At 48.2% G+C, this 118,337-nt stretch overlaps 7 protein-coding genes, 1 long non-coding RNA gene and 2 pseudogenes across 15 annotated transcripts; 3 read left to right on the top strand and 7 right to left on the bottom strand.

Moving 5' to 3' along the window:
* Nucleotides 1-12,982: 12,982 nt before the first annotated feature.
* LOC131764209 (MHC class I polypeptide-related sequence A) lies at nt 12,983-29,943 on the top strand. The gene is given in 7 exon segments (XM_059077180.2): nt 12,983-13,258; nt 26,558-26,704; nt 26,706-26,749; nt 26,871-27,005; nt 27,275-27,278; nt 29,733-29,785; nt 29,788-29,943. Coding segments are annotated over 7 exon segments (510 nt in total). The 5' UTR covers nt 12,983-13,202; the 3' UTR covers nt 29,859-29,943.
* Nucleotides 17,658-17,928, top strand: LOC131763214 (bolA-like protein 2 pseudogene; annotated as a pseudogene).
* Nucleotides 21,973-24,298, bottom strand: LOC136792020 (uncharacterized). The gene is made up of 2 exons (XR_010835124.1): nt 23,180-24,298; nt 21,973-22,055 (listed from the first exon to the last, which is right to left on the bottom strand). It is a non-coding gene; the product is annotated as an uncharacterized lncRNA (long non-coding RNA).
* Nucleotides 29,944-43,127: 13,184 nt separating the features above from the next.
* Nucleotides 43,128-44,465, bottom strand: C10H6orf15 (chromosome 10 C6orf15 homolog). The gene is made up of 2 exons (XM_059075193.2): nt 44,387-44,465; nt 43,128-44,153 (listed from the first exon to the last, which is right to left on the bottom strand). Exons 1-2 carry the CDS (start codon nt 44,463-44,465, stop codon nt 43,354-43,356), a joined length of 879 nt encoding a protein of 292 aa, XP_058931176.1. The 3' UTR covers nt 43,128-43,353.
* A 4,030-nt stretch (nt 44,466-48,495) lies between these two features.
* CDSN (corneodesmosin) lies at nt 48,496-51,994 on the bottom strand. Its single transcript, XM_059075186.2, has 2 exons — nt 51,910-51,994; nt 48,496-49,904 (listed from the first exon to the last, which is right to left on the bottom strand). The coding sequence occupies exons 1-2, from the start codon at nt 51,992-51,994 to the stop codon at nt 48,496-48,498; spliced, it is 1,494 nt and encodes a 497-aa protein (XP_058931169.1).
* A 12,903-nt stretch (nt 51,995-64,897) lies between these two features.
* PSORS1C2 (psoriasis susceptibility 1 candidate 2) lies at nt 64,898-67,681 on the bottom strand. Its single transcript, XM_067006520.1, has 3 exons — nt 67,669-67,681; nt 65,893-66,009; nt 64,898-65,255 (listed from the first exon to the last, which is right to left on the bottom strand). The coding sequence occupies exons 2-3, from the start codon at nt 65,940-65,942 to the stop codon at nt 64,898-64,900; spliced, it is 408 nt and encodes a 135-aa protein (XP_066862621.1). The 5' UTR covers nt 65,943-66,009; nt 67,669-67,681.
* Nucleotides 67,682-68,023: 342 nt separating this feature from the next.
* Nucleotides 68,024-82,179, bottom strand: CCHCR1 (coiled-coil alpha-helical rod protein 1). 7 transcript variants are annotated; one of them, XM_067006514.1, is made up of 19 exons: nt 81,935-82,071; nt 81,425-81,579; nt 80,826-80,892; nt 80,534-80,747; nt 78,470-78,773; nt 75,822-75,985; nt 75,570-75,705; nt 75,262-75,372; nt 74,899-75,048; nt 74,338-74,448; nt 74,012-74,118; nt 71,247-71,359; nt 71,021-71,066; nt 70,725-70,861; nt 70,408-70,596; nt 70,208-70,309; nt 68,776-68,927; nt 68,507-68,678; nt 68,024-68,287 (listed from the first exon to the last, which is right to left on the bottom strand). In XM_067006514.1, the coding sequence occupies exons 3-19, from the start codon at nt 80,839-80,841 to the stop codon at nt 68,178-68,180; spliced, it is 2,334 nt and encodes a 777-aa protein (XP_066862615.1). In that variant the 5' UTR covers nt 80,842-80,892; nt 81,425-81,579; nt 81,935-82,071; the 3' UTR covers nt 68,024-68,177. The 7 variants fall into 7 exon arrangements, with proteins under 7 accessions (XP_066862615.1, XP_058931168.1, XP_058931167.1 ...); XM_059075185.2 differs by lacking the exon at nt 81,425-81,579 and having other exon boundaries at nt 81,935-82,179; XM_059075184.2 differs by lacking the exon at nt 81,425-81,579 and having other exon boundaries at nt 80,826-80,958; nt 81,935-82,092.
* A 163-nt stretch (nt 82,180-82,342) lies between these two features.
* Nucleotides 82,343-86,114, top strand: TCF19 (transcription factor 19). 2 transcript variants are annotated; one of them, XM_067043160.1, is made up of 5 exons: nt 82,343-82,484; nt 82,905-83,465; nt 84,513-85,068; nt 85,328-85,358; nt 85,679-86,114. In XM_067043160.1, the coding sequence occupies exons 2-5, from the start codon at nt 83,228-83,230 to the stop codon at nt 85,733-85,735; spliced, it is 882 nt and encodes a 293-aa protein (XP_066899261.1). In that variant the 5' UTR covers nt 82,343-82,484; nt 82,905-83,227; the 3' UTR covers nt 85,736-86,114. The 2 variants fall into 2 exon arrangements, with proteins under 2 accessions (XP_066899261.1, XP_058931172.1); XM_059075189.2 differs by lacking the exon at nt 85,679-86,114 and having other exon boundaries at nt 85,328-85,637.
* A 1,590-nt stretch (nt 86,115-87,704) lies between these two features.
* Nucleotides 87,705-92,401, bottom strand: POU5F1 (POU class 5 homeobox 1). The gene is made up of 5 exons (XM_059075188.2): nt 91,997-92,401; nt 88,975-89,095; nt 88,553-88,683; nt 88,074-88,232; nt 87,705-87,971 (listed from the first exon to the last, which is right to left on the bottom strand). Exons 1-5 carry the CDS (start codon nt 92,399-92,401, stop codon nt 87,705-87,707), a joined length of 1,083 nt encoding a protein of 360 aa, XP_058931171.1.
* A 12,393-nt stretch (nt 92,402-104,794) lies between these two features.
* On the bottom strand, nt 104,795-108,711 carry LOC131764208 (vacuolar ATPase assembly integral membrane protein VMA21-like; annotated as a pseudogene).
* Between the last annotated feature and the right edge of the window lie 9,626 nt (nt 108,712-118,337).

Genomic DNA, 118,337 nt, shown 5'->3' with positions numbered 1-118,337 from the left:
ATGATGTTAGCTGTGGGTTTGTCACATATAGCCTTTATTATGTTGAGATATATTCCCTCTATGCCCACTTTCTGAAAAGTTTTTTATCATAAATGGATGTTGAATTTTATCAAAAGCTTTTTCTGCATCTGTTGAGATAATCATATGGTTTTTATTCTTCAGTTTGTTAATGTGATGTACCACATTGATTGATTTGCTGATATTGAAAAATCTTTGCACACCTGGGATAAATCCCACTTGATCATGGTGTATGATCCTTTTAATATACTGTTGGAGTTAGTTTGCTAGTATTTTTTTGAGGATATTTGCATCTATGTTCATCAGTGACCCTGGCCTATAATTTTCTTTTTTGTGTGATATCTTTGTCTGGTTTTGGTATCAGGATGATGGTGGCCTCATAGAATGAGTTCAGAAGTGTTCTTTCCTCTGCAATTTTTTGGAAAAGTTTTAGAAGAATAGGTGTTAACTCTTCTCTAAATGTTTGGTAGAATTCACCTGTGAAGCAATCTGGTCCTGAACTTTTGCTTGTTGGGAATTTTTAAATTACTGATTTAATTTCAGTACCAGTAATTGGTCTGTTCATATTTTCTATATCTTCCTGGTTCAGTCCTGGGAGACTGTACCTTTCTAAGAATTTGTCCATTTCTTCTAGGTTGTCCATTTTATTGGCGTATAGTTGCTCTTAGTAGTCTCTTATGATCCTTCGTATTTCTATGGTGTCAGTTGTAACTTCTCCTGTTTCATTTCTGATTTTATTGATTTGGGCCATCTCCCTTTTTTTTCTTGATGAGTCTGGCTAAAGGTTTATCAGTTTTGTTTATGTTTTCAAAGAACCATCTTTTAGTTTCATTGATCTTTTCTATTTTTTTTAGTCTCTATTAAACTTAAAAGCTTTTGCACAGAAAAAGGAACCATAAACAAAACAAAAAGATAACCTACAGATTTGGAGAAAATATTTGCAAACAATACTACCAACAAGGGGTTAATGTCAAAAATATACAAACAGCTCATCCAACTTAATATCAAAAAACAAATAACCTAATCAAAAAATGGGCAGAAGACTTAAATGGATATTTCTCCAAAGAAGACATACAGATGGCCAATAGGTACATGAAAAGATGCTCACATTGCTAATTAGTAGAGAAAAGCAAATCAGAACTACAGTGAGGTGTCATCTCACACAGTCAGAATGGCCATCATTAAAAAGTCTATAAATAATAAATGCTGGAGAGGGTGTGGAGAAAACGGAACCCTCTTACACTGTTGGTGGGAATGTAATTGATACAGTCACTATGGAAAACAGTATGGAGGTTCCTTAAAAAACTAAAAAGGCAGGGCTTCCCTGGTGGCGCAGTGGTTGAGAGTCCGCCTGCCGATGCAGGGGACGCGGGTTCGTGCCCCGGTCCGGGAGGATCCCACATGCCGTGGAGCGGCTGGGCCCATGAGCCATGGCCGCTGAGCCTGCGCGTCCGGAGCCTGTGCTCCGCAACGGGAGAGGCCACAACAGTGAGGCCCGCATACCACAAAAAAATAAATAAATAAATAAAAAATAAAAAGGCAGTAACCATATGATCCTGCAATCCCACTCCTGGGCATGTATCTGGAGAAAACTCTGATTCGAGAAGATACATGCACCCTAATGTTCATAGCAGCACTATTTACAATAGCCAAGGCATGGAAGCAACCTAAATGTCTATCACAGATAAATGGAAAAAGAAGATGGTATATATATATATATATATATATATATATATATATATATATATATATATATATATATAAACACACACACACACACACACACACACACACACACACACACAGAGAGTGGACTATTACTCAGCCATAAAAAAGAATGAAATAATACCCTTTGTAGCAACATGGATGGACCTAGCAATTATCATATTAAGTGAAGTAAGTCAGACAAAGACAAATATCATATGTTATCACTTATATGTAGAGTCTAAAAAAATGACACAAATGAACTTATTTACAAAACAGAAATAGACTAACAGACTTATGGTTACCAAAGGGGATAGTCAGGGGGAGGGAGATAAATTAGAAGTTTGGATTAACATATACACACTACTATATATAAAACAAGTAAACAACAAGTACCTACTGTATAGCACAGGGAACTATATTCAATATCTTGTAATAACCTATAATGGAAAAGAATCTGATAAAGAATATATATAGTATATATTATATATATAGGTATAACTGAATCAATTTTCTGTACACTTGAAACGAACACAACATTGTAAATGAACTATACTTCAATTTTTAAAAATCCTCAAAGCAGGAACAATATGGAAAAGGATAAACCATTCATTTTTATACCTTGACCTTTTAATATATATCTTCTACAATATATTTGCTGTGCTTTGCTTTGTTTACTGTTATTAATTTTAATTTCAGTTTCAGTAAAATGAAGATAAATACCTGAAAAAAAGTGAAAGTCTGTGATTTTAGTTAACCAGGTGGATTGTGAAATGTGAGAGGAGTACTCTCTTAAAATATCCACATCTTTCTATTTTAGAGGGATATTCTTCTTCCCTAAGAAACATTGACACTTTTTACACCCATGACCTTGGCCTGGGTCCACTGTTCTGCAGCCTCGACAATAAACTGAGCCATGGAGGGGCCTGTGGCCTTGGCCATGAAGAAAGCTACAATGTGGGCCATGAATTGAGCCACAGTCATGAAGGTGATTGTGGAAATGAGTCATCAAGGTGTCTACTGTGGAAGCCATGATGGAAACCACAGGCCTGGGGCCATGAAAGAGACCATGGAAAAGGCCACACCAGTGACAACCACAGGGCAGACCTTAGAGGAGGTTATTGAAGAGGGCATGGCTATGGACACTGGATTATAGGAGACATTCTAAGGGAGGAAACCTTGGCGGAGGAAAGGGTCATGGAGGAGAATACAAAGAACAATGATGGGGGAGTGTGTCAAGATGGGAGACCAGAAAGTTCCCAGAGAATGGCCATAGGTTATGGCCTGGGTCAAGGACAGGACCAAGGAAAGCCTCTCCATGTCTGCCCAACAAGGTAACTCAGGCAGTGTATTGTTTTGGAAGAGACCCACAGCCTTATCAGGCTTAGAGTGATGTCAAGTAAATGTATTCCCTTGGCCCTCCCCATAACTCAGAATCCCAGGATCAAGGAGGTTGCTTGACAGGGCGTGGGGATGGGCACAGTGACTACTCTTATGGCAGCTTCTTCCTCATCTTCCCTCCACCCAGGTCACTTCAATGCCCTCCAGAGCTTGACTTTGTCCTTAAAAAGAGTCTTCCTCCCTTCTTGTGTCTCCTCCAGATGTTGTGTGATGAAGAAGAAAATTACTAGACAGTCTAAGAAATGAAGATACTCTAAAAAATAAAAGCTTATTAATGTATGTTGTATCCAGATGAAATGCTTATCTTTTAAACTTTGTTTTGCTATTGTTCTTTGCTTCTGAGTGACTTCTGTGAGTTTTTTAATATACCACCATTTAATCTTCACAACAACCCTATGAAGTTCAGATTATAATTCCCACTAAAAAGATGAGAAAACTGTTAATATATGAGTAAACCTGCACTGTAAAACAAGTCCTGTAACTCTAATTGGTTGTAGAGAAAACATCTTTCTACTTAGAAATGTTATTGGGATGTTTACCCTTAGAGCAGGGTGCTGAGATCCCAATAACGACTTGTTACTGACCACACTCCTCATCCATCCCCCACATGGGACTTCCTATCACAGACAGTGGACAGATCAACTACCAAGCCCTTTCCTAGGGCATCCTAGAATCTAGATTCCTGACCACTCCCCATCCAACACCACATTTTCTACCACATTCCATTCTCTTCCTGCTTTTAAAACTCAGCCATTCACAGTTCTCTCATATCTTAGATATAAGCTCCAAAATAACACAAATTTATTTGTTTTGTTTACTGGAGTACAATGTCTGGCACATAGTAGGAAATCACTAAATATTTGTGGGATGAATCTTCATCTCCTGCTTGTCAGCTCACTTCCATCAGGCCTCACACGGAGTGAACATTCTTTCACCCAAACATTTAAAGAATCTGAAATTCAGGGGAATTCCCTGGCGTCCAGTGGTTAGGACTACATGCTCTCATTGCCGAGGGCCTGAGTTTGATCCCTGGTCAGGGAACTAAAATCCCACAAGCAGCATGGCGCTCCAAAAAAAAAAAAAGAATCTGAAATGGTTCCTCTTCCAGGAAACTACCATGGCTGGAGGGGGTAGAGACAGCTTGTTTTGATTACACATAGTATCAAATTAGAACTCAAATTTTTAATGATGGCTGTGCTGCAGAAATCCTGAAATTTTAACAATTTGGGGTCCTTGCAAACAGGTATACACTGACACTGGTACACCACTGGTCCCATCTCCTCAACAGCCCAAGCCCCGCTCTCCCCACCCCCACCCCCCATGCCTCAGAGATCCCAGAGTCTATCTGTGAGTCTCTCTTCCCACTTCATTCAAGGTGTGTGCCTACCGCATGTTCACCAGCACCCAGAGGTCCGGGCCGCCGTCCCCATTCACAGTGAATCTCACTTTATGTGTCCTTCAAACTAAGGTCTGCTCATCAAGTCTACCTTCTCACACCCTGCCCCCACACAGTTACTCAGGACTTCTCTCCAGGAAACAAGGTCTTGAGCTAGAACAGGTTTTTAGCCCTATCCCTGCCTCAGAGGGTGGAGTCTGAGTCCCCTCCACTTTGACAACATGATCCCCTTGAACTGTACTACTTCCTGCTCCTCCCGAGGCCCTGCCTAATGCGACCATGTCACTCTCCATTCTCATGGATCTCCTGGCCTGTATAACTCTCCTCTCTGAGTTCAGGTATTCTGTTACCTGCCCACAGCTGGAAGAACAACAGGCCATATACCCAGCCCTGGCCCAATCCAGATGACGCTATAAAGACCTTCTTTGAAAGAGAAAGAAAGAGGTGACATTCTGTGGAGGGATCCTAAGGGACCAGTCATCCAGCATCCCCAGTCTGCAAACCCAGGTGCTGCCTACTGGTGTTTTTCTTCCCATTGTAGACCCATTCTTTGGAGATCGAAACCCCCAGAACTCCAGCCTCAGATCTCCAACTTGAGACTCTTCTTTCTCAAGACCCTCAGTTCTTTTTCTTTCCTTTCTAGGCCTAATCACATCTGGGACTCAGGAACGCTCTTTTCCAGGCTTGGAAGGCAGAGAATCTCAAGATGAAGAGAAAAACATATTCCCTTGAATGCTGGCTGTTGTTTCATCTTCTACTACTTTTAGGAAATAGTGAGTAATTTTGTTTAAAAGAAGATAATCTTGAAGTTTGAGTAGTGTTTGGGGGAAGTGTTGTCCAGTCCTGGGATGCACACTCTTCCTGTTAGCTCTCATCCTCATCAAACAAGTAAGGACCAATATTTTGCTCTATTCTCTTCAATCCAACCCAGCATTTGCTCTCTATTCTGTTCCCAGTAACAACTCTTCTGCCCAGAAGTCTGGACTATTTCTTCTGTAATCAACCAATCCCAAATACAGATGCACTGGAGTTGGAAGGGATCTTAAAGTTAATGCCTGATAACCCACAGTAGGCAGGAATCCATTTCCAACATCTCTGACAGCAGTCACCTTCCCTCTAATTAAACTTGTCAGGGGGCTGTTCCACACTTGCACAGATTGAATTTTTTCTAGAATTTGCCCCTCCTTGCCTTTGACCCATTTGTTTATGCCCCTGAACAAAACAAAACAAATCTATTGCCTGTCCATAGGCCAGCTTCCCATCTCAATTTCTCACTGTTTCTCTCTCTCTCTCTCTCTCTCTCTCTCTCTCTCTCTCTTTTTTTTTTGCTGCACCACACAGTTTGTAGGATCTTAGTTCCCAGACCACAGATTGAACCCATGTCCTTGGCAGTGAAAGCACGGAGTCCTAACCACTGAACTGCCAGGAAATTCCCCTAGTTTCTCTCTTGACTCTGTCTGACCATAACCCTAATCAGAGGCATTAACAAGAAGTTTTTGGTCTCTTCCCCTAAATCTAAATTTGTAATATATTTTTTTAACATCTTTACTGGAGTATAATTACTTTACAATGGTGTGTTAGTTTCTGCTGTATAACAAAGTGAATCAGATATACATATATCCCCATATCTCTTCCCTCTTGCGTCTCCATCCCTCCCACCCTCCCTATCCCACCCCTCTAGGTGATCACAAAGCACTGAGCTGATCTTCCTGTACCATGCGGCTGCTTCCCACTAGCTATCTATTTTACATTTGGTAGTATATATATGTCCATGCCGCTCTCTCACTTCATCACAGCTTACCCTTCCCCCTCCCCATGTCCTCAAGTCCATTCTCTAGTAGGTCTGCGTCTTTATTCCCATCCTGCCCCTAGGTTCTTCATGACCTTTTTTTAGATTCCATAAATATGTGTTAGCATACGGTATTTGGTTTTCTCTTTCTGACTTACTTCACTGTGTATGACAGACTCTAGGTCCATCCACCTCACTACAAATAACTCAATTTCGTTTCTTTTTATGGCTGACTAATATTCCATTGTATATATGTGCTACATCTTCTTTATCCTTTCATCTGTCGATGGACACTTAGGTTGCTTCCATTTCCTGGCTATTGTAAATAGTGCTACAATGAACTTTGGGGTGCATTTGTCTTTTTGAACTATGGTTTTCTCTGGGTACATGCCCAGTAGTGGGATTGCTGGGTTATATGGTAGTTCTACGTTCAATTTTTTAAGGAACCTCCATACTGTTCTCCATGGTGGCTGTATCAATTTACATTCCCACCAGCAGTGCAAGAGGGTTCCCTTTTCTCCACACCCTCTCCAGCATTTATTGTTTGTAGATTTTTTGATGATGGCCATTCTGACTGGTGTGAGGTGATATCTCATCGTAGTTTTGATTTGCATTTCTCTAATGATTAATGATGTTGGGCATTCTTTCATGTGTTTGTTTGCAATCTGTATATCTTCTTTGGAGAAATGTCTATTTAGGTCTTCTGACTAAATTTGCAATATTTATGTTAGTCCAGATAATACTAAGAAAGGAATAGGTAAGGGGAGGAAAACCTATATCCCAGCAGAAGAACAGAGCCACAGATGAGGTGAGAGTATTTAGGCATCTGGGAGGCCAAGAGCTTGGTTGTTATTGGGATGGAAAATCAGAACAGGTAGGAAAGATGCATGAGATAGAGGGAAAAAGCATGGGCCTCACCTTAACTCTGATTCACTAAGCAAGGAGGTTGGGTCCCTTCCTGGAATCCTGGGAGACGTTATCTCCTCCAGCTACCTGTGGCTAGTTCTCTGCCAGGCCAGGTGCCAAGGTCATGTGGGATCCTGTACCTGGTGGCTCCAAAATTTCTGTGTGCATAAGAATTACCTGATAGTGAAAATTCACATTATTTCCCCTCCCAAACTTCCCCTTGATTATTTCTCCTCTGGAGGAAGGGTACCATTCTGTTTGGAGGGTAGCTCAATATATACACAAGGGGCCTTCAACTATCTCTTTTATATTCTTTATCTGAAGAGTATCATGAATAGTTAGAGAAGGATTAATACCTGTGACCCTGGTCATGTGACTCCCCAGGTCACGTGACTTAGAATGTGGAATAGTATATAGGTTAAGGGTTGGCTCTCATGTCAGGCTGCCTTGGTTTAAATCCCTGTTACATGACCTGCTAGCTCTCTAACCTGGGACCAGACTTAACTTCTCTAAACCTCAATGTCCTATCTATAAAATGGTGTAGTAGCAGTTCCTACCTCATGGAGGTATTGTGAGTATTTGAAGTACTAATTCATATGTGGCACTTAGCACAACACCTGGAAACAAAATTTGCAGTGGAACTAATCAGCCATCCTTCCTTAATAAGCTGTAACTTCTAATGTTAACACTACAGCCACCTCCCTTGGATCAACCACACTGTCCAGTGGAACTGACACAACAGCTACTATCTCCAGTGTCACCAGCACAAGTACTGCTCCTCCAATGAAGGAGGAAAACCCTAGCGGACACCTGAGGCCGTGGGAAGTCGTCCTAGTTACTCTGGCCTTGGTTGCAGTGGCTGTGATTCTCCTCACGGGACTCCTCTTCCATTTCATGAGTGCCTGATGTATCGGAAACCCTTTTTCTGAGGGAAAGAGAGCAGGCAAGTGAGGAAGGAACTAAACTAGAGAGAGCAGAGTCACTGTGGGAGTAACAAAGATGAGAAAATCAGGAAAGACACAGAAACAGCAGGTTAGAGTCAGCAAGACAGAGAGTCAAAAAGCCAAGACATATTCAGAGGAAACTGAGAAGGGGAAGAAGGGGACCAGAAGAAGTAATGAGGAGGGAGAGAGCTGGCAGGAGGGGAGATGCTTGGGATCGGAGAGCACTGAAGAGGGGGGCAAGACTCTGAAACTATTCAGCCTCTTGTTTTTTAGAGAAACTCTCTGTGCCTAAGAAACCTCTTCAACGTAGATCTCTTACCACCCCATGGCCATGCACTCACAGCTGTTATGAACTTCCAGAAGGGTCAAGGGCCACTGTAACTGACTGCAGAGGAGAGCTGTCTCCTCCTGCAGCTATGGAGCTGACTGGGAGACACAAGTGGCCTGAGCGTCCCTGAAGGCAGAAGCATCACCGTCCTCGGGGACAGAGAGGGAGCTGACCTGGATTGGGATTCGGAGTGTCTGCCCCTCCTGCCCCCAGGGCTGCTCCTCCCAGCTCTCCCTCAGCCTCTGACAGTCCTGTGACTGAATTATTAAATAAATGCATCTAATATATGCGGAACCAGACTCTGTGGGTGTGTGTTTATATATCACTGTGAATGAAGGTTCCCTATATCCTAAAGACCCCTCTTCCCTGTGTTCTCCCAGCTCTCAAATCCCTAGAGTGAAAACCAGACTTTATATCTGTCCCATTTTCTTCCCCATTCTGTCCCCATTCCCTGGAGGCCTCCGGGCTGACGGAAGAATGGAATCAGGAAAGATGGGGGAAGGCAGATGCTGGACTTACAGGTTTGTGCTGCACAAGAAAACAGTCTGTGCAAGATTAGAGCACAAGGGGGCAGGGGAGTGATCACACCAGTTGTGAAGCAGAGAAGGTCTTGCTAATGGGGCTGTACCCAGGCGTGGCACATTCCCTGGTTCCCTGGCCACACAGGTCTGCTCTTCACTGGGAAGACAGGTGTAAGTCACCTCCTTTCTCTCCTGTGGGCTCGCAGCCCCAATGACAGTCCTGAGCAGGGAGAACGTGCTCCGAGTTTCTGCAAGGGCAGGCCCAGCCTGTGCTGCCAGGAACCAGGCTCTCAGCAGTCCCTGAAAAACCAGGCCTCAGAACAGGGACAAAAAGCCTGTGTGTCAGCACTGGGCTCTTGCTGAAAGTCAAGCCCTTTTCAAGGGTTCTGGTGCCACTTGCTCATCACACGCATTTGCTGATCCTTCCTTGGGCAAATGAATCACTCACCTTAGTTTCATCAGCTTGGCCCTTGCCACGGTTTTCATACTCTGGACCTTTGCCAGAGCCTTCTTACCAGGACCAAGGCCATTGATGTACATTTTGCAATACTATTAACAAAACAGCTTTAAACAGCTCTATAGAAGCCAAACACAAAGGGAACCTACTGTATGATTCCATTTGTCTGAAATTCTAGAATAGACAAAACTAATCAACAGTGACAGACAGCAGATCATTAATTTCCCATAGAGGTGAGAATTTTTAGGAAGGGGGAACATTCTGGATGATAGAAATGTCTTATATCTTGTTTGGGCTGCTAGTTACACAGGTAAATAGACATCTGTCAAACACACCTAACTGAATACTTAAGAGCTGTGCATTTCACTGTCTGTAAGCTTATTTAAGAAAAAAAATTTAATAGAAATGGTTGATTCCAGGGCCTGCGCAGAAAAAATCCAAAATGAGCATGGGGCATCTTGTGATGCCAAAGTGGAGAAAAGTACTTTGAAAAAAAGATGGGGAATATTAAAAAGTCACTGGAGCCAGCCTGAGAGAGCTCCCAATGGCCACAAAATTTGAGCAACAAAATAAATTGTGATAGTATTATATCAAAACTCACAGAACACAATAAATACCTAGGAGTCCACACTGATGTAAATAACCTAATAAATAAATTGGGGAGAAGGTACAACTTTCCTTACAGAAGAATTCCAATTAATAAATATAGAAGGAAGGAGGGACAAACCCACAATAATAATAGCTGCAGGCGAGATGCGCCAATAGTTGCCAAAATTAGCGCATGAAAGTTTAAGCAAAAATAGGATATTTGCATAGTCTCAATACCCCTCCCCAAATATTTAGTAATTACAAAGGACAAATAGTAACTTTACAGTGGAGAATTCTTTCAGACACCACCTTAACCGAGTGATCAAGGTTAGCATCACAGTGATAAGGCACGTTGATACCACGAGCTCCCTGATGTGGTGCACTAAGAAGGGAACGTCATCTCAGCAGTATCCTTCCCAATAATTCATGATCCTGATTTGACCACAAAAACAAATTAGTGGTAAGAAATAAAACAAACCAAAGTTTCAGGGGAATGTAAATTGGTACAGCCACTATGGAGAACAGTATGGAGGTTCCTTAAAAAACTAAAAATAGAATTACCATATGATCCAGCAATCCCACTCCTGGGCATATATCCAGAGAAATCCATAACTGGAAATAATACATGCACCCCAATGTTCATTGCAGCACTATTTACAATAGCCAGGACATGGAAGCAACCTAAATGTCCATTGACAGAAGAATGGATAAAGAAGATGTGGTACATATATACAGTGCAATATTACTCAGCCATAAAAGAAGAATGAAATAATGCCATTTGCAGCAACATGGATGGACCTAGAGATTGTCATATTGAGTGAAGTAAGTCAGACAGAGAAAGACAAATATCATATACCATTTACATGTGGAATCTAAAAAAATGGTACAAATGAACTTATTTACAAAACAGAAATAGAGTTACAAATGTAGCAAAGTCTCGGTGGGGGGGTGGAAATTGGGAGACTGGGATTGACATACACACTACTATATATAAAATAGATAACTAATAAGGACCTACTGTACAGCACAGAGAACTCTTCTCAATGCTCTGTAATGACCTATATGGGAAAAGAATCTAAAAAAGAGTGGATATATGTATATGTATAACTGATACACTTTGCTGTACAGCAGAAACTAATGCAACACTGTAAATCAACTATACTCTAATAAAAATTTTTTTAAAAAGAAACAAAGTTTCAGGACACTCTATAAAATATTGATACTCTTCAAAAGTGTCAACATCATGAAAGACAAAGACAGAGGAACTGTCACAGATTGGAGGAGACCGAGGAGACCTATAAATAAATGCCATGTGAAACCCTGGATTGGATCCTGGAACAGAAAAGGGACATCAATGGAAAAACATATGAAATCTGAATAAATTCTGTAATTTAGTGAATAGTATTATACCAAAGTTAATTTCTTAGTTTCTATAATTGTATAAATTTTATAATTTCTCTGTACTATCTTTGCAACTCTCCTATACGTCTAAAATTACCTCAAGGGCTTCCCTGGTGGCGCAGTGGTTGAGAGTCTGCCTGCCGAAGCAGGGGACACGGGTTCGTGCCCTGGTCTGGGAAGATCCCACATGCCGCGGAGTGGCTAGGCCCGTGAGCCATGGCCGCTGAGCATACGCGTCCGGAGCCTGTGCTCCGCAATGGGAGAGGCCACAACGGTGAGAGGCCCACGTACCGCAAAAAAAATAAATAAATAAATAAATAAATAAAATTACCTCAAAATAAAAAATTTTACAATAAAACAAAACAAAAAGCGTTATAGATCTATACGTGAAAAAAGGTGAATTTTATTATATGCAAATTGTACCTCTTGACTTAAAAAATAATATCTATTCCTTACGATAGTCCTTTAAAATATATTCATTAGTTATATTAAATATATACAAATACCTTCTTAATTCATCTAAATAATATTTAACCCACTCAAATAAAATTAGTAGTTGAAGTAATCAATTAAACTTGGTAAACCAGCCATTCACTAAATTGACTTTCAGGGAATCAGCTGCCATCTGAGAGGGGAACATAGTTCCAGCCGTCCTGTAATTCCCGAGTTCCTCTTCCACTTAAGAGGATACTAGGAAAGAGGGAGGCCCCACAAATGGCAGGAAACTTCCTGACTCTGTATGAAAACAAGCAGCTATAATTTTCTGGACAATATTGAACGATGCAGGGGTGGGAATCAGCAAAGGAAGGAATATGGGTATCCTCATTCCAAGCCCGATGGGACTCTTGGAGGTGAACTAATTTCATCTGGTCACTGAGGAAATCTTGGTGGGTTCAAGGCATTCAAGTAATAGCAGCAAGGAGATGAATCTGCAGGTAGGAGATGAGCCACTGAAAAGGACTTGAGTGGATGACTGAGAGAAGAAGGCAGTTCTAAGATAGAGATTGGGGGACTTTCCTGGTGGTCCAGTGGCTAAAGCTCCACGCTCCCAATGCAGGGGGCCGGGGTTCAATCCCTGGTCAGGGAACTAGATCCCGCATGCTGCAGCTAAAGTGTGGCGCAGACAAATTAATAAATAAACATTTTTTAAAAGATAGAGAGATTGGGTATTTCTTCCCCCTCATCAATGCTCCTCCTTTCGGTTAAGGACCAAGGTGCTCTGTGCTCTCTGACATCTAGCCCTCTTCTCAGCATGCACTATCCCCCAGGCAGGCCTGCCATAAACTCTCCTTGGTTGCCCCAACCTTACCACTCCCACCTGTGGAAAAGGAAGCCCAAGCCCCTCCCTGAGCACTGAGACATTGTGGGGGACAGCTTTCATCTAGGGCTCTGCATCAGAAGCGATGCCACCCACGCTGACAAGTTTGATCCCCTGTTATGCTCAACTCTGGACTCTGGGCAGAGCCAAGATCCTCTTCTTGCACTTATGACATCTCTCTTCTGCCCTGGCCCTCCTCTGCATCAAATTCTTCTTCCCTGATTGACAGCGAGTAAAGGAGCAGGCTGTTCCTCCCTGAAAGAAGGAAGGAAGACCCAGGCATCCTGGATTCCTTTGATAGCAACAGATATGAACCCCACAGCCACTCTGTGCTTAAGCAGAAGGGGAGATAGAAAAAGTAGAGAGAAGGAGGAAGGAAAAAGCATCCTGGGTTCCAGCCCATCTGTATTCTTTTGAGATGAAAAAAGAAAATGTGCTGCCTCATCGCTTCTCCTGCTGCTGCTTCTATTCCGGTGTTTGGAACTGGGTGAGTGAACTATTTTTGGAGAGAAGGGTGCAAAGGTTCTCCAGGGTCTGGAGAGGTAGGGGCCAGGATCCCTGAAGAAGGAAGCTCTTAGGACTCAGGCAGGGCCAGTCTTGAGTGAAGGTGTGGAATAGCTGAGAGAACCTTGGGGAGCTCCAGACCCTGGTACCTACCCTCAGTTCCCTGTCACAGGGGAGTAGGTTCCGATGGTTCTGTTCATTATCTTTCTCACATCCTCTTTTAAGGAAATGTTCTGCTTTTCATTATTTAGACCTTAACTTTCTGTATTTCATCTCTCCTTGGGAAATGAAATATTTGAGCCCTATTTGAGGAATCTGAGGAATTGGCAGCAGGTAGGGGGGAATTGTTTTGAGCAAAGGAGCCGAAAACTCCAAAACTTATGCCATGTGGGCTGCACTTATTCATAAGAATAAAAACTCCCAGTCCTGATGCCCTGCAGGTAGAGGTGGTGGGAGGTTGAAAGATGCCTCTCTTCCTTCTACTTATACCCAATTCAGTGTTTCTATCAACCCCAACCAGACCACATCCACAGCTCCTTGTGACTTCTCCTACCCTCAAACCACCTTGAATATTACCTGCCCTCAATCTTGCCACTTTGGCCCCAGATCTGACCCAGGAGCTGCCTCATTCTAAAACATATACCAAGCCACGACCTGAATTCAATCTCTAATAAGAATCATGGCTCCTGCCTCACTTGTTTACCAGAGACCCAGGCATACCTGGATGAGAGGTGACACAAAGAAACATGGAGTCTGAATACCCGGATTACTGAAATACCAACCCAGGGGGAAGGGAGGTTTAGAAAGAGTCGGGCTTACTTTTCCATGGAAAGAGACCAGAACCACAAAGGGCAGAATCAAAGGCTGGGTGAGAAGATCTTCTAAGGACATGACTTAGCTCTGGATACTCCATATTGTAGTGCATGTTGTAGAATGTTTTATCAGAATAAAATCTAAAATATCAAATGAGGGCTTCCCTGGTGGCACAGTGGTTGAGAGTCCGCCTGCCGATGCAGGGGACACGGGTTCGTGCCCCGGTCCGGGAAGATCCCACATGCTGTGGAGCGGCTGGGCCCGTGAGCCATGGCCGCTGAGCCTGAGCGTCTGGAGCCTGTGCTCCGCAACGGGAGAGGCCACAACAGTGAGAGGCCCGCGTACCGCCAAAAAAAAAAAAAAAAAACAGATGTAAAACTTTGGAAATTTTTATAAGATGAGAAATTGGTCGGGTAAGAGAAGAGGAGAAAATGGAAACATTTTTGGACATCCACTCATGTCAGAAATTGTTATTTTGTATTAACTACTACCCACTCTGGAATTCTGCAGAAGATTTTTTAAGCCAGGATTGGGTAGGTTTTTATGAGCAGGGCTACTCTGTCTTGGAGAGACAATGGGTGACAGCTCTCAAAGGGGAGCTCTAGGTGTTTTTCTGTTTCTGAGGTGCCTTGTTTCTAAAAAGGGAGATAAAAGGATTCCATGCCCACCCTGTGACTTCCTCTTGCTGACTTTCAGTCTAAAATCCAAGCCTTCAACTTCTGGCCTCTGCTGGACATGGAAGGGCCGGCCCTTTGGGGCCATCCTGACTGAAGGATGAAGTGCAAGTTGGAATCTCAGCAAGTGCGGCTTATATGATTAGCCAGCTCATGCAGGTCATTACAACCTCATTCATTCCTGTTGGTCACTGATGCCATTGTGCACTGACCTCTGCCCCAAGAGGCAAACCCACAGTGCAGGATCAGTTTGTAAGTGTGATTAAGCCAAAACTAATGCTTTATTCAGTTGAAGTGTTCAGTTTAATTCCACCAAAAGCACACTATGAAACTAGGGCACTCTGAAGGATGGCTAAGAAAAGGAGAAAGGGAATGAAAGCCTTCATAGGTACTTGACACACTGAATCACATTCAATATTCATCAGCAGAGGGAGGCCCTTCTTAACTTCACTGTAATCACAAACAAGTGGCTTTTTGATCATGTGGCTCGTGATGAAAAGTCAGATATTCTCACTCCAGGTTGGTGGAGCCTTTTCTCACTCCAAACCAGGACTCTAAGTCCTGGCAATGACACCTTCTTAACCTCTTACAGAGACTAAAAACAAGAGATGATTCGAAAGACTCAGTGTACAGAAAGTAAGAGGAAAGTTTGTATTACCAAACTTGCTAAATTTTTAACTTTTAAATTTTTGACCAAAAAAAGTTTTTTAAAAAGAATTATCTGTATTTCCATCCCTCCCCCAATTCCACTGATCAAAATAATTTTATTTTTCCTACATGACTTCAACATTTTTGGAAATTGTGTATCTTTAGTGGTATCAGGATCTGAAGAAAGTGGTAAATAGGAAGGAGCCATAGAGATGAGTTGAATAGATCTTTATAAATCACAAACCACCAGGATTAAGAGAGGAACCAAGTCTTAAAAACAAACCACTTTCCTTCTCCCTAGAAAAATTGTTTCCTGCATCCATTTAATCCATCCACCAGAGTTGTTTATCATCCCCATGCCATGGATTGGCATGCACCATAAAGAGGATCCCAGCAGTGGCTACAGGTGGTTCTAGAGCAAACCAGACTCCTCAGCCTCTAAAGGACCATGAAGTATGATGTGTGTTGTCCTCAGGCCTCCCCTCCCCTCCCCCAGTCTGGAGCCCTGGGATCACCAGATGAGGAAGGTGGCTGGCCCTGGGAATAAGCATGTTAGGGACACTCAGAAGAATGCCTGTCTTCTCTGAGTATCACCTAATTCTGGCCATGGTTATGCCCTCAGGAAATTTGCCTTTACTTATCTACCAGGTTTAGTCATAAAAACTATTTGGGAGAGATACGCACAATTCAAATATAATATCTCAAATATAAGAGATATTCATTAAGTATTATCAAAGAAATAAAGCAAATATTTGTTTCAGTCTAGGTCACATATCTAAATCCATTCATTTAACAAAAGTTATTAAGTGCCCAGCAGGGGTCAAACACTCCATGCCTTTCTGTCTGTTCATCTCAGTCTGTCTAGCTGAGGGATACAGGTTTCTGTTCTCTCAAAAGCACCACATCCAAGTCCTCCCAACACCCAGGCCAAAAGACAATGTCTACAGGAGGTAGCCCACTGGTCACTCATCAAGTATGAATTGAGTACCAGTTGGCCTTAGTTCTTTTTGCTGCTTCCACAGATCCCGGGGTTGTACATAGGATAGTAGCATAGGGTACATAGGATAAGGGAAACTGGCCCTTACTAATTACCCCCAAGACACCCATGTCCCTCTGGGTCAGCAGTTCTGCCAAAAGTGCAGGGACTTTGCTGAGTCCACCTCCCTCATCTTACCATGGAGCCTCCATCTCCAGAATGTGGCCACATCTGCAAGGTGTTGCTAGGAAAAGGGGCATGGTTCCTGCCTTTAAGGACCCACAGAGAGATGCATGGCCATATGGTCTCTGGACAGTACTGAAGGTAGAAAACGACAAGGTGAAGACGCTGCAGAAACATCCCGAAGGAAAAAAATGAAGTCTTAAAGAGTAAGGGAAATCCCGCCCTTAATCTTGGGACCCTGAACTACAAGATTTGGTAGCTGGTTTCCAAGTCACATTACTCATCATACTCATTGTGACACTTGTAGTTTGCTACATATATCTCTGTGTGTCATCTATTTAGTGACTGTATACAGCTCACTCCAGCATGTGAGTCCAGCCACACTCAGCTAATCCTCCTTTCTTCTTTATAAAGCCCAATGTTTAGAGAATGTCTTTCTTTTGGTATTGTTAAAGGGCAGTACAAAATCCAGGTGACCCCAACTGGCACATGCTGTTACTGTGCTGCCAAGATTGAGGAGACTGAGCAAGCACACCCCTTAAAGAATTGTTCCCGAACAGGATTTACGCCCATTTGTCACCTCTCACAAAAATGTCTGCGAATGCACATTCCCGTCCAGTCTCCCATCTTTACAAACGAGAATGTTTGGTGAAGTTGTCCAGCAATAGTGATTCAAATTCTTCCTACAGAAGGAAGATTTTGTTTTTTGTTTGATACCTTAATAATAGTTATTTTTCTAATCTAGTCATGATCTGTTCTGTGATTTATCTAAAACCCCTAACTCTAGGTCTATATATCACCATATTTATTTCCTTTATGGAGTTGATCACTAGTTGAACTTCTGTTTTAATTTACTTATTCACTGTATATCTCCTTCCACTAGAACGTTAATTCCTTGAGAATAGGGGTCTTGAGTGCAATATATGAAATGAGTTGGCATTCAACAATGATTTTTCATTTCCCCCATTACATTAGAGTTTTAACTGTAGTCTCAATGGTTGTCATCAAAAAGAACACAAATAAGTGTGGCAGGGGTCCGATCAGGGGTTCTGTCCCCGCTGGGATGCAGCCCCCGTTGGGCTGCCACAATGGAACTCGGCGCCGAGTACTGCCTGGAGAAGCTGCAGTGGGGCCTGGGGACGGAGCATGTGGAAATGCAGGACACGACTCCCAGCCGTTGGGCGTCCCACTTCAGAGTCCTGGTGGTGTGGCCAAGTTCGAGGGGAAGCCGCTGCTTCAGAGACACCGGCTTGTGAACACTTGCCTAGCAGAAGAGCTCCTGCACATCCATGCCTTTGAGCAGAAAACCCTGACCCCAGAGCAGTGGACCCATGAGCAGCAGAAATAAGGTACCCGGACCTGCACACCTATTAAATTATGAATCAGGCCCCCACCCCCACAAAAAAAGAACACAAATAACAAATGTCGGTCAGAATGTGGAGAAAAGGGAACCCTTGCACAGTGTTGGTGGGAATGTAAATTGGTGCAGCCTCTTGTGGAAAACAGTGTGGAGGTTTCTCAAAAAATTGAAAATAGAAGTACCATATGACCCAGCAATTCTACTCCTGGGTATATATCTGAAAAAAACAGAAACACTAATTCGAAAAGATATATGCATCCCAATGTTCAGAGCAGCACTATTTACTATAGCCAAGATATGGAAGCAACCTAAGTATCCAACAGATGAATGGATAAAGAAGATGTAGTATACATATACAATGGAGTATTACTCAACCACAAAAGAAGAAGAAAATTTTGCCTTTTGCAACAACATGGATGGACTTGGAGGGTATGATGCTGAGTGAAATAAGTCAGACAGAGAAAGACAAATACTGTATGCTATAACATATGTGGAATCTAAAACATAGAACAAACTAGTAAATATAACAAAAAAGAAACAGACTCACAGATATAGAGAACAAACTTAGTAGTTACCAGTGGGGAGAGGGGCGGGGGGAGAGGCAAGATAGGGGTAAGGGATTAAGAAGTGCAAACTACTATGTATAAAATAAACAAGCTACAAGGATATATTGTACAACACAGGGAATATAGCCAATATTTTATAATAACTATAAACCTAAAAATTGTGAATCACTATGTTGTACACTTGAAACTTATATTGTACATCAACTACACCTCAATTCAAAATAATCTCATCTTAAAAGTTTCAATTCAATGGGGCTTCCCTGGTGGCGCAGTGGTTAAGAATCTGCCCGCCAATGCAGGGGACACGGGTTCGAGCCACGGACCAGGAAGATCCCACATGCTGTGGAGCAACTAAGCCCACGCACCACAACTACTGAGCCTGCGCTTTGGAGCCGGCGAGCTGCAACTACTGAAGTCCGTGTGCCTACAGCCCGTGCTCTTCAACAAGAGAAGCCACCGCAATGAGAAGCCCACACACCGCAACGAAGAGTAGCCCCCGCTCACAGTGGCAGTGGAAGAGGTGGAGTTAAACTCAGGTCTTCATTCACTGTTTACCTCATTAGAGCTGAATCTCAAGTGATGAATAACTGCTCAGCACCCTCCTCATAAAACCTTTATCCTCCAGCTTTTTCTTCTCTAGGCTTTCAATGACAGGTCCTTGGACCTAGACTTTAATCTGTTTTGAGTTTTGAGCCAAGCAAGAGAAACCAGACACCTTCCCCATTCTTGGGGAGCCCCCAGCCTGAAAACGAATTTTGGACACGCAGACACAAATAAACCCATCTCCGTGTGTACAATGAACAGTAGGAAATGTGTCATCAGTTTTGACATTTATGGCATTAATTTGCCCTGACAGGTGCATTCTGCTTTTTAAAATATTTGCAGCATCTCAGGCCTCACCCTTGAAAGAATTTGAAGACTGGACACAAGCAGAGTTGCTCCATTTTTGGCTTAGGACCCCACCCAAGAATTTTTAAGGCAGCAGCCCTGAATCAGGGCAGTTTCAAGATATTTTTGATTTTCTCCTCCCAGGAGAGTTTTTCAGCTCCTCTGCTCTACCCACGGGAGAGATGGTATGTGATGATTCACTTAACCATCCATCAGGTCTTTACATAGGACACATATGCCAGTTACTATGTGTGGCTCCGAGGACACAGTGGAGAGCCATATAAACAGCTTCCGCCTTCAACGTGCCTGGCGGAAGCTCGTGGACATTGCTGTCATGTAGATGCAAAAGTTATGAAATATCTTAGTGTTCTACACCCCCTTTGGGAACCTTAAAAAAAAACTCATGGAGCTTTCAGCAGTGACATTTACCATCAGTCATGTAACCATATGGGGCAGCAAGCAAAGTGAGGTACAGATGCACCCCTGAGCAGAAGCATTTTCTCTCACACTGAGACCACAACAGACCCATTCTTCCTTGTTCTGATTAGTATTCACTGCTTGTGTTTAGTTGATTGCAGTTGATACCCGATTTGTGAATGGAGCTGAAGTATAATGCATCGTTGGATACTGGATCACAGAGCTGCAAGTGTTTAAAAAGCAGAACTAACTAGTGAAGTTAGACAAATAACATAAATGTCAGGATTGGTGAAAACTGGCATTAGAAAAATTTGGATGTGGTAAAATTGTTAAATTGATATGAATGAAGATTTAATCTGAATATAGAGCTAGCACGGGAAAACGGATAATGGGGGAGGGGGGGAAATGCAATGAAAAGAAACTGTGGAAACAAATGGCCTGAACAAAAAGAGGCTCCCAGACTGCCTGCATCTTCCTGATTAAATGTCTTGATGAGCCCTCTAGTGGCAATGGCTGGGTAGTGGTCCTCTGAGAGATGAGCCTCTCTTGGAAATTGATTGCCTAGAGTATCTCATGGGGAAGTTGGCTTGCATTACCATCTCACAGGGTCACACACCAGCTCCCTCCTTGTCTTGCACTTGCTGGGCACTGAGCACAGCATATGTCCACATATGTCTTGTAATTTATAAAATATGACAAGTGACTTTTGGTGAGTCGCTTAACATTTCTGGAGCTGTGTTTCCTTACTTATAAACAGCTACACCGTTCATTCATTTATTTACCCATTCATTCATTCTACACATATTTACTAAATGCCAGCTCTGGGACAAGCATTGACTTCAGCACTGAGGCTACAGTAGTGAAAAGGTGTCCTACCTTTGTGGGGTTTTTGTTCTAGTGACTGTAGGATGTCTGATGATTTTTGCCACAAATGAGTTCCTCATTTTTTGACCATAGATGAGTTACAGACTGAAAACAGACACCAGAAAAGAAAAAGTCAGAAAATCTGGCTTCCAATCTAGTTCTGCCCTTTTATAGAGTGTGTAATCTCTCTCAGCCTTAGTTTATCCATTAATTAAGTGGAGCTATTATTGTCTGTCCTGCCTAGATCACTGTTAAATCAAGAAAAAGCTATATTTTTTCTCATAGAACAGTCCTTCAAACTACACGTAATGACAGGCAAAACAGCAATGCAGCTGTGGAAACAGTGTCCATGGCAACCAATGGTCCTGTCATTCTTTCCTGTCCCTGGGTCAAGAAAGTTCCAGAGTTTCTCTTGTCATTTTCAGGTGTTAAGCAGTATTGTTTTATATATATAAATATCTAATCCAGAATAATTTGTCACCTTCAGGTTTTAAACAGTATCATTTTTATATATATGTATATATATTTATATATATATATTTTGTATACATAATAGATATGTATTATATTTGTATATATATTATATATATGTATACATATTACAATTTGTATATATACATGTGTATATATATTTGTGTATATGTATACAAATATATATAATTTTATATATATATATAAATGCTAAAGGAACATCCCAAGAGGCACCTATGAAGGACAATAAGGGATCAACAGGTCCAGATTGAAACAGGAGTTCGGGGCCAAGGCCTCAGGAATAAAGAGAATTCCTTCACCTGGCTACAGAAGTCTACGTCCAAGAAAAAGATAAAATTGATTGTTATGTATTTGAATGGAGAGGAAAACTACACTGTTGAAGGAGAATTTGGTGACAGATTAGTGATAAATTTATATACAAGCCATTAAAGGAACACCAAATATACCTACATTGTTCTGGCTGTCATTCCATAAGCCTCAGCTGAGAATTTGCTCCTTCAGCCCTTCTAAAGATTTCAAAAGCTCCTAACATCCTTTGTAAAATCCCTTCCTGTTTAATAAACCTAGAATAATCTCCAGTTCCTTCACTCAACCCTGACTGATACAACTTGTTATTAAAAATAGGAAGATAAAAGCCAACTGAGTATTGAAATGTTTGCATCTAGCAAAAGAGAACTAAAGATTGGGAAAGTGGTAATAAGGTCCACAGCTTTTTGTTATAAGTCTTGTAGGACCTTATGCCTTTTAAAATTATATACATGTATAAGTTTGGTAAAAATTTAAAATAGTCAAATGAGCAAAAACACATTTGGGAAATAATATACAGTAAGACATATACTGGGTTTAAAAACTAAGCTCCACCATCCATGCAGACTGTGTTGTTTCTTTAAAAGTTGTGTCTGAAAAAAAAAAAAAAAAAGGTTGTGTCTGAAACATTCCCACATCTTGGAAAATTTAAAAATGTATGATAAGGACACCTCTCCTAAATGTATATGCCTCTCAGTTTTTCCTGCCAACATATTACAGATGGTCTTCATTTATGCCTTTCCCCTGGTATCCTGAGATTGGTATCCTTACACTTTTTTGTAAATGCAGCACCTCTCATTTCTAGCAGATATCAAATAAAGTTCAGGGCCCTATATTCTCCACCATCTGCTGCTCTCCTCTACACCCTGCAAAAACCCAAGGCTTCCTTAGCCTTGTGCCAATGAAGCAGCTGTGGTCACAAATAAGCTTGTGCCCGTGGGGACCAAGGAGATTCAATGTATTTTCAATCCCCTCGATCTTGGTTTGTGCCCAAGAGAAGGCAGCTGCTCTTGAGCTTTCAGACTCTCAAGTGACTCAACTCTCCAATTCCCAGGGTTCTGCATATACCCTCCTTGATGTCATCTTCCAGACCATGCCAGATGTTGGGCAAGTCTTCAAAGATGACATAATCAAGATCCTAAATCCCAAAATCCTCCATCAGTCACCTACGAGCTCCAATGGTCCTGCTGGGGTCCTGAGGGAGATAAGTGTGAAAGATACTCCAGGCAAAATCACTCTTTAAGGCTGCATGGGAATTACTCAGAGCCCCCTCCTGCTGGTGAGGGACACTTTGTCCCTCTTTTGAAGGCCCAAGAGTGAAGGACTCATGGGACATGTGACAGGGCATGGTGAGGTGGGCTTCTACACAACCGTGCCTCTTGTCTAGGCAAAGAGTCATTGCGATTAGACATGTTCACTAATCCAGTTTACTAAGGTCGGAAGCCACAACAGAGTTGGAGCCAAAACCTCAGGAATAAAGAGAGTCCCTTTTCCTGGAATGTCCTCAATTTCTCATTAAGGACATTTTTTAATGTCCCTCCTCTTCCTCCTCCTTTTCTTCCTTTGCTTCCCCTCCTCCCCTCTCCTCCTCCCCCCACTCCTCCTCCTCCTCTTTCTTTTCATTTTGCAGTAATTCTAGACTCACCAAAAAAATTACAAAAATAGTTCAGAGATGTCCCATGCAACCATCTTACCCCAATGAAAGCATCTCACATACCGTAGTACATTGCCAAAACCAGGAATCAATGCACTTTTTTTCCTCAGGTAGATTTGGTACTTGAAACTCCAGAAATCTCTTTCCATCATGACTAACAAAACAGGTTTATCGTTTTCAAAGTGCTGCCCTTTGAAGAGGAAGTGCTTTGAGTTCAATCCAAGCCAATGCTTGAGGCACAAGACTGCAGTTTTCTGGTCTAGTTTGCTTGTGAAGAGCTGAGAATCGCCAAAGCATCAAAAAAATGTAAATGTTCCTGCAGATTGTCACCAGAGAGCGCGGAACTGATGGATGTTAGAAGATAATCCAGGGATGGGTCCTCAGCAGGGAGGAGAGCTAAAGGGCCAATGCAGGTGGTTATTGGAGAAGTTATCTGGATTGTTTTTAATGAGAGACATTTCTCACCTCAGTGAGTTTCCTAATGAGTTTAGGTGGTGGAAAACATCATTAAAACATAAGTAACATCAGTATATTCCAGGCCCTGAAAGTAATCCACCTACTTTTCCTGGATGAAGTCCCTTCTGAAGAGATACACTATTCTCTTTTAAGAAGATGGGTGCAGAAGCCCAGGAATTCAACCCGGGGACTTCCCTGGTGGTCCAGTGGTTAAGACTCCAGGAGGGGCGTTAGCCGAAGGGGCCCCTGCGGAGAAGCCCCCAAGGCAGCGAGCTGAGAGGAGGCCCCGTTTCCTCCTCCGTCGTCCTCATCACGGCGTCACATCACAGCCTCAGCGACAGGCCCTCTAGAAGCTGCCACACAAAAGATAAAATCCCCAGGTCCTGGGCCAGCACAGCTAAAACCCCTCAACCGCTGAGGGTGAGAGTGGAAGGAAAGAAAAGGAGAATAAGGAGAGCAAGCGAGAAGGAAGAAGGCGCAGCGGCAAGGAAGGAGAAGCAAGTTGCAAAGGAACGGGGCAGGGCCGGTAAGAGAAACGCTTGACCACAGGCCAGGAGGCGGCATCTCCCGGGGAGAAACAGCGCCACCCAGCGGCCCAGCTCCGCGCGGCTGCCATGGCTGCTCCTTGTCCCGCCGTTTCTAGCCGGCGCTGCCCTTTCCATGCTCCCGGCTACCGCCGCTGGTGAATGGCGTTCACTGAGGTCCTCAGCCGGGAGCCTGAGGCGGTTTCCGGTTTCAGGGTGGGATTCGGTGAGCGTCGCGGCGACCGTCTCACTTGCGGTGCAACGGGGTGGGGAGTGGGGGCGGGGCACTGGGGGGCGGGGTGAGGTCGGGAGGGTCGGGAGCGGCTCGCGGCCTGTGGCCACCACAGCACGTTCCCGCTTTTCAGTCTCTTTCCAGCTCCCACCCTCTGCTCCCCCTGCTGCACCCGCCCTCCCTGCTTTCCTCTTCCTCACACATCCCCGTCCTCTGACTGCCCACCCAGGGAAGACTGCCCCCAAGCCCAGGTTGCTCCCGTCAGAGGCGTTCAAGGGCTCTTGGAGGTCCGACGCTCGGGCAGCCACCTCCCACCGGTGTGTGAGGCGCCCTCTTAGGCCCCTGAGCCCTGTGCTCTCCTCCTGTTCTCAGCTCTGCCCTCTTCCCGTTTCTGGCCTCAGGAATCGGGGGGCTTCCAGGCAGGCAGCGCTCAAGGGCCTCAGTCCTCGGAGCTGGGGGTCTCTTTCTAGTGACCAGGAGCTCTAGGAAGGGCCCAAGGGCCCTGAACCACACTGCCTACTGCTGTGGGCACCGTGGCCGATCCTGACTTTCACTGAGGGAAGCGACAAAAAATGTTTTCACATATTCAGATACAGGGAAGTCATTCTGGCTTATACATGAACTAAGTTGAATTTTGCGCTAAGTAAATTGCCTCTTTGTGGCCTGGCAGACATACATTGTACGTCTGCTTTAATTATTAAAGGAAAGGGCACATTGACCAGAAGCAAAAAATGTCCATGTTAAAAATAAAGACTAAATGCCCCTCTTCCTGGGACTCCAACGCTGGTTCACCTTTGATGATAAGACTCCCTTCCCAGGTGCCAAGGCCATACTGTACGTGCTGTACGTGTACGTGCTGGTCTGTTTTTTTAAAAACCTTGGAGAAATGTAGCCCTGACTTGTTTAATGTTCTTTGTTCTGACAAGTTATAAAACTGTGCTGAAGGGGAATTCCCTGGCGGTCCAATGGTTAGGACTCAGCGCTTTCGCTGCCGTTGGCCGGAGTTCAATCTCTGGTCCAGGAACTAAGATTCTGGTGCGAGGCAGCCAAAAAACTACCCCTCCCCCCAAAAAAAACACCAACAAAAAAACACAACTGTGCTGAAAACCCAGCTTCTCCAGAGCAGTTTCTCAGAGTTATCTGGGAAGCTGGCTTCCCGGCTAGTCCTTAATTTGGCTCAAATAAAACTCTCTATTCTTTTTTTTTTTTTTTTACTATATTTTATTTTTTTGAATTTTTGAATTTTATTTTATTTATTTTTTTATACAGCAGGTTCTTATTAGTCACCCATTTTATACACATCAGTGTATGCGTGTCAATCCCAATCTCCCAATTCATCACACACTCTACTCTTATTATAGATTGTTTATTCATTATTTTCACTGAGAGAAGTTAGGGTCTGACAGTTTTGGAGCCAAGGGATTCTTCCTATGATTTCTGTGGTCTCCACTCCCCCACCACGACCAATGTTAATTCTTATTTTCTGCTGTGCCCGTGTTCCCACCCCTGATTCTCTCCTTGCCTTCTCCCCTGCCATCTCTTGTGCCCCCTCAGGATTTGCCCTCACCCTCCCTGCTGTCCCCTCCTCTCTGCAGTTCTCTGATCCTTTCCTAGGACGTCCTCACCATCCTCTCATCCCTCATGGATCTTTACCTGTAAGGATCAGTCACCTGTATGGCTCCTACCTTCCCCCAGCTTTCACTAACCTTACATTTCTGGGGTTGACTTTTGCCCACACTCACTTTTGCCCAGTATGAATTTCCTACATCCCCACTGGTTTCATCACCAGGGGGAGCTGTGGTGATGGGCCTTGACGATAATTGTACCTTGAGCACAGTGCACAGCCCCTGTGGGAGGACCTCTCCCCCGGTCTTGGCACCCACCCTCCTACCTCCGCCCCAGTGCAGGCACCTGCTTTTGGCCCTCGTTCACCGTGGGCCTTTCACTCAGCACTGCCCCTTCCCCACTCCTGCATCCGAAACGTCACCCTCTGGAGGCTTCCACTCTCAGGCCTCAGGTGCTGGACTCCACTAGCCCTGGTCCCTCTGCACCTACTCCCATGGCACGTTGCCCAGCTCCCACACCGTGTCCACCTGCCGTGGGCCCTCACCAAGTTCTCATCAATCACAAGCCTCCTCCCAGGAATCACACCCCAGGGCCCCCAGCCGTAAACATGACCCGCAGCCAGGACTTGGAGGCCACAGTCAACCTCACATGCTGGGCTTTCAGCTTCTTTCCCCAGAATATCTCAGTGGCCTGCTTTCCAGATGAGGAACCCATGAGCCAGGAGGCCCAGCGGTCTGGGGGTGTCCTGCCTGATGGGAACGAGACCTACCAGACCTGGGTGACCATAAGGGTTCCCCAAGGAGAGGAACAGCATGGAACACAGCGAGAATCACAGTGCACACACTGCGCCCTCTGGTGAGCCTGGGGTGATCCTGGAGGGGGTTGTGACCCTGGGTCAGAGGTCAAGGTCAGGGAGAGGAGAGCAGGCCTGTGGCTCTGGGGTGCCCGAAAAATATATAATAAGGCTCTTTCTCAGGAAAGACCCTGGTGCATCAGAGCCAGTGGTGGACCATCCTGGGTGTTGCTGCCTTTGCTCTTGTTTTTATCATTGGGCTTTGTGTCCTTTGTTGCACAAAGAAGAAGAAGACAGCATCAGCTGTGGGGAGCCCAGGTGAGAAATCTGGGAAGGGGGTGGGGATGGGAGGGGCTCTGCCTGGGATGTAGAGTCCCCCACGTGTCCTTCTGCACAGATATGAGATGACAAGCCTCTGTTCCAGGAGCTGGACATTGGGGTATTTGTGAGGGGAATGGGAGCCACGTCTGGGCCAGGCTGGGGCCCTTAGTGTCCTGCGAGGTTCTGTCCTTGCTCTGGGTGAGACTGGGTGGCAGTGAGAGTTGCGACTCCCTGCTCTGTTCTGATCTCTTTCTGTCCACTCTCAGTATCGTCAGGCCTCATCTAGGGGGGATGTGTTGGATCATGTGCTGGTTGGGAGGGTCTAGGTGATCATGGATTGATTCAGAGGGAACCTGCAGTAAAGTGTCTGTGAGCCTGTGGAGAGGGTTTAGAAACTGAGGAGGAATTCAGAGGCCAGGTGATGGGCTCCTCACTTCCTGTATGCATTTCTCTCCCCAGTTTTTCATCATTAAGAATCCAAGGAGCTACTGTATAGCTCAAGGAGTTCTACTTAATGCTGTGTGGTGACCTAAATGGGATGGAAATCCAAAAAAGGGGGGATATATGTATATGTATAGCTGATTCACTTTGCTGTACAGTAGAAACTAACACAACATTATAGAGCAGCCATACTCCAATAAAATTTTTTTTAAAAGAAAAGATAAATATTAAATTTCAGTTTAAATAAATTTAGTTTTATACAGAAAAAAATATGAATCCAAGTAGAAGAATCATAAGGCTCAAACTAGGGTTCAGTGGATGGTGCCAGAGCCCTGCCTGTGATGCTCCCTTGTGAGGCCCCACTTAGAGATGTTTTGCAACCTCTCCAAATCCTCCTCCATGAACTGTCTTCTGAGTTTCGTTTCCTTTGGGTCACTCCCAGCCTGCATCCTTCTCAAGTTCCCATCACATGCCTCCATGCTTGCTGGAATTTCCTTGCCTATAATATAGAGGAGTAGTGAGCAGATACCCCTTGACCATTTGGGGAGAGGAGACCAGCCAATCCTTGGACAACTGGGGTCACTGATTTTATCTTACTCCGGGTTCTTTCCTGTCCAGCCCCTCAGGACAGCCCAAGGACTCTTTAGAGGAGGGCACTGGGTCTGGTCTGCGTTCTGTGGCCTCACCCTGCCCTCCCTGAGCCAGTTCCCTTGCTCATGGTGGTCACTGCCCTGTAGATTTGGAGAAGGGGATGGTCACATTGATTTCCCCACAATCAGGTTGCTTGAGGGGAGAGGAAAAGAGCAGCAGAGCTTTGTGTTTGGCCAAGAGCAAAGGCAGAGCATGGAACAGTGAAAGGGTGGCATGTGTGGAGACTCAGCTCCTTCTGTTGATGCCACCTCTCTGTGTCACCGGCGCGCTTGGGGACATGGTTTCTCATCCACGAGCCCAATTCCCTTATCATTTGGCCTTCAGCCTGGGCATACAGGGATGGTTGGTCACCCTGCCCCACAGCAAGAGGCTCTGTCCACGCAGCGCCCAGAGCAGGGGGCCAGGCAGCTCTGTAGCTGCTCCTGTTCTCACATGGGGCACCCACGCCCCTCCCCACGCCCCCACCCCCAGGGAACATGAGCTCTGGTTCCCTTGGGGGCAGAAATGGTTGTCTTGTATGTCACTGGGGCATTTGCTGGGAAAACAGTGTGAAGATCATGTGCTAATTTCTCAAAATTACTTCTTAAATTTTTGATGTCCAATACAAATGTTTATGATTTCAGGTGGCAAAGCTCAATAGGATTTCCTCCAACACTGACCTTGCGGTGCATATTAAATGAAAGAGGAATTCAAACGGGGCGCTGTCTGTGGGAGGTGGAGGGTGGCAGTGGCAGTCCCAAGGTGCAGAGGGGGCCGGGTACAGCCTCGGGCTGGTGGGGTCCCCCCCATCCACATTGAGCAGCAGATCCCTACATGAAGGGAGGGCGGTCCTGGTTGAATCCCTGCCTGGAACAGGGCAGGAGGGACTGTGCAGCCTCAGCCTAGTAGCAGCACTTGGGGTGGAGCTGGGATTCTAGGAGCCGGTGGACCAGGAAGGAGCAGGGAAGGCCAGGTGCACCCTGAGAGCCTGGGTAGGGAGTGAGATTCACACAAGGCCAGGCCTCTGCAAGCCAGGGGTGCTCCAGGGGCAGGTCAGGGGCAGGGCCTGTGGCAGCCCAGTTTTTCTAGATGGGGCTGCTGTCACCTGGGCTTCCTGATGGGGCTTCCAGTTAGGAGCTGCTGGCTCAGCGCTGGGGGCGGTCAGGAGGCTGCACTGCAGGTGGAGGGCAGGGCCTGAGGTGGAGCCGGGCAGTGGAACAGGTACTTGTGCAGGTGAGGAGGCCCGAGAACGGAGGAGAGGAAGGAGTTGTGTGTGCGTCCACTCCCAGGCCTGGAGGAATGCGGAGTCAGGACCCTTCTATGATGGAGCCTTGCACCGTGTCAGGGATGGGTCCGGGCTTAAGGTGGGAGGGCTTTGGGTTTCCACTCCTGGATCTTGTCCTTTCGTCCTGCAGACCTTTGTCCCTGTCATGGAGGGTGGTGGAAGCAGGGACAGGTGATGATGTTGGGGAGTCAGGGGAGGAGTCCAGCAAGGGCTGGGCAAAAAGGGGGCAAAATAGGAGGGGTGTTTTCTTCCCTCAGAGAAAGGCAGAACCTGACTTTGGAGCAACTGAAGGAGAATCTCTGAGGAAATAAAGAGCAATATTCTGCAGCCAATTGGTCATTTATTTATTGGTTTTTCCTTTTCCCCAGAGCCGTTAGCCTACAAGACCTGGATCAATGCCAGATGGAGCCAAGTGACCATAAGGCCTCACACAACTGGGATTTCAGTCCTCGTTGTCAGACCCTGCGTCCATCAGTTCCACTGGGGGAGCTTAGAATCTGCCGCCAGAGCCCTGAATTCAGCTCCCTTTTCTCGTCTTACTAGCACTTTCCCTTTTGTGTGTGTTCTGTTATTTATCTTATTATTTTTATGTTTTATTTTATTTGTTATTTTTTTAAGGTGTAGTTGATTTACAGTATAGCACTTTCCCTCTTTTTTAAATTTATTTTTTATTGAAGTATAGTTGAATTATTGAACACAATGTTGTGTTGATTACTGCTGTACAGCAGAGTAACTCAATTATACATATGTATACATTCTTTTTCATATTCTTTTCCATTATGGTTTATCACAGGATATTGAATATAGTTCCCTGTGCTATACAGTGGGACCTTGTTGTTTATCCATCCTATATATACCAGTTTGCATCTGTTCATCCCAAACTCCCACTCCTACCCTCTCCCACCCTGCTGTCCCTTGGCAGCCACTAGACTGTTCTCTATGTCCCTGAGCACTTTCCCTCTTGATGCCTCAGTTTCTTCATCTATGAAATGAGAAAAATAGTGTTTATTTCCAGTTGTGGTGGGGACGATTAAAAGCGTTCATATATGTGAGGTGGCTGCAGCTGCACTACACTAGTCACTAACTCTATTTTTGTTTTTGTATGTTATAATAGAATACATGGATAATAATTCAGTTATTACAAACAAGCTTTGTCAGTAAGTTTCCTCACTGTGGCTTCTCCCAAAATGACTAATAGCAGATTTCTGGAAACTTGAGATTCCCTTCACACCCTGTCACACTTGTATATGCATTACTTCATGTCTGCAATACCTGTATAATTTCATATTAAAAGTTTTAATTGCTCTTTAAATGTACATGTCTGGGCTGTGTTTTATTTCACGTGTCTGGGAAGGGATGGTGAGTAAGATTCTGGGGAGAAGGAGAGGTCTATCTCTCTGCCTTGAAGCGGCACTAAAAATTCTCCACGTCTCCCTCCCCTCTATAGCTCCCAGTGACTGACAGCTTCACAGCAGAGCACAAAGGGCTGGGAGAAAATGCACATGGGGCCAGTGTTCAGGGGCTGACCCTGGGTGGGGGAATCTCCCCTGAACAGTTGTAACCTTCATGTGATGAAGCAGAACTGAAGGGTGATATCAGGGGAGGGAGACAGGGACAGGGCTTTGGGGTCTCCTGATTATGAGGAATAGGGGTCAGTCTGCTTCTAGGGTGATGTGACTGCAGGGAACCCTTAGGCTGAGGTGAGAGAGTAAAGGAACCCAGAAGGTGGAGGAATCAAGCTTCAGCATCTCCCTCCATCAGTTCAGACTGATTTCTGCAGGGCAGATGGGGACGTGAGATTTCTCTGTCTGATCCTCAGTCCTTCCTGACTTCTGGTCTTGGGGCACACAGGTGAGTGGTGCTCTTCTTAGGACAGCCTTAGCCCCACCCGGGTAAAGCACTGCTGGCAGAGTGTACTAGGGGGCACCTCCCACAGACTTGAGGCAGCTGACAGGAGCGCTTTCTGCAGCAGGACCTGCCTGGGAGCAAGAAGGTAAAGAGGGACTCTAGTCAGGTACTGTTCCCTCCGTGCCTGGTTCACAGGGTGCCCAGTAAGGTAACAGGGAAAGAGAATTTATTCATGCATCTATTTATTCAGATAGGTGTATACAGATGTATTCCTTCATGTTTTTATTCAGGGTTGATGTCATTCACACACTTGTGGCTGCATGTTTCCCTTCGAGTATTCTTGCATTTTAGTCAACTCTCAAGTGTCATTTGTTGTACTCAGTTGTCATTAAGCATAAACTTTCATACTTGTTCGTTTTTGTGGTTTGTTTGTTTGTTTGTTTGCCGCGCCACACAGCTTGCGGGCTCTTAGTTCCCCAACCAGGGATTGAACCCCGGGCCCACAGCACTGAAAGTGCTGAGTCCTAACCGCTGGACTGCCAGGGAATTCCCAGTGTGGTTAATTTAATCTGTAAATTAAGAGCTTAAATATCTGTGCTAGCTTTCTCATGAAATAGACTATTATTGTAGTCCTCTCTGATTCTTCTCAATTTCTGCCTTCCCGGAGGTGACAACTTTCCATATTTTTTAGCTGATTCTTTTGGCTTTTACTTCCAAGTCTCTAAACAAAATGCTTTGTTAGAACTGCTGCTTGATTTTTCTGTCGCAGCCACTGTCTGTCGCATCACACAGTGGCTGATGCAATAGTTAATAGTCATTGCTTTCTTTCGTGCTTCCCATTCCTTCATTTTCCCAGTTTATTTATATAGTGATCATGTTTAGTTCATTCAGCTTTTTCTTTTGCGTGACTAATACACTCATATGTAAACTCTACTACTTCTCACTTTCTGCACAACCTCTTGTTCTCCTTGAGTAAATAATTGCCTTTGTTCTTGTCTGATTATTTTCTATGTAGCTCTCATTAACTGAACTTTGATGTTTCTTCTATTTATATGATTCTTTCAAGAAGTGAGGATACTTTGGGCATTCTATCAATTTTTCCTTTTTGGAGATAACCTCCTGGGATCTTCTGATGTGCTCCCACCTGGACTGGAATCTTCTACATCTGGAGTAGAGCCACCTTCCCAGGATGTCCTTCCACAACCATCTGGACAGTGCTTTAAAGTGCTGTGGATACTGTACAGCACAGGGAACTCTGCTCAATACTCTGTAATGGCCTATATGGGAAAAGAACCTAAAAAAGAAAGAAAGAGTGGATATATGTATATGTATAAATGAATCACATTGCTGTACTCCTGAAACTAACACAACATTTTAAATCAACTATACTCTAATAAACATTTTTTAAAAATTAGTAAAGTGCTGTGGAGTCACCTGAGCATCCCGCTAAAATGCAGACTGAGTAAGGATGTCAAGGATGAGACCTGTGAACTTGGTTTTCTATCCAGTAAGTATGATGCTGATTCTGCTGGTCCATGGATGATAGATGAGGCAGAAAGGATCTCTCTTTGTCTTTCTCCTGTGTTGTATGTCCAGTTTTCTGTAGCCTCCACCTTTCTCTCATTTTTAAATATAGGCCTTACTAATACATTTTAATTAAGGAAGTAATGTGTTTTGTTTCTCAATGAGTTAGGCTTAATTAATTTTTCACGAATTTACTTGCCTTGTAAATATCCTCAATAGGAAGATGGACTAGACTACTTGTTAATGACTGAATGGGACTCTAGTCGTGTGCAGCGTCTTTTCACTGTTACGGTCCTTCTGCTCTAAGGGATCTGTGGTCAGAGACAGCAGCTATCCGAGTTATAAAAGCATCTTTGGGGTGCTAGGACGATGACTCTTGGCTGAAAGGTCCTAGAAGCTTCAGGATGGGGGCTGGTCACCAGAAAGAACAAGTCATGATCAGAGGGTTGGAACTTGCAGCCTCACTCCCTGACCTCTGGGGAGAGGGGGGCTGGGGGATGAGGTCAACCAGTAATGGTCAAGGATTTAATCAATCATGCCTATATCATGAAACTTTCATTAAAAACCCTAAAATGACAGAATTCGGAGACCTTCCAAATTGGTGAACACATCCACATGCTGGGAGAGTGGCACACTTCAACTCCACGGTGACCGGGGCTCCTGCACTCGGGGCCTTTCCAGACCTTGACTTAGGTACCTCTTCATCTGGCTGCTCACTTGTGTCATTTATTATAGACTGTAATTGTAAGCATAGCATTTTCCTGAGTTCTATGACTTGTTCTACCAAATTATCAGACTTGGGGGGAAGCCCTAGCTTTGTAGTCAAGTCAGAAGTGCAGGTTAACACAGGGGCTTGATGCTTGCAACTTGCTTGCGAAGTAAAGGCAGTCTGCAGGACCAAGCCCTTAAACCTGTGGAGTCTGATGCTAATTCCAGGTAGTTCGTGTCAGAATTGAGTTGAATTGTAGGACACCCAGTTGGCATCTGAGAATCTGAGAATTGTTTGTGTGAAGGAAAAAATCCCTCACCAGCTCACGAAGAAATTCAGAGTAAGAGTAATAAGCAAGTAAATCTCTAATCTCTAGCTTGGATGTCATTTATTAGTCACTTGTTCTTTCAACCAAACCCAAGCGCCTACAATGTACCAGATCCAGTTCCAGTCTCAAATCTTTGCTCTAAGAACTGAAATTTGACATTCTTTTTCCATCCCTCGCCACCCCCTTACCTGATTAGGACAACTCCTAGATTAGGAGAATTCCACACTAAAAGAGTCTTGGTAGGAGGCAGAGATCACCTTCCTCCATAAAAGAGGAAAACCCACTTTCCCAAACATTCTTGCAGGTGGACACAGCATGGAGCTCAGGCCCCACCACTCAGGAGACCACATTTCAGGCTCTACTCAGGACGTGGTGACACAGAGAGGCTGGGACTGAGCAGAATGCATTTGGCAAGGCTGGTGTGAGTGGGAGTTACACAACCTCCAGTTGTCAGCAGCCGCAGTGACAGCCGTCCTCGTCGCAGGGTCCACGTCCAGCATGCGGGGCTCGCTGTGTGAGCAGTGACATCTGTGCCCAGAAACAGGGGCGAATGTTCCTATGTGGGACCTGGCCTAGGGTGGACACTGTGGGTTCTGTTCCCGTGGAGCCTCAAGCCTGGTTCTGTGGCCTTCCCAAAATGATATGAGCCTCCATATCATATATATGTGGCACTTTAGGCCTAAATTAGAAAAATTTTGGATCCTATTGTTTGTTCCAAGAGTGAGTGAGAACTCAATCTGGAGAATAATTTCAGAGAGCAAGGATTTCATTATGCTGAACTGTGAACCACTTCCGAAATCTTCCACCCAACTGTACCCCATGGTAGAGAGAACTACATGTATTTCCCAACATCACATCTCATAATTGACAATACAGGTACTCCCTTTTCTTTCTGAAAAAAAAAAACAAAAAAACAAAAAAATACTTTTAAATGTGGATTTAAGACCCTTCTCTGGCCACTCTCTGTCACTGACCTTGGTGGTTCCCAAAGTGGCTGAGCACCAGGATTGCTTGTGGGGCTTCTTATAAAATGCTCAGGCCTCTCACCAGGACGACCTTCTCAGAGTATTAGGCACAAGATCAAGGAAGAACTTATTCAGCAAGTCCTATGCGTAAAGCTGATGCACAGCCATGTGGGAATCCTGGTCTACAAACGTTCTTGCTACTAAAAGTGTGATCTGGGCACTTCCCTGGTGGTCCAGTGATAAAGAATCTGCCTTCCAATGCAGGGGACTCAGGTTCGATCCCTCATAGGGGAACTAAGATCCCACGTGCCTCGGGGCAACTAAGCCCGCATGCCACAACTAGAGAGACACCTGCACGCCGCAACAAAGAGCCCACGAACACCAACGAAAGATCCTGCATGTTCAGCGAAGATTCCACATGCCACAACTAAGACCCGATGCAGCCAAAAATAATAAATAAATAATTTTTTTTTAAAGTGTGATCTGAAGACCAGCAGCATCAACAGCAACCTTGTTATAAACCCAGAATTTCATGCTTTCTGACTTCCTGAATCTTAAAAAGATGTCCAGGGGTTTCCTGTACAAAGCAAAGATCAGACTCCCGGGTCTCTGTGCCTCCTACACGTGGTGTCAGAACCATGCAGTCTGCTCAGCTGTGTCATCTGATCCGATCCAGGGTTCAGTCCTTGTCCTTCCTCTTCTACAGCCATCACTCCGTCCCTTGGAGACCTCATCAGTTTTCAAGGCTTTAAATATCATGATGTGGCATCGCCTCCCAAATCTATTTCTCCAGCCCAGACATTACTCTTAAACTCCAGACTCATTTGTCCAACTGCCAATCTAACTACCTGGCTTGTATTTCTAATAAAATCTCAGCTCCAACATCTCTTAAACCAAATGCCCATAATGCCCCCTCTCCCCCAAAATTTGCTCCTTCGTCTTCCCCATCTCTGGTGAGAGTAATTCCCTCTTTCTACTCACATAGTCCAAAATTTAGGGTGTCCCCCTTAACTCCTCTTTCTCATACCCCAGATTTAATCCTTTAGCAAATGCTGTAAAGTCCACTTTCAGAACGTGTCCAGAATCTAATTACTTCCCATTACACCCACCGCTCACACCCCAGTCGAAGCAATGGCCTTCTCCAGCCTGGACACTGCACTGTCTTCCCACTGCTTCCCTACCGCCTCACTCTCTCCTTGCCTCCTGGTTCTGTTCTCAGCACAGCAGCCAAAGTGATACTTTTAAAGGTGAAGTCCAATGGAATATACCCAGCCATAAAAAAGAATGGAGTAATGTCATTTTTAGCAGCATGGATGGCCCTAGAGATTATCATACTAAGTGAAGTAAGTGAGACAGAGAAAGACAAATATCATATGATATCACTCATATGTGGAATCTAATTTTTTTAAAAAGATACAAATAATCTTATTCACAAAACAGAAACAGACTTAACAGATATTGAAAAAAAATTATGGTTACCAAAGGGGAAACGTTGAGGGGAGGGATAAATCAGGAGCTTGGGATGAACACACACACACTACTATGTATAAGACAGATAACCAACAAGGACCTACTGTATAGCACAGGGAACTCTACTCAATATTCTGTGATAACCTATAGGAGAAAAGAATCTAAAAAAGAAAAAATATATGTATATGTATAGCTGAATCACTTTGCTGCACACTTGAAACTAACACAACATTGTAAATCAACTATACAATAAAATTAAAATATTTTTTTTAAAAATAGGGACTTCCCTGTTGGCGCAGTGGTCAAGAATCTACCTGCCAGTGCAGGGGACACAGTTCGATCCCTGGTCCGGGAAGATCCCACATGCCACGGAGCAACTGAGCCTGTGCGCCATAACTACCGAGCCTGCACTCTAGAGCCCATGAGCCACAACTACTGGGCCCACACTCTGCAACTACGGAAGCCCACGCACCTAGAGCCCACGCACTGCAATGAAAGGTAGTCCCCACTCGCCACAACTAGAGAAAACCAGCACACCACAACAAAGACCCAACTCAGCTTAAATAAATTTTTAAAAAAAGAGATAAAACCTATTTAAAAAAAAATAAAGAAGTCATATCATGTCCCTCTTCTGCTCAAAACAATCTTATAATGCCCATCCCACTCAGAGCAAAAGTCAAAACCCTTCCAGCATCCTTCAGGCCTACATGGTCTGGTTGTACCTCTGATCACATCTCAATTAATCTCTGCTCCTGCCATACTGGCCTCCTCACTTTAACTGGGACACACAGAAATGCTCCTGCCCTGGTGCATTTTCCTGGAGGTTCCCTCTTCCTGGAAAGAACCTCCTCCAGACACTCTCAGGGATAATTCCTCATGTCCTTCAAATCTTTCCTGAAAGGTCACCTTCCCAGTGAGGCCCACACTGAGCGTCCTACTAAAACACCCATCTTCCCTGTCCCCATGCTCACACTCTGGATCACCTTCTCCACTGCATCTTTTCCATTGTACGTATCCCCTTGTAACAGAACACTTTCCTTATTTACTATGCTGATAGTATATAGTCTGTCTCTTCCCACTAGAATACATGCTCCACAAAGCCAGCAATTTTTTTGTTTTAACTTCAAAACTTTAACTTCAAGTTTCCTAGATGCAAAACATTGTGTCATATATCTGGCACACAACCGGTATCAGTTGAGTGAATGTTCAATGTAAAGCACCTCCCTATTCTAGAGTCAGCATCTTTACTAATGTGACCTCAGGCCAAATGCTGTTTTGTGGCAGCTACAGCACAACATCTACTCACATTTACATCAGTGCTGCCGGTGTTTTTCTCACAAGTGCTGCTCTCCCCTTCCCCCCAACCAACCCTCCTCCACACTGCCTCACACAAGTATATTTTTCTTTTCAGAAAACAATGATCCTTGACTTATGGGTCCTATTTTCCAACCAAATATAAACCTAAATTAGACTAACAGAGTTAGTTCTTCAGAATTCAGCATCTTACAGTGTCACAGTGAACAGAGAGCCCCAAAGCAATGGGGTACAGGAGAGGTGGGTTTTGATGGGGGTGAGGCAAGGGGGAAAGTCCAGTGCAAGGGATGCGTGGTCAGACCAGCCAGAGGGGAATCCTGATGGATTGTCCTGGGTAGCCAGGGAGCAGTTAAGCACAGAAAAAAGGTACATAGAGAGGAGACAGAGGAACAGTGGAAAAGATGCTAAAGAAAACGGCTTCCGCTCAATCAGTCATAACTGCCTTCCTGAGGCCAAGAAAGACTAAATGGTCTCAAAACTAGTTCACAACTTGTTTCTACCACCTTTCCACAGTGAGGCTTGCCTAACTGGAGACCCTATTCGATCAGAAATTATTTCACATCAGCCTGGTCCACTGCTTTATTTATTTATTTTTTAATAAATTTATTTATTTTATGTATTTATTTTTGGCTGAGTTGGGTCTTCCTTGCTGCGCGCGGGCTTTCTCTAGTTGCAGTGAGCGGGGGCTACTCTTCTTTGAGGTGGGCGGGCTTCTCATTGCGGTGGCTTCTCTTGGGCTCTAGGCGCGCGAGCTTCAGTAGCTGTGGCACACGGACTCAGTAGTTGTGGCTCACGGGCTCCAGAACGCACGCTCAGTAGTTGTGGTGCACGGGCTTAGTTGCTCCGCGGCATGTGGGATCTTCCCGGAGCAGGGATCGAACCCATGTCCCCTGCATTGGCAGGCGGATTCTCAAGCACTGCGCCACCAGGGAAGCCCCTAGCCCACTGCTTTAAACCAAAAGGCAGGTATAGCACCAACTTTACTACCACCTCAGGATAAGCCATATCCACCCCACTGATCTATGTGGGGACAATAACAACCCCGAACAGTCATTGCTACTGAGAATGTGAAAACGGTCCTTCCTATCCTGGCCACGACCATGCCTCTGAGACCTGAAACACCTATTGTCCTCCCACTATCCCTCCCCTGGACTCTACAGGCCTCCTTGACCAGGATACTCTGTGAGTGGACAGAACTAGAAACCCTGGCATGTGACTGATCTCCCCGAGGGCTGGTGTGCTCATTCTCACGTGTGACAATCTGGGTTCGTAAAAGTGTCTTCTGGATGTGTTTACCAGTTTCCTGACAGCAAAGGGAGAAAGCAGACCTAGAAAGAGGTAGAGGGAGTCTCCAGTGGTCCTGTGGTTAGGATTCGACGCTTTCACTGCTGAAGGCGCGGGTTCTATCCCTGGTTGAGGAACTAAGATCCCACGAGCTGCCACACAATGAAAAAAAAAAAAAAGAAAGAAAGAGGTATAAAAAGGCAATAGGGGACATCCTTCCAGCAGAATGAGAGGAACACAAGAGGCAGGCATTTAGTCTGGAGAGACAAAACCACAGCCTGGCTGCTGGTCTTCAGATGACATGAAAATGGCTGAAAATGAACGTGTCGGAGGAAGGACTCCAGGTGCTGATTAAATGGTAGGGGCTGGAGAATCTTGCTTTCACCTGCTCTGTGCAGTTTACCCAACTTTGCTTGCGGTTTCCAAATGGTACCATTCCCAAGCTCCACCTCTTACTGGCTGTGTGACCTTCAGCAAGTTACCTAACCTTGCTGAGCCTCAGTCTCTTCATCTGTAAAATAGAAATAATCAGAGTAAGTACATCCTAGAATTGTTGTGAGAGTTGAGATAACCCTCTAACACATTTTGTTCATGGTAAATGTGTGATAAAGGACGCCATTATTACAATCACCCGAGAGTGTGTGCGTAAGTGAAAAACGTCTGAGAGAACACAAGTTTGTTTGAGGAATGAAATAGTTCAAGGAGGAGCCTACTCTCCCTTCTTGATCTTGGAATAATTCTCCTGAGTGTAATTCCCTGGGGGAAGCGTCACACCACACTCAAGAGTCAACCGTGAAGTCAACTACGGCCACTTCACCGACCAGCCCGCTGTGGGCTAAGAACTCTCCTCTGTTGATGCCACCAGGACTGCCTCACTCAGACAACATTTTGCATTATAATCAGGCCCTCACACCTGCTCCATTTTTCAGTCTCTAAAGCACTTTATCATTATCTTTTTTAAATATTTATTTATTTATTATCTTTTTTTTTTTTTTTAACTTGGTTGTGGCCAGGTCTTAGTCGTGGCACGCATGTGGGATCTAGTTCCTAGACCAGGGAACGAACCTGGGCCCCCTGCATTGGGAGCGCAGAGTCTTAACCACTGCACCACCCGGGAAATCCTATCATTATCTTAATTAAGTTTCATAACAATCCTGTGAGGTAGACTGGGCATCTGCTTTCATCCCATTTTACAGATGAGAAAACTAAGGCCTACAGAGGCAAACGACCAGCCTAAATTGGCACAGCAGAGAGAGCTGTGTGGGCACATGGAAGGGGAACCCGTCTTCCAACTTCCAGCCAAGTGCTCTCTCTACTGCAGGACCTTCAAGAAATGACTCCTGCTACTCCAGCAGCTACTTCCACCAGTTAACCACTAATAAAAATGTAAAAATCTGTATATGAGCAGCAGCTCCCACTGCAGACCTTAGGACATTTATTATATCACAGATTACTGACCAATCTCACTTTTTTTTTTTTTTAATAGCAACAACTAACCCTAAAGCAAAGACCATTCCGACAAAGCTGACCACGGCTACCCGGGACCATCCATCAGCACCGAGTAGTGGATGAACTGCACTCCCTTGGCTCAGTGTTACCTCTGTCAGCCTTGGCTCACCTCCCTCTCTGGGCCTCAGTATCTCCACCTGTATAATGGGCCCAGCAGTGCCTGCACAATGGGATTGTTGTGGGAATTAGCTGGAAGGGTGTTGTGAAAGCAACTCGTCCAGAGTCTGGCACGTAGCAGGTACTCAATAAAAATTAGATGGTTTTTTGTTGTTGTTGTTGTTTGTTTTTTTTAACATCTTTATTGGAGTATAACCGTTTTACAATGGTGTGTTAGTTTCTGCTTTACAGCAAAGTGAATCAGTTATACATATACATATGTTCCCATATCTCTTCCCTCTTGCGTCACCCTCCTTCCCACCCTCCATATCCCACCCCTCTAGGTGGTCACAAAGCACTGAGCTGATCTTCCTGTACCATGCGGCTGCTTCCCACTAGCTATCTATTTTACATTTGGTAGTGTATATATGTCCATGCCACCTCTCACTTCGTCACAGCTTCCCCTTTCCCCTCCCCATATCCTCAAGTCCATGCTCTAGTAGGTCTGTGTTTTATTCCCGTCCTATCACTAATTTCTTCATGGCATTTTTTTTTCTTAGATTCCATATATATGTGTTAGCATACGGTATTTGTTTTTCTCCTTCTGACTTACTTCACTCTGTATGACAGACTCCAGGTCTATCCACCTCATTACAAATAACTCAGTTTTATTTCTTTTTATGGCTGAGTAATATTCCATTGTATATGTATGCCACATCTTCTTTATCCATTCATCTGTTGATGGACACTTAGGTTGCTTCCATGTCCTGGCTATTGTAAATAGTGCTGCAATGAACATTGTGGTACATGACTCTTTTTGAATTATGGTTTTCTCAGGGTATATGCCCCGTAGTGGGATTGCTGGGTCGTATGGTAATTCTATTTTTAGTCTTTTAAGGAACCTCCATACTGTTCTCCATAGTGGCTGTATCAATTTACATTCCCACCAGCAGTGCAAGAGGGTTCCCTTTTCTCCACACCCTCTCGGGCATTTATTGTTTCTAGAGTTTTTGATGATGGCCATTCTGACTGATGTGAGATGATATCTCATTGTAGTTTTGATTTGCGTTTCTCTAATGATTAATGATGTTGAGCATTCTTTCATGTGTTTGTTGGCAATCTGTATATCTTCTTTGGAGAAATGTCTATTTAGTTCTTCTGCCCATTTTTGGATTGGGTTGTTTGTTTTTTTGTTATTGAGCTGCATTGGTTGGGTTTTTGTTAATTGCATATTATACTTGAACACTCCCTGGACAGATAGAAAAATTTGGTTTGAGTCACTGACTCTGTCACGTATTAGCTGTGTCACCTTGTGTAAATTGCTTAATCTCTCTGAGCTTCGGTTTCTTTATCTTACAACCTCTTCCTCACAGTTGTTAATGAAGGTGAAAGAATGGAATGTACAGAGCATTCCCAAGCTGAGAAGGGCTTTGTGGCGTTTCTAGGGAGATGTCAGTGAGGCTCTGGGAAGGGCATGGTAGCAGTACAAATGGGAGTCTGTGTGCAGCCCTGTGGCTCAGGAATAAAGTAGAAGAAGAGAGAAAACAGGGAAGTCAGAGAGAGTGCGAGTGCGTTGACTCAGTGTTTGCTGAGTGCTGACCTTGGTCCAGACGCTGTCCGCGGTGCTGGGAGTTCCGCAATGAACAAGAAAAGTCCCTTTCCCGTGGTGCTTGTGGGGAACAGAGGAGGGGAGTGAGGACACAGAATTTAAAAGTGCAAATAGGAGTGACTAGAGAGAGGGAGGCAGCCAGAAAGAGGGACAGACAGAAATGAGACCAAGCCTGAGAATGAGCTTGGGCTTGTGGAAGAGACAGGTGCTGAAAACAGAACAGCCTGCCCCAGGACAGGGAGAAAGTGAGAGTCCAGGGTGGGAAAGAATTGGGGGAGGAGGTTGGGGTGATAGAGGGTGGTGTGGCTGGTGATGGGAAGACATGGGTGGACAACAGGAGTGTGCCCTCTGGAAACCCCATCACCCCCACCAGCTTCTGTTAACTTCCTTCTGCACTTTCTTAGAATGACCCTTCCTCACCCCACTCCAACTCCTGTACAGGGATACTGAGCTCCTGGGAAAACCTAAGGGAGGGTAGTGTGACCAAAAGAAGAGACTGTGTCATCACTTGAGAATAAAAGCATCAAATGCAGCCATAGGCAGGACTGTTGGCTCCAAGTTTCTCTCTTCCTGTCCCTTCTCCCTTTCCTTTCTTCCTCTATTGAGGTCTGCTATTTGTTCAGCAAATGCCCAAAGTCTGTGGTTCTCTGGGTCACAATGTACCAAGCGATGTGTGTAAGGGAGATCAATGCCTCTTCCACTTCCAAGAACCATAACTTTCTGGGAAGAAAAGGTAAGCACAGACAAAAATGACTTTCTCTGACCCTCTGCGTCTCTGAATCAAAGACTATTCATTCCCCACTTGGCCCTGGTACCAACTTCCTGGACCTCATCCTTGCCTCCTGTCACAGGTGCCATCTCAGTTAGTCCTGCTGCCCCTCCTCCCCTTTTCAGATTCCAGGACAATTCTAGAACCAGCTCTCCCACTTGGCCCATATGAGACCACGAGGCCCCGCCCTCACACACCTGGGCTTTGATCTTTTGCAAAGGATCGGGATAGCAAGAGAGTGTCAGGAGGACCCTAGAGGGACATGAGGATGACTAGAAAATGGGGATGGACAAAACTCCAGTTCCCACCCAGAAGCAAAGACACTCAGAAGAAGCGGACTCAGTAAATGCTGTGTTTTATTGGAGATCAGCACATGGGGAGCAGGGAGGCAGTGAAAGTGGAGAGGACGCTAGAAAACAGCTGATAAGGTTTAGCTCACACTGCAAGGGGAGGGAGCAGGACTCCCTTCTCTGACTTCTAACTTAGGGCTGTCCCCCCTCTGTCATTCTCCTAAATCCACTATGACCCAGGGTTTTGAGGATTGGGAAAGCCAGCTGGGATGTTTCAATAAGAGCCAGGAGAATGGAGAACTCTGGGAGGAAATTGATTAATACCTGGGTTTAGATGAATGTTCCCCCATCTGGTACCTGGATCCCGATTAATATTCCACCAGCTAGTACTTGGGTATTGATTACTGTTACCCCAGATTCTCACAGGGTATGGCAAGGGCCTTATTCCCCATCCAGTGCCAGGACCTCCACCTCCCCAGGATACATGGGGATTCAGGGTCCTCCAGGGGTAACCATGCAGAAGTGACCATCGAATCCTGTTGATGAGAGACCAGGGAGAGTGTCGGGCAAGGATTTCTCCCTGGGCGCCCAGCACATTAGAGCGGATTGGCTGTCTCAACTCAGAGTCCTGGTGGAGGAGTGAAGCCTTAGGTGAGGGGTCCGCGGGGTGTGCAGAGGGCTCTGCAGGCAAAGGCCCACTGCCCGGAGGGAGGGCAGCCCCACTAGAAAGGTAGGACGGTTCTCTGGGCAGCACTTCTCCCACATGGTCCTCGTCCACAGCAGCCATCATCGGCCAATGGTCCTCCGAGGACCAGGAATCCATGGAGGGCAGCCCACCAAATGGGGGCCACCACTGTAGCCCAGCACCTCCTGCAGGTTGAGAGCCATGTGATGGAGAAGCAATGGGCTTCAGAGGAGCCCTTGCTAAATCATTAGGCCCAGGGTCTGCTTTGGGCTGAGGATGTTCCCAGTTGGAGGGGTCGGTCAAGGAAGGTTGTCCAAGCAGAGGCCGGTTGATCCCAAAGTCTCGGGGAAATTTCTCCTCCACCACACCGATGCTCCGGGCAAAGAGGCCTGAGGGAAGGGGAAGAGGAGGCAGCCAGTGGACCAGATGTTTAGTCTCAGTGCCCTCCCTTCCCTCACTCCCTGATTCCCTTTGCTTCAAGTCCCTCCACTTTGCCTGTGCCAACTCTTTCCTCCCTCAGGGACCCAACTGTACACGCTCCCACCTTTACCTCTTCCCTCAGTCCCAGTTCCCCGAGGACCACCAGTCCGCTCCTGCCCAAAGGTTGGCACAGCCTCCATACCTGGGAGATGAAGACAGACCAGGAGCAGGCCCAGAGGAGCCCGGCTCCCTGCCACATGGCCCTGCATCTTGCTCTGCATTTCCCTCAGCCCCAAGACAGCCAGCCCTTTATCCTGTTAGTGGGCGTGGGACATCAGAAACAGGCTGAGCCAGTGGTTGTGGAAACAATACATCTCTAGGTTCCAACTTCTTTCCTAATTCGTTCTCTGGCAATAGGTGCCACTTGAATGATTCAGGGAAGCTGGGTGTTCCCACACTGCTCCTTTCCTCAAGCTCCCCACCCCTTCCTAACCCAGCTGTCCTGGCTCACAGCTCATCACTGGCTGCCAGCATTACCCTTCCTGGCTGCTGACACCAGGTACATGAGGACCTTCACCCTTGGGGTCCCAATCTCTTCACTGACTTCTCAGCAATAGAAACACCTGATTCTGTTTCCCTTTGGGATCCAGATCATTCTCTTCCAGCACCCCTTTCTCGTGCATCTCCATAGCTACATAATCTTGACCTCAACCTTCAGGAGGTTCTGGGGTGCAGAAGTGGCCCCCTTCTGAGGGGCTGCTCCTAGATTAGACCCTGTGTCTATGGAAATAGACCTGGTTCTCATCCTTAAAAGATGATGGTGTATTGGTTTCCTATGGCTGCTATAACAAGTAACCACAAACTTAATGGCTTACAACAACACCAACTTACTATCTTACAATTTTGAAGAACAGAGGTCCGACATGGGTCTCACTGAGTTAAAATTGAGGTGTTGGGCTTCCCTGGTGGTGCAGTGGTTGAGAATCCGCCTGCTGAGGCAGGGGACATGGGTTCGTGTCCCGATCCGGGAAGATCCCACATACCGCGGAGAGGATGGGTCCGTGAGCCATGGCCGCTGAGCCTGCGCGTCCGGAGCCTGTGCTCCGCAACTGGAGAGGCCACAACAGTGAGAGGCCCGCGTACCGCAAAAAAAAAATAAATAAAATAAAAAAATAAAATAAAATAAAATAAAATAAAATAAAATAAAATTGAGGTGTTAGTAGAGCCTTTCTGGAGTCCCTAGGGAAGAATCCATTTCCCTGCATCTTCCAGCTTCTAGAGGCCACCTGAGTTCCTTGGCTTATGGTCCCCTTCCTCCATGTTCAAAGTCAGAAACCGCAGGATCTTCTCACATTGCATCAGTCTGACCTCCTCTTCTTCCCTCTCCCATATTGAAAGACTCTTATGATTACATCGGACTCACCCAAATAATCACAGATAATCTTTCTATTTTAAGGTCATCTGACTAACAACCATAATTCCATCTGCAAACAGTTTCCCTTTGCTATGTAACCTCACATATTCAGTTTCCAGGCATCAGGACATGGACATCTCTGGTGATGGGGAGGGCACAAGTCTGCCTACCTTAGATGGTCAAATGTGTCCACAGAATACAAGAGATACAGAGAGAGAGAGAGAGAGAAAGAGAGCAGATGTTTCCAACTAAGTAGAAGGAGGGCATTGAAATGCTGTTGTCAAATAGCCATGAGTTGATCATTGTTAAGGCTGAATGATGAGAGCATAGGGATTCATTAAGTATTTTGTCTACTCTTAAATATGTTTGAAGTTTTCCAATAAAAAGTGTTTAAACGCCTTTGCTTCTCTATTGCTTCCAAGACGCACCGAGACTAGGCTTCTCTTGTTGCATGAAGTTTAAATATTAGCTGTTAGATTTTACCATTCCATCCTCATCCCCAGCCCCTGCTAGCTGGCTACTGGAAGGGTAAAGAGCTCCTCTCCAGATCTGGCCAGTGGACAACATATACTCCAATAAATTTTTTTTTAAAAAGAGTGCAGGGCTTCCCTGGTGGCGCAGTGGTTGACGGTCCGCCTGCCGATGCAGGGGACGCGGGTTCGTGCCCCGCGGGTCCGGGAGGATCCTGCGTGCCGCAGAGCGGCTGGGCCCGTGAGCCGTGGCCACTGAGCCTGCGCGTCCGGAGCCTGTGCTCCGCGGCGGGAGAGGCCACAGCAGTGAGAGGCCCGCGTACCGCAAAAAAAAAAAAAAAAAAGAGTGCAGATCTGGCCAGTGGGTACAGGGCAGCAGCCTTTTGGGGTGACATCCACCAGTTTTGCAAAACATTTTGACCTGGATCACACCAGAAACTAGAGGGATACTCGTGTCAGAGGCTGCATCGCTCGCACAATTGCGGTCCACAGAGCCTCTGAGGGCCTTGATTCCTGTCATCGGCTGCAGTCCAGGGGGCAGATGGTAACCAAGGGTGACCCCACAGTGATGTCAGAAACAGGACTGTTCTGGAGCCCTCCTCTGTCTTCAGTCAACCCTGCAGGTTGGCTCAGCTGCCCCAGGTCATTTCTGATCAACATAACATATTTCTGCTGATTCGAGAATTCAACAACAGTCCTAAATTTGGGGCCAGCTGACATCATCCCAATAGGAGGGAATGAGCTAGCTCCTAGGGTAGGGGTGACTTCCTTTGCAGCCAAGAAGAGGCTCTGAGAGGTGGCCTGTGCTTTGCGGTGAGGTTCTTCCTGTAAGGGTGAGCACAGCTCACCCTCCCCTTCCTCCAAGGAAGCATGAGAGCTTCCTTGGCCTCAGTGTCTTCCCTGTTGTCTCCAGGACATAGTCGCATGGCCCTCGGCACCCTGTCCACTTTCTCAGTCTTCTCCCATGGAGGCCACCTCCCCTTCCCCACTGTAGTGTTCGGCCCTCTCACCTCTCCCAGCTCTCACTCTAGAACCACAGCAGAGGCAGCAGGAGTGTGAAGGTGGAGAGGACACTGTTCTGCCACAGGCTGGGGCGTTTCGATGTAGGTCAGTGAGTCACCGTGCTCGGCCGCACACCCGTCATGCTCCTGTCCTCTCTGTCTTTCACTTCCCCCACCCACAGCTCCCAGACCCACGCCCCCCTTGGCTCCTACTCAGTCCCCAGGAATCTGGTGCCAGCTGCTGTGTTCCAGCCTTCCCGAGGCTCCTCCTGGTGTCCCAGAAACCCAGGAAATCGATGCTCAGGACTCCCAGAGATGATGGCATCTAGAAGGTGAGGCCAACTAATGGATGAGGAGAAGGAGCCAGGTGGGGAGGGGGAGGAAATCATAAGGGCTCTATGTAAGGAGAGGGGAGGACTGCAGAGTGAATGGCCAGTGGAACAAGAATGGATTTCCTGGGGCGATGAGAGAGAAGAGATGTGAGGGGAAGGATCTGGGAGACCAACTAACCCCTGCTTTCAGTGCAACAAATATTTATGATTTTCCTCCTTTGTGGGAGGAGCTGTAAGATGTAAGAAATACCAGGCCAATTTATGCATGAAAGTGGGCGACACAGGACCTTTAGAGGCATAGGAGAGCATCACTCAGGTCCCAAGAGGAGACCCAGGACTCCAAGAAGGCAAAAAGTCTATTTTTCAGGGAAAAATAGACTTTTCAGGCAAGCCTCTGAACGTTGAGGGAAGTGGCAGCCAGGAAGGGGGACTGAGATGGAGACCTTGAAAGACAAAGAGGAATGTTGGGAACTCAGGAAGGTGTGGTGAGCTCTATAATGAAGGGTGGGAGTGGAGTTGGGGGTGTGAGAACCCAACAGTATATCATGCTGGTTGACCAGACGGTGAAATGAGATCAGTGAAAAATGGTCATTGTTTTCAAATAACTGTTTGGATTGTGCTTTATTTGGCAAAGGGGGGGGCAGGGGAGCAGGGAGGGGATGGCTTGTCCAGGCATCAGAGTTACTGTAAGACATTTCAGGGGGTTCCCAGTCAAGAATCTGAATGAGTAGGGTTAGCCAATGGACTATGCCATCTCAAAGAAATGGCAGAGGAAATTCTAGGGAGAGGATATCTGGCAGGGAGGGCACTGCAGTACAATGGGCATCTAAACAGTAGAAGAGAATGAGGAAAGGGATTTGGAGCCTACGATTTGGGGAGGTAAAGAAAGAAGAGCAGATAAGGGAGAGTCTGCCACATTGGGACAATTGGGGAAGTAGAGCAGCTCTCTTGGGAGGGGGAAGAAAACTGAGCTACCCCCATGGCTGGGCCGCTGTACTTCTCCCACCTGGGAGATGGTACGTTGGTGTGTGTGTGTGTGTGTGTGTGTGTGTGTGTGTGTGTGTGCCTGCACATGTGTGCGGGCAAAATCTGCTTTATGGACTGTTAGGTAACTCTCCCGGGGGTAGGAAAACTTCAGGGTCAGCTAGCTGGGGCCCCAGGGGCTTCACTTGGGTTAGGAAGTCCCGGATGGAGTGGCAGGGGATCGTTTTAGAGCTGCCAAAGCCACAGGGCTTGGCACCAGCTGTGGGGTCATGTTGGGAAGAGACAGCTGGACCCCTACTCAATGTTGAGGAGGAGTCAGAGATGCAAGCGTGACCAGAAGAGCTGGACTTGCTGCCACAGGGTTGAAGGATGATTTCATTTTCATGGGATTGGGAGCTGCCCCTGGAGGAGCCAGTGTCTGGTGAGGAGCTGGGCCTCTGGGAAACACCACCACAGGGCTGGAAAGATGAACCAGAACTGCTGGAAAGCCTAGAGCTGCTGTGGACTCCAGAGCTGGAGAGGGAGCAGGGCTCCTTAGAGCCCTTAGAGCCAACGCCATAGGGCAGGACCCCACCAGAGCCCACCGGCTGGAGCACAATAGCCGAGGAAGCTCCTGACTGGTAGATGTTGGAACTAGAAGAGCTGTGGCTAGGGATGATGGGGTTGCTGGAGAAGTATTTGCCCTCAGAGATGGGGATCCCCGCTGCAAAGGAGGGAACCCCTGGAGAGCCTTTGATGGGGTGCTCTTTGACAAAGTGGCCCACCGGGTAGATTTTGCCCCTGACGTAGGTCATGCCTGGGACCAGGTAACCGTCAGAGGAGCCACCCACCACCTCATAGCTGCCATATTTGTCTACAGAGGTGATGGGGGGGCAGGTCTTGCCTAGAAGGCCACCATTGCTACAGGGGACACTTTGACCCACTCTGGGGCCACCAGAGCCGTGCTGCTCCACCACCACCACTACAGGCATTTTACCCCCAGACACAGAATGGGAGCTGGAGATGTCGGAGCCAGAGTGCGAGACGATGGGTCCCCCACTGCAGGGAGAGTCAGGGATGTTGGAACTACAGGGGTGCAACTTGGCGTTGACCTTCTGGCCACTGCTGCTGAACATCAAGGAGGTTTGAGAAACAGAAGAGCTCGAGCCTCCTCCAGACTGGGATCTGATGCTTCCTGACTGGGAGGAACTAGATGCACCCTGTAGACTAGAGCTAGGTCCAGAGGGGTAGCTTATCTGGGAGTACCCCATTCCTGGCTTAAGTAACGAAAATCCTGAAGAACGACCATGGGTAGCAATGGATCCGCTGGAGCCACCACTGGAGCCATTGGAGCCGCCACTGGAGCCACCACGGGAGCCACTGGAACTCGAAAGGGAACTGCTGGAACTGCTGGAGCCACTTTGGCTACTGAAGCTGCTGGACCCCCCCTTCCCCAGGAGACAGGGGTCACTGGGGGAGGTGATACTCGTGTGGTCCTTGCAGGGCTCTGAGAGGGTCCCAATGCTCTTGGCCAAGGTCCCTGGGGAGGAAATAGTGGTTAGCAGGGGCCAGAGAGGCTGGACTTTCTTTCTCCCCTCCCAGACCCACCTCAGTCACCTGCTACTCTCTCCTGAGAGGAGCCCAGGGAGAGTTTGGGGTGGAAAAGGCAGGGAGACCCCAAAGAGATGGAGAGCGGGGGAGACTGAGACTCTGAGAGATGGGGGAGACCGTGGGACCAGATGGCAGGAGGAGATGAAAGGCAGAACCACAGAGGACTGAGAAGGGAGGGAAAATAGCCAAACAGATGCTGAGAAAAGAGAAAGAGGGGGAGGGGCAGGAGGACCGCAGTAGAGGACAGGACACTTGAGGACTATGACTGGGTCGCCAGCTTCCCCTCGAGAGGCCAGGCTTGGGTACAGAATGGAAAGTCTGCTTCCCGCCTCGGCACCGCCCATGCCAGGAAAGCTGGGTGGGGGCCAGGACATGGGGGCATGCACTGTGGCTTCAGAACCCGCTTGTACCAGCAGGACAGGACCCTGCACCCCAAGCCCAGCTCAGGGACATGAGGATGCAGCCCTCCTCCGAGGCCCCTGACCTTTATCAGCTGTCTCCCCGCTGGCCAGCACCGTGCGCCTGCCTGCCCCCAGGCCCACATCTGACCGCTGCTGCCTTTACTTCTTTCCTTAACTTATCCTTTGCTCATCACCCAGCCTCACCCTCCCCCCACCCTTCCTCTACTCCCCACCTTAACCACCTCCGGTCCCAAGTGGTGTGGACAGAGCCACGTACTTCAGGTCATACATTTGGAGAGGCCAGATCTGCCCTGCCTTCCTCACAGAGTTACGGTGAGCGCTAGATGTGACCATGCATGCAGAAGGTGCTTTACAAAAGCAGAAAGCATCAGACATCATTTATTACTGCCGTTCTTCCTTTGAACACCCCACCGAAAACCAGGTCTCCACACTCTGAGAGTTCCCCATTCTCTCCTCAGAAAGAAATTCAATGCATCCACCTCCACCAAGCCAAACCCCAGCTCTGCCCGCAGCCCCGCCCCCTTCACTCTGCTGCACTAATCAGCCGGGGGGCCCCCCGCCCCCACCGCGCTCCTCCTCTGTTCCCCCATGCCACACAGCCTGCTCCCACCCACGGGGCTATGGGCAAGGTCACCGTGATCAACAGCACAGGCCCCGGAGTCACCCGGCCTGGGGTTTGGATCCTGGCTTAACTGCTTTCTAATTTGTGATCTTGAGCCAGTTTCCTAACCTCTTCAAGCCTCAGTGTCCTCCTGTGTAGAGTGAGGACACTTCTCTCACACCATCCTTCTAATGATCAAACGAACGAATGCATTTAAAGTGCTAGTGGAGGGCTTCCCTGGTGGCGCAGTGGTTGAGGGTCCACCTGCCGATGCAGGGGATACGGGTTCGTGCCCCGGTCCGGGAAGATCCCACATGCTGCGGAGGGGCTGGGCCCGTGAGCCATGGCCACTGAGCCTGCGCGTCCGGAGCCTGTGCTCCGCAACGGGAGAGGCCACAACAGTGAGAGGCCCGCGTACCACAAAAAAATAAATAAATAAATAAAATAAAGTGCTAGTGGAGTGTCTCGCACATAAAAAGGGCCCTATGAATGGTAACAATTCTTATGACTATTAAATATCGACTCCATCTTCTAGCACTCCAATAATAATAATAACAACAACAACCAACATTATATAACTTTCTAGGAATTCGACCGCACTGTGGCATACATTACTTAATCAGAGACTCATAGAGAAACTAGAGCTAAGTGTTAACTTCAGCCTCATTTTTAGAGTTTCAGAAACGGAGGCTCAGTAAATTTAAGCAGTTTGCCTGAGGTGCCAAGGCAGCAAGGAACAGCCCCCAGACTCGAGCATCAGATTCCAGAGCCCCGGCCCTTCCGCCCTCACTGGGTCCTCTCCTGGACTCTCCCCACACAGGGCTCCCCCCAGCCTTCTCTGACCTGGCATCTGCATTCCTGCCCACCTCCTCTCCCCACTCTCTCTGTGCCCAGGGCCCCCAGCCCCCTACCTTGCAGGAGGAGACCAGCCAGCAGCAATGCCAACATCCCTCGCCCTCCCACACGCCCTATCCGGGATGCTCGCGAAGAGCCCATCTTGGACTGTGTGGCCTCCTGAGTGACAGCAGCTCGTGGACACCCGGGGCCTTTATGTCAGGGCTGGACATTTTCCGGGCAGGAGTCACTGTGGGGAGGGGAGGAGAGGCAGAGGTGTAGGTGCCGGGGGGGAAGCTGGTGTGGCCAGGAGGAGCTGAAGTAATCAGTTTGGGTATCTGCTTACTCAGCAGCAGGGGTGGCTGCAGTGTGGGGTACCGTGGCCCTGGGGCCACCTGACTGGCCTGCCCCGGCTCCTCGTTGCCTAACCTGGAACCAGGTGCTCTGCCCCGAAGGCCGCCCACTCCGGGGCGGCCACTCTCACCGTGGGGCCCAGTTCCCTGGCTCCCTCACTCTCCTGCCTTCCCCAGTGTTGGCCTCTCTGACTCCCCGTCCTCCCTCCATGCACAGATGTGGGCACTTCAACTTTCCCTTCCGTCCCGGGTACCTGCTGCGGCCCCCACCCCCGCCGCACGGTTAACCCCTCCTGGGAGCCCTCCACAGCCTCTGGATCCGCGCCCCCCTTTCCTTGAGACCCACCACTCAGCTTCCACTCTCTTCCTCCGGGTATAAGGATCTACACCCCACGCCCTGCTGTCACTGCCCAAGTACCATGCCTGCCGTACAGCTATTACATGTGCCATCGGCGAGCGGACCTTTGGAGTCTGCACTCCAAAGCAGTTCCCTGACCTCTCCCTTCCGGGGGGCTCCAGGGACAGCCCGCAGGTGCTGGACACCAGGGCCTCAGCCCAGAGATAGGCCTGGGCCGAGGACCCCTGTCATAGCTGGGCCTTGGTTACTCACAGGCCACTCACAACCCCTCCCCAAGGGGTGGCCCTGGCTCCAGTGGGTGAGCAAGAGGCTAATAAGACTAATTGGGAAGGTGGTAGCCCTGCCGCCCATTAATTGGCTGCCCAGCCTGGATGACCAACAGGAAGCAACCAGCTTGGTCTGGGTAGGATCCATGGTAGGACCAAGGAGGGTCAGCAGAATCCTGGGTCCCTGAAGGATGAAGGGCAGGACTGGGGGACCAGAGCCCTGAGACCTGATAAGAGGGGGTGGTTCCTCCTCCATCACATTCCCCTCCCTCCGCTTGGAACCTGACCCCACCCCAGCCAATTAATTGCTCACTCGTATTGCCAAGAGTATCAGTATTGGAAGGAGGGACCCGGGAGTCGGATCAGGTTCTCCGCCTCTTCCCCAAGCCCACCCAGCCCTCTCCCTGCTCCCCTGGCCTGGACCCTCATTCCCCCACTGCCCTGGTCTCCTCACAGAGGCAGCCCTACCGCCGGAGCCCTCGGCTCGTTTCTCCCTTTCTCTGTCTCCTGCCCTGCTTCTGACCCAGCCCAGCACTGTCCACAGAACTTTCTGCCATGATGGAAACGTTCTCTCTCTGTGCTGCCCAATACGGTAGCCACGAGCCACATGGGGCCACTGGACATTTGTATGACCAACCGGAGGAACTGAATTTTTAATTTTACTTAATTTTAATTCATTTAAATGCAAATAGCCACATGCGGCTAGTGGCTACCAGCAGAATCTAGCCCTTGACTGTCCCCTAGCACCCAAAAGGGGAGTCGAAGGGAGCGGGGCCATGGGGGCAGTGAGAGAGCGGCCCCTGAAGAGGGTTGATGCAGTAGGGAGGAAAAAAAGAAAACACTGGTTTTATTTTATTTTTAAATATTCGCTTACTTTTTTATTTGACCGCGCCGGGTCTTAGTTGCTGCACGTGGGATCTTCGTTGCCGCATGCGGGATCTTTAGTTGCGTCATGCGGGCTCTCAGTTGCAGCACGTGGGATCCAGTTCCCTGACCAGGGATGGAACCCGGGTCCCCTGCACTGGGAGCACGGAGTCTTAACTACTGGACCACCGGGGAAGTCCCCTCACTGGTTTTTAGAATCAGGATGACCTGGGTTCAAGTCCCAGCTAACCTCCCAGCTTTGGGCAACTCACCCAACCTTCCTGAACTTCAATATTCTCACCTGTAAAATGGGAGTATTTTAAATAATGTCTACCTTGCAGGGTTTCTGTGAGGATCGAACGGGAAATTATCAGAAAGATTAGATGGGACAAGACTCTTGGCACAGGCTCTTGGCAGGTGGAGTCTGCATGTCCTGCCTGTGTCCTCCACTGAGGGATGGCAGCTAAGATGTGCTCACACACAGCCCCAGGCCCTCCCTCCCGAGTCTCTAGCCCAGCTGACCTGGAGGAGTCTCCTCTCCACTCCCCTCCGCTCCCTACAGAGCAGCAGACACGCGTGCACATGAGGGTGCAATTTAAAATGATGACCTCCTTCCTTAGAGTCTCAGGCCTCGCTGGCTCCATCTCCAGCGGGGAGGGAGGGAGGGGGCCCTGGGAGAGGGAGGGGAGTGGCCGAGAGAAGAGGAGCCTTGAGGGCGGACAGAAAAGGAGGAATGGCTTGCGCTCTGTGGGGTATTCTTTTCCAGCGTAAACAGAGGTGGCAACGTTTGTCCTGTTTTCTCCTCCCACTCCTCCCAACCTGGGCTGGGACGGCGGGGGCTGAAGGAGGCACAGTCTCTCTGGGCCTCTCGCCAAATCTCCAGCCACACACACCACGCAATGGTGCGGCCACATTCCTCCTCCTGACTGTTGCCCTCCTGCCCACCCCTTCCACCCCGTCCCCCACCCACGTCCGCCCCATTCCTCCACTGCCTGCCCACACGTGGGCCCTCTGAGCCCCTCTCCTCCGCTCTCCCTGTTTCTTCCTGAAATCTGACCCTATGTGTCTTCCTCTGCTGTGTCCCTGAGTCTCACCCTCTCTCAGCTCAGCCCGTGAAAATCTGAAGCTGATGGGGCCCGGGGGCTAGGAAAGGGCATTGGCTGAGAGACCGCCCAGGCCAGGGCGCGTGGGGATGCTCGCCAGTTAGACGAGGCCCACGGTGGTGCAGGTGGGTCTGCTGTGCTCTCCAGCCCGGGAGCTACCCCTCAGCCCGCCAGCAAGTGCCCTGCCCAGTGGGAGGACTGAGTGAGAATGTGAGAGGCCCAGTAAACCCCACCAGACAAGGCCAAGCTTAAAGCATGTGCCTCCCATACCTGTTCCTGCCCCGTATCTGAAGAAGGCGGGCTGCCTCCCCTCCAAGCCACCCTGGGCTGCTCTGTGCTGCCGCGTTCTGCACGGGGCACGGGTTCAAGGTGCACGGTCCTAAACTGCAACAAGATGGAAGATGAACTGTCCTTGCCTTTGAGGAGCTGCAGCCCAGCTGGGAACTCACAGCGTAGAGAGAAGACGGGCCTGGAAAAATGGGGCAGGCACTTGGCTTCGAGGAAGTGGTGGGAATTTCCCTGGCCCTTGAGGAACGATGAGACGAGAGTGATGGCTCAGACTCAGGGCCCTGGCGGTGCTGAAGATGTGTTTAGAAGGAGCGCTGGCTTGGGTTGGCATGGGAAGCATACACGCAGAGGAACGGTGGGTTGGAGGAGTGGACGGGCCACGTGGACCAGCAGGGCGGTGATCGTAACACCAGGCTAAAGGAGGGCACGGGAACTGAGGGGTCTGAGTGGGGAGCAGCTTGGGGAGAGGAGGCTTGGGGGCAGAGAACCCCGTTTCCTGATCGCCAACTGTGGGCCGGATATGATCCTACGTACTCAACACGTGCTCTGGTGTTTAATCCTCACAACAGCACTACAGGTAAATGTTTTTTCTCCCCCATTTCACAGATGACAAAACTGAGTTTAAATTATTTGCCCGAACCAGCTGATAACCAGCAAAAGAGTTTGGAAAGCACTCAAACCCAATCCACATAAGCCTCATTTCTTCATGCAGCTGACACCATGCCATAAACGAATGGCAGTGGTCCGTGGACAGACTTCAGAGGTTCCTTAAATCTTATAAGAATGTGTGCGAATTCCTGTGTCGTCAAAGTCTCAGAAAGTAAATCCTAAGTGAGAAAGTCCCTCTCACTCAACCTTTTCTTCTCTGCATTTCACCCACGGGCCTGAAGGTAAGGACAGAAGTTCTGGAACAAGTGTTCCATGCAGGGGTCCTTGGTAGACTTAAGGCTTTGGCTTGAGAGAGGCGGAAAGGGAATGAAAAAAAAAAAAAAAAAGAAGAAGAAGAAGAAGGGGAAAAGCCTGAAAGAGGAGGTTATTCTGTGGTGGGGAGTAGTGGAGAGGCCACCGGAGCCACTCTGGGCTCCAGGACCTGTGGGTTCTCCCCTCCTTTGCTTCAGTCAAAGCCATTTTCCTCTCCTGCTCTCTCTTTCTCCATCACACTCCCTCCACCTGTGCCGGACTCATCCTCCCTCACACGGGAAGCTGACACTCTGCGTCCACTGGTGTTGCTTTACCCGTGGTGGGGATGGGTGGCCCTGAGTCATCCACACTCTCCACCTGGTCCCTCTCATGACAAAGAACACAGAGGACAGAATGCACTTGTATTTGGAGGTCCCTGCCCACCCTGTACAGGGTGGACTCTCCTTAGCCCAGGTGAGCCCACGTGACTGGCTAAACTATATTCAGTTTTAGTCTACCCTTCTCTGCCCTCCTCGTGGTTCCTTCCCCGTGGTAGATGATCAAGGGCAGAACCCACGTTCCACCTGGCCTGACTTCTTTACCCTCCTCTCAGATAGATTCTGTAAGTGCATCATCTATGCAGCTCCCATGCGACCTCCAAATGAGACAGAAACCTTTGGCTCTGGACTGTGGGTTCCACAGCAGTGGGCAAGGCACATGTCTGCCCACTGAATTCCAAGTACTTAGGCAGTTGGTGATTTGGGGGAACAAAAGAATGAATGAATGTGCCCAGGCCACCCTCCCCCTTCTACCTTTCTCTGGAGCACATCTCCCCCCTCTCTGGTTTCCGTGCCCTCTATCCCTCCCAACCACATCTACTACCTGCAAAGCCCACTAGAGGTGCTGGGTGGGATATACTGATGGCCAAGGCCTGGCCTCCAAGAGTACTTGGTCTACCCAGGCAGAGGCAGCAGGCACGTGAACTGGGCACTGACACAGAGCCGCCCACCTGTGCTCTCTCGTGGGCCTGTCTGTCCTGACCTCATTCCTCGTGAGTGACTGTGTCCCCTGAGCCACTCTTCTCTCCCCTGCCTCTGAGGGATACAGCACGCTTCCATTAACAAGTGGCAGAGCTCACGTGGCCACAAAGAGGAAGTATGGGGATTTCCCCCAGGACAAAGCATTCATCTGATGCTGGGGTAGGGTAGGCAGTGCTGTGTAAAAAAATCGCCTAAGTGACTCTTTCAGGGACTCTCACCCCAGCATAATGTGTGACCCCTGGCTGAGAATTGCTGCTCTGGGGGGCAGTCTCCACCCCATCAAAATACATCTACTCCCTCAAAATATATTTCATGGTGTGGTCCATACTCAGCTACACCCTTCCTGCTTCTCCCCCTCAGCTCCCTGGTCCATCACTATCTCCTCTAGGACTGACCTCCTGGAACTTGGCCTGGGGAGCGTCTACTTTTGCTCTTCCTGGCCCTGTTTTCACCCTCTTAGCAACCCCGCTTGCACCCTCCAAAGGACCCGGGTACCACAGCAGGGACATGGGAGTGAAGATCAGGGCCAGAACAAGGAGCATCCTCAGCCGGTGAATCCCGTAGAGGAAAAACTTAGCAGGCAGGGGCTCTGCCCACCAGGCTATGTGTCCCCCCAACCCCCGTTCTTTTCCCTTCCTCCTCCTGCCCTCCTGCAAGCAGCAGGGAGTCAGCTGAGTGACGGTCATGCTCCTAGAGTCCAAGACTTCATACCTCTGTTTAAGCCACATCTGATTTGGCCACCAGCCCTCCTGTCTTGTGAGGAGGTGAATATGGAGGCTGTGATTAGCTCTCAGAGTAACAATAATAGTTTTCCTCTTCTCTGTTCTGTGGAGCGAGTGCTAGGGAAACCAGCACTCCCTGTCTGCTCATTACACTCAGCTATTAAACAGTCATTCTTTCCACTGTTGCTATTCATGCATTTTATTGTTTTTGGTCACCCAGAATTAGAGATCCAGCTCCCTCCTGATCCAGCAGGAAAGGGTGAAAACGTGGACTGAGGCAGAGTCTGAATGTGCTTTCAGGAGAGGCTGGAAGGACTTGTCCCAGGAGGGACTTCTAGGCAGGCTGTGGCCCTCACTGTTTCCAGGGGTGGGATCTGCAGGGACCCATCCTCTCTCCTCCCAGACTGTCCGAATCCCTCTGGCTGAGAGCTCTTCGTGGGCAGGGAGCTTCTCTCACCCCACAGTGTGCCCCTGGTGCCTGATGCATCACCCACACACACAGGTAACACATCAGTAAACACAGAATCCTACTGGAGAGGTGGGCGTCCCACGTCCAGTTCTGTTCTCTGGGGCCCAGGCCTAGAACCAGAGAAGGACAGACTCCTCCTCGACAGTGTGGAACAATCAGCTCATCATAAACATCTGCACGTGCAGGATTTATCTTGATTCTCTCAATGCTCCTAGGAGACAGAATTATTATTATTTTTTAAAATTATCATTATTTTTTTTTTTTTTTTTAGTGGTACGCGGGCCTCTCACTGTTATGGCCTCTCCCATTGCAGAGCACAGGCTCCAGACGCACAGGCTCAGCGGCCATGGCTCACGGTCCCAGCCGCTCCGTGGCATGTGGGATCCTCCCGGACCGGGACAGGAACCCGTGTCCCCTGCATCGGCAGGCGGATTCTCAACCACTGAGCCACCAGGGAAGCCCAGAAATTATTACTTATCCTTTGGAGCTGCAGACACAAGTTCAGGGTGTTAAGATGATGCCCACTTCCAGTAGCTGGGGACTTTACCTGGTATACTGATGCTGTAGGCTACACACAGCTAGCTTTCCCTCTTCTCCCTGGATCATTACATGACCTGGCTCAGTCTCTCATTTCATTCAGTCCTTGTGACCTGCCACCTTCTCAGAAGCCCTCTCTGACTTTTCTATTTAAAACTGTAGCCCTCCATCCCCACAGTCATGGACCATATCATTCGCTATGTCCTTCCTCTTGCCTTCTTTTTCTTCATAGCTCTTATCAGGACATGATGGCCTATTACATACAACCTGTATGCATCTGCTTGTTGTTCACTTCCACCATTAGAAGGTAAGCCTCGGGAGGGTGGGGCCCCCCTTTCTGACTCACCGCTGTTTCCACAGCTTTAGTGCTGCCTGGCTCACGGAGGGAACTCAGTTAATAATGAGAGAAAGAATAGATAATGAATGGACCACTTGGGCAAGCAGCCTGGCCTGAATTTTCCTGAGGGCCCTCAGATGAGTTTGAAACATGAAATTGGCAGAGGAGTTAGCACTTCCCTCCTGGGCTTGTACCTTAGGGTGTGCCCCTCCCTAATTTAACTTTTATCACATTTTATTGTCATGATTTATTAATACATCTTTGTTTCCTCTCTCGACACAGAGCTCCTCGAGGGCAGGGAGGACTGAAACTTCTCCCTGCGATTGTCACCATCACCTAGCACCCCACACAGTAGATGCTCAATAAATGACCATTATATGGGCAAATAGATAAACAAATGAGTGGTTTGGAGTTTCCCTACCTAGAGATCTTCAAAGGAGAGCAGACAACCAACTCTTCTGTGTAGTCCAAAGACATTATTCGCCTGCCCAAAGGCTGAGGGCTGTGCCCAATGCTTTCTCAAGGTAACTCAGCTTCTATAATTAGATTATACCAAGATACCAGTTCAAGGTTCTTTTCTCTTATCGGCTAAGCATTTATTGACTACCGGCCATGTCCAAGGTACTGAGCCATTGTTCTCTAAATCTATTAGAGATCCTATTCTATTATTTTCTTCTATGACTCCATGTTGACATAAGATGCAATAGTGTCCCCACCGCAGACACTCTTAGGTGAGGTCAGCCAAGGCAGATGGGGAAGAATCAGCATTGTCTAATCTAAATGGATAAGCTGGCAGAGTGGGTTCGCCTGTGTTAATATTCCATACCATCCAGTCCCACTCAGCCTCCTCCCAGATAATAAACACAGCATTTTTAGCTACCAATATCTGCTGCCTATTAATTGGTATTAAAATCTCCATTTACTTCTTGCTTTCCCTTCCCTCTCCCACTCATCCACCTGTTATGTCAAACTGGGAAGAGTTGGTTTGGAACTTACATCCAGTTTTTTGGTTTGGTTTTTTTTTTTTTTTTTGCGGTACGCGGGCCTCTCACTGTTGCGGCCTCTCCCGTTGCGGAGCACAGGCTCCGGACGCGCAGGCTCAGCGGCCATGGCTCACGGGTCCAGCTGCTCCGCGGCATGTGGGATCTTCCCAGACCGGGGCACAAACCCGTGTTCCCTGCATCGGCAGGCGGACTCTCAATCATTGCGCCACCAGGGAAGCCCCATACATCCAGTTTTGACTTTGGCACTTGTGTTGTCTTGGAAGGTGAGTTACCTCTGTCAACAGTAGTTTCCTCATCTGTAAAATGGGGTTAATAATTTGCTTTATTCAACACCTTGTGGGCCAAGTACTAGGAGAGAAGTAAGGCATACAAAGACAGACAAGGCACAATCCCTGCCCTCAAGAAGCTCATACTTTACAAGGGGAGAAAGACGTGGAAACCAACATAATGTGGAAATGATGCAAAGAGCATGAGATCCTTTCCTGGGTTACATCAGGGACTCAGTTCTTTCCCTCACTTTCTCTCTCCTTTAAGAATGTTTTTCTCTTTCCATTCCCAACAAACTCCATTGCACTGGCTTGAGAAGTTGCTGAGGGAGGGCCAGTTTGAGGAATCCAGACTTCCTTCTTGCCTTCTATCCCATACCTCCCTGCCACAGTACACCAGACTGGTTATGTGTGCCTCCCCACAAAGAACACAGTTCTATCCAAGGAGAAAGACTTTCAGATATGAGCTCCTGAGCCAGGCACCAAGACCTTCTCTAATTCCCCCCAACCTACTTGTTCCGCAACATTTCTTTCTTCTCCAGGTTATAAACTCTTCACTCTGGGAGTTCCCTAATGGCCTAGTGGTTAGGATTCTGGGTTTTGACTGCCACAGCCTGGGTTCAATCCCTGGTTGAGGAACTGAGATCCCACAAGCCTCATGATGAGGCCAAAATAAAAATATATATCTATAGATATAGATATATATCTCCTTCACTCTAAACATTTTGATCTGTTGCCCAAACTCACCATTCATTAATGAATTCAGCCACTCATAAAACATGTATGTGATGGTTAATTTTATGTGTCAGTTTGACTGGGCTAAAGAATGCCCAGAGACCTGGTGAAACCTTACATTCAGGTGTGCCTGTGAGGGTGTTTCTGGAAGAGATTAGCGTTTGAATCAGTAGGTAGTGTTAAGAAGATCACCCTCACCAATGTGGGTGGGCACCATCCAACCTGTGAGGGCGGAACAGAACAAAAAGGTGGAGGAAGGGCAGATCTGCTCTCTGTTTGAGCTGGGACACCCATCTTCTCCTGCCCTTGGACTTCGGCACTGCTGGTTCTTGGTCTTTGGACTCAGACTGGGATTTACCCTATCAGTCCTCTGATTCTTGGGCCTTTGCACTCATACTGGGACTTAAAACCATCGGCTCCCATGGTTCTCAGGCCTTCGGACTGGGATTAAATTGCTCTGGTTTTCCTGGTTCTCCAGTTTGCAGACGGCAGATCGTGGGCATTCTCAGCCAATTCGTATAATAAATCTCCATGTATATTCTATTGGTTTTGTTTCTGTGGAGAACCCTAATACAACATATTCAGTGTCCATGCAGGCCCAGGCACTGTATTCCGTGTCAGATTTACACAGATGAACAAAGAGATGGGATAATGTAATTAAAATCAGGACAGGCCTCAGTTCAGATCCCAGTTTTGCCACTTTTCTCCGTATGACCTTGCATGAGTCACTGTACATCTCCAGGCCTTGGTTTCTCTCCTCTGAGAAATGGTGATAACAATAGGGTTATTGTGCAAATTAAGTGAGAGCTTACTCTGTATGCCTTGGGCAACAGTACCCCTATTGCACATGCGCAATAAAAAGCAGCTGCAAGGGTTTATAGCAAACTGTTCGTTGTGTCTTAGTTTGGATGTTCCAGAAGCAGATCCTGAGACAAAAATTCAAGTAAAAGGGATTTATTCAAAAGTTATAAGGGTGGGGAGGAGGGGAAGGGAGTGGGGAAGTGGGACCAGGAAGGGAAGGAGGCCAAGCAACTGTGTGGAACCAAGCAAAGTCTCATAGAGGGCAACTGGGGCTCAGAAGACGCCCATATTTCTCCATCACCCAATAAGGGCTCCGGGTTGGGGTGGGGAAGGGGAGGGAAGGAGGATGTGGGGGAGAAACGTTTCCAGGTGCTTCCAGCACTTCCTGCACAGCTGCTGGGTACCAAAATGTAGGTACCAAATGGTGATGGGGTTGGAGAAGAAATGCGCAGAAAACAGTCTCTGCCTCCAAGAGGTTCGGAGCCTAGTAGGGGAGGGGAGATGGGAATAAACATTGCCATGTGAGTTCTGTCCCAGGCACAGCTGCACCGCTGAACAAGGTGCCACGAGGCAGGGGTACAGGTGAGGGTGGGGAACAGCGCGGGAGAGGTGTTGCGGAAGATAAATACAACTGGCTGGGGAGAGGAAGGCCATTCCAGGGAGCTGTAACAGCACACACCTGGGCGCAGGCTCAGGGCCAGTCCTGAGGCAAGAGGGCGTGGGGCTGCGGCGGGGTGGGGGTGGGGGGGCAGCTTCTGCGCCTGCTCCTGCTCCTGCAGCCCCTGGCCCGCCCCTTCCTGGCTGGTCCTCCGGCCAGGGTCACACAGCCTGCTTTCCTGTCGCGCCCCCGCTCGCTCGGGGCCTCCAGGAAGCCTCTCCTGACTACTCCAGCTCCCCGTGCGTGACTCTTTTGCATTCGTGGCGTTTACTGCCAAGGCTATTACTGTGATGTTTACTCATGTAGTTATTTAGTTAATGCACCCTTACAGCCTGTGATATTGTCATTTAACTTTGCATGTAAATCCTGTCTCCCCCGGCCTAATTTTAAGCTTCCTGAGAATGGGAACTGTATATTTTTATTCGTTATAGTCCCCCGTGGTACCTGACATTGCAGGACATATTGAGGGTATGAGATAATGATTGAATGAATGAGTGAATCTAGTCCACTTTGAGGCCTATTAAATTACAGGCTCACACCTACAATTCACACCTATTCTAAGATTATTTCCAAACTCTAAACTTAGGGGGCTTTTTGTTTGTTTTGTTTTATTTCATTTTGTGTTTTTCAAACCGATCACATATAGGTTTTGATGGGAGTTACCATGTAAGCAAACTGGGTCCTAAAGCGGTGGATTTTAATGTCAGGGAACCGTCATTTCTTTTAGGCCCTCTTCAACCCCACCCTGGCCAGCCACTTGATTGACATCAGGCCACTGGGATCCCTGGGCTCCTGCCCTTCCAACTTTCCTGCTCAAATACACCCTTAAATAATTTGGGGAAACTATGTAACCCTTACACATTTTAAAGTCAACAACTAACATTTGTAATCTTCAGTTTAAATACTGCAAAGGGTATACTTTCTGGGAATGTAAATACTTATATATTTAGAAAGTCATATCACTCTTTTAAATGTAGTAGATGGAATATAACACCATAGCCCTTTCAGATTCATTAACACCCTTTTAATAAGTGAACAAGTCCATTAGCCAGTCAGCAAATTTACCTCATTTATTTTTCTTTTTAATTCCTTTATCCATCTCATTTTCCCTATAGAGTTTGGTCCTAATGAAATATTGTTTTCACTGTATCACCTTTTTTTGTATTTTAGTGTCTTTTTGGAAAGTCTTTTATTGTATATCTCTATAACAAAAATATGTACACATCAATAAATTGGAATTTATTTCCTGTGACCATAAGACTATATTAAAAACCATTATTCTAAAAAAAAAAAACCCATTATTCTGCCCTGGGTTTATAATTACAATTATTAAAAGATACAGTTGATCAAAACTACAAATATTGATAATGGTTAAACAGAAAAGTAAACTTCTACTAAAAATTCATCTCTTCATGAGATGGTAAGGGCTGATTTTTATTTTCCATTGACTTCATTTGGTAACTCCAGGAAGAGCACCCAAGTTCAGTTCAGGGTGGACGAGAGAGCTCGGCCTTCCTCTGTCTAGTGAGAGAAGGGTCACTGGTTAATGGAGGCATGTGGAAAAGGAGAACACAGTTCTCAGGCAGATTCATTTTAGGAAGGGACACACATGCTTCTGGAAATTGATCCCCTTAAAACATACTCCTGGCCCACATCCCCCTGGGAGAGTTTTCATGTTCAGCCAGAGGTATGCAAACCATAAGCTATTAAAGAGAGACTTAACTTGGTTTCTCATTCTCCAAAATAGGGATCCCAGAATGGGAGAAATGTGGGTCTGAATGTCCTTGTAACTCTGATAGTTGCATTTCCAAACCTCCACTGGCTGCGTTCCACATCCCTATGCATATGGGCAAGACAGGAACTCAGATGACTTCCAGAGCTCTTTAGGTCCATGGCTGTTATGAGGGCATCTGAATGTTCAAAGTCCTGCTCATTGGCAAAGACGCAGCCTAGAGTCAAAATTAGAAAACATGGTTTTTTGTTTTTCCATTTCATGGAAGCACCATGGTCTCCTGGTAGTTCCCAGCTGGCGGCCACCAGGTGGCAGCAGAGAACACAGTGCTGCCAGCCCTGCCCGGAGAGTCCCAGGGGTGGGGAAGAGGCGGTGGGAGGGGAGAGGACTGGAGAGGAGGTAGGGGTGTTCACTTTGGCTGTCAGAGGAAAAAGAAGGGGGTTGGCGGGGGCTAAATACCGATCTCAAGGGGGGACAGAAAATTTTGAGAACAACACTTCCGGGTTCAGGATAAAACTGAAGGAATGAGGAAAGGAATTAAGGAGTTAGGCTAAATTGGGGAGAATTCAAGGGAAATCAGAGGGTAAAGATGGGCTTGAGGGCAGAGGCCCAGGATGCCTCTGGGGGATCCATTATCTGTACTCTTCCTGGGGTGGGTCAAGATCTGGCTCCTCCTGAGATCCGTGGCCCACCTTGGAGGCAGGTGGCCAGGGGTTTTCTGGAGGCTGGGGTCCTGCTGGCCAGGTGTCATCAGGCTGAGGAGGTTGAGGGGGATCAGTTCTAGGGGGTACAGAAGGCCAGACTCCAGATTCAGGCAGGTCTCTCCAGGGATGACTGGGGCCTGGAGGTGGAAGGTCCTCAAAGAGAGGGGGTACCCCTGGCCAGGGGTCACCAGGGATTGGGGGGCCCTGAGGCAATGTTGGGGGGCCCTCCTCCTCTGAGGGCTCTGTGGATGAGGGAGATGGATGGTCTCCGCTGCCTGAGATGCCTGTAGAGGAGGAAGGAGAAATATAAGAGGGTGTGAGGACCCCCCCTCTCCCCGTAGCTACAGACCCAGGGAGCATCACCTCTCTGTGATGGACCACAGCCTGAGCTGATCCCACAAACAAAACTCAAAAGTAACTCTCACACATTCACAAAATACCAAAGTGGTCTTAAAATGACATGAAACTCTGTCTTGAACTATTGACTGGACCAACTTTAAATGGACAGGATCCCCTGCTCCCCCCACATAAGCTTCATCCAACCCTGGTTGGGACACCCCACTGGCAGGGCCACTATATGTGTCTGCAGTCCCAAAGCTGTCTACACCCTGGCCCCGCGTGGCACCCAGACCCCATCTCTAAGATGACCTCCACCCCCTTAACACGGACCTCAGCTCTGAAGAACACTCGCCCCACACCTGAATGCTGATCTAAATCGCCACATGGAGCTACACCCAAACCAGCAAAACATTTATTCTGTGCTAAAATGCACCTTCCCGCATCACCTCCATCCCCTTAACTCTTCCCCTCATGTGAATTCCCAGGATCTCCCTATCCCTATGCATCCATCTCACCCTTGCCTCATCTTTACCGTCCCCCATCACCCCAAATCACACTCCGGGCCTCTATTCCCAGCTCACCTCCGGCAAAACAGGCAAAGGACCAGGATCCCCAGGAGCTTCCAGTTGAGCATCTTGCCTGTCTCCTGGTCCCCAAAGTCAGGGGTCAGCTTAGTCTGGGTGCTTGGTAACCCCAAGAGGCTTTATAGGGGAGGAGGGGGAAGAGGAGGCCAATCTCTGGGGAGGGACCGGCCCAGTCACACAAGGAATCACATCCGAACCTAACTGGTCAAACCCACTTGGAAGGCCATGGCTAATGTGTAACCTCTGATGGTGGCGTCCCTCATTTTAGTCCCCCAGCTCAGGACCCAGCCACCCAGGCTTTATTGATGACCCAGACCTTGGTCACCCCACCATTGTTTTCATGTCCTCCCTTCATACACACCCTGCAGCAGCCCCCTAGTAACAGGGACTTCTACCTCTAATCCCTCAAGGTCATTGGAAGACAAGGAATGGGAGCAGACCAGGCGTGGGGAAGCAGTGTAATCACAGGGGCTGGGAGGCAGGATGCCGGGCAGGGGGTGGCAATTGGGGGGAGGACAGGGGGTGTTCCCTTGAACAGCTGGGACACAGCTAGAACGGTCTCAGCTAGTACGCCGAGCCTCCCCCCGATCCCAGTGTGAACGCTCTCCATGGGGCTCAGCCCTTGCTGGAACTTCCACTTCCCAGCATATGCCTTCTCCAGGCATGAAGGGGGCCTCCCAAGCAGTGACATCTGAGAATTTCATCCAGGAGCTACCTGGGGTGACTGCAGGTGAAGGAGAAAGTACAAGGACATCCTGATTCCTTCTCCCCACCCCAGGGCTGTTTCCATCAGTCACACCAGAGGCTCGGGAAGAAGTTGCCTCAGCTCCCCCTGGCATCTCAGCCTTTCTCCTCCCTCTGGAATCCTCCTCACTGCCCCTTGAGCCCCTCTCCCCTTATCCTTGGTGTGAACTCTGTGTCCACCCCTTCTCTCCCCTCCTCCTTCAGTTGTCAGTCTGTCTGGTCTGAGTCCTTCAGAGATCCCCCTAGAACTTTTCCTCAGCAAGGACTCCTCTGCCTGGACATCTCACGAGCCTCTCAGAAGTAACGTGTCCAAAACAGAACTCACTTCCTCCCTGGGTTGGCCCCCACCAGGTATGCTCCCCCGCAGTAAGGGACACCACTGTCCCTCATGGCTCACTTTTGAGGACTTCATTCCTCTCTCTTCATCCCGTGGCCACACCCCAAACCCATCCTCCACAGCCAGCCAACAGATCTCTTAAAAAGGTTAAGTTATGGGCTTCCCTGGTGGCGCAGTGGTTAAGAATCCGCCTGCCAATGCAGGGGACACGGATTCGAGCCCTGGTCTGGGAAGATCCCACATGCCACAGAGCATCTGGGCCCGTGAGCCATGGCCCGCTGAGCCTGCGCATCCGGAGCCTGTGCTCCGCAACGGGAGAGGCCACAGCAGTGAGAGGCCCACGTACCGCCAAAAAAAAAAAAAAAGTAAGTCAAATCGTGTGGCTGTCCCGTTTTAAAAGTACTCTAAGGACTTTCTACTGATTTAGAGTAAAATCCAAGCTCCAGCAGGCCTGGCCTCTCCCTGCAGCATCCTCGGGCTCCCTCCAGCCTCCGCACCTGCCCACCCTGTGGCCGCCCTTGTGCTCCTCCCAGGGGGCTGCGCAGCCTGCGCCTCACCTCACTCAGGCCTCAGCACCACCTCCCTCCTGAGAGAGGCCTTGCCTGTCCCCCCATCTAATGCTGCCCCTCCCCACACAGCCAGTTTCTATCACATCACTGTCATTTCTTTTTTCTCTTCATATTCATAGCACTTACCCACCGGACTGTAAATGCCATGGGAGCAGGGACCCACCCGTCAAGCCCACCACAGTGGCCTCCGGGGCAGGATGCTGCCTGGATCTGCGATTCCTGTCGGACATGTGAATGTTTTATCTGCTTCATTCCTGGCACTGATCACCTTCCAGAGGTAGTTTTAAAACAAAAGTTGAGAATAAAAAGAAACCTGGACCTTCTCCAAAAACTTCCTGGGAAGCCTAGGAAAGGGGTTTCGAAAAAGGAATCATCTAGAGTAAGAGGTGTGTGGGGGACCACTTCTCACATTTCCCAGACAAGAGAGGCTGCAGGGAGAAAATTTCCTTATATTCCCAGAGACAACTGTCCAAACAATGGCTCCTACTGTAGTCATCTTTATTGAGCCACGGGAGAATTAACAACATCTTGGTGGCTGGTGTCCCCGAGGGCAGCTGGATGGGAAGGGAGCTGGGCTGGACGCCCTCCCCAACCCACTCCTCCTCCATCCTCATCCTTCCGGTCCTCGCAGCTGCTCAGAGGCAGACAGAAGAAGAGGTCTGGCTGTCTCCTTCACAAATAGCTTCCTCTTTGGAAATGGCCTCACTCAGGCCCTGCAAGTCATCGAGCAGGACAGAAAGGGATCCTGGGAAAGAAGACCCCAAGGGACAGGAGGTGGACAAGAGAAGGCTGTCACAGTCACGCCACAGGATGTGAGGGTTATGAGGGAGAAGGATCCCTCATAACCAAGGTGGGTGTGAATAAGAGAGGCTGTGGGCCTCCAGGGGTCACAGAGAACAAGGCTCATGCATTGCAGAGTGCCTGGAGAAGAGATGCCTGAAGTCCCCAGCCATCTGTCCCTTACCTTTGATGGACTCCTTGGTGCATAGGGCCGCTGCTGGAGGTGCAGGCGCTGAAGACTCTGAGGGCCTGGGGCTGGACTCCACAGGTAACCCCTTACCCGATGGGGAAGGAAGAACTGCCAACAATCGCTGCTGCTTGTAACGGGAGAGGAGACCCTCTTGCTGCAAGGTGGCCTGGGAAGGAGATGGTTAAACGCCACCAAGCCCAGGCAGAGTCCCCTCCCCTTTCCACAGCCCTGCTCCCTGAGAAGAGCCCCTCTCAGCCTCCTACCAGCATGAGGTTCTTGTCTCTCTCCAGCTCCTTTAGGCGCTGGGTCAGCCGCTGTCCCTCCTCCTTTCGGGCCTCATCCTGCAGGCGCCGCAGCTCCTGGTTCCGCTCCTTTTCCCGGGTGGCTTTGCGCTGGATCTGACGCAGTGATACCACTACGGGAAAGCCAGGCCACAGAGGGGACGGGTGTTGGGCAGCCTAGAGGCCATGAGGCACCGTGAAAACAAGCCTGGAAGGATGAGCAGGAACACTGGGTCCCCAGCTCTGTGACTCAGGTGAGCCACTGACACTGTGGCTTTCAGTCTCCCGTACAGAGGGGAGTCTGATGCTCTAGGATCCTATGAATCTGCAAACCCAAAGTACCTCCCCCATCACTGAAGCTTCCCAGAGTCCTGCAGGGGAAATCTGAATAGGGACTGGATATCAGATTTTGTGCAATTCATGTTCATTTTCTTAAAGAGTGACAATGGTATTGAGGTGACAGAGGAAAATACCCTATTTGTGGGAGATGCAGCTGAACAGTCAGGATGTTTGCAACTTACTTTCAATAATTCCCCCCATGACCGCCTGTGGGGGTGGGATAGGGAGGGTGGGAGAGAGGGTGATGCAAGAGGGAGGAGATGTGGGAGCATGTGTGTATGTATAACTGATTTAGTTTGTTGTAGAGGGAAAACTAACACACTATTGTAAAACAATTATACTCCAATAAAGATGTTAAAAAAAATAAATAAATAAAATAAAATGTAAACTAAAAAAATAAAAAAAATAAAAATAATTCCCCCCAAAACGTTTATATATCAATGTGTATATATACAGATAGATAGGAAATGTGACCAAAGGTTATTAACTGCTGCTTCTAACCAGAGAAGGTATATGAGTATCCATTACATGATTCTTTTCACTTGGCTAGATGTTTGAAATTTTTCCCAATAAAAAGTTGGGGGTAGGGCTTCCCTGGTGGCACAGTGGTTGAGAGTCCGCCTGCCGATGCAGGGGACACGGGTTCATGCCCCAGTCCGGGAAGATCCCACATGCCGTGGAGCGGCTGGGCCCGTGAGCCATGGCCACTCACTGAGCCTGCATGTCCAGAGTCTGTGCTCCGCAACGGGAGAGGCCACAACAGTGAGAGGCCCACGTACCGCAAAAAAAAAAAAAAAAAAAAAAAAAAAGTTGGGGGTAATCGTTGGTATGAGATGTTAGACTGCCTTTGCAGACGGGGGTGACTGGGAGGGGCTGCAGGGGATCCAGGGCTGGTCAAGTCCTTGATCTGAGTGCTGGCTATATAGGGGTGTTTACCACCTGCGAATTCATCTTCCTTGATAACTTCATGACTCGCACACTTCAAAAAAGCTTTAAAAATAAAGTTTCTAAAATAACCTCATGCCTCAACACTTCCTTCTTTCTGAAAACCCATGTCCACCCCAGCCAATCTCACCGGCCTTGGTGTGTTCCCTGCGAGCCTCGTTCAGTCTCCTTTCTGATTCTGAGAGCTGCTCCCGCAGTCGAGTCTCCACTTCGGCCACCTTCTCCTGCAGCGCTGGGGTGGAGGCACACGTGGGGTGTCAGGGGAGCCTTGGTTCATAGTTCCCACCCCCACCCCCCACCACGGGTCTGCCCATGCCCCCTCCTGCACACCTTGCCCGTAGATCTCCTGCTGCTGGGTCAGCTCCTGCCGGAGACTGGCGGCCTCCGCCGTGCTCTCCTGCTGGCCCTGGCGAGCCGCCTCCAGCTGCAGCCCCAAGCTGGCCAGGGACTCCTGCGTGCGCTGCAGCTCGTGCTCCAGCTGCTGGGCCACTCCGCTCAGCTTCTGCCGCTCTGCCTCCCCTGGGAAGATGTGGTGCCCACTCGGGCTTCTCCATCCCCTAGACCCCAGCTCTTCCCTCTTCCTCTTCATCCCCCAGATTCAGACTCTGGCCCCGGCTCAAGCTCAGTGACTTGAGGACCAGGTGTACCTTGCTCCCGGGCCCGGCCCACCTCCTGCTGGATGATGTGGGCGCTCAGCTGCAGTTCTGCGTCCAGACGGTTCCGTTCCTCCCGCAGCTGCTCCAACTCCAGGCTCATATCCATGGCTGGTGGGGGTTGGGGGCAGCTGAGACAGGGAAGGGAAACAGAGATGGGGGGAATCACCCAGCTGCCTGACCCCTAAGCCCCCATCCTTCCTCCATCCTCGCTTTTTTGGGTCCCAGCAACCAACACCTTAAAGCCCCACTCCTGCCCCTGATCCACCTCAACGTGGCCCAAACTTCACCTCTCCTGGCGCAGCTGAGCAAGGGCCAGTTTTCGAGCCATCAGGCCTGGGGAAGAAAAGGCAGAGAGCCAACAGAGAGGTGAGCTTGTGGAGGAGAAGAGAGAAAACGGGAGATGCCCGGACTGGTAAGGAGGAGGCAGCAGGGTGGCAGCAGGGTGGGTGTAGGATGAGAGAGCTGGTGGGGCAGCGGGAAGGGCAGGACGCATCTGGCAGTTGCCCTACCCACCCCGAATGGTGTGGACCTTGCGGACGGCATAGCTGACTCGGCTGCTGAGGCTGGGCAGCCGGGCTGCGGCCCGCTTCACCTCCTCCATGGTGCTCTGGAGGCAGGTCTGAAAGCTGGAGAAGACACAAAGTCATGACCCTTCAACCCCATCTTATTTCCAAAAGGACTTGATTCCCTCTATCCTGTATTGCTATGTATGTGGGGAAAGCAGGGAAGGGGAAATCAGAGCAAGGGCAAGAGAAGCTGAAGCCAAGAGCAGGGGCCCCAACTCTGTGCCCTGCCAGTCGTGAAAGAAAACTGAAAGCTTAAGCCCCTTAGTGATTGTCAAATAAAAATGATGCAGTTGCTCAGAAGAAAAGCACAGCTAGGGACTTCCCTGGTGGTCCAGTGGTTAAGTCTCTGTACTTCCACTGCAGGGGGTGTGGGTTTGATCCCTGGTCGGGGAACTAAGATCCCGCATGCTGCGTGGCCCAGACAAAAAAAAAAAAAGGTGCAGCTATTCCTGGTCCCAAAACCTACATAAGCTTCTCATTTGCATCCTTGCAATCGGTGTCTTTAAAAACAACGCTACGGTAAAAACAATAATCATGTTCATGGGGTCGCACCTTATCTGGATTCAGATGCCATCACAAAGTAAAGGGTTCAGTAATATTGATTCTATGGGGGCTAAAACAAGTTGCCCTAAAGCAGGCTTATCTCTAGCTTTTAGACTTTTGCACCTCAGGCCTCCAGGTGTGTCTCCAGGTTTGGGGAGTCTCCTGCCGCCATATGCCACGTTTGGGGTGTATGAACTTATGTGCATTCTTCTATGGAACAAAGCCCATAGCTTCCATCAGTTTGCCCCAAGAAGGCATTAAATGATTGTACATCTTTTCAAGCAATGTGCTAAGCTTATTTCTCATGATCTGCTTTTTGATCACTATTATGTATCAGAGATCAAAGTTAGCCTCTCTAACAAGTCCCTGATACCAACAAAGGCCAGGTCCACATGCTTTATCAGCTGGCTGTGCCCAAAGCAGGATCAACATGGCTCATGGAAGTTGAGAAGTCTAAAGGCGTCCCCTGGGAGGAGGGCCTATGCAGCACCCAGGGGGAAAACAAGCAGACGACAAAGGTTGAAGGCTGTATCCCTAGCAGCACAGCCGAGATCACTTTTATCTGAAAACTGTTTGAGCGGGTGCTTCCAACACCTACTGTGGCTCTTATGAAAGCCTTTTCCTAACAGGATCTCCAAGCCACCAAGAGACTAACAAACCTGGCAACAATCCGAGCTTGGGTTGTTTTTGGCCACGTGGACTTTTTGGCAATAAATCATTAGCAAGGACCATTTCAGTAATGTCCTGGTATCAAAGTAAAACCCTGTCCACAGTGTATCCTTCTGTCTTCCTGGAGGTAGGAGGCACATGCAATGGATTGAATCTGGGCAGTAGTTCATCAAAACTAGTATCTCTAATGCCATGCACGCTTGAAATTTTTCATGAAATTTTTTTTTTGGTTAAATTAGTCCTCAAGGTACAAATCCAACAGAAAGGGACGATAGGCAAGGACCCACCCTGCATCACAATTTTTCTAAGCCAAAACTGTTACATGATCCATCTAGAAGAGCCTCATGGTAAAAGTGAACATTTACAGAATGCAGACAATAAGGCCGGCACTGTGCTGAGAGCTCTCCTCAGACCACCTCCGTGTCCCCATGTCCAAAACCGAGGAGGGATTGTTACCTGTGCAAAGAAACCTGTGCTTCTCCTTAGAGGTCTTTCTAAAGGTTATCTAACAATAGCTGTGAAGGAAACACCTAGGAAGTTGGTATGAGAGACAGGCTTGCAACTGATTAAAAAGGAAACTGGCAGGGACGGGGAAGGGTAAGCTGGGGCGAAGTGAGAGAGTGGCATGGACTTATATATACTATCAAATGTAAAATAAATAGCTAGTGGGAAGCAGCCGCACAGCACAGGGAGATAAGCTTGGTGCTTTGTGACCACCTAGAGGGGTGGGATAGGAAGGGTGGGAGGGAGACGCAAGAGGGAAGACATATGGGGATATATGTATATGTATAGCTCATTCACTGTGTTATATAGCAGAAACTAACACACCATTGTAAAGCAATTATACTCCAAAAAAGATGTTAACAAAATAATCAAATAAATAAATAAATAAGTGGGGAGGGGAACTTCAATAAAGCGAGTCACACGAATTTTCTGGGTTCCCAGTGCATATAAAAGTTATGTTTATGCTATACTGTAGTCCACTAAGTGTGCAATACCATTACGTCTGAAAAAACAACTAAACATTTAAAAACAGCATTAATTTTAAAACAATGCTGTTGGAAAAAAAATGGCACCAATAGACTTGCTCAACACAGAGTTGCCACAAAAAAAAAAAAAGAAAGGTAGAAAGAGAGAAAGGAGGAAGGGAAGAAAGATTTAAGTGTCCACATTCCCCATCCTCGAACAGTTCTGAGTGGAGACCCTCCTAGGTGCTTCTCTATTTAGCTCAAGCGTTACTAACTGCAAAAGGAAGTTAGTAATACCTCATCTCCAGCCAAACACGCAGTGGGTGGGAGTCATAACAAGTGACCCTGCTGTCGATGTGGAGGGGGGTTGCCCCAGGAGAAAACAAACACAAATATTTTACAGGGCTACATACCTCCAGCCCCGCATCCTCCACACCGCCAGCTTTCTAGCCCTTCTTGCCTGAGGCTCTTAAACTCCGAGATGCCCAGGAAAGAAGAAATGCTACTCCACCCACCCTCCATCCCCAGATACCTGCTGACAGCATTGGCCACAAGCTTCAGCTGCTCTTCTGCTGTGGCTGTCTGCTGCTGCTCCCGGCCCCGGGCCTCCTGAGTGCGGCTCAGCTCTGTCTGCAGGGCCTAGGAAGGATATGGTAAAGAAAATGGTCCCCTCAGGACTTCCCTGGAGGTCCAGTGGTTAAGACTGCTCGCTTCCACTGCAGGGGACACGGGTTTGATCCCTGGTTCGGGGAACTAAGATCCCGCGTGCCACATGGTACAGCCAAAACAAACCAAAAGTGTCCCCCTCCCTGGGGTTTCCCTGCCCTCCCTCAGCCTCTGCCCATCTCAGACACTGACCTTGGCACCCATCCGCTCTACCTCCACCTCTGCAGCTTTGTCCTGCAGGGAGCGCTGCAAGATGGCCTGCTCCTGGCACTGGGTTTCAACTCTCTCCTGGAGCTCTGCCACCTGGGGGAGCAGAGGAGGCAGGTCTAGAGCCAAAGCTGCAGGGGAGGCGCTGGGAAGGAAGGGGCAGGTGCAGGGGTCTCTGAAAGAAGGCCACACATGGAGACAGTAAGCCTGGGTTCCTAAGAATGGAGTCTGGGTCCAGGTTTCCTTCCAGAAGCGTGTTCCCCGTGTCCACACCTTAAGGAACCACCCTGTGACCGACCCACCAGGACCCGTGGCCAGCCTCTGCCCATGCCACCCACCCATCCTTGGACACTGTCACCTTCTGGGGGAGACCAGCCCACCTCACAGAATGTAAGCCTCATGAGAGCAGGTCCTTGTCAGCCTTTGCTCAGGGCTGTGCTGCCAGCATGTGGGAACCACCCAAGTATTTGGTGAATAAATGCCACCCCTCCTGTAAGGAGCAGAGAGCTGGGGGAGAGCATGGGGAGAAAGAGGGTGCCAGGCGACCTGTCCCTTCAGCTGCTCCACGCATTCTCTGTGCTCCAGCTCCTGGGCCTTCAGCTGCACCATAAGGGCAAACACCTTCTCCCGCCAGCGCTTCAGTAGCGACTGGCACTTCTTGGTGAACTCGGGCTCCAGGCAGTCTGAAGGCTGAACCTGAGGGTGGAGGAAGTGGGGAGAGTGTGGGCTCCTGGGGGAGCAGAGGAAGGAGGTGGGTTTTATTTCTTCTGTCCTGCCCAGGCATCAGGAGCCACAGCAAGAAGTGGTGTTCAGGGGAAGCAAGATGCGGGCACGTTCTAGGAGCGGCACACCAACCCCTCCCATACACAGGGGGCACCTGGGGGCGAGGGGCCTGGGCCAGGGGCCTACCCTCCGGGCCAGCTCCTCCTCCTGCATGCAGAGGATGTGCGTGAGGCTCTGCACGCGCACCTGCAGCAGCTCCGTGGTGGTGTGCAGGCCGGCCCGGTCCTCCCGCAGGTGCTTTGGGTGGGGTCGGCGGGGGGAGAGAGAAAGGACAGCTACCTCTTGCCGCGTCTCCCAGTGGCCCTCAGGCGGCGGCCAGTCTGTGTGCTCCTTGACAGCACTGCCTTCTCTCCCGGGGACTGTGCTCTTCTCCAGGGCCCCCTCGCCCAGGACCTGAGCCCTCATGTCCCACCCCATGCCCAGCACGCTCTCACCTGCACTGTTTCTAGAAGCTCCTGTCGCTCTGATTCCCACATCTGACTGTGGACCTCGGGAGGGACCTGCTCCCCCACGTACCTCCTTAGGTTCTCAACCAAGGTCACCTGAGCCTCCAAATCCTCTTGGGTCTTCCTAAGGTTGGGGTGGGAGCAGGGTAGCCATCAGGGGGCACCCTGGAGACCCAGCCCACCCACCAACCCACCGAATGCCAGACCAACTGCCCTTCGGTCGCCCACCCGCCCACTCACCTCAGCTGCTTCCGCAGCAGCTCAGCCTCCCTCTGGGCCGCAGCCAGCTCCTCAGCTTCTCCTGATCTCCTGGCTTCCAGACTACTCAGAGACTTCTGCAGGCCCCCAGCTTCGCCAGTCAAACTGGAAAGAGCCTCCCGGTGAGCCTGTGTCAGGGAGGAGAGCTATGGAGAGAAGGGAGGGCTCAGCAGGGGCCAGATCGCCCACACCTGGGCTTTCCAAATCCTCCCTCTGCTTTGGCCCTGCCCTTCACTCCCACTTTCTGTGACCTTGGACAAGCACCCAAGAAATCACCCAACTGTGCACAGCAAAACAGAGACTATCTTTGGTGCCTCACTCCCCATCACCCTCCAATCCACCAGCAGTTCCTGTCAGGTCTCCCACCAAAACACTGTCACTTCTCTCCATATCCAGTGCCACCAACCTGAGGTAATCCACCCTCATCTCTGGCCTGGACAATGGCAACCATCTCCTGACAGGTCTTAGAAGCCTCCCGTGGCTTACCACAGAGTTCAGAGCGGCTTCTTCCCTGGGCCTGTGAAACCTGTCGCACCTTGGCCTCTGCCTGCTTCTCTGAGCTCTGTCCTGTTTCTCCCCCTGCCCGCTCTGCACCAGCCACAGTGCTCTCCCACTGTCCCCCCAACAAGTCTGCTCTTTCCCACCTCAGAGTCTACCTGGAGGCTTGGCTTCCCACAGCTCCTCAGATCCCAGTGATGCCGCCTCGCGGGGAAGGCCTCCCCGGACCGCTACTCCCTACCCAGCACCTGCGCTGTCCCATCACCTGTTCATGCCCTTCCCGCACTTCTCATCATTATGAAATGATCCTGCTTCTGCATGTGCTTACTGTCTGCTTCCCCGCATCCAGAAGAAAGCCCTAGGAAGGCAGGGAGCTTGTCCTTTTCTCACAGCACCACCGACAGTGGTTAAGGGTCAGATACGCTGAAGGAGTCATGGTTCGGCCGGTGAAGGAAGGGAAGTGGCTGCCCTCACTTCCAGTCTGCCCGCCTCTAGCCCTTTCTCTACACCATAGTTACTGTGAGCTTTCTGGACACGAATCACAAAACTGGTCCTTTTACACATAAAATATAAATCTGATCTTGTCATTTCCCTGTTAAAACCTTTCAGCGGTTACCCATTATTCTTAAGGTAAAGTATAAATTTGAACAGGCCCAAGGCCTCACACTCCACCCCAACACCCAGAGCCCCTCTCATAGCCTGCACTCAGGCCCCTCTGGCCCCCTCCCGTTCACATCTACTTGCAGCCAAGTGTCACACCAGCCCCCATCACCTCCCCACATGCCTGCCCACCAGCCAACTCCTATTTTTTTATTTTATTTAATGTATTTATTTATAGCTGCATTGGGTCTTCGTTGCCGTGCGTGGGCCCCCTCCAGCTGTGGCCGGTGGGGGCCACTCCTCGCCACTGCACACGGGCCTCTCATTGTGGTGGCCCCTCCCACTGCAGAGCATGGGCTCGAGGCGCGTGGGCCTCAGCAGTTGTGGCACGCGGGCTCCAGAGTGCAGGCTCAGTAGCTGTGGCGCACGGGCCCAGCTGCTCCGCAGCATGTGGGATCCTCCCAGACCAGGGCTCGAACCCTTGTCCCCTGCACTGGCAGACGGACTCCCAACCACTGTGGCACCAGGGAAGCCCACCCACTCCTATTTAACACAAATGTCAACTTATCATTAAGCATCTTTCATGAATCTAAAGGCTCTTTATATTTTTCTTTGAACCATCTCCTCTCTCCATTTTCTGCCTGGACTGCTGTCTCTCTCTTCTTGATTTCTAGGCACACTTTATATAGTAGGGATATTAGCTTTTTCTTGTGATATGACCTGGAAATATTCTTCTATAGTTTATCACTTACCCTTTAATTTTATTTTTATTTTGTCATTCCTAAGTTTGGTATTATGAAGTCAATATTTCAATCTTTTCTTTAATGGCTCTGGATTTTGATTCACAGGTAGAAAGGCTTCCCCATTCCCAGGTTATAAAGGAATTCACCCATATTTTCTTCCAATATCTTTATGGTTTCATTTCCTAACATGTCGACTGGTTAGGGTGGTCTTCCCAAACTCCCAGACCAGTCAGGGCTCCTTTGTCCTTCTCCTCCATGGCTCTTTTCCCAATTGCAGTTAATTAATTAGAATTAAATTAAGCATTGAATGTGTGTATCCCCCACTAGGCTGTCAGCTCCACCCACAAGGGCAGAGAGGTGGCTGATTTGCTCACCCCAGTGTCCCGGCTCTTGTCTCAGGGATGGCAAAGAGTAAGCACAGATAAATGCTTGCTGACTGAATCATCGCCCCTTCCCAGTCCACCTTAGGACTCCACTCCCACCTCCCTCACTCTCCCTCCCACAGTGTTCCCAGATGAACTGGGTACCTAGAGTAAAGTAGAAAGACAAACTACTTCCTACTGGAAGAGGAAGGAGGGCTTCAAGCGGTGGGAGGTCCCCTGAGTCCTGGCGGAAAAGGGCAATCTGAATAAGACCAACACATCCAAGTTCTCCCTCTTTCCAGGTCACCTGTTTCTTTCACCTTCAGCAAACATCTCATCACCCTTTTCTGCAATGCCTGCTCTTTGCTGGGGAGCTCCTGCCCAGCTCACCACTGTGCAGCTGAACCCTTACTAGGCCCACATTCACCTGCTCTTGGTGCAGCCTCTGAACCTCCTCCAGCTCCCGCTGGCTCCCTTCTTCCAGGTTCTTCCGGACAACCTCAGCCCCAGCCAGGGCAGCACGCAGGCCCTCGGCCTCAGCGCGGCCAGCCTTCTCTGCCCGTGCCAGTGCCTCCAGCTCCATGGCCTGGGCCTCCAGCCTCATCTTCTGCTGCAGCGAGGTCTCCCGCAACACCTGGACCTCCTCCTCGAGCCGCCGCAGCTCTCGCAGCTGCCTAGAGATCAGCTCAGCCTGCTGGCTCAGGGCCTGCGACCCCGCCAGCTCCACGGACCTTCAAAGACAGGTTAACACAAGTGAGACCTGTCTCTGGTGCTGGGAGGGTGGCCAAGGCATAAATGGAGACAGGAGAAGGAGGAGAGGATCCCTATGCTCCCATATGGGGAGATGGCAGGGGATGAAGCTGGGCCATGGGGATCTCTGCATTTCCGTCACCATCATCATTGACGACAGCCCTACTAAGCATATCTGGGCCCACAGGACCTAAAGGCTAGCTGAGTTCATGGAACATGACCTCTCTCGAGGACAATATACAGACAGATGTGTTAAACATCAGATGTGCACATCATTAGGCCGCACATTCTAAACTGGAGAAGCTGGAAGGACACTCAGAGATTTCTGAATTCTGATTTAAGGGCAAGGAAAAGTTTGATGGAGGTGGAAAGAGAGGTCATGGCAACGAGTATCAATATGGTGAGGCCAGGCACTAGTTAAAATCATTTATTGAGTGTTAGGTACACCACATGAGAAGACTGAGAGTGAAGTACCTCAATAAATTACACAGTCCCAACCGTTGGAAAGCACAGTCTACTGGCGTCACATAAAGTTGAAACCAGCTTATAACATGGCTCTTGACACAGCTCCTCACTGAGGCCCAGAACCACGCATTTTATTTTTTTAATTTTAATTTTTTTTGGCCGCACCATGCAGCATGCAGGATCTTAGCTCCCTGACCAGGGACTGAACCTGTGCCCTTGGCAGTGAAAGCAGAGTCCTAACCACTGGACCGCTAGGGAATTCCCCAGCAGCTTTTTCAAGTGACAGAAATCTGTAGCCTAGAGAAATGAGGTGACTGGCCAAAGGACCCCTAGCTGGTGGCCAAATTAGTCACAAAGAGTCTCTGTCTCCTGACACTCATTCCAATGCTGCCGTTTCATCATTATGCTCCTTTCCCTTTGATGGGGTCCAAGGTAGACTCACCTGCAATCCACTCAAGAACAAAATGGCAGGATGATATTCCAGTACATTTGGGAAAAGACACACATGAAACAACAAGAATAAGAATTTTCACAGACAACAAATTGACAGATGGCATGGTCAGCTCTATCAGAATGAATCTACACTACCACAGCACACGGTCTGTACTCCCAGCCCATACTTCTTCAGCCTGCCTTATACTACGCTTAATACAATCAGCTGTGGGTCAACCTATCTCTTCCTTTAGGATTTAAAATTCTTTGATAGGGGCTTCCCTAGTGGCGCAGTGGTTAAGAATCCGCCTGCTAAGGCAGGGGACACGGGTTTCGAGCCCTGCTCCAGGAAGATCCCACATGCCGCAGAGCAACTAAGCCCGTGTGCCACAACTACTGAGCCTGTGTTCTAGAGCCCATGAGCCACAACTACTGAGCCCACGCACCTACAGCCATGCTCCGCAACGAGAAGACACTGCAATGAGAAGCCCACACACCGCAATGAAGAGTAGCCCCCACTCACTGCAACTAGAGAAAGCATGTGTGCAGCAACAAAGGCCAACGCAGCCAAAAATAAAATAATAAATAGATAAATTCATTTTAAAAAATTATCAAAAATAAAATAAAATTCCTTGATATCAGGATCTCTCTTACTCATTTTTGTTATCCTTGTCCCTAGCATCTAGCAAACTGCTATTATTTATGCATTGTAGGCAACAACAACTGCTTATATAAAAATGAATAAATCATGGAACTAAGGGCTGAAATTGGGTAAGGAATCTATTTCAGGGAAGAAGGGCCACTGGCAAGCAAGCCCAAGAAAACAGCAACATTAGATCTGTACCTGCCTCTCCACCCTGGCTCCTGCCCTTTGCCAGAAACTTCCTGTTCCCACATGGTCACTTGAGGTCTCTGGTTATCTGGCCGCCTCTCTAAGACATCTTGATGGGCTGGGGGCTGAACCAGGGGAATGTCTGAGACCCACGTGGGAGCCATTCTTGGCAGAGTTGGAAGGGGCCGAACTTGGAAGTGGGATGGGGGAATCAGCCCAGTGGAACCTGAAGAATCATAAGGACAAAGATGGTCAGTTTCCCAGGGAGACATAATCACCAGCCCCCTTGCCAGGTCCCACTGACCTGAAGGTTGAAACATTTCCACACTATTTGAAGTCTCTAGAGTCTGTGTCCAGCCATCTATGCTCCCCTGGACAATAGGAGAAACAAGGACACTCCAATTCAATTTTCAGGCCACGTTCCAAAGAGACAGCCCCTACAATAACAAAGTCATAATCCTTAAATAACAGCCAGGTCCACCTGACTCTTAGCTCCTCTTATCCAACTTCCCAAAAGAAGTAGGAAATACCCGAAGATCACTTGCTTGTCTCTATCTGGTTCCTGATAGGACTGTGGCAACAGCCATGAGATGGAGAGAATTTACTGAGACAGGCTGAGAGAGGCTCTGGTTTTACTCATACTTTTAGAATTCTGGGCAGTGCCTTTACCCTCCTCCTTAAGTTTCTACAGTCTCTGCCTTTCCTGGATGGAAGTGAGAAAGGAGGTATGCAGTGCAGAGGCTGTGAGCCCAATCTCCAGAGTTCTCTCCATGGCTCACCAAGGCCTTGCGGAAGCCCATCCAGACACCACCAAGCCATGACTCCTGGGTCCTTCCCTATCAAAGCGCTGGCCCAATGCCTGGCCCCTGATGAATGTGGCCACATGTAGGGCAGGACGCCTACCCAGGACCCCCGGGGAATCCAGGCGGCCTAGACCCCTTGGCAGAAAAGCCAGCTTCCTGACGTCGCATCCAAACCCTTCCAGCAACCTTCCTCTCAGTTTCTCTCTATTGTCTCCTCAGCGTCCATTCCTGTCACCCATCCACCTCTCCAGAGTCCTAGAGCAGAGAGGGGTCTTTAAGATCTCCCCACCCTCCCACCCAAATTCATCTATTTTCCCCCCAATCTGGGATTCCTATCCCTCCCTACATCCTAATTTGCTTTTATCCTGAAGAAATTATTCTGGCCCCTCCTCACTCTCTCATCTCCCAATAGCCCGCTCTCCCTCCCTCCTCTCCCCCAGATGTGAGTCTTCCCCCTGTTGAACGCTGAGCTCTAAGGCTGTTTGACCACCTCACTTGTTCCTTTACCCTGCCCTTGGCACCCCTCCACCCTATGGATCCCTGAACCCACCCCTGTACCCCCTCTCAGCCCCGTCCCGCCCCCAACCGACTCTTCCCGAACGCCCCTTACCCGACGTGAGAGACCCCCTCAGCCCCTTGGCCACACCCCCTACACCTAGCTCCCGGGCGCGGCCTCGGCCCCTGACCGCGCCTGCGCAAAGCGGGCAGGTTGGCGGGACGCTCTAAAGCCTACAAGGCTACCACCCCGGAAGGAGGAGAAGAGGTGCACGCAGGCGCAGGAGTGTCTAAAGCCTGGCCCAATTAAGGCGTTGGGGGCACCTCCGCGCCCTGGCAGCTCCGCCCAACTCCGGGAACCCGGGAAAACTTGTGAACTAATCAGAAAAAGCGGAAGGCGGGAGATCGGGGACCCTCCCAGCTCGTCGCCCAATGGAAAGAAGGAGGGCAAACGAGATGGCCAATCAGAAACGGCACGGGGGGCGGGCTCGCTCGGCGGGAGGTTCGGACCCGGGAATTCCGAAGGCGGGGTCGGAGCTGCCCGCGCGCGGAGGCCGCGCCCCTCCTGGCCCTGGTTTCCTCGCTGTCAAACAGCCGCAGGAGCACCAACCCCGGCCGAGCTGGCACTGCCTGGAGAGGGGACCATTCCGAGACTGCACCGCGCGGTAGATACGAGCCTGGGCTGGGGCGGGGAGGGAAAAGGCTGGGTTTGCCTTGCATCATCCCGGGAGCCCTTTCTTCTGTCTTTATCCCACCCGGAGAAGTCGGTAAGCAAGGGTTTAGATCCACTTTGCTGGAGAACGTTAGAGACCCGTTTGCACTGCCTTTCGAGGGGTGACAGTGGATACACTTCCCACTGGGGTTCAAGCCAACTAGTTATGAGTGAGGGATTGGCCAGAAGAGTGAGGCGTGGGCTAGCAGGAGGGTTACTCTATTTGGATCAGCAGGTTTTACAGGAAGAAGCTTCTTTTCTCCAAATTACAGAGGTGACAAGTTAATATCACACAGAAGCAGCCCCTACCCTCACCGCCACACCTACAGTTCGAATTTCCTTAGAAGCTGCCTAATGTATTGTTGCCTTGCAGATTGAAGGCTCCTGGAATACTTAGCCTGAGGATTCGATTCAGCTTCGTGCCACAAGACGCCTTCATTTTTGCACTACACTGGAACCTTCACCAAATTGTTCAGTTGCAAAGCTGTTGACAGCCAATTTTGCATCGCGTCCTAGGCTCCTTGCACTCTGAATTTGCCCTGCTCAGGGAGTGTGCTCAAAGTTGAAGTTGCACAAAGGACAGCTCAAGTTTGCATCAGACGGAAACTGAACTTAGGCCAGATGTGCATGGCCCAGGGAGTGGGAAAGGTGATGGATTCCTAAAGTGGAAGAGGTGGTGTGGAGGGGGCACCACCCATGCTGCCTTGCTTCCAGCTGCTGCGCATAGGGGGCGGCAAGGGTGGCGATCTCTACACCTTCCACCCCCCAAGTGGGGCTGGCTGCACCTACCGCTTGGGCTGCAGGGCCGACCTCTGTGATGTGACCCTGCGGCCCCAGCAGGAGCCCGGCTTCATCTCTGGAGTCCATGCAGAGTTGCACGCTGAACGCCGGGGTGACGACTGGAGGGTCAGCCTGGAGAACCATAGCAGCCAAGGTGAGGAGTGAGCAGAGCAGCCTTATGCCTGAGCAGTTGCAGTTCTGGGCTGGAATGACCAAGAGTCTCCACAGGGAGTCTGCCTGCCTCCCAAACTCCCCATCAGGTTGGATGGATGGTTGTCATCCAGACCCGTCTTCCCATCAGAAATGTGCAGAGTCAGATCTTTGTGGGGCTGACCCTGTTTAGCTCTTAGAGGGGCTGGGAGTTAGATCCAGGGCCTGGAGTATTACAGTGGGGTTGTTCTGGGGCCACTGGGGGACAAGCTCAGACTTGACTAAGTTTCCAGATTTGTTTAGGCACCTTGTCCTTGGCTTAGGGCAGTTATATGTTGAATTATGTTTTAATGATCTGGACATGTGTCTTACTCCCTGACTTGGAGGCAGTTAAGTCAGCCTCAGAAGGCCTGGGTTCCCATCTCAGTTCTGCTACTGGCACCTGGCAGTATCACTCAGGCCTGTCACTTCACCTTTTTAGATCTTAGTTTCCTCTTAGGTAGAATGTAAATCTTTGTAAGGTCTGTTTTGGGGAGTGCTGTGGGGATTGGATATAGTGGCCAACATTCAATTAGTCCTATTATGAGACAAGAACATTTTAAGGGCATTAAATGTAGATGAGCACAAATACACCATTTTACAGACAAGGAAAATGAGGAATAAAGCTAACTTGTCCAGGGTCACATGGCTGGTAAGTGGTGGAGCTTGGATTTGAACCCAGACAATCTGAGCTATGCTGATTAGTACTAAGTTGGAACTGAGTGAAAGTGGGCATCTCTGAGAATTGGACCTCAGTGAATTGAGGGAAGGAGTTCATTCCCTCCATGTGCCCTGGGGGAGGGCATAAGAAAAATAAACTCATTCCCAACTCACAAGGAGTTTCATATCTGATGTCACCTGCTGAGAGATTTAGAATGTGAGAATTTGATGACAGGTGTCTTGTTCTTCCTCATGTTCCCCAGAAAACCAGACAGGACCAGATTTCTCCACTTCTGACCTGTCATTTGTTTTTGTCGTTCTCTGTATTTGTCTGGTGCCCCACAATCAACAGGGACTTTGGTCAATAATGTCCGACTCCCAAGGGGTCACAGGCTGGAGTTGAGTGATGGTGACCTTCTGACCTTTGGCCCTGAAGGGCCCCCAGAAACCAGCCCCTCAGAGTTCTACTTGTTTCAGCAAGTCCGAGTCAAACCTCAAGATTTTGCTGCCATTACTACCCCACGGTCTAGGGGAGAAGAGGGAACCGGGGTTGGTTTCCGGCCCATGCTGCCCTCCCAGGGGGCTCCACAGCGCCCCCTCAGCACCCTCTCCCCTGCCCCCAAAGCCACGCTGATCCTCAACTCCATTGGCAGCCTCAGCAAGCTCCACTCCCAGCCCCTCACCTTCTCACGGAGTGGGGGTAGGCCACAGAGCCTGCCTGTTCCCACTCCAGCTGGGGAAGTGGGGACCACCCCTTCTGTCCCACCCCCAAGAAACCGGAGGAAATCAGCTCACCGCGTGTTGGCAGAACTGGATGATGAGAGAGAGGCTCCCAAGAGCCCCCCACCAGTCCTTATGGAGCCCAGGAAGAAACTCCGTGTAGAGGAAACCCCACTGACACCCAGTGGGTAAGTGGAGAGAACTTTGTCTCGTTATTTCACTGCCTTTTGATTCTTTTAGAGCCCTAGGCTGGGAGGTAGCTCTCTGCTTGGGGGATGGGGATGGGAGATGGAACAGAGGTTGGAATGACAAGACCTGGGTTAGTTCTCCTAACCAGATTCACCTTTAGTCTAGTGAATCTATATAGGTTCACTGCAGTTATCCAGGGGAAAGTTCTAGGCTTCTGCAGGTTTCCAGTGACCCTGGTTTTTGTGTCACTTTCTTCAGAAATCGACGTGGGCGTCCTCGGAAACACCCAGTGAGCAACCCCAGGGCTCCCCCTGCACTTGGGGGCGGGGAGCACTGTGCAGCCCCTTGTTGCTGCCTACCCCAAGAAGAGACAGTAGCCTGGGTTCAGTGTGATGGTTGTGACATCTGGTTCCATGTGGCCTGTGTTGGTTGCAGCATCCAGGCTGCCAGGGAGGCCGACTTCCAGTGCCCAGGCTGTCGTGTAGGCATCCAGACCTAAGGCCCACCACCAAAGCACCAGAGGACAGAGCTGGCACCTCCAGGACATGGGTGGACACTGGGGTGCCAATGGGTCCTAAGAGATGCCCTCTTCTTCCCTTGCCTCTCTAGGAGGGAATGACTACAGGGGAAGGGTCCATTCCTATGGATTATCAATTCAAGGCCTGAAGCAGGCCCTCATGGCCAAGGTAACAGAAGAGATGGCTTCCTGCCAAAGATATTGCTGCCTCCAGAAAGTTGCCAGTGAACTGGAAATTCCCACTTGTCACAAGCCGTAGGTCCTTGTTGTCATGGACACTAGAATGTCTGGTCAAGAGAACCCGTCAATCGCAGGGGTCATACCTGGGAAGTTATAAGCCCCAGACTTGAACAAGCAAGTTCTAAATGTTCTAGATGGCATCGCCTAAGGCATCTCTGGGAAAACCTAGGGCACAGCCCCCAAACTTCCTTATACTGTGGGCAGTCCTGCCGCTGATCACCATTATCGTGACCTGACTTTTCAGAGCTTTGCTTCCATTTCCAAATAAAGAATGAGCAGCTTCATATACTCCAAGGTACTTACTCTTTTTGTGGGTCTGATACTCCTTGCTTTCCAATTCTTGAGAGAATGGAGTGGTAAAGTCTGGAAAACTAATTCAGATTCTTAGGGGAGGAGATGAGCAGACAAGGTAGAGAAATACAAACCTGCTCGCTGAAAAGGTGCAAATATATGAGGTAAGCTGGAGGTGGGAAGACAGGAAAAGTAATCCAGGTAATTAGTTTCTAGTTTAAAAGAAAACAGATCCGGGACTTCCCTGATGGTCCAATGAGTACGACTCTGAGCTCCCAATGCAGGGCGGCCCAGGTTCGATCCCTAGTTGGGGAACTAGGTCCCGCATACATGCCGCAACTAAAGAACCCGCATGCCGCAACTAAGAGCCCACATGCGCCACAACTAATAGATCCCACGTGCCACAACTAAGACCTGGTGCAGCCAAAATAAATATTTATAAAACAACAACAAACAACAGATCCACTGCCATTAAAATAAGGTACTTGGGATTTGGTCAAGTTCATGAGGGTGGCAGAACTTTTACAAGGTTCACCAGTACTACCAAGAAAACCTGAGACACCAGCTACAACAGATGGCAACCTGGTCCAGTGTATCAATGTAACCCACGTATGCTACACTGATTCTCTTCTGAGAGTCGTATGCCAAGCCAAGATACTGTCAAAGTAGCATTTCTGTAGTTCTTATTAGGAAAGCCCTATCTTGACCTATCCTATTGTACCTGCATATCCATCCCCTTCCTCCTCTACTTAGACTTACCAACCCAAGTTTCTTACACATTAAGGAAAGGCTCCAGAGCAAGGGCCCTAATTAGGAAGTGGCAGAGGCAGGACTAAAATGTGGGAGTTTTGGTGAGTCACAGACAGGGTAGGCAAAAACCTTAAGTGGAAACCAAATGGACCCAGGTATCAAGAAAGCACAAAGTAGAGTTTCCGGTTGGGGTGATATGCAGAAGAAACGAGTACCTAAAAGACTTGATTTCTTAGCACAAAGCCTCTGAGGACTTCCAGAGTAGAGTGGGGAAAAGCAAAAAGCCAGCTCCTAATAGGGAATGGGCTATGTAATAACTGCATCTTTGGGCAAAAATAAGGTGTTCACCTCCAATTTCCCCAGGTCACAGGCTCCTAAGAACTAGCTCACACCTATAAGAGCCCTCTACATATAAACTTGGGACCCAGTCCCACATCTCTCTCTGACATTGTGACTCTGGGCAGTTTAAACGGCATCCTTGGTCTCAGGGTCATTGGGGTGGGAGAGCTATTAATATCCACTATTAACTATCCCCATCCACTCTTCAGTAACTAGAGGAGAATAAACCAAAGACAAAAGTATCCACCTACTATGTCCCAGGCTTCTTTATTTAAGAACAAAGTGTTGAGTGATATGGGGATTAAAATCAAGAGCATCATTGAACTTCACCTTCCCTCCAACCAGTTCCCCCAAACTCCCTGCCCCCACACCCTTTGTGTTCCCAATTCCTTTCTTAGTGAATGAAGAACTTAATCCCAAAGCCCTGGTTCGAACCCCAGGGTTCTCTCCCTAGCTGTCCCCCTTCCTCTGCCCCCATTCCTGGGAAGGGCAGACACCTCAGTTTGAATGCATGGGGGAGCCCAGAGTGGTGACAGACACTGAGGGAAAGGCCTCACCCTCAGGAAATGGGACTGAGGAGTACAGCGTAGTGAAATGAGGACCCCCATAGCCTGGGGTACCAAAATGGGGCCCTGGCGCCAGAGGAAAGGATACTGGTCCCCCTGAGAAAGGAGACCCAGCAGCCTCAAAATCCTCTCGTTGCGAATAGTCACTGCTTGATCGTTTGCCCTTCTGGCGACGGTTGCAGAACCACACTCGGACCACCTGGGAGTGGAAGACAGGGGAGAGGGACATTCGATCATAAGCTGTGGGAGGTGTGACTGGGGAGGAGATGGAGCACACAGGGATGCGGACAGGGGCACTCACATCCTTCTCAAGCCCGAGCTGCTGAGCAATGTGGCTGATCTGCTGCAGGGTGGGCTTTGGGCACTGCAGGAACATGCTCTCCAGGTTGCCTCTCACTCGGTTCTCAATACTTGTCCGCTTTCTCTTCCGGGCCTGCATGAGGGTCTCTGCCTTGCATATCTGGGCAGGTGGGGAGGAGATGACAAGGAAGGAAGTGGGAGGGCAAGCCTCGAACCTGCTGAGCAACAGCATCATGAGGTCAATGACTCGAGAGCCAGCTGCTCAGGAGCAGTGACTGGCACCAGGGCCACAAGAAAGATCCTGGAAGGTTGGGTTTAGACCAGTGGCCCTGGACCTTCTCCCAGCAGAACTGAGGAATTGCACTCCATCCCATTGAGGACCACTGCCTCCAAGAGGGAGAGCTGCCAGCCACGGATGAAAGCAGTGGAAATCCGGCTGAGACCAGGCGGGTCCCTATGCATCCCCCCTCCCACCCTCACCTCCTGCAGATTCTCGTTGTTGTCAGCTTCCTCCACCCACTTCTGCAGCAGGGGCCGCAGCTTACACATGTTCTTGAAACTGAGCTGCAGAGCCTCAAAACGGCAGATGGTTGTTTGGCTGAACACCTTCCCTGGGGAGGTGGGTTGAAAGAAATAAGGTGAGGCAGCAGGCAGGGCCCTTTCGACCCCAAGACGCAGGGCCCTTTCGACCCCAAGACCCAGGGCTTGCCACCTCTTCCTGCCCTCCCAAGATCCCACACAAGTACGGTATCTCTTTCCCCTCTACCCTCACCCCTAAAGGGTAGAAACACCCTTCTCTCACTCCCTTGGTGGGGAGGAAAGGCCCAAATTCAGGGATGTTCCTTCCAGGGGAGATGTGGTCCCTGTGTTCTGTGGGTCAGAACATGCTAGGCGAGACTCACCAAAGAGAACCCCCAGGGTGAGCCCCACATCGGCCTGGGTATATCCCAAGGTGATCCTCTTCTGCTTTAGGAGCTTGGCAAATTGTTCGAGGTCTTTCTGAAGAGCTTTGATGTCCTGGGACTGCATTTTAAAAGGCAGAGGACATGTAAGAACATAGACATACCAGTTACCCACCCCACCCCCCCTTCCATTTGGGCCCCAAGGAATAAATAGTCTATGAGAGTATCTCTGCTTCCAGGCTACCCACCTAACAAGTAGAAATAAACTATATACAAATGTCATTTACCCCAGAAAGTGACACATCCATCAGATGCAGAACATCATTCGATAATAGAAAGAAAAGCCCAGGCCTCAATGAGAACACCTGTCAGGTTATGAAGGGGGCTCCTGCCCTTTAGTTCTTTCACACTCACAAAAGCTTTTTGACTCTAGTATTACCTCAGTTTGAGGAAGTTTTGAGTGTAGAGGTACAGAGCACCATGTCTCTGGTTCTCTTTCCAAATATACTCTCTCCAGCTTACTTTGAGGGTCCCACAAACTATGACAAGGCATGCACATTCACAACACAAACACACTACAAAACAGTCGTCATACGAGGTATGAATAACATGCTTTGTATATAGTTAGTGCTCAGTTTTTAAAAATATGATTATCCCTATTTTTAACTGTATCTTTTTGCAATATAAAAGCATCCTCATTGACTAAATCAACATATTTATTGAGCACCTTCTGCAAACCAGTGGCTACACAAAGTAGACCAAAAACCCTGGCCCCAGGGACTTCCCTGGTGGTCCAGCTGTTGAGACTCCACACTCCCAGTGCAGGGGGCCCGGGTTCCATTCCTGGTCAGGAAACTAGATCCCACATACCATAACTGAAAGCCTGCATGCCGCAACTAAAAGACTCCATGTGCCACAACTAAGATCTGGCAGCGCAGCCAAATAGATAGATAACCTAGCCCCCCAAGGGGCTTTCATTGTGATGAAATAATTATTATCCAATATGTTAGAAGTGCTATGGAAAAAAGTAAAGCAGAGTAGGGAATTATGGGGGAGGTGACAATTTTAAATAAGACAGAGGTGATGTTTGAGCAAAAGGAAGGAGCAAAGTGGAAAGGCCCTGAGGTGTGTGGGCCCTGGTAGTAGCAAAGCTAGCATGGCCGGAGCAGGGTGAGAGGACTGAGGAAAGGGAAAAAGAGGAGCTGATGAGGTCAGAGAGGTGAGCAGAGCAGCTCCTGGAGCTGCCGCCGTAACTTTGGTTTACTCAGAGAAATGGAAAGCCACTGAAGGGTTTTGTGCAGTGAAATGATCTGACTCTCACATTTTAAAATGTTCACTCCAGTTGATGTATTGACCATAGACTAAAGAGGCAACTGCAGCAATTCCAGCATAATGATGGTGGCTGGGACCAGGATGGCTCTAAGTAATGGATTCAGGATGTATATCCAAGGTAAAGATAGCAGCGTGTCCAAAGGATTGGGTGTAAGGATGTGAAAGGAATGAGGATGACTGGTTTGGGCCTTAAGCTACTGGGAGATGGACAGGGTGGGGCAGTGCAGGGAGCCATCCCAGCAGGAGACAGAAAATGTGGTGGTCAAGTCTAGAAGATATTTGAGTCTTGAGGGTGGATGAGAGGTGGATGAAAGGTAGACAGAGCAGAGGTTGATGGATGGAGCCCTGAAGCTCTCCAATGAAGGCCAGTGGCCAGAAGATGGAGAAGAGCAGCCAGGCCTCTGTGCAGTCCTGGAAACCTAACGGGAGTATTTCAAGGGTCATCAATCACATCATACTCAAATAAGGTAACTTCCATTCCCAACTTCTGCTCAACCGATGTCGCAAACCTATAAACGTCAGCTGTTCCCATCTTGGCTTTTCCAAATCATATTTTGGGGATTTGAAATAAGGTAAACCCCAGTTCAAATCCTAGCTTTACCATTTAGCAGTTAAGACCCGTGAAATAGGCTAATAATACCTCCCTAGGAGATTTTGTGCTGGTTAATGAGATAATGATGTAGAAACTGAGCCCACAGCCAGGCATTTAGGAAATGGACCACAATTGGCAGCCATTATCATTCAAGGCTCAGCCGTCGCCTCGAGCAAAGAGTCTAGGGCTACTCGGTCAGCTGCAACCAATCACACCTCCTTCGAAGAGGTCTGAAGGTTTAGTACTTGATCTCTAATTGCTTGCACTTGTCTCTTCCTCGGACTAGAAGATATATCCTTAATAGTCCCCAGCAGGGCTAGATGCGGAAGTCTTCAATTCCCTCAGCAAACCCTACATTTGGGGAATGGCCTGGAGATGACTTTTTCCCCTTTTCTCCCGCTGTTCACTACTTATGGAATTACGGCTGAAATTGGTGTTTCCAGCTCTCTACAAGGGGGTGTCAGGGTGTGCACTCTGCCTGACGGTGACTCACGGGGCCCAAGGCAGAGGTCAAGGGAAGACAAGCCCTAAACTTGATGGAGGGTAAACCCAAACTCCACACATCCATGCAGCCCAAACAGGAGCTTCTATTAGAAACCAGTCACACCCTGGACTTTCAGGAACAATAACCCTGGGATAAGCACTGTTTTCACCCTCAGGCCACACTTAACCCTAAGGCAGAGATCCTGGATCTGACCAAGCTCAAATTTTCAAGAAGGGATCCGGGTAGAAGAAGGGGCTCCAACCCCAAGCTGAGTCTGGTGCTGGGCTGGTAATGAGTGACCCGACCCAGGTCAGACCTAGGAAGTGGAAGGACCTACTTGACAAGGGCCGAGGGGGGAAGCAAGGCCAACTTCCGACTGCCCCAGGCCGCCCTGCCCTCACCTGCGGTTCTCTCTAAATTCCAGCCCCTAGTTCCCACCTGGTCCCTGCTCAGGGCGGCCTGCAGTCCCCACACACGCGTCCCGGGGCGCCGCCCTCGCCCGCTCCCCTCCTGGGTCAGCGACCCGAGCAGCTGCAGGCGACCACCTCCCCTCGCGTGGCCGCCCCCGGCCGGCGCGGTCGCCCCCCGCCGCCCGCCCCCAGCAGCTCACTCGCCTCCTCGGGGTTCGGCTCCAGCTTCTCCTTGTTCACCTTCTCGGCGCCAGCGGGGACGGCGCAGGGCTCCGGGGAGGCCCCCTCGGATTTGCTCTCCACCCCGGCTCCCGCCTCGCCCTCGGGCTGAGGGGGCTCCAGGCCGCCTTGGGGCACCAGCCCCACTCCAACCTGAGGTGCACAGTAGGCCATCCCTCCGCACAAGTCATAGGGCGAGGGGCACGCGGGAAGACCCCACACCTCGGCGCCGGGCCCAACCCCCGGCCCGATCCCTGACCCACCGGCAGGCCCTTGGAAGCTCATCCAGGTCCGAGGATCAACCCAGCCCGGCTCTGGCCCTCCCGGCCCATCGCCTCCACCGCCCGGCGGGGGCGAGAAGGCGAAGTCGGAAGCCAGGTGTCCCGCCATGGGGAAGGAAGGCGCCCCAAGCCGGGGGCCTAGGAAAACGAGGGCTCTCCAAGGGACGGCTCGACACCTCTCTCCCTCCCCAATCCCACCCACTAGCCTTGACCTCTGGCCCCGCCCCCTGGATGGGTGGGGGAGGGGACGGTGGGGGTGGGAGAAACTGAGGCGGAGGGTGTTTGCCGGCTGGTGGCGTTGGTGTCTGGAAGCCGACAGCCAGGCAGCTCCAGCCGGGCGCCTCTCCAGGCCCCAGATCCCGAGGCTCTTGGTGCAGGTCCCCCATGCGGGCCTTCACTCCCAACTCCCAGCAGGCCGCCCGGCCCTCCCGACGCCCCGCACACACCAGAGCTGCCTGGGATCTCCTCCACACCTCCTGCCCGTTCTTCAGGAGCCCGGCTGCTGGACCCCTCTCCAAACACCCTGGCACCGTCCCTTCACCCGAGCCCAGCCACCCTCTCGGCTCCTCAAATATTAATTGTTTATGTGTCAAGTCCTGATGGGGCTACCCCTCAATTCCTTAACAGCCCCCCTCCCCATTGTCCTCCTGCACCCCCAATCCAGGAACCTAGGTGTTCCCATTTAGACTACTGGCCAGATTCAGTTACCCCAAAGCTGCGATGCCCAGCCGCCATCTGCCCAGCCTGCTAAATTCCACCCCATCACCAGGGGCAGACTGCCAGACAGGCTTCCATTCCATCCCCAGCTTTCCTGGCCTCAGAGCCCCCTCACCTACCAGAGTCAGGGATGGAACCCCTACTTTCCCTTCTAGGGGCCAGGCTCTGGACTGACTGGTCCTGAGTCTCCCAACCTTTGTCCAGACAGAAGAATCGGATGCCCCCTCATGGGTCCCCCACTGTGGGTCATGCACATCAAGTTCCTTGCCCCCCTCTTCAGAGACCTACATTATCTAGTCCATAGTTGACTGTTCTCCCTCCCCCACCTCCCAGCCCAGGCCTCCGGTCCTAGGCCCTGGGTGGGAAAAGCCCAGGAGGGAGGGGGAAAGAAAAAAATATCTGACTTCAGGTTCAAAGAGGCTTGGGAGGGTTGGGGTGGGGGGCGGACAATGGCCTTGGCTGGACAATCCTGGTCCCCAGAGGGGGCAACTCTAACCCTAAACAAGTGCTCAGCCCTTGAATGGGCCTGGATGGCTCCCCTGGGGACAGCTTCCTGCCCCCCAACCCCCCAGCCCCAATCCCCTCACACGGAATACCCCTCAGAGCAGCTAAAAGAGCTCCACAATAACCACCCCATCCCCTCAAAGACTGAGCCTCAGACAGGGACCCCCACTGGGACCTAGGTCTCCTGTCCCCCTCTAGAGGACTCAGGCGTCCAGCCTCATCATCTACCCCTCCCCCAGCCCCCCCAGGCCTTTGTGTATGGGGGCTGGTGAAAAGATGAGGAGGGGGTGGAGAGCGACTTGGTGGGGTGTGCAGGAAGCTTGCCCTAAGCTCTCCCACAGGGTCTATTTTTCTGGGCCTGTCCTGAGGGCTCACACTGCAGGCATAGTGCTTGATTCTGTTTGCAAGAGAATAGCTTTCAGACTGCCTGTCTGCTTAGGATGAAGTTTGTCTGTCTGCTCCCCAAACTTGCCCTAAATGAAGGCCCCGAGGTGAATTGGGGGGCCTCTGGAAAGGCTGTAGACCAGAGCTCCCTACAGCTTGGAAGGCCAGAATCCTGAGCCTGGGACATGGACCTCTGCCGACTCAGACATCTCTTCATCTCAGCCCCGTCTGAGGTTGTTTGCTCAGCATCTGCCTTCTGAGGGGCTTGGGGGTCCTGTTGGGGGTCCTCTTGACTGTGGCCAGCCGTCTTCAACTCGGTGGTATCTGGGAGTCTTTTGAGCCTGTTTTTTGGGTTTTTGTTTTTTTTCTCCTCTGAATCTATATCACACAGCCCCTGCTCCAGCCCATCTCTAAGTACTTTTTGGGCAACTAATTGTACGCATGCATTTCAATACTTCCCATAGGTCTGTTGGAAGATCTACAGGGCAGAGAAACTGGAGCTGTATTCACCACTAAACCACTAACTGCCCAAAAGGCAGATAGATTAAGGGGCCTGGTGGGGGTGGAGAGGTGTGCTTTGGACCAGGAGGGGCCCCTCCCCAGCCATCTCCCCAACCCCCAGGACAGAGCCATCACAGCCCCTTTGTCATGCATCTATCTGCTGTCTGCCAAGAAGACGGCCTCCCGGAGGAGGGGGAGGGGCGACCTGGGAAATCTCCTACAGCAGTGCTTCTTGGCTCGCCGCCCTCTAGGCTCCCAGAAACCCCTTCCCCCATGTGGTCCAGAGAGCCCCTGTACCCCTGTCTTCCCAGCGGCCCCTAAAACATCTTTCCCTTTCCCCCCCACTCAACAACACCCTCTGTTTTTTAGATTTCAATCAGTAGTTGCTCTAGGTGGTATGTTTCTGGCCTGGGAAAGAGTCCCATTCCAGAGGGAGAGACAGGAGGGGAGGGTGCCTGGCTGCCTGGCTGGCTTGTAGCCAGAGATCTGAGCCAGATCAGTCAGGTGTTGCCTGGAGCCTCACCCAGAACCTTAATGGAAAGTTAAGTTTGTCTGCAGTCCTAGCCAGCCCCTGCCCAGGCCAGCTCTGTGCAGGCCCAGAGGAGACTGGAAGCAGGGTTGAGTCATCAGACCTGGCTCCTCCACTCTCCTGGGTCTTAGGGAGTCACTAAACAACTTCAAGTCCCTGAAACCAATGTAGGACTGGGCTCTCAAACTCTCTGCATACACCTTTATTATAGTGCAATGTCAAGGTCCTACACAAAGACAAACGCAAGTATCTGGTTGTAGAGCATGACCCAGGGAGGGCAGGTGAGGGCCACCACTCCCTGCCAGGTGTGGCTGGTCTGGCATGGTTGCTAAGAGGTGCGATGGTGGCCTTGCTGCTGTCGGCCCAGCCATCCCCTCGCTGTTCTGTTGGGAAAACCAACGGAAATGGCTCATGGGGATCAACGGAGACTTGCTCTAGACCAGGGTAGCAAACCCCTTATTTTGACTTCTGGCTGCTGTCAATCTGAAGGCAGAAGAAAGGAAAAGAATGGAAGGCTGAGGAGAGAAGGATTCAGGCTTTGCCCACTTTGGGAGAATATCTCCCTTAATCTCAATTTGCACATTTTCCACTGCTCACTGTAAACCACACCCCTTCTTCTCAACAACTGACCCTATGATCTCTCCTGCAAGGTCTGCAAACTGAAATCTTCTTTTCCCAAATCCAGGTACTGTTACCTCAAATCTAGGAGTCAGCTCTCTGCTTGTAGTCTGTAGGGAGATAGAGAGGTGAAAGCAAGAGGGAGGGGAAGCCAGGTGAAGAGGTCAGGAATAAACCAAGGGTCTGCAGACCAGGGTCCTGAGCCCTGGCTCTGACACCCCAACGGACGGCACCTCGCTTCCTGTGCCTTGGTTTCCTCATCTAATAAAGAGGAATTTGACCAAATGAGCCCTAAATTTCCTTCCAGCTCAGACATAAAAGTGCTGCCCCTCTCCCGTACAACCTCCTCTCTATCCTCCCCACTTAGTTGTCATGGGACTAGCAATCTCTCTCTGCACACCTGTGAAGAGAAATTGGGGTTGGAAGGGTGGGAGAGGAGGGACTCAGCAAGATGCTGGCACAGGCTTTCCCGCCCCGCACCCCCATCTCCCAGCAGCCTTCCTGGGAAATCTAGCAGAGTTTCCCCTCAAGTTTGATCAAGATTTGTTTGATGAGTTTGGGAGGCCAGTTTTGATTTGGTTTTGGTGTTTGGGAACTTATAAGAAACATACTTCAAGGACAGGTAAAAAAAAAAAAAAGAAAAAAAAGAAAAAGAAACATACTTCAGGAAGTAAAACTCTGTGTGTGTGTGTGTGTGTGTGTGTGTGTGTGTGTGTGTGTGTGTACAAAGGCTAGAGAGGAAACGGAAATCCTAACCTACTCCTTCTTCTTTTCATATTTTTCATATTCCTTCCTCAGCCTCCCAGAGAGAGGGAAACCAGATGAGCCTTAAGGTCGCTTCTCAAAAAAAAAAAAAGAAAAAGAAAGCAAAACCTACCTGTCAGGACTTCCCTGGTCATCCAGTGGGTAAGACTCTGCGCTCCCAATGCAGGGGGCCTGACTTCGAGCCCTGGTCGGGGAACTAGATCCCACATGCATGCCGCAACTAAACAAAGAAAAAAGAAAGACAGTTCTAAAATTCTGAGCATACCTGCTGCCCTGCCCTTCTGCCACTTCTTCCAGAGGATGGTGCCTACAGCTCCCACAGTGACCACTCCAGAGGCCAGGAGCCCAAAGAAGATCCACACAGGGGTGGGTGTGTGTTGCTTAGAACCAGAAGACTCTGAAAGGTTTGGGCATGTGAGGCACTGACAGACCAGCCTGGCTCCCCCACCCTTTCCCTGGGCTACCCTGTCTGCTCATCTGAGGTCCTGCAGAGACCCAGCATTGGACTGGGATGCCACCAGACAGGAAACCTCTGCTGTGTCAAAGGGCATCTCAGTGGACTGCTGGCTATAAGCAGTCCCATCCCACTGGGATCAGATGGCTTGAGGTCCCAAAGACCCAGGGTTCAGGGACAGCTGGACACCAGAGGACAGAAGCCACGGGCCCTGCATGTTGGGATGGGCTCTCTTCTAGGGGGCTTTGTAGAGAGGCACACGCACTGAGGGAGCCAGTGGGACAGGAAGGAGTGGTGGCAAAGGAGACCTAGAGACTCCTAGACCAGGGGGGACTTACCACCTCTGGTCTTGCCACACTGCCATGCATCCTCCACAACAGGGCCTGGGCTGCCACCTGGGCATCATTCACACCACATTCCATGGTGACTGTTGTTCACGCCCCGACCTGAGTACCCTGGGGTGCTAAGCCCTGGGCCAGAACTTGAACACCAAGTAGAGAATGGATTGGGCAAATATGTGTGAGAGAAGGCAAGCCCAGTGGCTAGGCTGGTCAGCAATAGAACTGTGCTCATGAAGGACAAAGATAATGCACGGACTTCTCTGGTGGTCTAGAGGTTAAGACTCCACACTTCAAATGCAGGGGGCACGGGTTCAATCCCTGGTCTGGGAAGATCCCACATGCCACGTGGTGGTGTGGCCAAACAAACAAACAAAAAACTGTGCTCACGAAGGGCACATTTAATGCAGTAGAGGTCTGCTCCCTCATCCCTCCCCGCTATGCCCTCGGCCCCTTCACCTTCCCCACTGCTCAGTCCCCGCCTATCATTCCTATCATAGGCTGCAGGCTGGGGCCCCACCCCAGCTTCCAGGTATTTCCTGAAATGGTAGAGGCAGCTCTTGGTCAAGAAGGATTACTCTTTTCACTTCTCTCCATCTGTAGTTCTGTTTTTTTCTAGCTTGCTTTTGCTGGAATTGAAAGACTCAAGTGTACTGAGAAGGGAGTCCTGGCCATCAGAGTTGTATCGCCAGTGTCCCCAGGTGCTCTGATTCCCAAGCAAGTCATGTGACTCTGAAATGCCGAAGTCCCAGAACACCAAAGGAAAACAAAACATTAGTTTTCTCTACCTCCACTCCCACCACTTCCCAAAATGCCTGGAATTCCCTTCCTCGGCTGATAAACCTTCACTCATTCTCCAAGACATATCTTCCCAGGTCATGCACATCCCCACCAAAGTCACGCTGCACCCCACCCTTCATGCCCTGCAGCAAGTGGCTCCCTCCTTTGCTCCCATCATGCCCTGCTCATGCCACAGTCATGGTACTGACCACACTGAGCCCTTCTGAAGGCAGGGACCCATGCCCCGTGCCCAGCATCATGGGGTTTTGTTTGTTTGTTTTTGGCCGCACCTTGCCCATGCAGGACTTCCCTGACCAGGGATAGAACCCGCACAGTGGAAGTGCAGAGTCTTAACCGCTGGACCACCAGGGAAGCCTCATCGAGCTTTTTAAATCGAAGTATAGATCATGTACAGTATTATATTCGTTTCAAGTGTACTACATGGTGATTTGATATTTGCATACATTATGAAATGATCATCACGAAAAGTAATATCCCTCTGTCTCCAAAAGTGTTACTACTGGGGACTTCCCTGGTGGTCCAGTGGGTAAGACTCCGCGCTCCCAGCGCAGGGGGCCCAGGTTCGACCCCTGGTCGGCGAACTAGATCCTGCATGCATGACACAACTAAGAGTTCACATGCCACAGCTAAGAAGTCCACATACCACAGCTATGAATGAGCCCGCATGCCTCAACGAAGATCCCCCGTGCCATAATTAAGACCCAGCACAGCCTAAATAAATAAATAAATATTTTTAAAAAAATGTTAGTACCATATTATTAACCATATTAACCGTATGCCTTACACAGCAACATGTTTAAATCCCAGATCTAAATGCCACTACTAGATATATTGTGGATAGCTAATGTAACTGGACCTCTCTAAGCCTCAATTTCCTCATCTGGGAGTTGGAGATAACAATAGTGATCAAATGATATAATGCATGTCAGTGTTAATGTCATACCTGCCAATAAGAATTCAAGAAATTCAAGAACTAGTAGCTGCTATTTATTTTTTAATATTTATTTATTTATTTGGCCACGCTGGGTCTTAGTTGTGGCACACAGGATAGTCTATTGTCATTGTGGCATGCAGATCTTTTTTAGTTGCGCATGCAGGGTCTTTTACTTGTGGCCTGTGGGATCTAGTTCCCTGATGAGGGATCGAACCTGGGCCCCCTGCATTGGGAGCTCTGAGTCTTAGCCATTGGACCACCAGGGAAGTCCCAGTAGCTGCTATTGTAATGTTTAGTATTGGGAAAGTACCATGAACAGCATTTACTAGACCCTCAGATATTGCTAGATGAAAAAAAAAAAAAGATGTAGGTTAGAAATATACTTTTCTTGGGACCCTGACCAGGTCTCCAGGGTTCCTATAACTACTGGTGGAGATGGGGAGGTGGCTATGTCAGAAAGGCCATTTATTTCCCAGACCCTGGATTTGAAAAAGTTGGACACAATTTTTTTTTTTTTTTTCACCTGAAGGGAAGGCCTGGGCTTCTTGAGACAATGGAGAACTCTCTAGCCCTGTTCCCTGACTGGAGAAAGGTAGGAGTCTTATACTTAAGTCCTACCCTTTCCAATACCCAATATTCAATATCCAATCTTTTGGGCACCATCAGGTGCACACTAAGGTCTGGAGTCAGGGATGGAACCCCCCAGGAGGAGGAGGCAGCATCGGTGAAGGGTGCTGTATCCGGAGTGCTCAGCAGGGTGCCTGGCTTCGAGTTTAATAAATATTAGTTTAACAATAATGAATGAACAACTCCATATCTTTAGGACTGCTTTGAGCTCTTCCCTTCACTCTCCATCATCTTGGCTCTGATTCTTCTGCTCCATGATGCTTCTTAGTTGATGACAAGGTACTGACTGGGCTTTGGCCTTCATTTTGAGAATCAGCTTTTCCCAAACCCCTAGGTCCCTGGCTTCAGACCAGGATGCCTGGAACTCTGCCCACCTGCCCTCCTTGCAGCACCATTAGAAAGACTGGTCATCCAAGAGCTTGAGAATTCATAAAGGGCTTGCTCAGGGCTGGGCTGGGAAGGAGTGATGAAGCTGTAGTGCAGAGAATAGGTTGCTGAGGGGAAAAGAAATGGTGGGAATGGGTTATCTCTAGTGGGCACTTTTTGGGGGAGATGATTCCACAAGTATCCTGTAAGAAGGTGAGGAGGTAGGACTATCATTAGGACAGCAAGAGTGAGTAAGGGGCATGGGGAGTGAAAAATGGGAAGGGAAACTCTTGCTGCCCTGCAGGATCTCATCCAGGCTCATAGTTTTAGATAGTAATGACTCCACTGTCCAAATCCTTGCATTTCACATCAGTGTACCCCACCACCTATTGGCCATCTTGATAGAATGTCTTACATCACCTTAAATTCAACATATCTAAACTAAGGATATCCTCTTAGCCCCCACGAGGGAACAATCTGGCCCTCATCCTACATTCCCGGTAGGTGGCATCACCATCCGACCTATCTGCTTGCTTAAGTCAAAACTGGGTTGTAGTGTGGGAAATTAACTTATGTCACAGTGGCCTCCTGGTACTGTACCATGAAGCTATCCAGAGGTCGTGGAACAAAAAGTCTCACAGACCAAACTAAGATGCTTGAACCACGTGGTTTATTAAATAAAGGTAAAACACACCATGAGGAGCAAGGGAAAGCGATGAGGGGAAGTTAACACATTTAAGATCAGGTTCAAATTGGGTGGAAAGCTCTTGCAGCCTGAATTCTGGGTTATGCATACTGATAGCCTCAGATGTCTCATATGTTTTAGGGCTCATGAGTATTTAGTGCCTACTTTGGTCCCTCCCTCCCTGGCTCTAGAGTGCAGGCTCACTAGAGTGGTGCATGGGCTTTGTTGCTCTGCGGCATGTGGGATCTTCCTGGACCAGGGCTGGAACCTGTGTCCCCTGCATTGGCAGGCAGATTCTTTACAACCCCGCCACCAGGGAAGCCCTCTTTTTCTTTTTTTTTTTTTTTTTTTTTTGGCCCCATGGCATGTGGGATCTTAGTTCCCCAGTGATTGAACCCACAGGCCCTGCACTGGAAGCACAGAGTCTTCACCACTAGACCTCCAGGGAAGTCCCCCTCCCTCTCTTTCTACCTCAGTTCACACAAATACGTGTTCTATTGATACATACTTATCGACGTCTAACGTGTCTCACAGATTCCCAATGTGCTTACCTTTATAAATTCCATCTGTCCCATTTGTCTTCTTGTCTTCTATAGTAGAACTGGCTATTCCCAAACAATAGGTAGGTGTGCTTTACATGGGCGCTTATACTGGATTGCTGCCTACCTCAAAACCTTCCAGTTTCAAACCATTTCCAAGCTCTGCCCATTTTTAACTTCCCATTTCTCAAATCTGGACATTCCTCTCTATCCTCATCAAACCAACCCATAGCATTGCTTGCTTGGTTTATAGCCAGAGTCTTTCCAATTGGACTCTTTCCCTCCCATCTTAAACGTTTAAAATCCGTCCTCCTTGATATAATCAGGGTAATCAATCTGGAAATATGTGTCTGACTGCATAGCTCTCTGCTGCTCCTTCAAGGATTCCCTTTCGTTCTCAGGATGACTTCCAAGCTCCTTAGCAGACTAAACAAGGCCCCTCAAAGGCTTACTTCACCCTCATCTCCCACCACTCCCTGCCTTCACTCTACACTCTTGGACCAGGAATGTTTGAGCATCTCTACTCCTGCTGTTGTTCCATGTCCCAGTGTCTTCCTGAGACTGTTCACTCTCAAGGGAAGACTCGCCACCCCTTCTGCTCCATACGCCAGTGGCATTAAAGCCTTACCCTGGCCTCAAACCGTCTGCCACTCTACTGTACCCCTTTATTTCAGAGATGACCTCTGACTCTTACTCAGAGAATGGTGGGCTAATCCACAATGCACACACACACACACCCTGCACACTCATTATGGGCTGTACTGCCCTAACGGGGCCATTCCTTTTCTTCTTCAAAGTTTCTTCCTTGGCCTCCCTTTGACCCCCTGGTTATTGCCTTCTATCTAGCAGGGGAATAGAGAGGTAGGAGGTTTGAGGACAGTGCTCCTCAAGCTTGCCAGAGCCTAAGAATCACCTGGGCTGTTTGTTTCCTAGGCCTTTCCTCTCTAGAGCCTGACTCAGGAGGTTTGGGTGGGACCCAATAATCTATTTTTAACAAGCACCTCATTGGTGCTTCTTATGAGATATAATGCCTTGGTTTTAAGTCTCTGAGCTTTACTTTTCTCATGTATAAAATGAGGAAATAGTGCCTATCTTAGAGGACTAGAGGTAATACCTCTCCCCCTAAAAAAAAAAAAAAAAAAAAGAAAAGAAAAAAAAAGAAAACTGGTAGGTATTTTGAAACACATTGCTAGTCAGACATAACTCCTGTTATCATTGGCTCCTTTTCCAGAAATTTCTCCCTTTAGACTCACTCCTTCTCTTCCCAAAATAGGCTCCGAGAATAAATTGTCCTTCTCTACTCCTTAGCCCCTCACTTTTTTCCTCTAATTATTTTTATTGAACTATAGTTGACTTATAATATTATATTAGTTTCAGGTATACAACATAGTGATTCAATATTTTTATAGAATATATTCTATTTAAAGTTGTTATAAAATATTGGCTATATTCCCTGTGCTGTACAGTACATCCTTATATCCTCCTTTTTTTTAGCCCTTGCTGCATGGTACCTGGGATCTTAGTTCCCCCACCAGGGATCAAACTTCTGCCCCCTACATAGGGAGCACAGAGTCTTAACCACTGGACCACCAAGGAAGTCCCTATATTATTTATTTTATACCTAGTAGTTTGTACCTCTTAATCCCCTGTCCCTATCTTGTCCCTCCCTCTACTCCTCTCCCCACTGGTAACCACTAGTTTGTTTTCTGTATCTATGAGTCTCTTTCTGTTTTCTGTTGTTATATTCATTCATTTGTTTTATTTTTCAGATTCCACATATAAGTAAAAACATACAGTATTTGTCTTTCTTTGTCTGGTTTATTTCATTAAGCATAGTACCCTCCAGGCCCATCCATATTGTTGCAAAGGGCAAAATTTCATTCTTTTTATGGCTGAATAATATTCCATTGTAGATATACATCACATCTTCTTTATCCGTTCATCTGTTGATGGATACTTAGATTACTTCCATATCTTGGTTATTATAAATAATGCTGCTATGAACATTGGGGCACATCTATCTTTTCAAATTAGTGTTTTTGTTTTCTTTGGATATATACCCAGGAGTGGAATTGCTGGATCATATGGTTGTTCTATTTTTAGTTTCTTTAGGAACCTCTACACTGTTTTCCACAGTAGCTGTACCAATTTACATTCCTACCAACGGTGCACAAGGGTTGCCTTTTCTCCACATCCTCACCAATAAAATTTATTGTTTGTTGTCTTATTGATGATAGCCATTCTGACAGTGTGAGGTGATATCTCATTGTGGTTTTGTTTGCATTTCCCTGATGACTAAAGACATTGAGCATGTTCTCATGTGCCTGTTAGACATCTGTATGTCTTCTTTGGAAAAATGACTATTCGTGTCTTCTGTCCATTTTTAAAATCAGGATGTTTGGTGTTTTGGATATTGAGTTATATGAGCTGTTTATATCTTTTGGATATCAACCCCTTATGAGACATATCATTTGCAAATATCTTCTCCCATCCAGGACGTTGTCTTTTTGTTTTGTTGATAATTTTCTTCGCTGTGCAAAAGCTTTTAAGTTTGATTACATTTCATTTGTTTAGTTCTGCTTTTGTTTCCCTTGCCTAAGGAGACAGATCCAAAAGAATATTGCTAAGACTTATGTCAAAGTGTGTACTGCATATATTTTCTCCTAGAAGATTTATGGTTTCCAGTCTTACATTTAGGTTTTTAATCCATTTTAACTTTATTTTTGTATAAGGTGTGAGAAAATGTTCTAATTTCATTCCTTTACATGTAGCTGTCCAGTTGTCCCAACGTCACTTACTGGAGAGACTGTCTTTCCTCCACTGTATATTTTTGCCTCCTTTGTCATAGATTAATTAACCGTATGTGCATGGGTTTATTTCAGGACTCTCTGTTCTGTTCCATTGATCTATATGTCTGTTTCTGTGCCAGTACCATACTGTTTTGATTACTGTAGCTTTGTAGTATAGTCTGAAGTTGGGGCCCGTGGTACCTCTGGCTTTGTTCTTTTTTCTCAATACTATTTTGGCTATTTGGGGTCTTTTGCGGTTCCATACAAATTTTAGGATTATTTGTTCCAGTTCTGTGAAAAATATCATGGATATTTTCATAGAGATTGCATTAAATCTGTAGATTGCTTCGGGTTGTTTGGACATTTTAACAATATTAATTCTTCCAATCTATGAGCACAGGATATCTTTCCGTTTACTTCTATTGTCTTCAATTTCGTTCATTAATGTCTTAGAGTTTTCAGAGTATAAGTCTTTCACCTCCTTGGTTAAGTTTATTCCTAATTATTTTATTCTTTTTGATGCAATTGTAAACGGGATTGTTTTCTTGCTTTCTCTTTCTGAGAGTTCGTTCCCACTCACATTTAATTAACAAAATATTTTACTTGATTGGTTTTTTCTGATAATAAAGTAACATCAACCATCTCAGAATAACACCACAAAGAAAGCAAAAGCCCCTCCAACACCTTTCCTCCCAACATAACCACTGTCATCAGCTTGGTGAATTCTCTAAAAGGTTACTTTTCATGAATCTGCTTCTTTAAACAAAAAATTAGATTCTACCCTTATGTAACTTTTTTATTTTCTTTTTTCTTCCCAGCCAGTTTCTTTATTTTTCTTTTTTCTTCTTTGATTTTAACATGTTCTTGCAACCTTACTGAAATCATGAATATCCCAGAGTCATTTACCATTTAAAAAAATCAATTTAATGCTATCAAAATGTGATATTCACATTAATCCTGTTTGTCTTCACGTCACTGTCATGAGCCTTCATTCCAGGTGCCATAAACAAAGAGGGCCAGCACCACGTGCGCGGTGACCACTGCAACAATAACAGCATAAAAATAGCTGTCCCTATTGGACATCCCAAAGGCACCTTCAAAAACATATTTGTCGTGAAATATAACCCAGCAGGTACAGTGATCTTTAAAGCTGTGAGGAACAGGAGCATCTCCAGAGTGAATGCTAATGAACTCTCATTTCTGAAGCCAGGTGGCTGCAGTATGTTCAGTGATGCTTTATCAAGGTGCTCTGTGCCGGCAGCAGGTGCTCAGAAGCAGGCTGGCCTCAGTGGCTGTGCTCAGTCGGCTTGGGCGACAGGTCAGTCCAGGCGGGCTGCACTGGAAGTGCCTGCGAGCTCAGACTGACCGGCCTACTATCCACTTCCTAATTGCAAAATCCACCAACACTTTTCAGCCCTTATCTGATGTGGTCTCTCAACCGCCTGTGACCCTGGATGTCACTTCCTCCTGTCACTCTCCTGTTTGGGAGCTGACTCCTCTCCCCTGCCTCCCAGACTGGCTCCAGTACCCCAGCTGTGACTATTGGGTTTTCTGAGTCACTTCCTCGAGCCCTACCTTCTGCTCGTTCTCCAGGTGTTGCCTGGAAACACCCACTCACCTCTGGACTTCTCTCATTACCCTCCTAGCTCCCATCACCTGTCCTCCACACAGCTGCTTTTTCAACATAAGTCTGATCATTTTACTGCCCTGCCTGAGATTCCTTCAATGAGACCTTCCCCAATGCCTTCAAAAATAGTCCATTTCTCCACCTGGCTCCTCTGAGAAATGAACCTGACCAGGATTTGGAATCAGAAAAATCTGGATTGACGTTTCTCACTCAACAACATACCAGCAGTGTAAATTTAGGGAAGCTGTGTGACTTCTAAGTCTATCTCTCTCATCGGTAACACAGGAAAACAAGACTAAGGAATATGGCTGAGAGTCAAGAGTTTAATGCTAGTAAATGCAAGGGCAGAGAGGAGCGCTCTAAAAATCGATATGCTCTGATTCAGCCTATGCTTTCCTACCCGCAGTCAGATTTTCAGATCTCCCTGTGATTCCCAGAAGCCCACTCGAGCTGCCCAGTTGCCTGGAGTGCCCTTTTCCCCCTCTGGTTTGTCTGCCCAAGACCCTGTCTATCTTCCAACATTATTGAATTTCAGCCACTTCCTCTCAAGCCTTTCTGTACCTCTGAATGTAGAATTCACATCCTCCTTTGGGAAGTCCCTGACCCTACACATTCTGCTGTGATAGCATCTTTAATATTTTATTGTACTAATCTGCTCACTCAATTGTTTTTTTTTCTTTTTTCTTAAACCAAACTGACACCCTTTAAGATGAGATTTTAGTCATCTTTTCATCCCTCACACCAAGCACAAAATAGTTCATCAGTAGTGGGGGGTTGCCAATAACAATTCGATATAAAACTCATTTCCCCCTCTGCTCAGTTCCTGCCATGATGTAGGACTAAGTGTAGGGATTAAGTTTCAGACTGAAGTGTGGTGGGAGAGGATTTGGGATAATGTTACTTATGGCCTTACCTTCTCTCAGCTTTGGCAACCTTGTATCTCCAGACCTCTGTTGCTGGGCTGCAGGAAGCGCCCACAAAGGGCTTCACAGAGGCCACGGTTTGGGGGAGGGTGTGCTTGGGGTGAAGGGGAGAGGGTGGACACAACTGAGTGGCCCCAGAACTCAGCGCCCCCGTGAGGCACTGTCAGGCCTTGGAGCGGTGGGGGCGGGGCACCTGACCTCGGTTTCCCCGGGGGTCAAGCCTCTCGCTGCAGGGTTGGGGATCGGGTATGGAGGGGGTATGTGCAGCAGCACAGCAGCAGCACCAACAGGAACCGGCCAGGGCCAGGCCCGCTCATCTAGCCCCGAGGCAGGGCGAGCCCCACTGCCCGACCGACCGGGCTCCCCGTGGCGAATCCCAGGGAGGCTCCCACTGGGCCAGAGCTGCTTGAGAGACGGGACCTTTCCTTTTCCTTGAATCCCTTTGGATTAAATCTAGTCAGAGCCAGGCTTCTGCCCTACCCTGATGGACAGAGGTGCTTTGGTTCATCCTGACTGGATTTATGAATTTAAATTGTTCTTCCAGGGCTTCCCTGGTGGCGCAGTGGTTAAGCATCCACCTGCCAGTGCAGGGGACACGGGTTCCAGCCCTGGTCCGGGAAGATCCCACATGCCGCGGAGCAACTAAGCCCGTGCGCCACAGCTACTGAGCCCGTGTGACACAACTACTTACTGAAGCCTGCGTGCCTGGAGCCTGTGCTCCGCAACAAGAGAAGCCCTTACCACAATGAGAAGCCCCTGACAACTAGAGAAAGCCCGCGCACACGGAAGACACAACGCAGCCAATAAATAAAATCTATTTTTGGAAAAAAATTTTTAAAAATAAATTGTTCTTCCTCGGTCACCATGGGGTTATGACTGTTTTTATGCTCAGACTCCTCTTCACCAGTTAAATATTATGCTTTTAAAAATCTACTTTCGGGACTTCCCTGGTACTGCAGTGGTTAAGAATCTGCCTGCCAATGCAGGGGACACAGGTTTGATCCCTGGTCTGGGAAGATCCCACCTGCCTCGGAGCAACTAAGCCCCTGTGCCACAACTACTGAGCCTGCGCTCTAGAGCCTGGCAGCAACGACTACTGAGCCCACACGCCACAACTACTGAAGCCCAGGCGCTCTAGGGCCCATGCTCCACAACAAGAGAAGCCACTACAATGAGAAGCCCAGCACCGCAACGAAGAGTAGCCCTGGCTCGCCGCAACTAGAGAAAGTCCATAGGCAGCAACAAAGACCCAATGCAGCCAAAAATAAACAAAAAATTTTTAAAAAATTTAAAAATCTACTTTTATGTCTGATTTCCTAACCTCTGACTAGCCCCAACTTCCATTCTCAGTTGCTGGAGCATTTGAAGATGCATGGGTGTTTTTCTGGTTTCGTTTCAAATTTGTTTGTGGTAAAATACACACAACATAAAATATACCATTTTAACCATTTGTAAGTGTACCATTCAGTGGCATTAAGTACATTCACATTGTTGTGCAACCGCCGCAAAGAAACTTGTGTATGTATTCAATATAAAATTTAAAGTATAAAAGTAATATGTGCTTCTTGCTATAGGTAAATGCTCCAAAAATTTATAAATGAAAAGTTAGCAAATGTATTCTGTTTCCACCACCAAGAGGTAACCACATTAACAGTCTGCCGTGTAACCCCTCCAGATGTTTCTTTAATGACCATACAGGCAGATGTCCACATATTTGACGGTTTTATTTTTTGCTTTTACAGGGATGGGATAATGCTGTTCATAATAGTCTGCAACTCACAGACATCCCTCTGTACATATAATTAAATTCCTTTTTAATAACTGCATAATAGTCCATGATATGGATGCATCACAATTTATCTAGTCTTTCACTGGATGGACATTTGAGTTGTTTCCAGTTCAGCACAACAAATAAAGCTACAATAAACATCCTTACATGTTCTTAACCTGCTACCTCCATAGGAGATATTCCCCACCTTGGACTGCTGGGTCAGGGGGTGGCAGGTATTTTCCTTTACATTGTCAGATTATGTTCACAAACAATGGAAGCAGTTTCCAGTCCCCACAGTTTCCCTTCTCAAGAATACCCCTGTCCCTGTATCTTTATCAGCTGTAGATGTTATGGCTAATCGGTTGAGTGACCTTTCATGGGTTTGCAGACCATTTGGAATTGTAATTAAAGATTTTAATGAGGCCGAACTGCCAAGTTTATCTCTGCCTCAAAGAGACTTCAGCTTCCCTATTAATTCAGCCAGGATCAGTGCTGCTTGGTTTCTCAATAGTCAGGTTCTGAGGCTGGCTATGGCCGTGGTACCCATGCGGAACACCACGGAATGTAGTCAAGGGCTGTGAGAAGTTTGGAAGAAGGCTGGACCTAGGAGAAGTGTGGGTGGGCAGTGGTGACCAGTAGTACCCAAAGGTCCTGGGCCTATGTCCTTGGGGAGTGGTCTCTTCACCCCACCTGTCTGCCTTGTTCTGGAATGAGCTTGCTCATCTTTCAGGATGACTGAAAGGAATTCAGTCAGAAAGACATTATTTACCTGTGTGCAGATACAAATTCCAGTAAAGAGAGTTCTGGAACCTGTCATACCCTATGTGTCAGCTGCATCCAGGTCGCCTTCCCTGAAGTACCCCTGTCCTCCCTCCAAGGATGGGGATGACACCTAATTTTAACACAGAAGGAGATTATTACAATCTTCTCTAGTGCCTTCGTTCCCCCCAGACAGTAAACTCTTTGAGAGCAGGAGCTGTCTTACTCATTTTCTTATCCCCAGAGACAAGGACAGCTCTTGGCACTCAATAGGCACTCAGTTGTGAAGCGAACGGGCTGGTGTGGGAAGAGGTAAAAAGTGGAAAGGCTGAGATCCCAGGAGAAGAAGTGTCCATGAAGGGCAAAAGCAATTTCTTCTTCCTTCCTCCCCAACTCTAGCCATTGTGGAGAGTGGGAGAGGAAGGGGTGCTGGGTAAATCAGAGGGGATGATTTCAATTCTTTGAGGAAGGCATGGGGGAGGAGTGGGAGGGATGCTTCTCCACTGTTTTAGTGCACATCCAGCTGATGCATTATCCCCAGTCTCACCACCCATTCAAATTCTTCCCCCTTCTTTGGGGTCCTGAGATGGGATAATGGAAACAGGGCAGGCTTGGAGGCTGGAGTCCTGGGTATCCATCCAGCTTTGCTCCTGGGTGATGTTGTAGACTGATTAGTTAAGCTCTGGACCCTCAGGTATAGATGTCTGAAATGGAAGGTTCCTCTTCACAGGAACATTGTGAAGACTAAAGGAGATTCTATCTAAAGTTCCTGGCAAAGAGTGCATATGCTACAAAGAAGCAAGCTACTTCCCCCCTCAATTCCAGCCTCTGCCCACCAAACCCTTCATGCTTCCTCTGGCCACATTGACCTCGCTCTTTCATGAAATCATATGAGTCACAAAATGTTGGCTTGCAGATATGTAGGATCTGATATCATTACCCTGTGGTTGTGGCATGCCTGTTTTACTCTCTTCTCTTAGACAAAGTGTGGAGGTGCCAGATAGCAGGGTTGTTTGTTTTTTTTTTTTTGCGGTATGCGGGCCTCTCACTGCTGTGGCCTCTCCAGTTGCGGAGCACAGGCTCCGGATGCGCAGGCTCAGCGGCCATGGCTCACGGACCTAGCCGCTCCGCGGCACGTGGGATCTTCCCAGACCGGGGCACGAACCCATGTCCCCTGCATTGGCAGGCAGATTCTCAACCACTGTGCCACCAGGGAAGTCCCACAGAGTAGTTTTGCCTGTTTTAAAACTTGATACAAATGCACTCACAGAGTATGGTCTTCTCTGTGTCTGGCTTTTTGCCTTTGGCATAATATCTATGTGATCTATCCATGTTGTTGTATGTATCAGTAGTTCTTCATTTTAATTACTGAGTAGTAGTCCATTGAAGATTGGGCCACAGTTTTTGGCTATTTGAGGGTATTCTCAGTTTTTGGCTACCACAAATAAAGCAACTACTGACATTCTTGTACATGGTTTCTATAAACATATATCTTGATTTCTCTCTTTAAAAAAAAATATTTATTTAATTTTGGCTGCGTTGGGTCTTCATTGCTGTGTGCAGGCTTTCTCTAGTTGTGGCGAGTGGGGGCTACTCTTTGTTGAGGTGCACAGGCTTCTCATTGCGGTGGCTTCTCTTGTTGCGGAGCACAGGCTCTAGGTGCACGGGCTTCAGTAGCTGTGGCACATGGGTTCAGTAGTTGTGGCTTGTGGGCTCTAGAGCACAGGCTCAGTAGTTGTGGCGCACGGGCTTAGCTGCTCCATGGCATATGGGATCTTCCTGGACCAGGACTTGAACCCGTGTGCCCTGCATTGGCAGGCGGATTCTTAACCACTGAGCCACCAGGGAAGCCCTATCTTGATTTCTCTTGAGTAAATACCAGGGAATGTACATGCTGGTCATAGATTCCTTGTTGTTTTACTTTATTTGAAGATTCAAAACTAATTTCCATAGTAATCATTTTATATTCCTATAGGCAATGGATAAGAGTTCAGGTTGTTCCACATCCTTGCCAACATTTATAGTTATTAATCTTTTTACTGTTAGCTTTTCTGATGGGTGTAGTGGTTTCTAACTGTGGTTTCAAAGTTTTGACTTTGTATTTTCCCGATTGATGGTGAGAACATTTTCATATATGCATTGTCCATTCATGTATCTTCCCTTTGTAAAGTGCCTCTTTAAGTCTTTTACTCAGTTTTGTTGTTTGTCTTTTTATTATCAAGTCATAGCAGTTGTTTATATACTCTGGATACAAATCCTTTGTCAGATACATGTATTGCAAACATTCTAAAAAAGGAGTTTCTTTTTTAAAAGAAAAAAATTCTTCTGGAAAGCAAAATCTCCGGATTTTTCACACATTATTGAGAATAAAGGCCCAGATTGTGAGGTTCTAGCCCACAGGAACTTCATATTATTGTCTTTGTATTCAGAAAGTAGGCCAAAGTACTTAATTTCTCTGAGGGACCCAGGAGCTATTGGATAATTCATTCTTCAGGTTGTGAAAGCTATTTCAGAAGATCCCTCTGAAGATTGTGGAAAGAGCTACATAAATGTTAATTTGCTTTACCTAAGCTTTGGATCCAAAGAATGCTCAGAATCCAGCCCTGCCTCCCAGTCCGGCTCCCCACCACCCTCACCGCAAGAGTTTGACACCCAAGGACGATTTGTGCCCTGGTCCTTCCTTCATCCTTCTCGGTTCTATTCACTTCATTCTGGCTTCTGCTCCCATTCCTCAAGGAAGTCTCTTCTGGTCAAGGTCACTAACATAGTACTGTTAATCCTAATGGAGATGTCTATGTCCTCATCTTTCTTTACCTCTCAGCAGTTTTCCCCATACTTGACAACTCTTTCTTTTTATTTATTTTGCTCAGTTCTTTTGGATTTACTTCACAAATTTTTTACAAAGTAGTTCTAGTTGGAAGAAAAGAATGGAGAATTATAAGAAAGCTTTATGGAGGCACAATGCAGGTTTGAAGATTTGTAACATTTTAATATCATTTGCTATATGTGGTATACATAGTAAACAGTAGAAACATATGCAGACAGTCTTCATTTTGCGTGGTTTTGATATGCGTGTGTTTCAGTTAACATTTTCCTGGCCAGGATGGCTTGTGTGTGTGTGTGTGTGTGTGTATCTTGAATTTGGTGTATGCTCTTTTTTACTAAGGATTTTTAAAATCCTCTTGTTAGGTATGTTTTAAGACTGTATAAATTGTTTCTTGCTAAATGTATCATTCTGTAGCATACTTTTTCAGTTAACATTGTATATGAGATGAATCCACGTTTATACAAAGAGTTCATTTGTTTTCATTGCTGGATAGTAGCCATGGCACGAATATACCACAATTTCTCTCTCTTTTTCCTCGTCATTCACTTTTAGTTTGTTTTTATCACAGACATGGCTGCCTGCAGTGAACATTTTGGGGTATCTCTCCTTGGTCCCTTGTGTGTCCCGCTATGATATATTTGTAGGAGTGGAATTATTGCACTTCTTTACTACGAGATGCCAAATTGTTCTCCGAAGTGATTGTATTAATATATATGTATACTCTGCCCACCCCCCCACGAGCCCTTGTGACATACAGTTCTAGTTTTCTTCTTATCACCCTGGCTGCTGCTTCTCAATCTCCTTTGCCGCCTCCTTTTGCTGTAAATGTTGGCATGTTTAAGAGCTTTAACTGGGCTTCTTATTCTGTTCTTACTGCTTTCTTAATTGCTCTAGTTTCACCCAGTCACAGGATTTTAAATAACATCTATACACAGATGGCTCCCAAATATGTATCTCTACATATTTTCATAGTTTAAAAAATAATCGTGCCGAAACTGGTACTCAAATACATTGCAGATCGGATTGTAAATTGGTAATGTTTTTTTTGTTTTGTTTTTTGGTTGTTTTTTTTTTTTTTGCGGTATGCGGGCCTCTCACTGTTGCGGCCTCTCCCATTGCGGAGCGCAGGCTCAGTGGCCATGGCTCACGGGCCCAGCCGCTGCACGGCATGTGGGATCTTCCCAGACCAGGGCACGAACCCGTGTCCCCTGCATTGGCAGGCGGATTCTCAACCACTGCGCCACCAGGGAAGCCCCGGTAATGTTTTTATGAAGGACAATATGGCAATCTCTGTGCAAATTTTTATTTTTTTAATTAATTATTTTTTGATTAATTTATTTATTTGGCTGCACTGGGTCTTCGATGCTGTGTGGGGGACATATATACACTATTATGTATAAAATAGATAACTAATAAGGACATGTTGTATAAAAAAATAAATTAAATAAAATTCAAATATTCAAAAAAAGAAAAAAGCATTGCATATCTATACAATAAAGTACCATAAGAATTTTTTTTTTTTTTTTTTAAAGGGACTTCCCTGGGGGTCCAGTGGTTAAGACTCTGAGCTCCCACTGTAGGGGGCAGGAATTTGATCCCTGGTCAGGGAACTAAGATCCCACATCCTCATGGTGAGGTTAAAAAAAGAAAAAAAAAAAAGATATAGAAGATTTTTTTTTTTTAATGAATTAATACTTGGCTGCGGTGGCTTCTCTTGTTGTGGAGCACGGGCTCTAGGCATGCGGGCTTCAGTAGTTGTGGCTCGCGGCCTCTAGAGCGCAGGCTCAGTAGTTGTGGCCCACAGCCTTAGTTGCTCCGCGGCATGTGGGATCTTCCTGGACCAGGGATTGAACTCATCTTCCCTGCAGTTGCAGGCAGATTTGTAACCACTGCAACACCAGGAAAGTCCCTGCATTTACTTTCTTTACATATCTTTCAATCATTAAAAGGTAAAATAAGGGCATGATTAGTTAACAAATGCAAGTTGTTTGGTCAAGAAACTGTTTTATTTTATTATTGTTTTCTTGGCCGCCTCGCGTGTCTTGCGGGATCTTAGTTCCCTGACCAGGGATCGAAACCGGGCCCACAGCAGTGAAAGCGCCAAGTCTTAACCACTGGACCGCCAGGGAATTCCCATTTTAAAATTTTATTTTATTATTTTTATTATTATTATTACTGACCAAATCTTGATTTAAGCAGGAAAGCCCAATCTACAGGGCATTTTTTTTGGTGGTTGGACACAACACTTGTAGTTTCAGCAATCTCAGGACGCCCTCTAGTGTCCATGTGGGCTCAAGGTCTCAATAATTAGAAGATCAATCACTTTGGAGTTTCACCTAGGACACCTGATTGAAGCCATTTACCAACACTTCAGGGCTCTCATTATTGCCCCATTCTGTTATCCTTCAAGTTTGCCCATGCCTGTCAGACTATGTCACCCTATCTTTGGATCAGAAAGTGTGATCAGAGCCCCTCTGTCACATCATAGGCCCAAACAGCTGAGGTATGGTGGAGGAAGGCTTGGGGGTCAATGTGCTGAGGGGTGAGGAAGGGCCTGAGGGTGTAGGAGCCAGTCTGGGGAGCTGCAGCAGCCCCAGGTGCTGAGCACAGAGCACTGCCTTTGGATCACCCTCTCTGACCTCCACATCTGGTCCCTACCTGTCTGTCTGCCATTCCTGTGACCCCAAGGCAATTGAACACTGGATCACCGCCGTGGGAGCGGGGTTCCAGGGTCAGTCAGGTGTGGTCTGGTTTATCCGATATGGTCTCTCATAGAGATAGGGAATTGAAACAGGAAACTACAAGCCAAGAATGGCTGGGAGATTTTCCAAACCCTTTAGTTGGAACACAGAGCTCACTGAGGTTTGCTGGAATCTTCTCATCTGTCTTCTTCTCCTCTCACCAGGCATTTCCTTCCCCTCTCCAAAGCCCATCTAGTAGAACATTATCTTTCAGGACTGCCTTCCAGATCAGCTAAGCCCAAATCGCCAGATAACTTGTGTCTTGGATCCACATGCTCAACTGCAACCCTGAGGGTAAGTTCAGTGAAATTTAGATTATCCAGTTGGGATGAGTCACTTGGGGGTGTGTGGGGGGGGAGCACTTATTGGCCTTAACATTAGGGAAGTTATCTTTGCATTTGTAAATAGAAGCCTGCTTGATGTGGGAAGAGGGGAGGGAAAATATCATTTTAGTATGTGTAGGAGTCTTCAGGAGAAAAACTACAGACAGCTCCAGAAATGCCAGGACCCACACTCAGGGACAGAGTGACCCACTCATCTGTCACCGAGGTGGTGCCCAGGTGGGCCTCCCAGGAGGTCCAGTGTCATTTAACTAACAAGGCCAACATTTTTTGGAGAATCCAGGCCACACATTCAGTATCTCAGGGACTCAGATTCTCAAGCTGTGAAAATGAAAGAATCCATGCTACTTTCTCAGGTGTGGTGAGATTAAAATTACGTAACAATCAGTAATCTATAATTGATGGTACTCTTAGTGTTGCCTTTATTGCTCAGCCAACTCCCAAACCCAAGAATGGATCAAGGATTGTGGAGGAAGAGTTCATTTCTTCCCTCTGGAGGACCATCAGTAGGGATTTCTGCCCTGTGGAGTCCAAAGGAGAGATGTTGCTTCAAGCTGAGTTGGGAAAGGAGACTTGGACTTTTTCATTAAAATTTCATTTTGCACGTTTTAATACTTCATAATAAGTACTTTATCCTATTAAAAAAGTAAAGCTTGCTCAGTCACAGACAACATATAAAAATGTATACAAGCAGAAAGATGGGAAACCATCTGGTGTCTCCACTGGGAGGATCATGGTGAGCCCTTTGACTGGCCCTTTGTTCCCACCAGCTGCTTCTCATGTATTCATGTGTCTGTCCATCCAGGACTGCATAGCTGTAGTTAGCTGTAGTCATACATTATGAATTATTTTGAATCTTGTTTTTGAAAACATTATTATTATCAATAAGCAACTTTATATATGATATTACAAACTCTCTTTAAACACTGCTTTTACCAGCTGTATACTATTTCCCAAAAAAGAGGATATACCTGGTCTTCTGTATCGTTTTTTACCATTACAAATAAATTCCGAATAAATAAATAAATTCTGATAAAATCTGATTAATATTCTTTTAATTTAATTTTATTTTTGGCCACGCTGTGAGGCTTGTGAGGTCTTAGTTCCCTGACCAGGGATCGTACTCAGGCCACAGCAGTGAAAGCACCTAGTCTTTTTATTTATTTATTTATTTATTTATTTATTTATGGCTGCGTTGGGTCTTTGTTGCTGAGTGTGGGCTTTCTCTAGTTGTGGCGAGCGGGGGCTACTCTTCGTTGCAGTGCACAAGCTTCTTGTTGTGGTGGCTTCTCTTGTTGCGGAGCACTGGCGCAAGGGCTTCAGTAGTTGTGGCTCGTGAGCTCTAGAGCTCAGGCTCAGTAGTTGTGGTGCACAGGCTTAGTTGCTCCACGGCATGTGGAATCTCCCTGGACCAGAGATAGAACCCATGTCCTCTGCATCAACAGGCAGATTCTTAACCACTGCGCCACCACAGAAGTCCCTGATTCATATTCTTATGTTTAGGGAGTTCCCTAGTGGTCTGGTGGTTAGGATTTGGAGCTCTCACTGCAGAGGCCCAGGTTCAATCCCTGGTCAGGGAACTGTGATCCTGCAAGTCACCTGGCGTGGCCAAAATTTGTAAAAAATAAAATTATTACACCTAAATATCCTTCTATATTTTATTTTAAAATCATAGCTTTGTTGAATAAAAATAACTGGGTCAAACGGCATGAACATTTTTAAGGCTTGTCATACATGTTTTCAAATTGCTTTTCAAAAGCACTATGCCAGCTTATATTCAACCCATATTTACTGAGCCCCTACTATGTACTGGGACTGTTCTACATGCTAGAGATACAAGTGGTGACAAGTAGACAAGGTTCTTAATTTATTTTTTATTTTGTTTTGTTTTGTTTTTTGTTTTGTTTTTTGGTGGTACGCAGGCCTCTCACTGCCGTGGCCTCTCCCGCTGCAGAGCACAGGCTCTGGACGCGCAGGCTCAGCAGCCATGGCTCATGGGCCCAGCCGCTCCGGGGCATGTGGGATCTTCCCGGACCGGGGCACGAACCCGTGTCCCCTGCATCGGCAGGCGGACTCTCAACCACTGCGCCACCAGGAAAGCCCAAAGGTTCTTATTTTAAAGAACATATATTTCAATGATACAGATGACAAAAGCAATTATTCTGCTATCAGTGATAATTGCTCTGGAGAAAAATACGGCTGGGCTAGAAGACTGGTGGTGGATATGGCAGAGCAAATATCTCAGAGAGTTTGCTGGGCATGATGTTTCTGAGGACTTGACCTTGGGACACTGGACCTGAATGGAGGGGGGGAGCACCCATGTGAGTCTCTGGGGAGAAGATGCACTTGCAGAGTCACAGCAGGGACAGGAGCCCTGGGACAGGACTGGGCAGTGTCAGAGGCCCAGGTGAGTAGATGAGTGAGCCAGGCTGCCAGTGGTGGGCTGAGGCCAGGGTGGCCAGAGGGGCCCTGTCATGAGGGGCTTGTAGGCCGTGGTGAGGGACTGGGATTTCATTCTGCCTAAGAAAGGAAGACACTGCAGTGTTCCATGGGATGTGGTGGGTGGTGAGGATGTGCCCTAACTCACAATTTAAAACTTCATGTCATCTGTTCCATGGGTAACAGACAGCAGGGCATGAGAGCCAGCAGGGAGCCCACCTGGAAGGCTAGCTTGTTTACTATTGTGGGGAGGACGGTTCTAGGATGGAAGCAGTAGAGCTGTGAGAAGTGACTGGATTTAATGTAGATACATTTTAAAGAGGGCGTGAGCAGTAAGTCAGTGAAGAACCACACATTTATTTATCTTAATTCCACATTTGATTCCAGGTGGCTTACTGCAACAAACTCAGTGTAATATACACGATTTAAAAAGCAATACAAAAATATAATTTTTTTTTTTTTTTTTTCCAGTACCTGGGCTTCTCACTGTTGTGGCCTCTCCAGTTGCGGAGCACAGGCTCTGGACGCGCAGGTTCAGCGGCCATAGCTCACTGGCCCAGCCGCTCCACGGCATGTGGGATCTTCCCGGACCGGGGCACGAACCCGTGTCCCCTGCATCGGCAGGCAGACTCTCAACCACTGAGCCACCAGGGAAGCCCAAAAATATAAATTTTAAATGTTGAGACTGGGTTCAAGTTAGAACATTACTAGGCAAGCTGGAATATCTGAAACATTTGTTGAAATGGAGAGTTTACTGTTTACCTAGCCATGGATTTCATTGGCTCAAAATCTCTTATGATTATTGCCTAAAAGAGCCACGGGTGGGGCCATAGCTCAGGGTCAGTCCCTTGTTTCCTGCTTCCGGTTCTATACTTAGAGTAAAGCAAATTAATTCCAAGATGTTCAAAGATTAAATCAGCATCTACAAAGTCATTGAGTAAATGTAAAAACTTCAGGAATTCAAGGAGATTATACAGTTTTTCCCAGAAATGACCTCACTGTGTGCTGCTGAAGAGACAGTGTCCTTTCTGGGGGCCCCAAGATGTAGGGGCTATTGAACTATAGC

The sequence above is a fragment of the Kogia breviceps genome, chromosome 10 (assembly GCF_026419965.1).
Source record: "Kogia breviceps isolate mKogBre1 chromosome 10, mKogBre1 haplotype 1, whole genome shotgun sequence".
Classification (NCBI taxonomy): domain Eukaryota; kingdom Metazoa; phylum Chordata; class Mammalia; order Artiodactyla; family Physeteridae; genus Kogia; species Kogia breviceps.
Note: the sequence above shows the minus strand (reverse complement) of the source record. Positions and strands in the feature narration are given on the sequence as shown.

Coding starts and splice junctions, on each gene's coding strand:
- CDSN (XM_059075186.2), bottom strand. CDS start 51,994: ATGGGCTCTTCGCGAGCATCCCGGATAGGGCGTGTGGGAGGGCGAGGG. Junction 49,905..51,909: donor GGCTGGTCTCCTCCTGCAAG/GTAGGGGGCTGG, acceptor TTTCCTCCCCAG/GGACCTTGGCCAAGAGCATT.
- POU5F1 (XM_059075188.2), bottom strand. CDS start 92,401: ATGGCGGGACACCTGGCTTCCGACTTCGCCTTCTCGCCCCCGCCGGGC. Junction 89,096..91,996: donor TGGAGCCGAACCCCGAGGAG/GCGAGTGAGCTG, acceptor TTTAAAATGCAG/TCCCAGGACATCAAAGCTCT. Junction 88,233..88,552: donor ACAACGAGAATCTGCAGGAG/GTGAGGGTGGGA, acceptor CCACCTGCCCAG/ATATGCAAGGCAGAGACCCT.
- CCHCR1 (XM_067006518.1), bottom strand. CDS start 81,406: ATGTGGCCACATTCATCAGGGGCCAGGCATTGGGCCAGCGCTTTGATA. Junction 74,119..74,337: donor TAGAGCGGATGGGTGCCAAG/GTCAGTGTCTGA, acceptor TATCCTTCCTAG/GCCCTGCAGACAGAGCTGAG. Junction 70,862..71,020: donor GCTCAGCTGCGCCAGGAGAG/GTGAAGTTTGGG, acceptor TCCCTGTCTCAG/CTGCCCCCAACCCCCACCAG.
- PSORS1C2 (XM_067006520.1), bottom strand. CDS start 65,942: ATGCTCAACTGGAAGCTCCTGGGGATCCTGGTCCTTTGCCTGTTTTGC. Junction 65,256..65,892: donor GTCCTTTGCCTGTTTTGCCG/GAGGTGAGCTGG, acceptor TTCCTCCTCTAC/AGGCATCTCAGGCAGCGGAG.
- TCF19 (XM_059075189.2), top strand. CDS start 83,228: ATGCTGCCTTGCTTCCAGCTGCTGCGCATAGGGGGCGGCAAGGGTGGC. Junction 83,466..84,512: donor GGAGAACCATAGCAGCCAAG/GTGAGGAGTGAG, acceptor CACAATCAACAG/GGACTTTGGTCAATAATGTC. Junction 85,069..85,327: donor ACCCCACTGACACCCAGTGG/GTAAGTGGAGAG, acceptor CACTTTCTTCAG/AAATCGACGTGGGCGTCCTC.
- C10H6orf15 (XM_059075193.2), bottom strand. CDS start 44,465: ATGCAGAGCAAGATGCAGGGCCATGTGGCAGGGAGCCGGGCTCCTCTG. Junction 44,154..44,386: donor GGTCTGTCTTCATCTCCCAG/GTATGGAGGCTG, acceptor CCCTTCCCTCAG/GCCTCTTTGCCCGGAGCATC.